Source organism: Peromyscus maniculatus, chromosome 8 (genome assembly GCF_049852395.1).
Source record: "Peromyscus maniculatus bairdii isolate BWxNUB_F1_BW_parent chromosome 8, HU_Pman_BW_mat_3.1, whole genome shotgun sequence".
NCBI lineage: Eukaryota > Metazoa > Chordata > Mammalia > Rodentia > Cricetidae > Peromyscus > Peromyscus maniculatus.
The window spans coordinates 27,701,431-27,811,747 of record NC_134859.1 but is presented as its reverse complement, the minus strand read 5'-3'; the positions used below and the strand labels follow the sequence as shown (position 1 = coordinate 27,811,747).

Below are 110,317 nucleotides of genomic sequence, written 5' to 3'. Positions count from 1 at the left end.
AGTAGTGCAGGCTTTTTTTTTTTTTCTTTTTCTTTTTCTTCTTCTTCTTCTTCTTCTTCTTCTTCTTCTTCTTCTTCTTCTTCTTCTTCTTCTTCTTCTTCTTCTTTCTTTTTTCTTTTTTTAAAGAAACATTAAGCTAACATCTGTATCAAACAGTTAGTAGCCAAGCCAAGTAGTCCCAGCACTTGGAAGATAGAGGCAGGCAGATGACTTGAGTTTGAAGCCAGCCTGGTCTACAAGTGGAGTTCCAGGACAGCTACACAGAGAAACCTTGTCTTAAAATACAAAACAAAAAAGAAAGCAGTTAGTAGACAGTCACAGTGGTGTGTGCCTGTAAACCCAGGACCTTCCACACGCTAAGCCAGTGCTCTCCCACTGAGTCACACCCCAGCTCTCCGTTAGCTTCCATTTATTTCATGCTAGTATTGTAAGAATTTTTGTGAAATTCTCATTAACAGCTATTTTGCAGGAAGAAATCTTTTCAATGCATGTATGGTTGATTTTTGTAGATTATTGGGAACAGGAGAGCATCATACCTGATTTAAGGAGATCATGTAACTGGGGGGAAAAAACTGTGATAAGCCAAAAAGTGAAAATTTCAGCCTTAATCTAATTATTTTAAAATGCAAATGAAAACATGTCTATAGTCATTTGTGCTGGTCCATGCCTATAATCACAATACAAGAGAGGCTGAGGCAGGAGAGTTGCACTGAGTTATAAGCTTGAGGACAGCCTGAGCAGCACCTTTTCTTAAAACCAAAACTTTAGGCCAGTTGAGAAGTCTCAGCTGTGAATGCACTTACTGCCGATGACTTGAGTGGATCCTACCTGATGGAAGGAGAGACCCGCCTCCCCCACCTTGTCCTCTGACCTTTACATACCCACTACACACACATGTTTCCATGGTAAATAAATAAATAGATGTAATAAAAGATTAAAATATTAATGGTAAGAAGATGACAGAATCTGTACTAACATTGGAAATTTAAATTGCTGTATCATTTCAATGGAATACAGATACTCAAATATTTTAGGTATGTGGTATGCAGGTGTAGATGACAGCATGTGTAGATCTGGTCCTCCTTACTTGCCTTATCTTTAAAGACAGAATTTCACCAAACTTGGAGCTCCCTGATTCCCTGAGCTGGCTAGTTATCAAGCCCCATGGATCTGTAAGGATATTCCTATCTTCTTCTCCTTGGCACTGGGATTTCAGATGTACACCACTGCACCCAGGTTTTTATTTAGGTTCTAGGGGTCTGAACTCAGTTTTTTTGTTTTAGGTTTGTTTTGTTTTTTAGTGTTTATAAGTGTTTTGCCTGCATGTATGTCTGTGGACCACTTGTGTACCCTGGTATCTAGGAAGCTAGAGGAGGGTGTTGGATCCCAGGAACTGGAGTTACAGGTGGTTGTGAGCTGCCATGTGGGTGCTAGGAGTTGAACCAGGATGCTCTGAAAGAGCAGTGAGCTCTCTTAACTATTAATCCATCTCTCTAGGCTTAGGAACAGAGGTAGAAAAGCTGAAATGGCATTCCATATTGATTGGGTCCTGTCCTTGAATGAATGTTTATGCTGTGTATTGTGCAGCAGTTACTTCATAAAGCTGCAGCGGGAGGCAGAACACCTCTGATAGAATGATGATCTGGAAACTAACTTGCTGAGTGAAGCTCTGGGTATTCTTTTGTATGTGCAATCCATGCAACCATTCCTAATGCCGGTTTCAGGAAATCTGATACTCTCTTCTGAACTCCAAGAGCACAAGGCTCATGTGTGGTACACAGACATATATGCAAGCAAAGCACTCATAGACATAAAAATGCAAAGAAAAATATTAAATTTTATTACATTTACATTTTTATTTAGTCAAGTAGAAGGTGGGTGGCTGTGCTTAACTCCTGTTCCCTTTTTCTTCAGTCAGTGATCCTCTGCCTGGGGAACGGTACCCCCCACACACATTAAGATGAGTATTCCCACATTAGCTAATGTGATAAAGATAATTCAATTCGTCAGGCAGTGATGGCGCACACTGTTAAAATATAAACAAATCGTGTGTGTGCACATGCGAGAAGATAGAAACTTGATCCACAACCAGATAAAAAGCAGTCAATAAAAACCATCTCTCAGGTAGAGGTATAACTCTGTCTAGGGCCCGGGTTTGGTTCTCAACAGACACAGGAGTGCACGCATAGACACACTTCACATGCCCACACACCCAAAATCTGCCTCTCTAGATCTCTATTAGATCTAGCAGACTTGTAAGCAGCTATTCAAAAGAGGAAAGCCAAAGAACTGAAACTGCTTAAAAGACTACCTGTAATCTCAGCATTGGGAAGTTGGCTAATGGCAGACTCAGCTGCATGAGACTCTGTCTCAACACACACAAACACACACACCACCACCACCATGACCATCACCAAAAACAGTCATTATGGTAGTTCACATCTGTAATTTCAATACTCAGAGGTTAAGGGATGAAGAAGATTGTTATGAGTGCTAGGTTAGCCTGGGCTACAGAATGAGACCCTGCCTTAAAATAAAAACAAAAACAAAATGAAACAAATCAGCCCCCTATGAAACTACACAGACCATCAAGGGTAGATGTGTGTGTGTGTGTGTGTGTGTGTGTGTGTGTGTGTGTGTGTGTGTGTGTTACAATGGTAGAGTCAATAGGTTATGCTCAGGTGAAACAAATGGAGCTAGACACAGCATTGGTAGCAAAAAAGCAATAATTCTTTGCTGCACATGCTTAAAATATAGAAAATAACATTGAACTTAAGGGTCTTAGAGTATATTCTCTAATCACTGAACATACCCAAATGTGTGATAGTCAATATTAAGTGTAAATTTGACAGAATCTAGAATCACCTAGGAGGTCGGTCTCCAGGCATGGGTCTCTTTGTGTAGGCCTGGTTGTCCTGGAACTTGCTGTGTACTCCAGGCTGGCCTCGAACTCGAGAGATCTGCCTGTCTCTGCCTCCCCAGTGCTGGGATTAGAATGTGCCTCTAGTCCATTGAGACTTTGACTTCATATTCCTCTTTTAGCCACCTTCCAAGAAGCTGAAATTACAGGTTTGTACAACCAGCCCCAGCAAAAACAAGAGATTTCTCAATCTTGATTTTTCTTATCTGTAAAAAGAGCTCCATGCTCACCTCTCATCTTGGGAGCAAAAATGAGCTGATGTGTGTGGCGGAAGACAGTAAGCAGCGACGTGCTGTATTAGTAAGATGTGCTGAGTTTTTAGAACTCTAGTGAAGGGTGCAGCTTGGAGCCAGGTGTGATGTTCAGCCTGTAATCCTAGCACACTGTGGTGTTAGGGCATGAGGATTGCTGTGGGTTAGAGGGCAATTCTGTTCTGAGCAGGAGCAGAACTTAACTTTTGAAAATTTGATCACCACCGGGCAGTGGTGGTGCACACACCTTTAATCCCAGCACCCAGGAGGCAGATTAGAGTTAAAACAAGGAAACTGGAAGACCCTAAAAGCTGGACGGAAGCTGACAAATTTCTGCATTAAAATGACTTATCTACATTCCTTCAGGGGTTTTCGTGGCTTCAGCATCCAACCTGCATTCCTGTTTGCAGGCTTCTCTTAGGTTGACATCAAGTTGAGTGGCTACAGCCTGTGTCTATATTGCCCTTCCTAACAAGCGAGGCAGGGAACCTGTGTGTGGCTTATTGGATACTTCCGATCAAGACCTTGAGTCTAGATCAAATGAGGCAAAGACAGGAGGTAACTAGAAATTTCTGTTTTCTGCTCTGACAGTCTGTCTTGACTAGACTAAGCATTTTCTGCCTTGGTCATCAGGAGAATCGCTTTGCGCTGTCTCTTTGGCCTGTACTTGAAGCTAATATTTGAGTTCCTGGGATCGTTCCATAAATCTACTCCCTAATATATTTTGCTTAGGATTGTGTTTTTCTGGTGTTCTAAACCTGTGGCCAGTGCACTAGAGAACGTTACGATCTAATCATCTCTCGTGAGTATTGGGAAAATATGATCTTAGTGTTGCAGTTTTTTTCTTTTATCATCACTGCCACCCATTTAGCTGCATACTCTTGGAACATGTGGTTTCCTATGGGAAAGGGGTGTGTTTGCTTTTTTACTTTTGGTGCTGGCAGTTAGATCCGGAGCCTCAAGTGTGCTAGGCAAAGGCTCTGCTATTGGCATGCTGGATCCCGAAATGAATTACTGGTGTACACATACTGATATTTGGGTCTGGCGCACAGCAGCTGCCATAAAGAGTGATGTCAGTTTACACCTACCTTTTAGCATCCTTACAAGATTCAAGTGTTCTGTTTCATCCAGCATCTAACAACACATGACCTCAGTAATACATTAACAGGTCTTCTCCAAAGGAGTAAGATTTTTCTCTTACTTTCTAATCTTTTCATCAAGACTGGGTTTCCCTCTTTAGCCCTGGCTGTCCTGTAACTTGCTCTGTAGACCAGGCAGGTCTCCAACTTGGGGATCTGCCTGCCTCTGCCTCCAAGGTGCTGGTGTTAAAGGTGTGTGCCACCACCACCAGGAATGGCTCCAAATCTTGAGAGTACCAGTTATTTAGGTTTTAAGGTTCTTTTGTACGTGAAATAGCTTGCTTCCATTATTTTCTCCCTTTGAAGTTTTTATTTAATCAGGTTTCAGGATTAAACAAAGAGATGGGAGAGGGCTTCTCTGTGTGATTTTTGTTAGTTTGCTTGCTTGCTTTTGGAGGTGGGGTTGGACAGAACACTGTCCAGAGGTGGGAAGCAGGCCTCCAGGTGGTTCTTCCAGTTGGCCTTGGAGCAACCACAGTGTCAGGTTGTCCCTTGAAGGAAGCCAATGCAGCATGTCCCATCTGTGCTCTGCTGCAGGCCAGCATTTGTTCTGCCTTTGTGGTTGATAAATGTGAAGTGAAGCCATCTGTATAAGTTGCTGAAGTTATTAGAGGCCAAGAGGAGAGACACTCAAGTTTAAGTTTTGACTTTTGACACAGGGTCTCAATTATGACCCAGGCTAGCCTCAGTTTCTCATCATCCTCCTGCCTCAGCCTCCTGAATGCTGAGATTTCCGAATAAGCCACATTTCATTTATAACATTGTGAGAAACTGTGTAATTATTTGATCTCTTTCAGAAAAGAAGAGAAGAGAGTGCCAAACTGAAGGAGGAGGGGAATGAACAGTTTAAGAGAGGAGGTGAGGTCTGCACTGCGCTGTCTGCTCGTCGACCCTTGTCCTGTCTCATTCCAGACACCGGAACAGTAGCCAGGGCTCTTGCACCGCAGGTCTTTCTTTTCTGTGACTTAGCTTTTAATCCAGAAATCGGAGAAAGCACTGTAGCTCCTGCTTTGGAAAACCCTAACCTTAATGTATTGTTATAAAAGGAGCGTCCCAGTCCCCATTTGCTACCTTCCAGCAAGAGGGAATTTGTAACAGGAATATTAAAAGTTCTTATTAGTAAAATCAAACCTGAGCCAGGTATTGGGGTGAACACTGGAAGATCAGAGAACCAGAACAAGCCACAACTACCTCACCTGGCCAACTTCTCAGCTGGTCTTGTTTCCTCAGACTGGAAGCTTCTGAGTCCTCATCCAAAATGGGTCTCAGCTGAACTGCTGCTAGAAGCCTGAATGCTTAACCAGCCAAATGCTTAACCAGGCCAAATGCTTCTAGTTTCTGGTCCTCACACCTTACATACCCCTCTGCTCTCTACCACCACTCCCTGGAATTAAAGGCTTGCTTTCTGGGATTAAATTAGGCGTGATGAGTCACCATGCCTGTCTGTATCCTTGAACACATGGATTTCTGCCTCTGGAATGCTGGGATTAAAGGCGTGTGCTACCACTGCCTATCCTTTATGTTTAATATTGTGGCTGTTCTGTCTCCGACCCCAGATAAGTTTATTAGCATGCACAATATTTGGGGGAATACAATACCACAGGAATTTATGACGTTTTTTGTCGTCGTCGTTGTGTTCGTTTGTTTGTGTAGTTTTTTCTTTCTGGTCTTTTGTTTGGTTGGTTGGTTTTGGTTTTCTCTTGAGACAAGACCCCACTCTCCAGGCCAGGCCAGGCTGTGATTCTCCTCCCTGGCCCTCCCAAGAACTGAGCTTGGAAACATTGCCACCACACCACCTTTTTCCTTCCTTTCTGTCATGTGCCCTGTTCTCTGGTTGTTGGTTAGATTTTAATTCTTGTAACCAAATATCTGAGGCAGGCTAACTTCATAAAGGAAACTGGATTATTTAGCTCACAGTTTTGGAGGCTAAAAGTTAAAACCCACAGTGGCTGCTTTGATGAGGGTCCCACGCCGGATGGCGGGAATGTGAGCCAGAGGAAGAGCTAACATCTCAAAGCACACAGGAAGTGAGGGAGAGAGCTGAGGATGAGGCTCAGGCTTTGTAGCAACTTACTGTCCTGCAAACTCACTCCAGTCCACTACTCCTGTTTCCCCTCCTGGGGCAGCACCACCACTCACCTAAGAACCTGCCAGTGGACCTTATTTTTGCAGAAATTCATGAAACATTGGAGGATTGAACTACATTAAAACCTGAGCAGTGCTCTTTATTTCTTTCCATCTTCTGTGTTTGTTTCAGAATACTTTAGGAGTTCATTCCAATAGCATACTGTGTTATGTAGTCTGTCACATTTTCAAAGTGCACATGCCTAAGAAATGGAGGGCTCTCAAGTTTTCCTCTCATGGTTTTTAGGTTAATTTTTTTTTTCTTATGATGTCCTTTTTTTTCCCCCTTAAGAAAAGGCTTTGCTATCTAACCTTGGCTGGGCTAGAACTAATTATGCAAACCAGGCTGGCCTTGAACTCTCAGTGATCTACCTGTCTCTCCTGATATTAAAAGTATATGCCAGGGGCTGGAGAGATTGCCCAGTGGTTAAGAGCACTGACTGTTCTTCTACAGGACCCGGGTTCAATTCCCAGCACCCACATGGCAGTTAACTGTTACACCAAGATCTGACACCCTCATACAGACTTGCAGGCAAAATACCAATGCAAATAAAAGTATGTGCCACCACACCCAGCTGGTTTACTTTTTATTTTGATTTTTTTTTTTTTTTTTTTTTTTTAGACTGTAGCCCTGGTTGTCCTGAAACTCACTATGTAGACCAGGCTGGCCTTGAACTCACAGATCCACCTGCTTCTACCTCCCTTGTGCTGGGATTAAAGGCACATGCCACCATTCCTGGCCCTGGTTTACTTTTTTAGTTTCCTCCCTCCTACCCCCAGTACTAGGGACTGGGCCAAGGCTATATGTATACTGGTCAAACATTCCATCACTGAGCTGTGTCCCACACCTTAGAATTGTCTTCTGCACCTTGAATCATAGGCCTTGAAATTTAGTCTTTCACCTATCCAGTTCCTTAAACCCCTTGGGAAATTCTTTTTAAATTGCTGAACCGAATGAAAGCTGAGCAACTAGGGCATGTGGCTGCTCTGAGCACTGAGGGATCCTGACTGACAACATGTTCAGCAGTTTACCAAACACATGCCTGGTGCCATTGGAAAGAGCAGGCACTATTTCTTTACAGAGAGAAGAAAGGGGGAGATGATGTTTAAAACCTAATAACCTAGGGCCATCTTTTATTAGAAACTCTGGTCTTGTGAGTAGGAAACTGCACTGAGATCTGACAAAATAAAATCATAATGACTGTTCCATCTTATGGTATTATCCTCAGATTACATAGAAGCTGAGAGTTCTTACAGTCAAGCCCTTCAGAGGTGCCCATCCTGTTTCCAGAAAGATCGGTCTGTTCTGTTTTCAAATAGAGCTGCTGCAAGGATGAAACAGGTATGAGCTGTTGGCCCTTTTCCTCAGTGCATGATCCCGAGTGCTTGTAGGCTCATACATGATCTTCCAGTGCTCCACATGGTCATACATGATCTTTCAGTGTCCCTAGGGCTGTTTCTTTCCAAAACTAGTGCAGGGCCTCAGGTTGCTATTCTTTTTCTACCATGCATTTCCCTGGTGAAAAGTGTATAGAAAAATACTTAGGAAAACTTGGTTAAGACTCACATTAACATTCCTTATTAAAGTAGCAGGGTGAATACTTTGATGAAGGCAGGCCGACATGTTCCCACTAACTAGGGCAGGTTAGTGAAGTGGGGGCCAAGTAGTGCACATCCCAGAATAGCTGCAGGAATGCAAGCATGGAGCCCAGAATAGTGCGACAGCCCAAGAGCTCAGCATGTCAGAAGCAACTGAAATGATAACCTTAAGCAGGATGACAGCAGTTATTCAGGAACTCCTGGTCTGCAAAAGAAGATATGCTGAACTAGCTTTTCCACTCAAAGTAATAGTTCTTCCCATCTAAAGGCTTTCTCTTCATTCACAGGGGTTTTAAGCTTGTCAGTGTTAAGTTGCAGCTAAAGTTCTACAATTTCCATATACTGATACCCCTTACCAAAATATCTGACCATTTAAAAAATACAGTAGCATGCCGGGCGGTGGTGGCGCACGCCTTTAATCCCAGCACTCGGGAGGCAGAGCCAGGCGGATCTCTGTGAGTTCGAGGCCAGCCTGGGCTACCAAGTGAGCTCCAGGAAAGGCGCAAAGCTACGCAGAGAAACCCTGTCTCGAAAAACCAAAAAAAAAAAAAAAATACAGTAGCATTGTTGATGGGGGCAAGGGCAGGGACAAAACCAACCAGACAGAGTCTTCCTTTGTAGATTAGCTTCAAACTCAAGATTCTCCTTCCTCAGCCTGGGATAAAAGATGTACTCAAACACACCTGGTTTTATGTGAGGCTGGGACTGCAGCCCAGGCCATTTGTACATGTTTATACATTTACTGATTTCAGTATACAATGAAAGACTTCTCACAACATTGTACAGACATCATGGCTGACTAATTCCAGAACTTCCATGACTCTAAAAGAATACTTCACACTTAACAGTCACTCAGCCATCCTAGAACACAGTTTAGATGCTGTTCTAGAATGTTCTGTAAAATATGCAGTATTTGCTAACATGGCCATTACAGTTGTAGAACAGTTATGTAAACCAACCTCTTTCCATGATACTATATACTAATTTGGACAAAAAACATTTAAAGTTGGAGACATGTGATGCAGCATTCAGTTAAGCCTGCTAGTAATTTACATGAGAAACTGAGCCCTACAGAAGGAAAGTAACATGGCCACTTCAGAGCTGGGACCAGAATCCAGTTTCTTGACCTAGCTGTGTGTTTCTAGATTCAGAAGCTAAATCAGGTGCATTGTTTGACTTGATATTTTTGTTATCAGTGGGTAAGTTAAAGTTTGTAACAGACATGGTGCCCCTGTAGATGGACCTGGTGGTTCCATTTTAGATGTGATAGTGTAGTAGCTAGCTACTGAAGAGGACTGGTTCATTATTCTATCTGTCAGCCTTGTTGATTGACTACTACAAAGTTTTCTGTTGTCATTCTACTGTAAGTTGTCTTGCTGACATCTTAGGTGAGCAAAGAAAGCACTTGTTTACATTTGTTACCAAGAGGCTTGCAGAGACAAGCTCACATAAACTTTGAATTTTATATTGGAAATAACATATTTTCATGTGATTTCCTTGAACAGCATTCTTTTTTAATATCTGTTTTTACTTTATGTGTGTGGAGTGCTTGCATGTATGCCATATGCATGCCTGGTGCTCTCAGAGGTTAGAAGAGGGTGTCTGATCTCCTGGAACTCTAATTACAGGCAGAGCTGCCATTTAGTGGTAACCAAACTCAGGTCCTCTGCAAGAACAGCAAGTGCTCTCATCTTCACCGCTGAACTGTCTTTCCAAGCCCACATTCTTTACCTTTATACTCAACCCGATGATCAGATCATAGTAATGGGCACGTGAGCCCTTGAGATGAAACTTGAGCAATATAATATGTTAATGTCATTTTTCCTTACAGGACAAGAAAGAAATGGCCATCAGTGACTGCAGCAAAGGTAAAAACTTATGTTGACTAAAAAGAGCATTGCATCAGCTAGACAGACAGGTTTGCATGTGTTCTCAGGCAAGTGTCCCCTCACACTGGGGCTTTTAAAGAAGCAGTTTTATGAGATGACATTTTCAGAGGCACCGTGTAGGCATCCTCTTAGAGTAAGCATGCTTTCAAGTGGATTTTCAGCCTGTTTTAGTAGTAAATATGAGGAAACATTTGAAGCTACCTTGGCAGCAGAGCTCAAGTGTGGAACAGAATTTACCTCCTGTAGCCTTCAAATTACCTGCCTTTGTGACTCATGAGCATCACGAGGATCTTAGTTGCTGAACTCACAACTCACAGCTGTTTGGATATCTACATGTATGCATCATAGGCTAGAATCTACGTATAGGGAGAAAGTGCAGTTTGTTTTTTTCTTTCTGAGTTTGAATCACTTCACTTAATATTATACTTTGTAATTCCATTCATTTTCCTAAAATTATTCTTTACAGCTGAATAATAGTCTACTTTGTATCTGTACCACATTTTTAATACTCATTTGTCCATTGATGGGCTTCTTAGTTCTATGTCTATGCTTTCATAGAAAAGCAGTAAATACTGATGTGCCTGTCTCTACAGTAGGATATGGAGCTCTCTGGGTATATGCCTAGGAGTGGAATAGCAGGGTTATGTGGTAGTTCTAGTTTTAACTTTTGGAGGACTCTCCAAACTGAGTTCCATAGTGGCTGTATTAATTTGCACCACCAGCAGCAATGAATGAGGGCTCTCCAAAGGTACTCAGGACCCTTTCTTGTGATAACAGTTTCTTTTCTTTTAGCAATTCAGTTAAACCCCAGCTACATCCGTGCAATACTGAGGAGAGCGGAGTTGTATGAGAAAACAGACAAACTAGATGAAGCACTGGAAGATTATAAATTGATAGTAGAAAAAGATCCATCGGTACATCAAGCAAGAGAAGCTTGTATGGTAAAACAAATTTTAAAGTATTTTCTTGGGCTGGGTATGGTGGTGCATGCCTTTAATCCAAACACTTGGGAGGCAGAAGCATGTGGGTCTCTGAGTTCAAAGCCAGCCTGGACTATATAGCAGTTACAGGCCAGCCAGAGCTATGTAATAGAAACCCTGTGTCTCTCCTGCCCACCCCCCCCCCCAATTTTTTTTTCTGTTTCTTTTGCTTTGTACTCAGTGACTTTTTAGTCTTTTGGATTACAACTAAATTCTGTTTTTATGATTACCAAAATATATGGGAAATGGATCTTTGTGATGGCTACTTACTCACTGGGACCATGCACCATTTGATGTCCACTCTAAAAGTGACATGAGGCAGCATGACAGCACCCTCCTGGAATGGGAGCAAAAGAAACAGATTTGGGACGACCTGGACTATATAGAAAGCCCTTATCTCAACAAATTGAATAACAGAATGAGTGGCCTGTATAAGCTTTTTTGGTACATCAGGGATATTTTGTTCCCTATAGTTATACAGTTTAGTGAGTGCATCTTCTAAAATTTTATTTATTTTGTGTGTATGAGTGTTTTGCCTGCATGTGAGTGTGTGTACCACTTGGTGCTCAGTGCCTGTGGAGGTCAAAAGAAAGCATCAGAGCCCCTAGAAATGGAGTTGTTGAGTGATAATAAACCACCCTTTTGTGTTTGAGATAGTGTCTCACTCTAGCACAAGTTGACCTCAAACTCATCATCTTGCCACTCCTTATTTTGGGGTTTTTTAAGCAAAGTTGTAATATGTAGCTCTGGTTAGCTGGTAATTCTTTACATAAACCAGACTGGCCTCCAACTCTCAGTGATCCTTCTGCTTGTGTCTCACAAGGACTGGGGTTACAGGTGTGTGCACCGGCTGGCTTGTCACCAACTTTTATTGGGGTCTTCCTTTGCTCTAGCCACTGTTAGGACTGAGAATGTGATGAGACCACTCAGCAGTTAAAGGTGCTTGTTGCCAAGCCTGGTGCCCTGAGATGAACTCTAGGGAAGGATCCCTAGAACCCACATATGACTCCAGAAAGTTGTTTTCTGATACACACACACACACACACACACACACACACACACACACACAATTTTAAAAGGACCGAGAGCTAAAGAGATCACTAGGTGGTTATGGTACTTCCTGTTCTTTCAGAGGACCCAATTCAGTTCCCAGAACCCACAGCAGGTGGCTCTCAACCACTTATAACTCCAGCTAGAGAATCTCACACTCTCATCTGGCCTCCTGGCATAGACACATACACATGAAAATAAATCTTTATTATTTTTTAAGAGAACTGAGAATATGGGAGGTGAGTGGGAGTGAGGCTTATGAAAATGGACTCACTCATTCTATTATTAAGCTTCTGCTCTTATTTACCAACACATGAGAAAATGGGGAAAGGGTAATTGAAAATGAATATGGTCAAGTACATGATATACTTTAAAATACAATCCATTAGTTTTTCTAACTAATCTACCCTAATAAAACATTCCCAGTGTTCTGGCACACACACACACACCTGTGGTCCTAGAAGTTGGGAGTCTAAGGCAGGAAGAATGCCATAAATTCAAGTCCAGCCTTGAGCAACACCTTGTCTCAAAAGAAAACTCTTAAAGAATGAACTGAGTGGCTGTTTGAAACCTGGAGCTTATGCAGGGACTGTGGGAGCCCGTTCTTGGGTTCCTCGTGGCTTTACCCAGCAGGTCCGAATAGAGGATGATCAGGACCACGGGCCTGAGTGCAGGTGTCTGAGATGGTCTGTACTTGGCTGTGCTGGGGGAGGAGGTCTTTTGCTCCACCCCTTGGTGTCTCTATAAAAACCCTGGGGCAGAGATAGTTGGGGCCCATTGGAATAGGTTCCAGGCCCTCTCGAGGCTATCCTTTATTTTCTGTTTATCTCTGCGATATTCTCCGCTATAAATCCTTCTATCTAATATTTCCTGCTGGTCGCACTCAAGAAAACTCTGGGGAACTGTGGGGGTGGTGGGTAAACGCCCCACAAGGGACACTTGGCTCAGTCTGGGAGGAAGGGACTGGACCTGCCTGGACTGAGTCTACCAGGTTGATCGCAGTCCTCGGGGGAGGACTTGTCCTGGAGGAGGTGGGAATGGGGGGTTGGCTGGGGGTAAGGGGAGGGGATGGGAGGGGGGAGAATAGGGGAACCCATGGCTGATATGTAGAACTGAATGGTATTGTAAAATAAAATATATATATATATATATATATATATATATATATATATATATATATATAAAATAAATTAATTAATTAAAAAAAAAAGAATGAACTGAGGGGCTGGAGAGATGGAAGAACACTGGCTGTTCTTCCAGAGGTCCTGAGTTCAATTGCCAGCACCCATATGGTGGCTCACAACCATCTGTAATGAGATCTGGCTCCTTCTGGCCTGCAGGGATACGTGCAAACAGAACACTGTATACATAATAAATAAATAAATCTTAAAAAAAAAAAAAAAAAGAATAAACTGAGAATACAGTGGTAAACCAGACCAGACTTCCTCTCTTGTAGTCATTTGAAACAGCAGTGCTTTTTTTTTCTTTAACTTACTCTTGTTTTTACATCATATTTTTAAACACTTCTCAGATTTAAATAAGAATTTTTTACTGAACACTTATTTCCCCTTTTTTCCTCAGAGATTACCTAAGCAAATTGAAGAACGTAATGAAAGATTAAAAGAAGAGATGTTAGGTAAGTTTGCTTCCTTTCCTTTTTCTTGATCATAACAGCTAAAAGAACTTGGGTAGGTTCATCAGTGTTTTTATTGGCTTAGAGAATACGGGTGTTCTCTGAGGTGTGTGCTCATATGTGCATGTATATCATTGAGCCGTGTGTGTGTGTGTGTGTGTGTGTGTGTGTGTGTGTGTGTGTCTGTCTGTCTGTCTGTCTGCGCGCTTCTTTACAGTAATACTAGGAATGAGGTCCTGCTCAGCTGTTTTTATTTCAGGAAGTACAATATGGCTTTTGAGAAGGGATCAGCTTTTTCAGGAACAAAACTTCTTCCAAATTTCTTCCTTGTCTTTCATATTATAATTTCATAAAACAGTTGAATTCTCCATTGCATAATCTCCCCTTAAGGTTTAAGTTCATTTAATGTGTAGTCATTACAGCCAGTAGTGTCAGAATAAAGGGGTTTTTGTTTGAAAATACACTAAATATCCTTTTAATGCTTGAGAAGACATGAGAAGTTTGTGAAATAAATACTAAGGGGAGGCTGAGGAGAGAACTCAGAGACCCTGAGTTCAGAGCCCCACTACCCATATGTAATTCTAACACTGGGGAAACAGAGACAGGGGGTTCCCTTGACCTCGACGGCCAGCTGCTCTTTCTGAATTAGAGAGCTTCAGGCTCAATGAGAGACCGTGTCTGAAAAAGTAGACAGGAGTAGCAGATACTCAGGGTTGACCTCTGGTCCCTGCTTGCACACCTGTGCACATGCACACACAAAAGTGGGGCAAGGGTGGACTCATTTATCCCATTATTCAGTTACTTCTCATATTTGACAGAAACATTTCCCAGCTGGAATCAGAGCCTCTTGCATTCTGCTTTACTAAAGACCTGGGGGTTTCTAGACCAACCTTGCAATGACTGTTTAACCTTTCTCATGCATCCTGCTCAAGAGCTGCCACATCTTCCTTATGAATAACTTTCTGAATCTTTGATGTGCATTGCAAGGGAATAGGCCTAAAAGAAAATATAAAATGCATTAGTTTAGCCCTATATGGCTTATGATTGATATCTAGAGAATTCAGACTTTCCAGTAGATCACTCAGGTAGGTGAATTAATGGACTTTTTCCACTCTTTTTGGTTTTTTGAGACAGGGTTTCTCTATGTAACGGCCCTGGCTGTCCTGAAATTCACTTTGTAGACCAGTAGCCTTTAACTCACAGAGATCCACCTGCCTCTGCCTCCTGAGCATTGGGATTAAAGGTGTTCGCCACCACCGCTTGGCTGACTTTTTCCACTCTTAACCTTCTTTTGCCCACGAAATTTTGACATGATCCTGTGCATACAGGTATATATATATCAAACATTCATTAATAACAAATCATGAACTTCATTTAAAATTACTCTTTAAGAGGCAAGAGAGATGGCTCAGCAGTTAAGAGCATTTATTGCTCTTGCAAAGAGCCAGGCCTGGCCCTCAGAACTCACATGACAGCTCACAACCATCTGTAATTCCAACTTCAGAGGATCCACGCTTCTTCGGACCTCCTCAGACTTCTCCATGCACATGGTGCATATACATACACTCAGACACACATACATACACATAAAATAAAATTACTATTCAAAAATGATTAGTCTTTAGCATAATTTACCATGTCTTTTTTTCTTTTTTTTAAACTTTTATTATTAAGAAATTTTCTATTCATTTTACATACCAACCACAGATTCCCCCCTCCTCCCTCTTCCTGTTCCCCCTTCCATTCCCCCCAACGCCCCCCCCCCATTCTCACCTCTTTAAATACAGGAGCAGATTTGCATGGTAATGAGAAATTATTTTTGCATGATTAAATCTAGGTAGAATATCTGATGCTGTAAGACATAGAGCTTATTTGTTGTTTAATAGTTTGGTTATATAATTATCAATTCTGAGAATGCCACTTGACATAAATACATGCTGCAAAGTGGCAGAAGTATATTTAGAGCCATTTGGGAAATTCTACCCTAATACCAAACCAAAAATCACATATTTTTTTTTAAATGAAAATCAAGTCAGCAATACAGTTTTTAAAACCAAACGTTCTAATACAACAAAATCCAAAGATACACTAAACCTGCAGAGGAGTGATGGTAGGGAAATTGTCTTTTCCAGGAATTAACCATTGTTTTAGAAAACAGAAAGTGGGGCTGGAGAGATGGCTCAGTGGTTAAGAGCACTGGCTGCTCTTCTAGAACACGGGTTTAATATCCAGCAACCACATGGTGGCTCACAACTGTCTGTAATGAGATCTGGTGCCCTCTTCTGGCCCGCAGGAACACATGCAGATAGAGCATTGTATACATCATAAATAAATAAATAAATCTTTAAAAAAAGGAGGGAGGGAAGAAGATAGTTTTCATATGTCCAGGAAACGACTGCAGTTCATGACATAGAGTTGTCTTGAATCTGAGTCTATTCAGGCACTTGTGCACATATAATCTAAAATAAATCAATAAAAGTGAAACTGGTCAGACGTTTTCAGGATACCCGAAGCTCAACTGTAGGAGAGCAAGGATAAATGCCTAGCATTACTGCCCAGCTTTAGGTAGCTGCTTGGTGAGCAAGGCTGTCATACCTCATAGGAGTGCTTGCTTCCAGGTTGCTCTGACGTGCAGATTGCATGATGTGAGCCATGCTTGGCACCTTACTGGGAGGGTAAGAAAGAGGTTTGTACTTAGTGGCCAGACAACGATGCTAATGTAAGTCTCAGAACTATCTGATACAAATAGGCATTTGTCATCATTTGCTCTTCCAGCCGGGAAACCTTTCAGACGAGTAGAGTTGTGAAAACGCTGCGCTAGTCATTCTTCCAGAATCTCATAGGGTCATTCATTACCTGTGGTGATAGGCTCCTTGGCGGGTTTTCACAGCCAGGGGAACTGTTCAATCTGCTGTATTCCCTTGGTACTAGAGATGGGAGGTTACAGTTACTTTTTTATCAGTGTCTCAAGGTTTCAATAACTAACTGCAAAAGGAAGTTGCCTTTGGGGACTGTTTCTCAAAATGTAATACACAGACCATTGTCCTGGAGATTGACCAAAATGCTCAGTCCCCTCCAGACATACTGAAGTGAAATTGGAGTGGAGCCCAGCAATGCAAGTTTTGACAGCTCATGTTTAGTGACCCCCTGCTTGGCAATAGGACGGCACAGTCGGGAGGGGAGATGTGCTAGAGGCAGCTCAGGTGAGGCCTACGGGCCAGAGGAGGATGTGGCCATACCACAGAAGTGCCAGAAATTTGGCTCAGCTGAGAGGCATCTTCTGAACAGCAGTTGGTCAGTCACTAGGCTTCATCTCTTCCCTCTTTGTGCTGTGGCCACAGCAAAGAAAAGCATTCCTGTTTATCCTGGGGGTAAACTGCCTCACACAGTCAGGCTCTTCAAAGGGATGTTTACAGAATGAATCACTTGGGGTGTTGTGATAGAATGTTGCTTTGAATCAGAGAAACTAAGATTAGTCAGCTGGGTCTCTAGTACTAAACAGCCTTTTCAGTACAAGCAGGTCTGAACTCTTCACTGCCATAAGATCCTAGTACAATAGGTTCCAACTTACAAGGGACGTGTTGGCATGTTCAGGTTGGAGGTGCCAAGTTTGCTACAGGAGGGAATAAGGAAATTTTACAGCTGCCAAGGTAAGAGAGAATAGCATTAGCAGCCAGGGACAAGTATGGCAGATAGACTGCCTTGGGGACAAGGAGGCTGCTTTTAGCCTCTGAATATTGACAGTGGTCTAAATAGCAACGGGAAAGTATGTGTGATTGGGTGTATTAAGCAGTCTTCATGGAAGTGGCTGCTTCTCTGCCACCATCATGGACAGCAAAAGGTGACTTTTTCAGACACTAAAAACTTGAGTCCACCATGTATGTTGTGTTCCTTGGAGTGACCCTGCTGGGTTCTAGCTTCAGACTCTTCACCAAATATCATAGAGCTGTTTGTTCCAGGAATAAATTAGCTTCCAGAGCACCCTTAAGCTCTCCTCTTTGGGTCACTTTACCACCAGAAGTGTCAAACTTTGGAACTGTTTTCAAGATGTCAGTGGACTCCTGTGGTCTAACAACCACTGGCCACCAGGTCTGGCTCAGAACCTGAATACAGAATTCAGTTTCCCATCTTCTTCCCCACCCATTGGATGCATGGCTCACCATCTCTGCCTATTTCTTACCTTCCACCAAATTCCTAAGTCACTGGGTAGACCACATTGTGCACATTTCCACTTCATCTATACTACAGACGGAGCTGCACACATGCACATTGCACATGTTAAGTGAACTAATCCATCAGAAGGCCCTGGGTGTGTCTCTGTCAGATCAAGAGGGTCTTCCACTGCAGGTCAGCAAAGCCACCAGGAGCCTGAGTAGCCTCCCTGCTCTGTCCCTACATGGCTAAGCAGCCCATAGGTGGGCTGGCCTTGATTTTAGCATGCTGATAGATTTTAGTTTCCTCTGCATTTGGAGAAGCATGGGGTTCAAAGGCTCTCATGCAGGCAGGTCCTTCAGCCAGCTGGGCAAAAATGAGGACATAGAGAAGTTTGAATACTTCACTCTTAGCTTGGGATAGTCCTTGTGCGCTCAAAGAACACATTTCCTTCAGTCCAGACCAGCCTGAAAACAAATCATTGGTGCTAAGAACACTGCGCTATGGAGCATGATGGCATACCATTGGTTCACTTTATAGCCCAGGCTAGCTTGAACTCATGGCAGTTCTTCTGCCTCAGCCTTCTTAGTGCTAGAATTACAGGCATGTACCGTCACACCTGTCCCACTAGTGACATTTTGTTGTTTTAAGGTGGCTTTTTTTCTCCTTGCCACTTTAACAGCCTCGGAATGGGCTGCTGGAGTTCTGGGGGGCTGTTGGTGGTTCAGGTTTCCCTGAGACCTGGCTTGATTTTTGTATGCTGTGGTGCCCCACCCAAATGCCTCACCTTCTGGCTGCTTGGGAGTGTAGGTACCCAAGGTTTGTGTCAGCGATGCTCAAAGATAAGTAGCAGTGAGTGCATGTGCTCCAGATTTCAGTTTGAGACACCTGCAAGACAGTGATCATCCTAGGTTCTGGGAGCTGTCTCCAAGAATGGATTAACTAACTCTTCTTCAAACATGTTAAGTCTCTGTTGACCAGCTCTGCAGATGAAGTCCAGAAGTTCCCACTGTGAAGAGACTTCACAAGTTCCTCACATGGTCTTCACTCTAGTTGGGGCCTCTGGGTAGAGAAGCATGTAGCTCTGAGGACTAAGCTGTCTCTCCCCATCTGCCCTCACCCTTATTTCCATTGGAAACAGACCTGGAAATTGTTACTACCATTTAGAAGGCATTGAAGCTTTATGTTCTTCCATCCCAGTCAGGAGTTTCCGAACACTCATGGTTTTAAAAATTCTATCCACTACTCCATAAATCCCCAAGATCTCCTGGAAGTTCCATCTTAACACACAAGCTCCATGGGCCTCTTCTGTCTTAGAGCAGCGTAAGAATCCTTATTTATGGTACATCTTTATTACCTAAGTGATAAATGAGTAAAGTGTAAAGCTGGGGCAGTAGACACTGAATTGTTTAGGTTGATGGGGCTATACAGATCAACAGATCTCATCCCTCCCAAGAAATACCAGGAGCTGAGGAGGAGGCTAAGAGTGTGCTTGGAAATGCAGAAGCCCCAATAGAAATGTGCCATGTTGGACTGAATTCAGCAGATGGCTGTTGCCATTTTTCCTGAGAGCAGTTGGTGAGTTTGGGGGCTGCTGTCCTCACAGCCTGGAAGGCCAGGCTTGGCCAGCACCTTCACCCAGCACTCAGGATGGAAGTCCCTGTCCTTTGGTAATTCTAGCCAGCTTGACAGGAGCCTGAAGGACCTGGAGCTCCAGTGTCACTGAGGCAGCGGAGTGACAGCATCACTGAGAAAAGGCTCCCTCCCACAAAGTGTCAGGTTACTGAAAGCAAGCATAGCTATCACTTGTGACAGAGGCAGAGTCAACTGATAGCTTCCTGCTTGTTTGTCCAGCATTCATCTGAGTTGTTTTTATATTGCAGGTAAACTGAAAGATCTTGGCAACTTGGTTCTGCGACCTTTTGGGCTCTCTACAGAAAACTTCCAGATCAAGCAGGATTCTTCTACTGGCTCCTACTCCATCAATTTTGTTCAAAATCCCAATAATAATAGATAACAGAAATAACAGTAGTCATAAAGGCCGACTGGGAGGCCATGAACTGTTCACAAGGGGCAAGCCCCTGCAGGTGTTTAATGTTTAAAAGCATCCTATCTAAGAAAGGCTGTGTAGTAGAGCCCGAGCCACCTTCTTGCTCTTGTTTTAGGATCAGGGTGGAATGTGCCTCCTGATGGAATGAGCCTCATTAATTTCCATTTTAAGGTGGTGTCTGTGCAGCTGCTCTCCCTGGTTTTGGCTGGTGGTGTTTTTGTTTTTTGTTTTTTTGGTCTGGGAGAAGCCTGCTTGTCAAGACTGACCTCTCAGAGCCACACAGATGTGCTGGGCAGCAAAAGCCTCTTCCTAACCACGCAAGCTTGTCAGTGGGATGATGGCCGTACATGCTGGACACGGTCCCTTCCTGCCGCCCCTCCCTGCTCATACTCTTTCAGAGGCTGCACTGTAGGGGTTTCAGCGTTCCTGAGTTCCTCTGTGTTAATAAAGCTTTCTGTGACAGTTGGGGGCTACGGTGTTAATTTTGTTCCCATAACAGCAGCTGAAGCAGATTCTGTGACATTCAGAACCAATTCTGGTTTCAGTCAAGGTCACTGATTCTGAACCCACAAGTCTAATGAAGGTTTTTGCTGTTTGACTCTATATTGAGTAAATGACCTAGTGTGCCAGAATGCAGAAATCCTGCCTCAAAAGCCATCTGGGGCAACCTTCAGCTTTGTATGGTTGTGAAACTAGTGGTTCTGACCAAGCATCAGTGCTAAACTCAGCTTGAATAGCTTCACTGAGAATGGTATGTGTGTACCCAAACACCCTGTTCAGACTGCATGAAGGCAGAAGTTTCAAGGAGAGGTTTTGTTGGTTTGGTTTTTTCTTTTGTTTTCCCTGGACATCAGTTGATGCTAATGAGCTTTTAGTTCTCAGTTAGGTGTCACAGTGACATGTGTACTTTATTTTGGAGATGAGCTGCCATGTCATTCTGTGAGCTGTGGAGGACAACTGCCTTGGAACTTGCGCTATAACCTAGGTTGGCCAAAAGCACCTAACACCAAATACCTTTTGACCAGGGTTTCTGTACAACTTGTATTTTTTTTCACACGTACCCTTTTGGGGAAACTGGATGCCAGATTTAGCATGTAGACAGCAAAGCTGAGTGTAGGAGTGTAAACCCAGCACTTGGGAGGCCAAGGCACAATTATCACCACAAGTTCCAGCCTGATTAAGTCTCGGTCTGGAAGACATGCTTGGCAAATGGAGTCACCCTGCACACCTTCCCTCACTTAAGTTCCTAGGCTTTCAGGGCCAAGTCCGGTGTATGTGTTTGTGTGAGTTTATATACACCATGTGCATGCACGGCCCACAGGACACAAGAGGACAGAAGAGTCCCCAGAAACTCGAGTCACAGATGGTTGTCTGTGAAGAGGTCCTCAGCGAGAGCAACAAGCACTCGTTAACTTCTGCGTCATCTCTCCAGGGATTCTACCTGCCTGTACCTCATGATGGCTATTTGGTGTGTTTGTTTTTGTTTTTAATTTGAGACAGGGTTTCTCTGTGTAGCCCTGCCTGGCCTGGAACTCAGAGATCTGACTGCCTCTGCCTCCTGAGAGCTAGGATTAAAGGGATTCACCACCACTGCCCAGATGGTTTAGTTTTCTTAAGACAGGAACTCAGTCCAAGTTAGCCTCAGATTCCCTATGTGGCCAAAGATGGTCTTGAACTTCTGATCCTCCTGCCTCCACCTCTTAAATGCCAGTATGACAGATGTGCCACTACACCCATCTTAAAGCGCTAGAAAGTAATCCCAGTGTCAGTCTAGGTGTGTGCTTTTTTTTCATGTTCCACAGACATCAAGGGGAGGTGGTGAAAGGCCATCGAACTGATCTGTTTTTCCCTATATGTGGTCAGGAAAGGACTTGATACCCTGGTGTTTATGATCCTACTTAACTAGCTGGGTACGGTGGCACAAGCCTTTAGTCCCAGCCCCCTAGAGGCAGAGGCATATTGAGTTCCAGGCCAATCCTGGCTACAAAATGAGACCCTATCTCAAAAATAAATAAAGGCATGGTCCCCCTGTTCCTAGAAGACTTTTCCACCGATGCATGGTTGGGGAAAGTGTAAATCTGGCAAATGTGGAGGGCTCCACTAGGATTGCTCAGTGAGTCCAGCAGTTGGACCCATGAAGCAGCTCCAAGCAATTCTGTAAGAGATGGAAGCCACTCTGCTCTGTCTTCGTGGTGTAGAACATCCTCAGCCATGTGCTTGTCTCCTGGTTTTAAGTTTTCACATCTTGGTTTAGACTTAGTCTTGAGACTTTGAGAAATCCCCATCTGTCCTGTAATTTCAGTGTCCCCACCCCTCTGGTTATATTCCCACCATATCTACACCCACACCATATTGTGACTTTGACCCAGGTACTTGTCCACTGGTGAAGTGTCTCCAGAGGCTTGGCCATACTGCAGGCTATTCAGTATGAATACAGTAAATTCATACTCATGTGCATCTGTATACAGCTCGCCATAGATTACTTAATTTTTTTTTCACTTACATTGTGGATTTATACCGGTTATATTCACCTTCCACTCTTAGAATCCTGACTGCCCCCCACTCAGACTTTGAGCATACTAGGCAAGGGCTCAACACTGAGTTCTATCCCTAAGGCTTTTGTGTCTTGGGCAGCTTACGTAGACTTCTCTAGCCCGGCACAACATTCAACTTGGGATCTATCTCAGCTTCAGGTGACATACCAGAACCACCAGTCGTGCTTCGAATCTGTTTTCTTCTTCTGCATGTGCCTGTCTTCACAGCACTGCAGCCAGTTTGGACACATCACATGACGTCCAGCTACAGAGGCTGGGCCTTGCTTAGCCTAGCCTAGTGACTCATGTCACAGTAGTGGGTCTACATCCAAGCTTCAGCAGAAGGCCAAGCCATTGGTTCTTCAGAGGTGCTCAGGTGCAAGACATTGTGTCTGTCTTGATAAGGTAGGGGACCACTTGAAGAATGTTAGCTGGGGACTCCTAGCAATAGTGGAGAGGGTGCCTGAACTGGCCTTCCCCTGTAATCAGATTGGTGACTACCCTAATTGTCATCAGAGAGCCTTCATCCAGTGACTGATGGAAGCAGGCACTGGGCCCAGCACCTAGAGTCCAATTGAAGAGAAGGGAGGATTATATGAGCAAAGGGGGGGGGTGCAAGATCATGATGGGGAAACCCACAGAGACAGCTGACTCTTTTTGAGCTAGTGGGAGCTCATTGACTCTGGAGTGATGGCTGGGGAATCTGCATAGGACCAAACTAGGCCCTCTGAATGTGGGTGTCAGTTGTGTGGCTTGGACACTTTGTGGGGCCCCCGGTAGTGGGACCAGGATTTATCCCTGGTGCATGAACTGGCTTTTTGGAGCCCATTCTCTATGGTGAGATGCCTTGCTCAGCCTTGCTCAGCCTTGATGCAGGGGAGAGGGGCTTGGTCCTGCCTCAACTTGATGTGCCAGACTTTGTTGACTCCCCAGAGGAGGCCTTACCCTCTCTAAGGAGTGGAAGGGGTAGGGTGAGGAGGTAAAAGGAGGGGAGGGAAGGGAACTGTGGTTGGCATGTAAAATGAAAAAATATATATATAGAAAAAACGAAGTAAGCTGGCCTGATGGGTTTTGGGGGTTGTTTTTTGTTGTTGCTGTTGTTCGTTTTTTCATGCTATGAGTTCCTGATCTTGCCTCTAAAACTACTGCTGTCAGTTCACACAGTATTCAAGATAGATATGGGCTTTTTGGTGGCATTCTGAAGACAGCAGGTGGGAGTGAACAGTGAGTGTTAAACACAAACCTGAAAGATGTTTTTGCAGAGGCTGTGTTATCCTCAGTGTTAAGCTGGCCTGAAAACCCTGCCTTTTACAACCAGCTTAGCGAGAACTGCGATGTCCAAGTGGAAGAGTATGATGGAGCCCAGGAGGCTGTTGAGACTGCTGTGCAAGTTAATGGTAGCTTTATTTGCTGGGGGTCGGGGACCTTTATTTGAGACAGGGTCTCATGTATCCCAGACTGGCCTTGAGCTTAGTATATAACTAAAGATGACCCTGAATGTCCTATCCTGTTGAGCTTGCTTTTCAGATAGCAACTTCTATTGTAGCCCAGGCTGGCATCAAACTCAAGAACTTCCTGCTTCGGCCTCCTGAGAGCTGGGACCTGGCTAAGCGCTTTAAAGGAGATCATCCAGTTAAAGGTAACCAAGACCTTTACCAAGTCAGATACCGCACAGAAAAAAAAAAGTGGTGCTTTCCTCCTAAATATGCTTTCCTCTAAGCTTGTCCTTGGGATCAAAAGCACAGCCAGAGTTGCTGGAGTTCAACAGAGCTGTTCCAATACAATGCAGCAGCCTTGTTAGCCTACATCTAGAGGCGGCTGCCAGAACTGTACCTCTCTGCTCCTTTGGCTGTCTGTGGTCACTCCTCAGGCACAGCTGCTAGTTCCCCTTGCTACAACTGCTATCAAGCCCTGAGAGTCATAGGCCATTAGGTGGTCACGAGATGTGAAGGAAACACCACTTGAAACAGCGCACTGGAAGAACGGCAGCATCCTGCTGCGGGTACAGTGCCAGGCTGATGCTCGATCGGGCCATCACCTGGGCTCACACTTGCCATATCATGAGCTAACAAAATGCAGCTTCCAGTCAGTGCCTTCACCTGAAAGTCAGGAATCCACAAACTCAGGACTTGAAGTTCCAGCAGTACTCAGAGGCCAGGGATGAAAGGATCGAATGAGGTCAAAGAAGTATTTAGATGTTAAGGACATGAGCTTTGCTAGCTGTCTGTGAGACACACTGTTTGCAAGCATGGTTTGAACCCCCCAGAATAATGTGCTCTTGGCAGTTCTGCCTCATGAAATGATCCAGACTCCAGTGGCTCCTTTTTGTGGATATTCAGCTCAACTGAATCGCAACAGTGTTGGACATTAAAGATTACATATATCCTCTGTGGTACCAGGCAGCCTTCTAGAGTTTGCTGTACTGAAATGGGGAGGTCTAGATCAGACACACACACAAAAATCTCAATTGCCTGACAGGTTTTCAGAAACTAATTGTTTTTTCCTGACAACCAAGAGTTTCTGGTTCCAAGGCCAATCCTATAGGCTATGGCAGATATCAGTGTATTTGGGTAGGACTCTGCCTGAAGGGGGGCGGGGGAGGGGGAACGGAACTTGGTATGTATTGGATGACCTTGAACTCTAACCCTGAGTGCTGAGATTGCAGGCCATGTGTGCCATCAAAGAAACCCACCAATACTGTGTCATTACCCCATTCAGGCAGACTGTTTCCCTCAGAAAAGCAGTCTGCTGAGTGCAGGCCTATCAAACCTTCTGCTCTGGGCAGAAGAGACCCATAAAAAGCCTTAGTGACCAAACCTGTAGTTCCTCCTTAGGAAGCAGTACTTCTTCCCAGAACACAAAACTCGGCTGAATTCTAAAGTTGTTTTGTATTTGTTTTTTAAAGAAAACACAAAAGCCACTTTTAAAGGTAACCCCTAAAAACAAAAAAGCTAACCCCTACACAGTAAAACAGTTTTTAAATAATTAAATAAAAAAAATCAAAGACTTTATTGGATAACGTTACACAACATTCTTTAACATTTAACTCTGAGCAGATGGAAGGTGAGAAACAATGTATCGTTCAAGTCTACAAATGAAATAGGCCTGTGAAGATTTGAAATACAGACAAAAGGTAGCATGAAGCAGAGCTTAAATATTAAGCAACTAAAGCAGTAAAAATGAAGTTGTAACATGGTAGGTCTAGATTTTAAATACCACCAAGTGTCTTTTTTTTTTTTTTTAATGAAAATCTAGTTTGTAATAAAATGCCTTTAAGGATTTGTCATGAAGAAAAAAATATGTAGATTCTTAAAACCTGATCTCTCCCAGTGCTTTTGCCTTCTTAATATTAATATTTTTTGGTCAATTCCATCACTCTACAAATAGATTACTAAAGCTTAAAGGTCTTCCTGATACAACCCATGCATGTTCCACATGGCTTGGGAGACACCTGGTTCCTGAGTGAGCATAAAAGTTACTGCTGGTGTTGGGGGTCTAAGACAAGATGACCCCAGAGCCTGGAGCCGTGCTTCAAGTCTTCTCCACAGCTCCCTGCTGTTAGAGTTCCTGAGCCCATCTGATAAGATGACGTCATGATGTGGAAGTCTCCAAAGAGATTATTGTAAAATGCAGTCAGGACTTCCCAGCATTTGCAGTGTGTTAGGATCTCAATTAAGCTCACTAGACTCCAGACTACCCGGCTTTTCTTCTTAAGTTATAAATCAAATCACAGTCAGGTAATATTAAACAATCTAAAAATCCCACCCAGAGCATTTGCTAATCCTGAGCAATGGACTGTTGGGTAATCTCACCCAAACAGAAAGATCACAGAAAGTGAACTCTTGAGCCAAGTGCTCGTTCATCTGTTGTGTTGCTTTGAATGAGTTTTGTGAGTTAGTTTCTTTTTTTTATTTTGGCTTTTTTTTTCTTTTTTTCTTTTTGTAGTAAGTAATCAATATGGTGTTATCTTTCTGGTTTAAAAAATAAATCAGTATTGCCACTAAAAATCTTCAGTTTTATTATTAAAATTACGGCACCATCAAATATAAAATGCTTTAAAAATGTAGTACTAACAGGTCCATCTGATTTTCTCATGTGTTCTCCATTCATTAAACAAGAAAAATTAAGGATTTTCATAATATGTATTTAAGCAAAGACAAGGAAAATCTGTGGTCTCTATTAAGAATTCATGTTCCATGCACCAAAAGTTTAGGTTGTTTTCAAGGATCTGTTTCTGCCACTTGTCCCCCAGGGCCAAGTCTTCTCTGACACCTGGAAGGCGTCCTGCACTAAGAAGTGAGGGCTTCTTCCTGTGGAAAGAGGTCCAGATCAACACTGATGCTGTCACCTTTTCTGAACAGCATCACTCAGCAAGGGAGAGGCGATAATAAAAGCCTGTCCAGCTCAGGAGAATTATGAGCTAGTTCTTGGGAGTGTATGATTTCATTCCAAGATCAACACTAGCCTATCCACTTGGGAGTCAAAATATGAAAAGGTAAGAAAGTAGTTATGGAAATGTGCACAAAATGTTAAATACTAGTGGCAAATAAATACATCTTAATATGCTCTAACAAGCAAACATATATTCAAGATAATACAGCCCTGTTTTATTAAAAGAAAGAGAAGATCCACATTTGACTTGTGGGTGGGGTGGGGCACTTAGCCATCCTTTCAGCAGGATGTCAGCTCATCTTCCTCTTGTTTCTAGGGCACCTGAAGGAAACACTGGCCTCAGCACATGTGACCATGCTGTTTCACAGGAGCACCATTTTAAACACACCTCTGCTCACTTCTGAACTGATAAACGTAATCCTTGGGGAAAGCACAAATGTTAAGTATGCAAAACAATTCCACATTTCTGCACCATCCCATGCCTGGCAGGCCTGTCCAAACTACTGTTCACATTCAAAAAAAGCTACTGTCAGTGATTCTTCCGCATCACACTTGAGTGCATCCTGCACATGTTCATATCACTTCTCTCCTTGCCTCATGCATAATTTATTGCAGCAGTCTGTTTCTTTTACATATATAAAATATTCCCTAATACCTTTTCTTGCATTCAGTCTACTCTGCAAGTGCCCCGTATAGATGACTGGTGCGAGCCACTGCTTTAACCTTTACTTCTTAGTGCAGCTCCAAACTCCAATCTCATCCAGTCCCGATGCTCTTGTTCTGCCACTGTGGTACACGCCCAAGAAAGCAGTGGTCTGTTAATGTCTTTGTGCTGAAATACAAAAAACAAAAGGAAGAAAATAAATGCAGTTAAGCACAGGTAACATGTGAGAAAAAGAAGCCCTACCAATCGTGGGATCACAGCACATTTCTTTTAAATCAGATATTTGACTTTTTAAATACAGCTTACTGCCAATCTAGACCAGTAGAAGCATTGTGTATTTTATCTGAGCACATCTGACCAAATTCCAGCACACATGGCTACTACCTGAGTACTTTGCTTAGGAATATTTGCAGGAGAATTTTGACTTTTTTTTTTCTTTTGTTTGTTTATTTTTTCAAGGCAGGGTTCCTTTTTGTAGTCCTAGTTGTCCTGGAACTCAACTTACAGAGATCCACCTGCCTCTGCCTCCAGAGTGCTGGGATTAAAGGCGTGGACCAACTTTTTTATGTTGCTATTTCTAAATTAAAAAAATACATGCTGCTATTTCTAAGTTACAATACATCAAAGCAGCAGAGATAGACTCCTAGGACACACCAGCCTTTCCCTGGCACAGTTACCCTGCAGTCTCTTTGAAATATTCTTTTAGAGAAGTCTCACCATGGAACTCTGCCTTGTCTGGAACTCATGGAGGACTGCCTGCCTGCCTGCCTGTGCCTTCCCTACTGGGATTAAAGGCCCCACCCCTTTCCCTTTTTTTGAGACAGGGTCTCTTGTAGCCCAGGATCACCTCAAACTCACTATACAGTCAAGGCTTACCTTGAACTCCTGATATTCCTTGTCTCTATCTCCTGAGTGCTGGGATTAATGTATACACCATCAAAGCTAGTTGCTCAGTCTTAAGCAAATTTAGACACAGAATCAAGTGGCATTAAAAATCAGCTATAGAGCTGTGTACTATTTACACAAAGCCATGAGGAGACTGGGGGGGGGGATTATCAGACACATCAGAAGACAACGAAAGTACTATTTTGTTACTAGACCACTTCAGTGCACTGACCAGTCGTGCCCTTTATTACACCTGGCCACCAACAAGGCAATCTTTAGTAGACTTCTGAGCAAAGGCAGGCCCCCAGGCACAAATGGTAGACATAGTGGCTTACAGGGAGCACTGCCATGCAGCAGGGTCAGCCTGCCCAACGTTAGCAAACAGTTAACATGCAAAGTAGTGGGTGCCCACTACCCTCCAGGCTTTAGCTATGCCCTCAAAACTGGAGCTCCAGACCCAGGAAAGATAATCTTTGAATCAAATATATTTTTAAACCAAAGATAATGCTGTTTTAACGGAATGATAAAACAAACACATAATACAGAAAGAAAAAAAGCACTTATCTTTCCCAATATTTATCACATGCATCAAAGTCAGATCTTTCCCATGATTTGACAGACTTGATTTTATATTAACTTCCCAGTGTTGCCATGGTTCATTTGCTCTGATCATGTAGGCCCTGGGTCAGAGCTTATAAAATAAACTTCACAGGGCATTCTGTCATGTGTCTTTCAAGTAATGAAAAATGACTTCTAGCCAAAATACTGCAAAGCTCAAGGTGAAGGACCCATGTACTTGTTGCTTCTGTAAATAAGGATGATTAATGCTGATTGAAAATTCAACTTCCTGAAAATGAAATGGCTGGCTAACATGACTGCAACAGTTAACAGTCAGACTCCCAAAGAACTTCGGAAGTGAATGTACCCTTTTAAGGAGAAAGGGGACCAACTGTGCCTTTCAAAATCTGGTTTTAATGTAAGGCTTACTGGAGTTCAGTTGAAGACCAAAACAAGAAAGCCAAGGACTCCTACGCGAAGTACCGAAAACCAAAAGTTCTACCCACTCAACAGATTATATTAAGGTGGCTACCATGCCTATTTAGGTCAGAGTCCAAACTTTTTACACCATATTCAATGCCAAATGTCTCACTTTGAACCAATATCAAGGCTACAGTTCATATGCAATGATACAATTCTCCAGAAGCTGCACAAACAGCAGGTCAAATAACCCTGGTATATCCCCTATCCAGAAGACTAAATACTTTTTCAAAGAAAGTAATTAAAGGTAAATTTAGGAGCTAGAGACATAACTCAGTGTTAAGAGTACATTATCACTGTTACAAAGAGCCTGAGTTCTGTTCCCAACATCCACATCAAGTAGCTCCCAACTACCTGCAACTCCAGTCCAGATTTAAAGCTCTCTTCTGGCTTTCAAGCACACACATCTGGCATATAGTCTCTCTCTCATACACATACACACACACAAAAAAAAAAATAAATGTAATAGACAGAAACAACAAAACATAAAATAATAAGTTCAAAAGGAACCAAAATCCCTAAACTTTTCCCACCATGTAAGAGTCCAAAATCAAACAATTTTATACACTGTCCATTAAGTCATATACAGAAATAGATTACAACCATATTTTGATCCTATCTTACCACCTTTAAAGTTCCGACTCACCTTTTGTAAATGACAATGAGTTTTAAGATTTATTTACTAAGCATTCACATCCATACGTTTGTCTCTTTTTCTTTTTGGAGACATGGTCTTACTATGTAGACCTGGCTATCTTGGAATTCCCTATGTAGACCAGGCTGGCCTTATACTTGGAGATCCACCTGCCTCTGCCTCCAAGAGTGCTGAGATTAAAGCCAAGTACCACCACACTAGGCCCCACATACATATTCTTTTTTCTTTTCTTTTTTGTTTTTTTTTTTCTTTAAAAAAAAAAGGTCTCACTATGTAGCCCTGGCTATCCTGGAATTCACTATGTAGATCAGGCTGGCCTCGAACTCACAGAGATCCACTTGCCTCTGCCTCTCGAGTGCTGGGATTAAAGGCATGGTCCATCATGCCTGGCCACATACACATTCTTACACATTTTTTTTTTCTCTTTTTAAAGGCGGATTCTCAGGTATCCTAGGCTTTCCTCAGACTCACTAGAGCAGATGAGGATGATCTTGAGCTTCTGACCTTCCTGTCTCCACCTCCTGAGTGCTAGGATTAACAGGCATGTGTCACCATGTCTGGTTCACTCAGTGCTGGGGATGAACTCAGAACTTTGTAGAAGTTGACAAAGGTACTCTACCAACTGAGTCACATTCCCATCACCTATGGTCTTACACATGCAGCAGTAAGTAATGAAGAAGTTAATGCAACAAAGATTGAAACTGAAAAAATAACCAGGAACAATCAGTTACCATCTAACATAAGCCTAAATGTAAATGTTTGATTCCCACCGCAAGGCTGCTCTCAATACAGATAGATGCTCACAGGAAAACTAGCTTTTGGTTCCTGGAAATGATTACCTAGAGGAAGTATACCCAGCTACCAAGGTCAATGAAAAGTTAAGAGGAAACTAATGAGTCTTTTGAAGGCTAGTCTAATCTACTTCAGGGATGGTTAAGTGATGATATGGTGCCCTCTTCACTTCGTGGCAGGGCTTAAGACAGACAGACCTGCCCGCTTCACTGTTAACTTCAATGCTCCCAGTCTGAATCCACAGTGGTCTGTCAGACACTGTAAGGGAGCAGCAGGACTCGTCACTGTCTGATGTAATAGCTGCCATTTGTTGAGACCTATGGTAGAAAAAACCAAGTTAACAAAAATAGAGCAGTCAGTTGAGTTCTTTTTAATCCATCTTACAAAAAAAAAAATTTAAAAAGACCAAAATTAATTTGAATCTTCCTAATGGGTTTCTTCTGGATAACTTGCTGGCCTCAGACAACAAAGCTTTGCTCCTGCAGAGTCTTGATAGCCACGTGGGTATCCCAACCATGGTCAGGAGAGGGCACTCTTGTGTGCACATCCCATTAGGTGCAGAATGTAACCTGGCAAGATGCCCTACAAATGAAAGAGAAAATGCTACCTCACATTTTATGTCCCTGAGGGGGGAAAAAAAAAGCTTAGCATCTAACACTAACCTGTTCTCAGAGCAGTCTCAATCTGGATGGTCCAGAGGGCTTAAGTTTTCACCTCACACATATTACATCATTCGGAAGCTCAAAGACCATCAAAAGCCCTTTCTCCTTGAACATTAATGATCGCCCTTGCATAGCTTCCGGTTCTAATTGGCTGAAAAGAACGTTTTTTTAACATGATAAGCTTTCTGAGAACAGAACCTTAAATGTTGAACGTAATTCAAATGAAAAACTACTATTTTAAGACTTGTTTTGCAGCCGGGCGTGGTGGCGCACGCCTTTAATCCCAGCACTCGGGAGGCAGAGCCAGGCGGATCTTTGTGAGTTCGAGGCCAGCCTGGGCTACCAAGTGAGCTCCAGGAAAGGCGCAAAGCTACACAGAGAAACCCTGTCTCGAAAAAAACCAAAAAAAAAAAAAAAAAAAAAAAAAAAAAAAAAAAAAAAAAAGACTTGTTTTGCTTTGAGGCAGGGTCTTACACCACAGCCTGGGGCTGGTCTAGAACTCTGTGTAGGCCAGGCTAGCCTCAAACTCCTGCCTTGGTTTTCTAGGTGCTGGGACTGCAGGCATGAGCCAGCACATTGTGCTTTCAGTTTTATTTTTAAAGGTATTTGATTGCATACTTACTTCTATCAACACAGCCAGCTCTGGGGTCATTCACTTATTATTATTATTTTCTATTAAAATTCATAATCAGAGCCAGGCAGTGGTGGCACACGCCTTTCATCCCAGCACTCAAGAGACAGAGGCAGTTGGATGCCTATGAGTTCAAGGCCAGCCTGGTCTACAGAGAGTTCCAGGATAGCCAAGAATACACAGAGAAAACCTGTCTTGAAAAACTTAAAAAAAGAAAAAAATAGAAAGAAAAAAGAAATCACAATCAGGCAGGGCATCGCTATGCATAACCTTAAATCTCAGCAAAAGCAAAGGCAGGTGGACCTCTGCATTCCACGCAAGCGTGGTCTACATAGCAAGTTGCTGGACAGCCAGAGCCACACAGTGAGGACTTGTCTCAATAAATTAATTCAAATTCCAGATCAGAAGCAGCAGAGTTGTAAAGTATAAAAACTTCTAATGTAAGCTGTCCCGACACTGAAAAGCCCAGTGCAGAAAGACAATTACCTCTGAATTCTAGTTTAGAGGTTCAATAGTAGTAAGGTTTTACATCAGAATCTGAGTGACTGTTAACTGAAGCAACAGCAACTACACACAGAAAAGGAGCCAACGCACTACCGCTTGCTTTGGGGAACGTCCAATCACGCTCCGGAGATCATCTTCCAACCACCACCTGAGCTGAAGGCAGTGGACAGACGCTGAGGGAGTTACTTTTGTTTTCCCCTCCCCGCCCCCTTGGTGTGTGCATGTTTCTTGAAACAGGGTCCCTCTACATGACCCTGGCTTTCCTGGGACTTGCTACGTAAACCAGGTTGCCCAGAACTCAGATCAGCCTGCTTCTACCTCCCCAGTGCTGGGGTTAAAGGTGTGCACCACCACGCTAAACCAGTCGGTTTTCTCTAAGGGTAAAGCCCTAGTAGGTCAATCATGCTCCAGTGAGTGGACACCAAGGGTTACAATAAAAATAAATTTTAAAAACAGGACATGAAGTTGGTGGATGGATCTGGGAGCAGTTAGGGGGAGAAGATCAAAATAGACTATGCATGCATAAATTCCTCAAAGATTTTTGTGAATGAGCATTTTGCCTGCACATATGTGTACCACATGCCTGCCTGGTGCCCATGGAAATCTGAAGGTGGCATTGGCCCCCCTACAACTGGAGTCACATATGGGTGCTGGGAAACAAACCCAAGGCCTCTGCAAGAGCAACAAGTGCTCTTAACCATACTAAGCTATCTCTCCAGCCCCAAATAACTGTACTTTTAAAAGAGAATCGGCCTTTCACTTTATGTAAACAAGGAGAAAGATCAGAGATGAGCTCCCCTTTCCTGTTTGTTTTTTCCACAGCAGCTCTTAAAATGCTACATAAAACCTCAGCACATCAGTTCTAATACAGTCTGCCTGCAGCATGGTGCTGATGCTGAAGATGAGCTTCCCCTCAATACTTTCACAGGGTCTTCAAATTTTCTTTGGAAACTTAGCACCCAAGCAGGCTATCTACTAGGAAGAGCCATGGAACCCTGCCTGAGATGAAGTAAAAGGCAGCGATCTCAAGCTCAGAAGTTACTTGTTTTGTCCTTTAAGATAAATCCTGCATTCACAATGGTGCTCTCCTAGGGGCAGTAGAGATGAAGGAGCCAATCAGAAGAGGGTAAGTACACGATCACCCTTGTAGAATCAATGAAACAAGGAACAGGAGGCCATGTTTAGTGCAAAGCTTGGCCTGAAAAAGTGAAAGATACTGACTATATGCATGGACCTATGATTCCACTAGACACTCATAAATTCCAATACAAATATGATGCAATGTGAGCAAGAATGACATGCAGAAGTGACGACATTCTGGTTTGTAAGTATTGATTCCATGTCTGAGCTTTAGACAAACAGCACAGAGTTCTTCCCAGGTTACTTGGACTCACATCAAGACGTACCACTACCAGACAGATCCTCCACTACACACTGGAGAGGAAAGAAGGACTGACCATCCACTTGTGATCAACAGCATCTCAAAATGAACCATGAGTAACAATGACTATCCTCTGGGAACTATGACCATGGCACACCCACATTCAATCTCCTACTCAGTACATGTGTAAACTGATGTCCACTTGTTAAAATGTCAAGTCTCCAAGAACATACAGAAGCTGTGCAGATGGGCCAACTTCAAAGTGACAAGGGCAGCTTATAGCTCCTTTGTAAGGCTCTCCAAACAGGACTCTGCTGCATGGAGACCTAAGCTCAGATTCTTTTCCTACCTCTGGAAAGGATTTAGAATGTGGAGGATTTAGAGGTGGTGACCGATTACATGTCTGAGTCAGTCTTCCTCCTTCAGTGACAAGGAGATGATCATTTCTTTCGTGTACATACACAAGAGCCTGTGTGTGCTGGTCAGAGGACACTTGACAGCTGTCAGTTCTCTCCTTCTCCCTTGTCCCCAGAGATCAAACTCAGACTGCCGGGCTTGGCAGCAAGCTCCTTTAACTACTGCACCTTCTCACCAGCCCTAGGTGAGCATTTCACCTATGCCTATGCTTACCGGGAGCAGAATGAGAGAGTACTGGATAGTCCTCAAGTACATTAAATATGATACTCTCATGAACTTTAATAATGGTTTCTATAGCTCATACATAATTCCCAAGACCTCCAATAGTTAGCCTCCATAAATGCCAGCTAAAACCAGCCAGTTTAGCCAGACACGGTGGCAAGAACTGTAATCTCAGAACTCTGAGGTAAAACAACAGTTCACGGCCAATCTCAAAACAAAACAAAAACCACCCAAACTCCCAGGGAGTATATGCTACCTCTAGCTACTGTGATTAACAGTGCTATTACAAAAACTTAATAAAACATTCCATTTATGCTAAGTATACAATGTTTAACAGATAGTATTAAAAGCTACCAAAATAAAGTTTCTCTGCTACACACAAGTGGCTGGTAATATGAACAGTATTTACACAGGCCTTGTACCAGGCACTCTTCTATTGCTTTAAAGACGTAAACCCTGAGGTGGTGCTACTCATTCTGCCCATTTCACAGATGATGACACTGAGGTAACCTGCCTAAGACTGCACTGTTTGTAAGGAACAGATTGAAAGCAGACTAGCGGGCTGGAGAGATGGCTCAGAGGTTAAGAGCACTGATTGCTCCTCCAGAGGTCCTGAGTTCAATTCCCAGCAACCACATGGTGGCTCACAACCATCTGTAACGAGATCTGGTGCCCTCTTCTGGCCTGCAGTCATACATGCTGTATACATAATAAATAAATAAATCTTAAAAAAAGAAAGAAAGCAGACTAGGGCATCTGCCTCGAAGAGCTCACACTTTTAGGAAGTGGAAAACAATATCTTTGTTTGAGAACGGCCTGCTGTCAAGCCCGGCCGATGGCGAACTGTTACGATCCAACTGTTAGTAGCTCCTTGATTCACATCTGGATGGCACGCTCACTTTTCTACATCAACAACCTCTGTAAGTTACAAACAAAAGGCTTCCATTTCATTTTTCCAGAGGGAGGAAATACGTTCCTTGGGCTTTCGATAGTTTGATTTGGTTTTGCTTTTATGGGGGCACACAAAGCAAGTCAGTCTTACTATGTAGCCTGGGCTAGCCTCAGATCAGGATTCTCCTGTCTCCACACCAGGCTTCTTCAATAGCTTCTAAGAGAATCTTACATGAGTGCTAAATAAGAGACAGCAATGATTGCAAAATACCTTGAACAGTTAGAGACACTCTGGCTAAAATTTACCACACAATATAATTTGATGTTTTGTTTTTTAAGACAGGCTTTCTCTGTATAGCCCTGGCTGTCGTAGAATTCTGTAGACCAGACTAGCCTCGAACTCAGAGATCTGCCTGCTTTTTCCTCCTGAATGCTGGGATTAAAGGTGTATGCCACCATTGCCCAGCATAAATTTTTTTTTTCTTCTTGAAAAAAGTATAACCATAAAAGCCTACCACTCCAGGCCTAGTGTGCTAGCTCATGCCTGTAATTACAGCACTCAGGCGCAAGAGACAGAAGGCAGAGACAAGAGAATGTCAAGTTTGAAGCCAGCCTAGGCTACATGAGACCTTGTTTCAAACAACAAAAAACTAACAACTTACAAACTTTCACACACAGAGGCAGAGGGAGGGAGGGAGGGAGGGAGAGAGGGAGGGAGGGAGGGAGGGAGGGAGGGAGGGAGGAGAGAGAGAGAGAGAGAGAGAGAGAGAGAGAGAGAGAGAGAGAGAGAACAAGAACATGTCCCATATACTTCAACTATGAAGGACTTGACTTTCCTTGTATAGAAATTATGAGGTCTTTCTTTCCTTTTTTCTTCTAAGAAAGATCCATGTAGTGCAGACTGGTCTCAAACCTATTTAACCGATGCTTACCTTCCTGACTCATATTCCTGCTTTTTACAAAATTTCTACAAAACTACTGCAAATTTGTCTTCACATCTCTAGAGCTGGGCACAGTAGTGCAGGCCTACAATCCTGATACATCAGAAATCAGAAGTCAGGGTCCAATACCCTGGGACAGGAGTTTCAGGCTGCGGTGAGCTGCCTGACGTGGGTGCTGGGTACAGTATACACTTCCATCTGCTGACCCAGCTGTCCAACCTCCATTATTATCAAAGTCATTTAATGGCCCCATTATTCATAAAAATTATCCAAGCAGTTGTTACTATTTGAAGAAGATAATTTTAATTAATTAAAAATTACTTAGTAGGTGAATGGAGTTTTTACTAAGGCATTAAGTGTAATGAATGCCCTTTAGCACGGTTAGCTAGAGACTCTCCTCACGTAGGACTGCGGCTACACAGCAAGGAGCACCACAAGCAAGCATTCCCGGGACCAACTCTGAGCACAATTAAAAGATTATAAGCCACTCTCGAAAGTCCAGCATTTGAGGCAATGATTGTCCTGGGCTAGGAACCAGCCTGGGCTCGACTGACCTAGTTTCAAAAAACCAAAATGAGAAGAAAAACAAAAACCTCCAGATTACAGATGGACAGTGGTCATGGTCGCACAATAAATACTTAACCCCTTTTAAAACTGTACAGCTGGGTGCTGAGGAGATGGCTTAGAGTCCCAAAGGTTTGCTGCTATTCATTTCTTAGCACCTACATCAGGTGGCTCACGACAACTTACTCCAGGGCTTCTAACACCCTCTTTTAGCCTCTGAAGGCATTTGTACATGTGGCATGCATACAGACACAGACACACACGCACGCACGCACGCACACACGCGCAAATTAGTTTTTTTAATTGTACGATTAAAATGGTTTTAAGATGGAAGGCAGGGGCCACACATGCTCTACATAGCAAGGCTACACAATGAGACCCTATCTAACGAATAGGAAAAGGTAAAACTTTAGAGTCGGTATGGTGGCACATGCCTAGGATCCCAATACTCAAGTAGCTGAGGCAGAAGAACCACACTGCCTGTCCAACCAGCCTGGACCACAGAACAAAATCCTCTAAGAAGCAAACAGCCCCCAAAATGGTAAATTTTAGGTCATGTCTATTTAAATATATATAAAATTATAATTCATTTTAATAAGACAAAGTTATTTTTAACTAAAGACATGGGGGAAGTAAGAGGGAAATCCCAGCTGGGGAGCATCACAAAGACAAATTGAAATGGTGCCCCTTTTTGACTATGGAATCAATTATCATGGAAAAAATACCCAAATACTCTGCTAAAACTATAATTTATCCCTGTGACTTTTTCATTAATGCAATTGTGGCTGAATGAAAGCCTGAATACAGTAATCGTACATAACCTGTAGAAGCACAGTAAGAGCCTTTCAAGACCGAACCAGGTAGAAATAGTAAAGGCAGCTTGGCCACTTACTGTGGCCTGGCAGGAAATGGAATGGTACCAGCCCAATGGTAGCTCTCAATTCCGGATATCGACATTAGAGTGTCAATAGCTATATTAGCACAGCCCTAAAGCAAAAACTGATTAGTTCCTCCTTAGAAAATGACCTGCACAGTCAGGTGGTGGTGGTGCATGCTTTTAATCCTGGCAAGCAGATCTCTGTGAGTTTAAGGCCAGCCTGGTCTACAATGTGAGTTCCAGGACAGCCAGGGCGGTTATACAGAGAAACTCTATCTCAAAAAAACAGAAAACAAAAAATTTTTAAAACGGAAAGAAAGAAAATGACCTTCACTGTCTCTGGCCAATTCCTTATTGGAAAGAATCACTTACCATAAATCCCTAAACTAAAACCTTCATTACTAACTTTTCTAGACATGTCATTGTACCACCAATTCAGCACAAACCATAGAACATTCACAAACTAGATGAGAAAATCTAACTTTAAATGTATACTGTAAATTTCTGATTTCTGCTCAGTTATTCAGTATAGAGGAAAACTGGTTCTTTGCAATGTCTGAATATGTGTTTCCTTCAATAACCAACTTTAGAAGGGCACAGCCTCTCTTAATGGAGTAAAACTCAGACCTATTAGGACATTCATCTAAGCTGATTTTAGTATCAGTCCCATGTTGCCTACCTACAATGTCTTCAGACCAAAGTTCCTGTTTGTTCCACTTAGTACTAAGCTACAATCACCATCACTAACATTTTGTTCCCAGCCACATGTGTGGGTGCATACCTATAATACCAAAACAGAAGAGCCCAAGGCCAGCCTGGGTTATGTAGTAAGATCCTGCTCCAAACTTTAATAAAAAGAAAAATCCGTCAAAACCACTTAGGAGACTGGAGATGATGAAGCTGTTAGTAGAATGCCTGGCTAGTACAAAGAAAAGCCTGGGTTCAATCCCCATCATCATATAAACTGGGTGTAGTGGTAAACACCAGGAATCCCAGCATGAGAGTGAGGCAGGAGGTAGTAAGTTGGATGTCAGCCTGGGATACATGAAACAAGACATTTAGGGACAAACCAAGTCACAGATTTCAGACCAGTGAATCCTAGACTCCCCAACTCCTTCACAAGACTTTCCCCTACAGGTCTCTTGTTCTGTGGGAATAAACTAGAATTGAATACACCTCTCTTCTAAAGACCAGGACACTTCCTGTTTCCCAAACTCTAAAAAAGAAAAAGAAAAACACAGCTTTGAGGTTTTAAATTTCTGAAGACATCGTTTTTAAAATTTTTTTCTCCTCCCTCCTCTCTTCCCTTTCCCTCCCCCCACCTCCCATCTATCCCCCACATCTACTCCTTCTCCACTCAGAAAGGGGCAGGTCTCCCATGGGAGTCTACAAAGATGTCAGATTGCACTGAAGCAGGACCAAGCTCTCCTCCCGCCCCCTTTGCTGGGTGAGGCATCTCTGAATGGGAAATAGGTTCCAAAAAGCCAGCTCATGAGCCATGGAGAGGTCCTGATCCCACTGCTGGGGCCCCACAGACAGACCAAGCTACACAAGTGTAAAGAAACCATTTTTACAACTTGCTCACTTGGTTTCTGCCCTTGCTCAGCCTTGTCTTTTAGCCAATTTTCTTACCTTGGAGATTTGTCTAAGTCAATTTTCTCTCTGCAGGGAGAAAACAAACCAAACCAAAAACTGCCCACTTGGGTTATCACTATACAAAAAGTGCCCTTTATCTTCTCAGAGAAAACTTTGTATTTCCACTTGCATTAGCCACTAGACAGTCACCTTGCTTGGGAAACTCTATTGAAATATTTTTTAAAAAAACAAGTCTCTCACTATGTAGCCTAGAATTCACTCTGTAGACCAGGCTGGCCTCAAACTCAGAGACATGACCAGTCTGCTAGGACTAAAGATGTGCACCAGCACACACTGCCAAGTACAGTTATTTTTTTGACCAGGAACTCATTATGTAGCCTGGGCAATCTCAAACTCACTCAAATCCTCTTGCCTCCATCTCTCAAATGCTAGGATTGATAGAACGCACCACCACACCTAGCTGAATGTTATTTACATACTCCATAAACACAGATTATATTTCCCTTGTAGCTTCTGAAATAGCACAAATGGTTTATGCCATAAAGATAACATTTGCCAAAGCATCTAACTATATTAACAACACCTACTTTCAAAGTCACTATTACAACAAAATAGCCCAGATCACTACACAAAGCTTTAAAATTACCTTTTAGGTGACTCTTGCTTAAATCAATTTTTCAAAGATACCCAAATAAATAAGTACTTTAATCTAAAACAAATATTCAGAAAACCTAGAAAGATATTTCCCTTATAAGCCCTCCATCATATGGTGAACTTTCAGCCTGTCATAATCAGATCATTTTAAACAGTATCTGTTTGCAGGAAAGAATATGCATCCTTTTTTATTGTGTGTTTATTAAAATCAAAAAGCATTGACTAAGTTCCCCAAAAAATATTCTATTTTTTTTCCCAAAAATAATCAGGTATCAAGCTTAAGGAAGCTAATTTCCAAATTTCATTAATCTTTATTATTAATTCCATAGTAACTAATATATCTCATACTGGACTACTTTAGAAATTTAAAAAATATATATATATTTCAAATAAGTACCAAACTGAAATTATGTCAAATTTAAAAAACAAAAATTTAAAAAATCTTGGAAGCAACTTAATTTCTGAGATTCGTCTGCCTCCACAGGCAAACCACTTTCCCAACATGGGGGAGGCAGACACAGAGGCAGGCATGACTCTGAGCTCAATCAGCCTGGCCAGCCAGAGTGATAGAGTGAGACTCTCTCAAATGCACATCGTAGTCGGACCACTAGCCCCAAACGCAGTGCTATCTGAGGCAGAAGACCAAACAGAGCAGACCAACTCCGATTACCTCGTTTTTATAGCATGGGATCACTTATTAAGGCTAAAATTGAAAAAACTTAAAAAGCATTCCTGAGAGGTTGGTGGGGACTAGAGTTCTATCAGATGGCATTACTACAGAGCCTCTTGCTGTTTGAATTTTACCTATTCTCAGATATTATTCCCAAACAGGGTAAAGAGAAAGCTAAATTTGATTTCTCACCTGAATAATTTTCTACTATTTTTAAACTGTTCAAAGCTTTTTGAGAAACACACACAAATAATTTGGATTTAGTTGATTTTATTTACAACTTTTTTTTTTTTTACATTTCAATGAATTACACAATTACATTTTTCTCATTTTCTGACCTGCAAACAGATTACCTTAAACGGAAATGCTTCTTCAAAATTATCAAATTAGGTACATCCAAAATGCAACAATTACACATGACATTAATTCACAAAGTGTAAATTACTAAGGCTCTGTCCTAAAAATTTAGGACCAGCCAGTCAGGAGAAATCTGACCAAATGTGCACTTAACTACTCACATAACCCAAACAAAACCTATCTAAACTTCCCAACCAAAAGTCTGAAGTTTGTTATGTTCCCATTAGACAAGAGTGGTGACTCAAGCCTGTTCTGTCTTAATAGTTTTAACTCTAAATACTGGACAATGTATACAGCCTGGTCTATAACTAAACAGCAAGCATCCCAATTTGTCATAGCAAGCATCTCAGTTTGTCCAACACCCAATATCAAACGTTTATACCATTATGTGCATAGAAAGTCTACGTGTTCACTAATTATTAAACAAGCAGTCATTAAATATCCACTGTCCCCAGCTCACCAGCCCTTACTAAACCCCCCATATGCAGCCCATGTCACATGGTGACAGGCGATAGTTTATATGTGTGTGTATATATACAATAAGTACAAAATGGCAATTAACAGTCCCTGCAAAAATTCAGTTTCATTTGAGGCTATGGCTTCTGTGCCTTAGGATGGTTTTAGATTTCAAAACTGGAAAATACTGCTAAAAAATCTCAGTTCCTTAAGAGAAAATTTGACAGCATGTTCAGTTTTCAGCTTCTTAGTCTAAAAATGGCTATATAAGTATAAAAAGCCAACTGAGTGCAACTTCTTTCCAGTTTGGCCAAGCTAGCTGGTGGAAAGGATTTCTAACTAGCCAGGGAACTGTGCCGCTCCAGCGGTTCTCGCCTACCTTACTGTCCATGTTCACGTTTCAAACTGTGTCAACAAAGACCGCACTTCAGGGGTCAGCTGCTTAGCAGCCTTAGCTGCCTCTGTGATAGCCCTGCGATACAGACCCTTTCTCTTCTTATTAAAGCGTAACTGGAAGTTTTCTAGAAAGGGGGAGAGTTGTGAAAGAGCAAGGAAAGATGTTGTTGGAGATGCAAACCATGAAATACGAGCTTCCTGTCGGGCTAAAAGGCCGTTATCTTTCCGGCTCACGGTTATGGTAAGAATTTGGGCTGGCCACCATGGGAAGCCATATATCTTGGCCCAAACAATGTCCCCTACACATATGGTCCTGCCATCTGGTGTGATACACTTAGTGACATTTTTGGAAAAGATTTTCATTTTCAAGGAATTGCTGAGACTTTTCTCCTCCTTTGAAGAGGAGGAAGTAGAAGGTGCACACATACTGCCTGGAGGAAAGACAAAGCTCTCAGAAGAGCTACACTCCGAGTTGGAGGATTTCACATCATCCATGCTATCAATGCTACACACTGAAGCACTGCAAGAGTCAGATTTCTCTTGATTTAGGGTCAGGTAAACAGAGAGATTGCTTTTGCTGCCCTTTTGGCCCACCGTCTGCAGATCCTCCTGCTCACCAGGCACATATACTTCGCTTGTGTCCTGAACCTCACTGGTGGCCTCTTCCGGGCCTTCTGAGGGACTCTGATTTTCTGAAGGGGCCTCACCTGCTGAGCGGGTGGAGGTGCAGCGAGACTGCGGCTTAGGGGCCAGCTTGCCACTCCGAATTTTCTCCAGTCCTGTCTTCAGAGAAGAGTCATTTTCTTCGTTCCTGTACCTTTGTGGTTTTAAACGCACCCGAGGTGGGAGGGAACCTGAGCTAGGATTCTGATAGCGACGTGTGAAATGGACTTTCGAGTGTGTGTTTTTGGAAGTAGAGGTTTCACTTTGCTTCTTCTGTGCCTTTTCTTTGGCAATTTTCAATACTTCCCGAGCTTTTGCATGATCCATGTTCTTGCTCTGGAGCACCTTCTTGGTACTTAACTGAGCTTTTGACGTGTTTGCCTGAGCAGAAACTTTGACTACCCTGCCTCTGCTGTGAGCAATGTTGGAAACCCTCACCACAGCATTTCTTCTCTGGCTTTCGTTTTGGTTTTTCCCATCCACTTTATGGTCAGTTTTCAGTTTTTTGTTCACAGTAGCAACACTGTCATTTCTCCGTTTTTTATCTTCATACCTAGAAGAGTCACTGCTACCCTTCCTAATCTCCTTCTTTTCTGCAACAACACTGTTTTTACACTTATCACACAGGACTTGCCTGGGCCGTAGCTTAATCGCATTCATTATTGAAGTGGGTTCTTCCCTGTACATTTTTCGTTTGGGTCGCTTAATTTTGCGAGGAGGTGGCTGAGGTATTGATTGGTTATATGTGTCCCTGATAAACAAGGGGGGAGGATAAGGTGCTCCTTCATGGAAGAGAGGAGGTGGTTTGGAAGTCCACAGGCGCTCAGGAGGAGGGACTGGAGAAAGGTCCTCGGGAACAGCACCATTCACTTCCCGATTGACTTCTATCCCTTCTTGGAATGTGTTACTTTGGAGCTGCATGGCGTCCGGTTTATCCTTATATTCCCTTTTGGGAAATACTGTCACAGGGATCCCATGGGGCCCAAACCTTTAAGGAAATGGAAGAACAAAAGAAAGCTAGTGAGTTGACATCTGTAACTCAACGTCTGAAATGTAGTCAACTTTGTAAGTATCTATACAATAAAAGTCAAAAATATACCACTGCTCTCTCTGAAGTAATAAAAATCTCCACTTCTTTTGGTTCTATATTTTAGAGAAAACCAGAAATAACCCAAATGGTTACCCTAAACAATACCAGAATAGCTAGCGTTACTTGAAATAGACCTTTCTGTTATCAGACAGATTAATATGAAATGCCATGTGGTAGTATACTCACTGAACCATAACATTTTTTAGTAAATGCAATCATACATTAGATATAATCATTTTCCTCTGGTCTAACATCTCTCAAAAGCTTAATAGAAGATAGAGGTGGTGGTACCTGTCTGTAATTCCCATACTCAAGAGGCTAAGACAGGAAGATCTCAAGTTTCAGGCCAATTCAGATATTCAAATTATTTCCAATGCTGATAGAAATAGAGCTGTGTGGTTTCAAAGTTTGTTTGGTTTTTTTGTTTTGTTTTGTTTTGTGTGTTTGTTTGGTTTTTTTTTTTTTTGTGTGTGTGTGTGTGTGTTGTTGTTGTTGTTTTTTCCAGACAGGGTTTCTCAGTGTAATTTTTGGTGCCTGTCCTGGATCCTGGATCTTGTTCTATAAACCAGGCTGGCCTCAAACTCACAGAGATCCACCTGGCTCTGCCTCCCGAGTGCTGGGATTAAAGGCATGCACCACCACCACCTGGCTCAAAGTTTGTTTTTTTAATACTTTGCATGTATGTATGTTTTAGCTTCATGAATATCTATGTGTACCATGAGTGCAAGTACCTTCAGAAGCCAGAAGAGATTCCCTGGGACTGCAGTTACAAACTATTGTGAGCTGGGGACCATGTAGGTGCTGGGGACTGAACCCAGTTCATCTGGAAAAACAGCCTTTAACTGCTGAGTCATCACTTCAGCGCTGCCTGCCACACATACACACCCCACCCCCTGTACCCCCGGGAGTTTCAAACTTTTTGAAATCACATACTACATTCAGAAATAATTCCAGCAGGGCAGAGTAGCACATTATCTGTAGTGGCAGTACCAAGAAAGAGTGTGACAAAGGATTCTGAGTTCAAAGCCAACTTGTACAACACAGCAAAGCCTCTTGTCTCAAAGAGAAAACCAAAGAAAAAAAGAAAGGAAAAGTATTTTCCAATGTAATCCAATTTAAAAACCAGTTACACAGCATGTGTGCATGCCTCCATCCCAGCTTCTGTACAGAATGGGAATGTACAGAAAAGAGGGCATCAATGAAAACAGTTTCTCATACAAATCTAGAAATCTGACTAAATGCACTGGGGCTGAAATAAAGAAATGTTAAGTTAAAATTTGCTGTATTCATTGCCTTCATATAAAAATGAAAGCATACTCCAAGCAATCTCAGTGTCAGTGTATGCCAGCATATGTATGTCAGCTTGCTTAATCTAAACACTGAAATGGTAGCAGCTGGCACAAGATGATCTAATGCCAGTCTTATAAGGTAAAATTACGAGAACCCAAGGTCAGAAGCAGGCTAGGTGGGTAGAACCCTGCAAACTGAATGAAAATGTTTTCTTCCTTCCTTCCTTCCTTCCTTCCTTCCTTCCTTCCTTCCTTCCTTCCTTCCTTCCTTCCTTCCTTCCTTCCTTCCTTCCTTCCTTCCTTCTTTCTTTCTTTCTTTCTTCTGGTTTTTCAAGACAGGGTTTCCCTGTGTAGCTTTGCGCCTTTCCTGGAACTCACTTGGTAGCCCAGGCTGGCCTCGAACTCACAGAGATCCGCCTGACTCTACCTCCCGAATGCTGGGGTTAACTGCCTGGCTGAAAATGTTTTCTATAGGTCAATTTTCCCCCAAGAACAAGTTTTAGTTTTTCCTTTGTTTTTTATGTGCCTGTCCTCTTAAATGCTCTCCAAAGGTTCAGAATAACTGGTTAAGAAAACATTGTAACCAGTCATGGCTTAAGGCCAGTCATGGTGGCTCATGCCTTTAAGTTTAGCAATCAGGAGGCAGAGACAGGAGGATCTCTGTGAGTTCCCTAGTTCCAGGACGGCCAGGACTATATAGAGAGACAGACCCTGTCTAAAAAACAAACAAAAAAAAAAAAACAAAAAACAAAAAAGATGGCCTCTCATGTTCCTCTCTAAAAAATAGTAAATCTTTGGGGCTGGAGAACTTAAACATAATAATCTTAATCATTTTATTTTTTAAATCAAACTCAAAAACAATTTTTTTGAAATAGGGTTTCACAGTGTATTCCAGGCTGGCCTAGAAGTTGCTATGTAGTACAAGCTGGCCTTAATCAAATCCTCCTGCTGCCTCACAAGGGCTGGGATGACAAGCATATGTCTCCATACCCGGCTGATCTAAAGTGAAGTTTTCAGCTCTTATCAACTGTACATTTTAGTTTTGTATGTATAAAATAAGGTTAGTTCCCAGCTCATGGATAGTAATCCTCAACAACATCAACAAATATTAAGCATAAATTTTACTTCATTTAAATAGTTTTATATTTTACTAATGTAGAGCTTAGAATTCTCATATCTTACTCACCAATTACTTATATATAGACTGAACAGCAATAAGCGCTCTTAACCACTGAAACATCTCCCTGGCCCCAAAACTATTTAAATAATTACAAAATGACCTCAAGGGACCAGAAAAATAAATCACTTTTAGAGAAAAAAGAAGAGAGGGATCACATGTCTTCACTTATCATGTTGCTACCTCACATGGACAGTGACACACTGGTTATAAAACCAATTTCAAGGGTCACACTATGATTAAATCAAAATCTGTGTCTAAGAACAGTGAGAATAATACTCATGACTGCAGTATATCTGTTTCATGTATGTGTAGATGATCAGACACGAGCATTTCTTGAGAAGTAAAGCAGAATGATCAGGAGTTCAAGGCCAGTCTCAGATACATGAGACCCTGTCTCAACCACCCCTTCCCCACAAAGACACATATTTTTAACTAAGCCTAAATTTGAAAGCCATTAACTTAAGATACCAAAAGGTTACTAAGACTATATTGCAGCACTAAGCTAGACAATGGCACACACTCAGTCCCAGGACTATCAAGGCTGAAACAGGAGAGCACGTGGCTGAGGCCAGCCTGGAACACACAGTAAGATCCTATCTCAATAAGCAAAGGACTGGGTATACTGTGTAGTGGTGGACCCCCGGCCCCATGTTTGATCCTCAGCACTGCCAAAGAAAAATAAAGTAGCAACCTAATTACAGTCTGTTTCAATCCTAATTTCTTCAACACACAGTTTCCTCTGTGTAGTTCTGGCTGTCCTAGAACTCAACTATGCTGGCCTTGACCTCAGAGAGATCCACCTGCCTCTGCCTCCCAAATGCTGGGACTGAAGGCATTTGCCACGCAGCTTAAATCCTCATATCTTTTTTTTAAAGATTTATTTATTTATTATGTACACAGAAGAGGGTGCCAGATCTTATTACAGATAGTTGTGAGCCACCATGTGGGTGCTGGGAATTGAACTCAGGACCTCTGGAAGAGCAGTTGGTGCTCTTAACCTCTGAGCCATCTCTCCAGCCCAAATCCTAGTATCTAAAGTACAGTCAATGAAAATGTTCATCACAAACCCCTGGAGGTACAGAATCTTCAATCTTCTCTTTATATAACTATAATCTGAACGTTCCATAAGCACTGTTGCCTTAGGTTTCACTAAGGCAAACATCTATGTCGCACATCAGAGCTAACCAAGGAGCAGCCTCAACCAAGGAAAATGCCAAGGAGCAGTGTGCAGATGAAAGGCAGAATGGCATCTCCTCACAAGCTTCCTCCTAAAGAACTGCTTGAAAAGCCCCACGAACTGGCTGGTATGCTGAGTATCTTCATCCTCCGTGCGCCGCAGCACTCTGACACTGGTGACTCATTCAAACCCTTTCCCATCTTCAGTCTTGAGTTACCACAGAAAGAGTCTGACTAGGGGCACTGCTGAACGACAGAGCATGCATTAGCATGTGCTAGGCCCAAGGGACTCAATCTTCAGCACGAAGAAGGGAGGGAGGAAGGGAGGGAGTGAAGGAAGGGAGTGAAGGAGATTATGCCAGACACGGTTACATGGCTATAACTCAAGCACTCCAGAGGCTGAGACAGGAGGATCTAGAGTCCAAGACATCTTAGGCTATATTGCAAGATTCTGTCTCAAAAACTAAAGTGGGCACATTAGGTTATAGCTCATTGCTTGCCTAGGCATGCCTGGCATAGATCCCTAGCACCAGACAAAATAAATAAATAAAAGTAAAAGAAATAAAAAGAACCCTGTTTGTGAGGGAAAACAGGTAAAGATCCAAGAGACCTCTGTATTGTCTTTGCACTTCTATTTAAGATGGATTTCAAAACTGAGTCTTCTGAGCAACTAGCAAATGCCAAAGAAAAGAGAAGGATACTGGTCATTAACAATTTTTGTCAAGACAAGAGCTATCAGTGAAGAAGCCTCAGTCTAGTTTAGGGACGTAGCTCAGTTGGTAGAGGGCTCACCTAGCCCTGGGTTTGAGTCCCAGCAATGCAAACGCTGGGCATGGTGGCTCACACTTGGCTCACACTAGCCAACCCAGCAGGATATGTGGGAGGTGAAGGCAGGAGGGTCCAAAGTTCATAAAAGACCCTGACAAACAGACAGACAAATCTGTGTTACTTCCAGGAATAAATGATGGTTGAAGGTATCTTCTGAGCTGAGAATGGCAGCACGCCAGTTATCCCAGACTAGGTCAGGCAGAAGCAGGGAGATCTTAAGTCTAACCGGGTTACATAGTGAGAGAGACTCTGTTCCAAAATCCCAAAGCAGGAAATGGTTTATTTCATCCTAGGGTTTGGATCCCATTTAAGATAGGAGTTTTATTCATCATTTTACTCACAATTTTTAATTTTGTTAATCAAGCCTATCCTTAAATTCACATTGCTTCCTGGATTAAGAACTGTTACCCAAATTCCTTTTCAGGAGCATACTTGAAACCTAACTGAATGTTTACCAACAACTATTTTAAGTCAGGTATATTTCTGGATTTATTTTTTTAATTTTGAGGTATTTTATGGTAGAGACTTGTAGCACAGGTTTGCCTGGAACTGTGTATATAGTTTGAGCTGGCTTCTAACATGTGACCTTCTGAATGCTGGATTACAAGCATGTGCCACCACATCTGGCTTTCTTTGTATTTCTAATTCTTACCTCTGATTTGGAAAGTTCAGTTTGTTCATTTTAATGATGGCAGTGTTCATCTGTATGAACTTACCAGCACCCTCAATCAACTCATTTCTGACCTCAATAATTCTTTTCCTTCTGTTTAGAGCAGTTCAGCCGAACACAACTGATTCTCATTTACCCCCCTCCAATTCTTGCCAAGTAAATGCAGAAAGGGATTCTCTTAAAAATTATATACAAAAATATAGAAATACAAAGGTATTAGAGTCTGTAGACAAGCAAAGGAGTTGGAAGAAACTAATCACTCAGAAAAAAGTTCAGGAGAGTTAGCTGAAATAGGCCCAAGTGCTCTGCATGAACCCAACTACCCTCTCGGCAAACAGGTCAACAGAAGGCAAAAATGAAGTCTCCTCCTACAGACGGGAAAAAAATTATGCTTAACCACTTGAAAAATAATATGCAGATTTATTTTATTTCCAGCAGATGTGTTTAGAAACTACCTCTCCAGGCCCTGGGAAGATAGCTCACTCAGTAAACTGAAGCTGCAGAAACATGAGGACCTGAGGTTAATCTCTAGCACCATGTAAAACCCTGGGTGTGATGGTATGTGTAGATCCATGTGGCTTTTGGGACTGCTAGCTAGTCTAGCCTAATGAGTGAGTCTCAGGTCCTCAGACTGAAACTCTGTCTCAAAAGACAAGGTAAGGAGGGAAGAAAAGACAAGGTAGACAGCTCCTGAGAATGAATCTGAGCTTGAACTGTGGCCTCTACACACATTCGCACCTACACACACACACACACACAAACTGCGTCTCCTTAAAATCAGCAACAGATTAGGTTGTAAAGACAGGAAAGTGTAAAGCAAGCTAATTTTGCTTCACATTTCTTTGTGAAATTTGGTTAGGTCAATAATCAGGACAAATGAAATTAATTCAATAGCATGTAAATGCAATAGAAAATTTTACCAACAAAATTACATCCATTCCTTATTAAAACAGAATTACCAGCTGGGAATAGAAGTACATGCCTAAATCCCAGGATTTAGAAAGCCACATGAAGCCTGACTTAAAAAGCAAAAGGTTCAGTAGTTAAGAGCACTGGCTGTTCTTCCAGGACTCCGGCTTAGTTCCCAATACACAAATGGCAGCACACAACTGTCTGTAACTTCAGTTCCAGGGGATCCAACACCCTCACACATACATACATGCAGGCAACAACCAATGCACATAAAATAAATAAATTAAAAAAAAAAAAAAAAAAACACCATAAACCATGTCACTTCACTACACCAAGAATGAGCCTCAAGGATATACTCAAGTCTACTTACAGGATGCTATTAAGTAAAGCAGCCTCCCATACCCAGGTCACTTTCCAGTTTCAGTGGCCCACATAGCAATTTCTGTTACAGTATATTGTCCTAGTTATCATAAATCTTTACTTTCTCAAAAATAAAACTTTGTAATAATTTATTGATTATAATTTTAGGCTAGATATGGTGCACATGCATGTAATCCCAGAATTTGTGAGATAGTCAAGAGAATCAAGGCTGGGGTTGTAGAGATGGCTCAGTGGTTAAGATCATTATTGCCCTTCCAGAGGACCTGAATCTGATTCTCCGGACCCATGTCAAGTGACTCAGAACCTCCTATTAACTACAGCTCCAGGGGATCTACAGTGCTGGCCTAGGTGGACACCTACCCACACAGCAACACACATACATGATTTAAAAAGGGAGGTGGAGATGGAGGGCCAAGGAGCAATGGAAGCATAGCAGCTAGGCAAGCGTGTGCTGAGTAAGCTAGAGTTGGGTGGTCAGTCCATCCGGCTGCAGAAACGGCACACAAGTCAGTGTCAAGTACAACCAGTGGCAGCTGCAGTGGGATGTGGAAAAGCAAATGGACAGATACCAGGAGAAGCTGTACTATGGCAGAATCAGATATACCAGATGAAGTCAACACTTATGAACTGTTGGAATTGAACAGTCAAGAGGAAAGAAGCCAGAGAATCCAGGGACTCTTGGAGTCCTGCAGGATTCCCACAGAGGACTTCATCCAGGAGTTGCTGGCCAAGCTGAGAGGGCTGTGCAAGCAGCTGCAGCCCATCCTCTCCAGATGACCATAGCCTGACCCCCTACTACGACTGGGCCCACACTGCCAGACCCTGACTATTGCCTGAATCCCTCTACTCTCAAACCCCCAAAGTCCACATTGTTATTTAATGTTTCACAGTGTTTCTTATTTGTATTTAATAGTTCTGTAACGGGGGGAAAGCATATACATATACACATACACACATACACACATACACACATACACACACACATACACACACACACACACACACACACACACATCTTGGCTACGAGTTCAAGACAAGCCTGTGCTGCCTAGGCCAGTCTCAATAATAGTAATAATAATAATGATAATAATAATAATAATACCCTAAGTAACCTTTTAATTTCCAGCGATATCTAGGAAATAGAAAATTATAACCTATTATATCTAGCGTTCTCTGCTTTGAACCATTTACTACTACATCATCATCAGTTTGCTTACAGTATAGCAGAAAGTGTTTATCAACAAATCCAACCGTCTTTAGTTTCTCTGTAAAAATGAAATGCAAGAAACATGCAGCTTTGAACTGATGTTCAATAATTAACATTTTAGTATTTTAGTATTTGTAGATCTGTATGTTTAAAATACCTACTACCTAATGTAGTATGAATATAAGTAAGTTATCAAGAAGACTATGAAAACACTTGTAGGATCATTGTAAAATATAATTAGCATTGGAGTGTTCAAAGTAATAACTCGATTAGGGGGACTAAATTTAACTAAGTGATAGGGCCCAATATGCACATGACCCTGTTTGAGTGTCAACATCCCCCAAAACAAGTGACCTAATTAGAATTACATCTACAAACTCTGTAATTTTTAAAATTTGAGACAGTGTCTCACTATGTAACTTATGCCAACTTTGAATTCATGATCCTCCTGCCTCGGGAGTGCTGGGATTACAGGCACATGCCACTATGCCCTGGGCATAAAGTAGTGAATAATTATTAGCTTAATTGGTGCCCAAAACAGAATAAAGCTGATTAAGTTATACTTAATAGTGACAGCTGTGAAGACATATCTACTTTATTTAATTTCAAATTAGCTATTTACCAAGGAATTTTAAATCACATAAACTTGAAAGACTTTTGGGTTACTACCCAAAAAAACAAAAACAAAAAAAAAATAACAACAACAAAAAAAAAAACAAAAAACGTATAAGTGTATAGAAAGAAAAAAAGCCAATTTTGTATGGACTTCAGTTTCAGGAGCCCACTGGTATGGTGGTTTGAATATAATGGCCCTATAGGCTCATACAGCTGTGGCCTTGTTGGAGGTCTAACACTGGGGATGGGCTTTGAGGTTTCTAAAGCCCATGCCAGAGCCCCCTTGCTTCTCTCTGCCTACTCATCAGGATATACTTTTCAGCTACTGCTCCAGCACCTGCCTGCATGCTGCCATGCATCTCTTATAAGAGTTACCTTGGTCATGGTGTCTCTTCATAGTGACCAAGATAAAAGTTGGTAACAGGGAGTGAGGTATTGCTGTGACAGATCTGACCATACTGTTTGTTGGAAAAATATGTAAAACTTTGGAACTTTGGACTAGAAAAACAGTTGAATGCTTTGAGGGGGGCTTAATGGGCTTTCCTAGTAGAAGCATGGAAAACAGTGGTGCTCGGAGTGCTTAGGGCCCAGCTAAAATTAAAGTTTTAGAGGGGAAGACTAATATGGCACCTGGAGATCATTCTTGTGATATTTTGGCAAAAGAAGGTGGCTGCTTTTGCCCTTGTCCTGAAAACCTACCTGATGCTAATTGAAGAGTTTTGAGCTAATAGCACTGGCAGAGATTTCAAAACAGCCTAGTATAGACTGTGTCATGTGGTTATTAGTAATCACTTATGCGGACCTACAATGAAAAGGAACAAGGGGGCAAGGAGAAATATAAAAGGTACAGTTTGAAGAGAAAAGAAGCACCCGGAAATGTTTTATTGGAGTTAAGTCTTATGCTCCAGGAGATAAAAAGTTTAAAGACAAACCTGATGCTAAATGGAATAAAGGAAGTGGTGGTGACCCCCACTACAAGCTAAGCTTTCAACCTGTGAAAAAGAACTGAAGGAAAGCTTAAGCAGTGAAGGGAACCATCAACAGACAACTGAATGCAAATGCCATTGAAAATGGAGGCCAAGTTCCAGACCTAGCAAGCGTAGAACTTGGCAGCTTCAGTCATGGCCACATGGCTCTGGCTTCAGAGTCAGGAATAGATAGTCTCCCTCTAAGGAAAGTCACTGAGGCCAGGTGTGTGTATCTGGGGTGTCCCTGCTCAGAGAGGCCATTAGATGAAGCTGTGAATGAGAAGCCTGGATTGTGTTGGATACCCCAAAATGTTGAAGATGCCAGTCTTGGGATATCTGCCAAAGAAAGCTGCAGACGAGAACCAGTCTACAGTGTGGAACCAGCCCAAGAGAGAAGTGTGCTGCAGTCAACAAAGCTGAAAGGAGTTGAGGATCTGAAGAGTGCTTTGACATCAGACATGGAGATGCAAAAGTTGTAGTTTGCCATGCTGGTTTTCAGTCTTGCTTTGGTCTGCTATGCTCCATTTCCTCCTTTTTGGAATGGTAATGTATATTCAGTGCCACTGTATTTTGGAAGTATGTGGTGTACCTTTTGAGTTTACTGGAAGTTACAGTAAAAGGCTGCCATGAATCTCAGGTGAAATTTTGGACTTTTAAACAGTGTTGAGACTGTAATAGACTATGGAGACTTTTGAAGTTGGACTGAATGCATTTTTGCATTATGATATGACTGGTTACAAGCCTAAGTAGGGGCCAGGGAGTGTAATGTGGTGGTTTGAAAGAAAATGGCCCCCACAGGTCCATATACATGTGGCCTTGTGGAAGAAGTGACTACTCTACTTAAATTCCTAGAAACAAAAACAAGCACAACCAGAGAGCAGAAATGGTGGTTGCCAGGGACTAGGGAAGGAGAAAAGGGTATTTGTTATTTACCAAGTTTTAATTTGCAAGATGGGAGATCTGCCTCAACAATGTAAACACACTTAACATCACTGAACTGTACATTCAACAGTTAAGATGCTAAACAGTGCATGTACTTTTTACATTAAAAAAGAATTAATGCACCAGGCACTGGGGAGGCAGAGGATCTCTGTGAGTTCGAGGCCAGCCCGGTCTACACAGCGAGTTCCAGGATAGGCTCCAAAGCTACACAAAGAAACCCTGTCTTGAAAAAACCAAAAAAGAATTAATGGGGGCTGGAGAGATAGCTCAGAGGTTAAAAGCACTGGCTGTTCTTCCAGAGACCCTGAGTTCAATTGCCAGCAACCTTACAACCATCTATAATAAGATCTGGTGCCCTCTTCTGGTGTGCAGGCATATATGCAGACAGAACACTGCATACATAATAAGTCAATCTTAATAATAAAAAAAGAATTAATGTGTAGCTGGCTTGGTGGCTCATTAGTATTCAGTAGTCTGAAGTAAGGCTGCCACAGGTTCAAGGCCATCCTGATCTAAATAGTGAATTCCAGGTCAGCCTTCCCTTAAGTATGAGACTTGTGATGTCAAAGAGCAGAACAAAAGCTGTGAATATAGTTCAATTGATAAGAGTACTTACCTAGCATGTACAAAGCCCTAGGCACTGCAAAAACCAGGTATGGTGGCATATGCCTGTAACAGCACTTAGGAAATGGAGACAGAAGGATCAGAAGTTCAAGGTCATCCCTGCTAGACAGAATTCAAGAATACCCTTGGCTATATGAGTCCCCATCTCAAAAAGCAAACAAGCAAATAAAACAAATATAATATCTACCCAAATATAGGAAATACAGTGAAAAGCATCCTACTTGAGAGTATTAGTGCATGGAAAATAATAGTTTCTCAATGGGGAAACATGATGGCACCTGGGGGCTTGAAGTGTGGAACCCTGAAAACATTTATATTTATTTATATGGCCCAGAAGTAAATTGGACAAATCCAAGTTGAGAAACAGTCCCTACAATTTCTGAATCAGATTGCAACTAAATACAATCATGTCAACACAAGCCCAATCCCAGCATTTGGGAAGCTGGGGCAAAAAGACAGTGGATTCGAGGTCAGCCTGAATTTATACTACATATACTACGTACTACATAGCAAGAGTCCATCTTAAAATAAGACAGGTGAGATGGCTCACCAGGTACAAGTTGCCATCCAAATCTGACAATGTGAATTCGATCTCCAGAAGCCAAGGAGAAAGAGAGAATGAACTCAGAGTTGTCCTTTGACCTCCACAGAGGCACTCTAGAACTTGTGAGCCTGAACTCACACACACACATTATACAGAACAACAACAATAATGTTTTTAAAAACTCAAAAGTAGGGCTGGAGAGATGGCTCAGTGGTTAAGAGCACAGACTGCTCTTCCAAAGGTCCTGAGTTCAATTCCCAGCACCCACATGGTTGCTCACAACCACCTATAATAAGATCTGGTGCCCTCTTCTGGCCTGCAAGGACACATGCAGACAAAACACTGTATGTACAATAATAAATAAATCTTAAAAAAAAAAAAAAAAAAAAAACTCCAAAGTAAATAGATATGTATTTGTACAGACAAATACATCTGAGAATGATGTTTTCAACCTAATGGTGAAAAGTTAAGGTAAAGATATTTATATCAAGAATGATGCTGGGCAGTAGTGGCACATGTCTTTGATCCCAGCACTCAGGAGGCAGAGGCAGGGGGATCTCTGAGTTCAAGGTCAGCCTGGTCTACCGAGCTAGTTCTAGGACAGCCAAGGCTACACAAAGAAACCCCGTATCTTGAAAAACAAACAACAACAAAGAAAGATAAACAGGGGTGGAGAGATGGCTGAATGGTTAAGCGTGGGTGCTGCTTTTTCAGAGGACCTAAGTTTGGTTCCCTTTACTCATATCAACCAGCTCACAATTACCTGTAACTCCAGCTCTAGGGAGAATTCTTACACTTCTGGCCTCCTCAGGCACCTGCATATACACACATGCATATACACACACTACAGATTTACACATAATTCTTAATAATAAATCTTTTTTTTAAATGGTAAATAAAACAGGATGGCACGATGGCTCAGTAGTTAAGAACATCTCGTAGCACTTATAGAGAACCCAGTCTCAAGTACTCACACCGCACCTTACAACTGTCTAGCTCCAGGTCAAGGAGATCCAATGGCCTCTTCTGGCCTCCTTGGCACCAAGTGCACACATGGTAAACATATATATATATATATATATATATATATATATATATGCAAACACTCATATACACAAACTAAAAAAATAAAATATTTTTAAAGAAAAGAATAAAACAAAAAAAGTTAATGATAAAGCAATGGGGCAGAGTTTAAAAAATTAGTGACTATCTGGGTACAATGATGCATGCCTATATAATCTCAGCACTTGGGAAGAAGAGGCAGAAGAATCAGTGCAAAGCCATCCCCAGTTACATACTGTGTTCCAAGCCATCCTAAGCTATTAGATCTTGCGGGGAGAGACACACACAAATTAAAGACCCTAGGTAAAAACTTTACAAGAGTTCTCGACAATGATTGGAAAAGATGGGTACAGTGGCACAAGCCTTTAATTCCAGCACTTGCAGATCTGAGTTTGAGGTCAGCCTGGTCTACAAAAGGAGTCCAGGACAGCCAGAGCTATAATATAGTGAGCCCCTGTCTCAAAAGCAAAACAAAATGGAAAAAAAAAAAAAAAAAGAAAAATAAAAGAAAATTTCAAAATAAATTTAATTGCAGTAACATGGTCTGGGGACATCGCTTAGTAGGTGAAGTGCTACCTTACTGGCAACAGAAGGCAATCTGATCACAAGAACCCTTTGTGATCCCAGCATTGAGGAAGTTGAGGGAGGCAGATCCCTGGAGCTCACTGGCAAGCCACCCTGGTCTAAACTGCAAGCCGCAGCTCCCACTGAGAGAACCTGTCTCAAAAAACAAGGCAGAGGGGCTAGAAAGATGACAGCTGCTGCTCTTCCAAAGGACCCAAGCTCAGTTTCCAGCACCCAAGTCAGGTGGCTTGGCAACTATCTGTAACTCTAGCTCTAGGGGATCTAACACCTCTGGCCTACTCATCACCTGTACTCACATGCAGATACACACACCTAAACGTAATTAAAAACAAAGCTAAAACTTCAAAACAAGGGAAACGATTCATGAGGAATGACAGCTGAAATAGACATCTGACCTCCATATGCACCTGCAAACACGTGTGTATATACGCAAGCATATGCTCTTATGGGTGTGTAAACGCACATCACCATTTACTATAGTATTATAGGGAAAAAATGTTTTCAATTAATACACCATTTAGATAGATAATTCCCTCCCAAAAATACATTAAAAATAGTTTTTTTAAAAAATCTAATCTTGGGGCTGGAGAGGTGAGTGGCTCAGAAGTTAGAAGCACTGGCTGTTCTCCCAGGGGACCCAGGTTCAATTCCCAGCACCCACATGGCAGCTCAAAACTACCTGTAACTCGAAGATCTGACACCCTCAGGCAGACATACATGCAGGTAAAACACCAGTGCACATAAAATGAAAATAAATAGTTTTTTAAAAACATTCAATCTGGGGCTAGAGAAATGGCTCAGGGTTTAAGAGCACAGGTTGCTTCTTCCAGAGGTCCAGGATTTGATTTCCAGCATTCACATAGTGGCTTAAAACTACTTGTAACTCTGGTCCCAGGGGATTCAATATCCTCTTCTGGTCTCCCTGGGTACCAGCCATACAAATGGTGCACAGACATACATGCAGGCAAAACATTCATATATATGTTTTTCTTTTCATTTTTCTTTATTAAGAAATGTTCTACTCACTCTATATACCAACCACAGATCCCCCCATCTCCCTCCTCATACATATAAAATTTAAAAATAAAGATTAGAAATGTAACCATGATAGACTATGTACTCAACATGTCCAAGACCCTAAATACAATCCTTATTGTCATACACACCCAAAAAAAGTCATCTTTATTTTATTTGGGGGGGGTGGGGGGTGGCGGGCTAAGGGGATCAAGACAGGGTTTCTCTGTGTAGCCCTGGCTGTCTTAGACTCACTCTGTAGACCAGGCTAGCATCGAATTCACGGAAATGAATTGCCACTTGCCTCTGCCTCCCGAGTGCTGGGATTAAAGCCATGCCCTGTCACCACCACCACCGCCTGGCCAAAGAAATCATCTTAGTTTCACCAAAACCATATTTTCTTTTGAACATGTTCTCCTTATTTAACCAGGAACTACGTATATCTGACTTTACCAAAGCATTTGAGGAAACAAACAAATGTTTGTTAAATTGAGGGCCAGTGAGACAGTTCCAACCAGTAAATGTGCTTATGTACCAAACCTGACAACCTGAGTTTGATCCCCAGGACCCGCAACAGGAGAGAGCAGATTCCCAGGAGTAGTTCTTTGACTTCCACACATAAACCATGGCATGCACATGTTTACACTCATGTGAGTGCCCATGCATACTAAAACAAGTAAAGAAAGGTAAGTTAAAAACAGGGCTCATAGCCGGGCACACGCCTTTAATCCCAGCACTCGGGAGGCAGAGGCAGGCAGATCTCTGTGAGTTCTCTATGAGATCTGTGAGATCTCTGAGGCCAGCCTGGTCTGCAGAGTGAGTTCCAGGAAAGGCACAAAGCTACACGGAGAAACCCTGTCTCAAAAAACCAAAAAAAAAAAAAAAAAAAAAAAAAAAAAAAAAAAAAAAACAGGGCTCAGGATGCAGGCCAGTTGGCCAAATGTTACCCCTAGAATGCAGAAAACTCTGGGATTTAGTCCCCAGCATGACATAAAATTGAGTGTGGTGGTGGTCCTGTAATTCCAATTCTTGAGAGTTAGAAAATGGAAGGTAAGGAGTTCAAGACTCTGCTCCCACATAATGCACTCTAGGGCAGGCTAGGATACATAAGACCATTTCAAAAAGAAAAAAAAAAAAAAAAAGGTCACAGCCTGCTATGGTAACACAGACATTAATCCCAACACTTGGGAGGCACAGGCAGGCAGATCTCCATAAGTTCCAGGCCAGCCAGGTCTACACAGTGAGTTTCCAAGCCAACCAACGCTAAATAACAAGACCTTGCCTCAAAAACAAACAAACAAACAAACAAACAAACAAAAGACCATGCGAGATGGTTCACAGTTCAGTGGGTAAAGGTGCTTGCCACCAAGCCAACAACCTGAATTTAATCACCATGGTAAAAGAGAAAACCAAATCCTGCAAGTGGTCCTTTGGACTCAGTCTCCAAAACACAAGATAAAATTAAAATAGGGATAGTAGTAGGCTGGCATTGTGACTCTTGGGGTGGGGGGCAATAACTGGCTAGGCTAGGGCAAGAGGACCACAAGTTCCAGGCCAACCTAGGCAACATATCAACAGTGCTTCAAATTAGTCACCAGAGTGCTCCTCTCCTCTAACGTGCATGAAGCCCCAGATTCAATCCCCAATACTGGCAAAAGAAAATTACCTGGGAACCACAGCACCTCCCTGCCACCCCAGCCCTTAGGAATAGAAACAGGAGGGTCAGAACTTCAAGCCAGGCTCAGCTGTCAAGTCTGAAGGAAGCCTAGATTTGAGACCCTGACTCAATAAAGCATAAAAGAAAAAAGTAAAAATTAAAAGGTGAGCCGGGCGGTGGTGGCGCACGACTTTAATCCCAGCACTCAGGAGGCAGAGCCAGGTGGATCTCTGTGAGTTCGAGGCCAGCCTGGTCTACAGCACAAGATCCAGGACAGGCACCAAAACTACACAGAGCAACCCTGTCTCAAAAAACAAAAATAAACAAACAAATAGATAAATAAAAATAAAAGGTGCTAGGATATGGTGTCAACACCTGCAATTCCAGGACTCAGAAGGCTAAGACAGGAAGTCTCAAGGTCCAAGGCCAGCCAGGGCACAGGGCCTCGCTGTCTCCAACAACAGGCATCTTATATATCCCTACTAATACCTATCATTTATAATTTTAAGCAATTTACTTAATCTGGCACTATGTCTACAAATTTAACCTGAAAAACCTTTCAGAGTAAAATGAAACAATGTATACAACACAGAAATGGTAACTGTATGGGCTGGCAAAGTAGCTCATTTGGTAATAATACTTCCCTAGCATAGGTGAAGCCCTGAGCTGGGTCCCCAACATCTTGTAAAAGCAAGAGGTGGTAGCATGCATCTACAGTTGTAACACTTGGGAGATAGAGGCAGGAGGATCAGAAGTTCAGGGTCATCCTCAACTACACAGTAATTGAGGCCTGCCTTTGACTACAGACCCTGTCTCAAGGGGGGAAAAATGGCAAGTGGGAGTAGTTATTATGAAGTCCAGAAAGTAAAGCTTGGCAGCTCTGTTAAGTGATACAAATATGAGAAGTGAAACTACAGAGTTAGGCAACTATATAAATTGGTTGATAGGGAAGAAGACAAAAATTATGGACAACCTTACACCTGACAGGAAGCTAAATTTAAAAAACCACTTCCAAGTGAACGTACCAGCTTTCGAGCAAGAATTTGGATCATCTACTCAAGTTGTATATTCTCCAAATGCATTGCTTAATTTGCAATTATAGTCCATTCTAAAGTAATTCTGTTTGAGCTAAACTATCTCCTAATTGCTCCAGAATGACAGAGTGAAAATCAAATTGATAGCGCAGGAATTCTATGTATTCTCAAAAATATTTTATATGTATGGGTATTTTGCCTGCATGCATTTATGCAAACTGCATGTGTGCAGTACCTTTGGGGGTCAGTAGGTTGGATCCCTTGAAGCAGGAGTCAGACAGTTATGAGCGGCCTTGTATGTGTTGGGAACTGAACCCATATCTTCTGGAAGAGCGAAGCCCTCTCTCCAACCCCAGAAATCTATACATGTTTGAGAACCACTGACTAAACTGTGTTTAGCAAAGTTATTCTGCATTAAATCCGGGCAAAATTTAACAAAACCTTCACTTACTTCTCTATCTGCCAGCCACTACAGCAAGCTTCTTTCTGGTGATGTGCATCTTAATGTAGGAGTTTAGGGAGAATTAAGCTACTAAGAAATGACGTATGTACTTACTTGGCAGGCCAAATAACTAAGAACATCTTTCACCTTTTACAATCTGAAATCAGCTATAACAGTGAAGATAAGCATTAACACTCAAGCTACCTAACAGCAGCCCCCCAAAAAGTTGCCTTACCATCCAATAGTTTCATCATGACTTTAAAACAGCACACAGTAAAGTATGGTCTTATTTACATGTAAAAAGCTAAAAATTAACCTTATTAGAAACTCCCACCAAGCATGGCCTTGCCTGTAATCCCAGCACTCAAAAGCTAACAGAAAAGATCATGGACAGTTTAAAGCCTGCCTGGGCCACAGAATAAGAACCTGTCTCAAAGAAAGAAAAGCTTCAAGTGTAATAAAGCATGTCTGGAATAGTGTATGTATAATACATCCAGTTATCTAATAGATAATATTTATAACTAGATGTGGTAACACGGGCTTGTTATTCCAGCACTCAGGAAGCTGAGGCAAGAACAACATCTGAGTTCAGGGCCAGCATGAGTATGTGGAAGTCTGTTCAAAGACACTTTTTTTGGGGGTGGGGTGGGAGTGTTATATATAATATAAAAATACATTAATAAAATTGATAAAAATTATTTGGGGGCTAGGCAATCACATCCCTGTAATCCCAGGACTCAGGAGGCTAAGGCATAAAGATTGCAAACCCCAGGCCAACCAGAGCTACACAGTAAAATCCTGTCTCAAAGCAAAAAATTACCACAATTCTTTGTTTTCAGATTCAAACTAGATTTTTATTTGCCAACAACTAAGTATCTGTGCCAACCAAACAGTCAGATTGGAGCAACATACAATGGAGGAACTCAGTACAGTAGTGAGCATCCCAGTTGTCTGGATCAGGAAGGGATTGGCACTTGTCTCTGCTACTCTTCTTACAAGCCCTCTAGCACCTTTCAAGATAAGATATAATCACCAATAAATTCAGAATGTACAGCTCAACCCAGCCTTCACACATACTACTAGAGGGCCTAGGTCCTCAACCTCTAAGCTTTAGGACACACTACTGACACCACTACTCACTGCTCCACCAGAATGGCTGTATATTTTTCCCACCAAAAGTAGGGCTATTGCACCATACGTTCATGGTCTCTGTAAAGAAAAGAAATCATTGTCTTGGTTTATATTTCTTTTAAAAACAAATGTTCTACAAATTTAAGATCCTAAACAGTAAATGCTAAAGTTTTCAAAAGAAAACATTTCAATTTTTAATAAACACAGAATATTATACTTATAAAAATACAGTAATATGCATGTGCCATAAAATTAAAATATGCAAGCCTTTTTAAGTACCAATGCTTATTTCATGATTCCTTAATTCAGGGACTCAGAAATATTTTTCAGGGTTTCAAAATAGCTTTATAATTATTTTTAAGATAATAATGAATAAAATAATCCCCTGGACATGGCACACCCCTAGAGTCCTAACAGAAGTCAAAGGAGGAGCTACACAGCTAGTCCAAGGACAGCTGAGGCTACACACACGACCTCTTCTTTTAAAGAAACAAAAAGAAAAGCCAGATGTGGTGGCTCAGCCTGTAATGCCAGCACTAGAGAAGTAGAAGCAGGAAGATCCAGAGTTCAAAGCCAACTTGGGCTACATAAGACTGTGTTTCAAAAACAAAAACTTGCATAGAAAATGTTCCTTCAGGTATGGACTGAGAAAGTCCACAGGGAAGTAAGAGATACCCATAACCACTTTAACTGAGTCAATTCAGGTCCATAAAAAGGGTCCTGAGGAGACCCAAATGAAACTGCTGTCCCTTCAATCTGCTATGAAGGTTAAATTACTAAAACAGATAACAAAACTGTATCAATCAGAAAAAGATCCAGAATAAACAAATCGCAAGGGGTAAATATAATGGCAGAACCACAGATGAACAGAGCCTGGAAAATTAACTATGTGCAGGTATGAACTTTATTTGTAGTCCAATTTGAACAAAACAATCCTGAGATTTTCATGATGTTAACATTCACTGACCAAAGATTTGAATCAATATAAAGGAAATGCTAGAACTCTGGGAATGACAGTGATAGTATGGTTATTTTTTAAAGCCCACATCTTTTCAAAGAGCTAAACTGTAATAAATGTTGAAGCAAGGTAGTGTATACATACAGTCATACCCCATGATAAAAAGTACATCAGTATTTATTATTGTCTAAAATAATCAGTTTACTATAGGATGCTTATTATATGCCAAAATTATAAAAACTGAGATTGATGAGGAAAATAAGAAAAAAAAATAAAGTTCATGTGTAAGGCTAATTGCTTTGTCATTAGACAATGCTAATGACCTCAGCAATAGACAATTTAAACTAGCTAAGGGGGCTGGGTATAAAAACAACAGCTAGAGTAAATGAACTGTAAACTATATGCTTCACTTAAAGGTAGTCAATATTTTTTTAAGCTATAATCAACAAAATTTGTTTTTAACTAGATATTCAAACTACCCTCATTTTAGGCCAAATATGTCATTTATGGCCAAGATCTCGAGAAATAAGGGGTGGTACAACTGATGTATTCCTTAAAGGAAGAGTAAATTCTGAGGAGTGCCATTGTTGAAAACATCATGGCTTATACTTTACAAACTAGAGAACTATGAAGTCACAGAATGATAAAGTCCTCATCAAAAGAACAGTTAGTTAACAATATGGTCTATCCTTTCTGGTAAGCTGACACCAGCTTATGCATTTATATGCATTATGCTTGTCTGTATTCATATCAACTGGCCACAAACAGATGACCTCAAAAAAACTATAGGGGTAGAAGTCATGTTTAGAATGTTTGAGGTCTTGGAGTCAACCCTTATTCAATCCAAAAAAAAAAAACTAAATAAATGTAATAACTAACCCTTCTGAAGACTAAACAAACGCACAAATACACTGACACATTCCCAGTTTTCTCACTGGATAAGCAGGAACTCCAACTTCAGAAATTATTATATGTGCTCTCCTATATTCAAAGGAAGGAAGTAAAGACTCTCCAGAGCATCAGCCTATTAACAGAGTACTCTTCTTGGCTTCAAGACCCGGGATCCTTTGCATCACCCTGCACAGCCACTAAAAATTAAGAAAGCACTGACTGAAAAATACACAATTCTTTACTTCCTGCTTAAAAGAAAACTTGCTACCCCATCCAACTTTTCACTTACATTTAAATCTTTACTTTGCCACTCATAAGCTAACTGGCCAAATTAAATAAGCCTCAATTGCCTCCCATATAAATGATATGCCACCATTAGAGTTAAAAAGACTTATGTGATACAATGTCTGCCACTCAATTGGGAGCTCTTGCTATTTTCACCAGGAAGTATAATTCAGTGGCCAATTCAAATAAGATACAAATTATTTTTAAAGTGTCTGTTGAATACAGTGTAGCCATGGCCTGAGCACAGTGGATAAAAAGTATCTCCTGGGGCTGGATATATAGCTCAAAAGTAGGACACAGACTCCAGGCCCAGCTACTGTGGCTGCTGAGGCAGGAGGAAGTTGAGACAAGGGGATCAGCTTGAACCCACGAGTTCAAAACAGGGAGGCTAAAACTCTGTACCTTTCAAAAGGGAAAACAGCTCCTCCAAGAAAAGAAATCACTATTTATAAGAAGTGCTATTAGCAAACTAGACCAAAACTCGGAATTCCAACTTTCTAAAACTGATACAATGAGCACCTGAACATGAGAAAAGACAAGCCACTCTATTTCCAAAAACTTACCTTTTTGCACCTTTCTTTTGCAGATTTGAAATTCAGATTCTCACACAATCACTGGCCTCTTCTTCTGTTTGATTCAATAGCATACACATTAGAGTGTCTCTCTTGCTATTAAAAACACCAGCAGAAAGCACTGTCTTAAGCAGCTTTCTAACTATGAAAACTAAAGCATTAATGAAAACACTAACCCAAAATTACAAATAATAATAATAATAATAATAATAAAATAAAAACAAAACAAAACCCCTGAAGACTAACAAAGTATACAGACTGACAGAACAGGTGCCCATTGCCCCCACACCAAACCACCATATTCCAGTATGAATTTAAAAGAGTTGTTCCCAAACGGAAAAGGATTCCTGTGTATTGACGGGAGGTCAAGGAATTAAAAGTAAAGTATAAGCCAGGATATGGGGTATGATGGGAAATGCCTGTCATACCAGTACTTGGGAGAGGCTGAGTCAGAAAAATTGCAAGTTCGAGGCAAGCATGGACAACTTAACCCAGACCATGTCCCAAAAAATAAAAGAAAGACAGGCGGGAGAAGGCTGGGGTGTGTGTGGCTCAATGGCAGGATGCTTGCCTGGCATGCAGGAGGCTCTGGGTTCGATCCCCAGTACAGCAAAAAGAAATTAAATAAATCCATAACACATCAAGCACACTAATAAACCATTTCCAAACAGGTGAGACACCAGAGTGTGTGTGCTGTTGCAGGAAACAGAATGGAGAGCCATGAATGGGAGTCTCTGCACTTCCTATCTGCAAAAGAAGAGAATAAAAAGGTTAACTCTAAAACTGAGAACAGATTATCTTCTTTACTTGTTTAAAGCAGTGCCCAGAATATTTTATATAAAAGACGAAAATATACTGGTTAAGACAGAGCTTTGTAGGTGAATTCAACCTTCCAATCAAAACATAAATGTAACTATAAATATAGTCTCAGAAGTCATTTAAGAGTCAATTCCTAGCACTTGCCAAAGAAAAACTCATTCGAACCCACCACTTTGAAATTAAAGGTTTAAAAAACAAGGGTCTCATCCTATCTTCAGATTTCTTTAAGCCGTAGGTAAAATTAGCAAAATGTGCCTCCTTTTTGAAGAGTTACCCTCCGGGGAACTACTTCCAGCAGTGAGAATAACAGTTTTAAAAAAAAAAAAAAAAAAGGTTCATTAATTCCAGGCTCTTCTTCCTCTCTTAACAAGTGACAGGTAACCTTTAGGGAAGCCCAATGCACACACCCCTTTCCTCAACCCCGCTAAAGTTAAAGGTTGACTTGAGGACAGACAAGTGCCTCAGCAGCACCTTCTCCCCCGCCCGGCACCCGGTCCTCCTCCGGGGGGGATCCATCTGCATTTTGCATTAACCCATCTGCCCCAGTGTGCGAGCCAGGGTCGCAGAGGGCCGGAGATGAGGAGGCGGGGTACGCCGGCCATCTGCACCCGCGCGCGTCCCCAGCCGCACACCTGGGGTCGGGCCCGCCCTCCGGGGCCGCGCGCGCGTCTGCCCCGCGCGGAGCGCGCCCCACGGAGCGAGCGAGCGAGCGAGCGAGCGGCGCGCAGGACCCGAGGGCGGGGCGGGAGCAGCCGGGGTTGGCGCTCTCCGTCGCGGCGGAGCGGACGGCGTGCTGTCGGGGGGCCGGCGGTACCTTTTCGACAGGTCCATGAGGACCCCGGAGAAGAGCTTCTCCCCGAGGCGGAACGACACGACGAGCGCGTCCTCGATGATGTGGTCCAGCGTGACCCGCACCTCCGAGCCGGGGATGAGCTGCGACACCGCCGAGTCCCCGCCCGCCGGCGGCACGAGCGCCGGAGCTAGCGGCGGCCGCGGCACGTCCTCGGACTGCTCGGGGGCGGCCGGGGGCTGCTCGGGCGGCGGGGCCGGGGCGGCCGCGGGCTCGGGAGGCTTCGCCTCAGCCTCGGGGCTACCCGCCAGCTCCCCCGGAGGCGGCGGCGGCGGCGGCGGCGGCAGCGGCTGCTCGTCGGCCCGAGGGGCGGACTGGCGCCCGTCGGCCTCGCCGTCCGGCACCGCCGCCTCGGTGGCCGTGACCGGGAGGGGGGTGCCGGCCTCGCTGCCGGGGATGGGCTCCAGCTCCGGCTCAGCCTCGCCGGCGCCCCCGTCCCCGGGGGACGCCGCGGTCGCCGCCGCCTCAGCAGCCACGGCCGCCATTTTCTCACTGGTCTCTCCCTCCTCCGACTCGGGCTGCGGCGGCGGCGGCGGCGGCAGCGCGGCTGGGTTCCCGAGGCCTTCCCCTCCCTCCCGCTAACACTGTCGTCCCGCCCTTTCCCTGATGCTCGTGATTGGCACCGCGCCATTGGCTCCGCCTTCCACCCCTCCCGCACTGGTGTCAGCCCATTGGTCGGCAGGAGCCGTCTGTCGCGGGCCTGGTTCCGCCCCCTCGCTCAGAGTAGGAACTTCCCATTGGTGGGGTGAGTTGTCAAGTGTCGAATCTAAAAGGAGGTGGGAGGGGCGGGATGAAGGGTGGCGAAAGCGGAGCTCTAGGCTTGCCGCCTGTATCTGTTGGTTGGGAAGGACAATACCGCTTTATGATTGGTCGATGCTCCTGCCCATTCTCGGCCGGTTCTTCGGAGGTGGGAGAAGGGAAGGAAACGCGAGTCGTGCCAGTTCTTTCAAAGATGACCCAAGGGAGGAATAGCGGGAGAATGCAGACTGGGAACCGCTTCCCAAGAATCTTTGCGCAGAGAGCCTTAGAATGAATGTTATTTCTAGGCGTGGACTTGTTTGTGGCCAAGTGTGGGCACCACCGGCTTCTGTGGGAAAGATAACTAAAGTTCTACAATAATTCTGGAACACTTTTTTGGGTGCCTATTCTGCTAGTCAACTTACGAGGTGCTGGGAATAGGAAAGACGGACAAGACATTCTCCATAACCACATGACAGGAACTCCAGCATGCGCACGAAGAGTGTTTTCCTTGGCTTCACTTTTTAGAAACAAAGGACTAATCTCTGCTTTCTAGAGACCTGTTAATTTCAAAGAAGGAAAATTCTAATGAGAAGAAAGACAACGGGCATGCTAGGATGAGTGAAGTCCGGCCACGTTACTTATTCCCCTTAGATCCACTGGAAAGAGTTCACTGTTGAAGCCTTTTCGTTCCTAGCCTTCTGTGTATAGGAAAAACCTCAATCCAGGCATAGTTGCCCATGGGAGTAATCCCAGCACTTGGGAGGCATAGGCAGAAATGGCAAAAATTCTAGGCCAACAAAGGCTTCATTCTGAGTTTCAAGACAGCCTGAGCTACAGAATGAGACCCTGTCTCAAGGCAAAAAATCAAAAGGCAGAGTGGTGGGGTGGTGGTGAAGGGTGTCTCTCCAGTGTCCTAATGTTCTTGTTTTTCTCTTTTGGGTGTTTTGTTTTGCTCTTTTTTTTTTTTTTTTTTTTTTTTTTTTTTTTTGGTTTTTCGAGACAGGGTTTCTCGGCGTAGCTTTGCGCCTTTCCTGGAACTCACTTGGTAGCCCAGGCTGGCCTCGAACTCACAGAGATCCGCCTGGCTCTGCCTCCCGAGTGCTGGGATTAAAGGCGTGCGCCACCACCGCCCGGCTTGTTTTGCTCTTTTAAAAGCTAAAGTATTTTAAATTTCTTGTTAAGTCTAGAAGGAGCTACTAACCCATTTCTCCCATATTGTTCCTCAGTCAGCCCTTTCCTATAGGAGAGATCAGAGGCACAGAGAACACCTACAGAGAAAGAAGGCAAGTTCCAATGTGGAGGGAAGAATAAAATTCTGAAGACTAATTGAATGCCATGTGCCAGACCCTAGTACAGTCTTACATGATTGTAGGCAGATTTTGTTTTCTGCCTGCCAGCTCCAAATAACCACACAGAGACCTCTTGTTAATCATGAGAGCTTGGCCAATGACTTAGGCTTGTTACTAATTAGCTCTTACAGTTTAAATTTCCCCATGTTTATCAATCTACTTTTGTCTCGTGGCTTTATTACCTTTACTCTGTACTGCCCATGCTGCTTCCCCTCTGTCTGCCTGGCAACTCCTTCTTCTCCCCAGTTTCCTGTGTGCCTGAATTGGCCATTTAGCTTTTTATTAAACCAATGAGAATGACACATCTTCACAGTGTACAAAAAGATTATTCCACAACACATGATCTTTGCAAGAAGACAAGTACTATTGTATCCATTTTATTTGAAAACTGAGACAAAAAGAGGTTTCTAAAGTCATGTCGCTAGTAAATTACATAGCTTCTTCATAGAAAAGAGAAAATGGCAATAAGCAAATGTTAACCAATGATCTGTCTATTTCAAGTCTAGCAACTCTCAGGAAAATAAAAGTCCAATAGAAGGCCAGATGTTAGTGGCACATGCCTTTAATCCTAGCACTCAGGAGGCAGAGGCAGACGGATCTCTGTGAGTTTCTAGGCCAGCTTGGTCTACAGAGCGAGTTCTAGGACAGCCAGAGCTGTTACACAGAGAAACCCTTTCTCAAAAAACATCATCATCATCATCATCATCATCATCATCATCATCATCATCAATTTAAAAGTCTAATAGAAGATACCAGTCAGGGAGAATTCAGAATCTTCCTTTAAGGATAACTGGGGAGGGGGGGGGGAGTGAGTTCACTTAGTGATCACTATGTACTACTGATTTTTCCTATAACCTCTCATTTAAAAACCTGTTATGGGTGTTGGAGAGATGGCTTAGCAGTGAAGAGCATGTACTGCTATTGCAGAGGATGCCAGTTTGGTTCCAGTACCAAGATCAAGTAGCTCTCACCAGCCTGGAATTCCAACTCCAGGGGATTCAGTGCCCTCTCGCCTCCTTGCACACAAACCTACACACGCATACATAAATAACTAAAAATAGTAAAAATGCCAGGCACGGTGGTCCATGCTTTTAATAGAGGAGACAGAGGCAGGTGGACCTGTATGAGTTCAAGGCCATCTTGGTCTATATAGCAAGTTCTAGGCCAGCCAGGGCATCTATCGTAATGAGACCCTATCTCAATAGTCAGTTTTTAAAACCCACTGTTATGTTTTAGCTTTCTTGTACAGATGAAGAAACAGCCTTCTTCAAAAGGTCTGTGCTTGCTAACATGCACACACCATTGGCTTTGATACCTAGCATAGTAAAAAGGCCAAAAAAAACTCTCTTATGGGCTATATGCTTACATTGAACATATATGGGTCCTGCCTTACAGAATTTTCATTATGACACTATGTCTATAGTTTACCATAATCAGCTAATTAAACAACATATAGTCTAGAAAGCCATGACACTCTGGATTCCCATGCTGTATAATTCCCACAGGGAGGAAAATATACCTTGGGTCCTGGGACCTCATTACTTCTCAAGATAATTACAAAATTCTGCAGCTAGTAGTTTAAATTTCTAATTTATCACAGATGGCGGCATATATAACAAGGCATCCTCCTAAGCCACTGTTTTCATTGAGCAGCTCAAGAGACTCTACTCATCCTGTGTTCACATTAAGTCAGTTCTTCTGCTTTGCTGACAAGACTCTCTCTCCAATCCTGTCCTATCTTTCAGAGTATATTGCCTACCAATTTTCAATCTCTCTAATACTAGGAAGGTCTACTCATGCACCTTTCTCTCATTCATTCAACAAACATTGAAGGACTACTATGCATCAGTAACTGTGATCTGTCATTGAAACAAGCAGAAGACATGCCATAAAGAATATGAAAGATTTGGTAACAGCCCTCCTACTTTTTCTAATTGGTGAGTTATAAAATAATAAACTGATGAAAGATTCTGAGCAATTCTATAAGAGAAATAAACAGGTTGAGGTAATACAGTAAATGGGCAGGGCAGAAGAATGCACCCTTTAAAGAAGGTGGGTATAGAAAGGCCTTTCTGAAGACAGGACTCTTTAGGATACAAAGGAACAGACAGAGCCAGCTCTTTACATTGCTGGCTGAACATTCAAGTCACAAAAGAACATCAGTTGCTTAAAGTCCTGAGGCCAAAGAGGGGCGTGGCTTGGTCAGAAAAAGAAGGAAGACCATTGGTGGTTAAAGACAAGGAGCAAGAGAATGAGTAGGTAACATGAGATTGGAAAGGAAAACAGGACCTAAACCATGTTTAGTGAGAGATTCTCCCTCCAGGAACCCCAGATCTAGTAGAGAATCTGGCTCTTATATTTACTACTGTAGCCTAGGTACTTCTGCTATCAGGTTCCTTCTGGCATGGGATTGACATGGAGAGACCATCGAGAGCCATGTGATATATAGGTCTAGTGAGGTGGCAGGATGGATGGATAGTTGGAGGGTTGGATACATGTATGGATGGGAAGAAGAAGAAATCCAGCAGTGCTGGAGTAGTGTGGACTGTGGATGTTGTACTTTCATAATGGCTTGGCTCTGTGCTGTGGCACAGCCCCTGATGGAGATCTGGATCTTCCAGCCTGGTTGGTAGCCAGATTGCAGCAGGTGTGCAGAACCTCTGAATGGAAGCTTTGTCAGTGTGCAGCACTGGATAGTGTTCCCCATGTAACATCCGTCAGAATAGTCTAACATCATTTCACTGTGTTCTTGGGCCCAATGAGCATCTAGACAAGATGCCTCTACCCATGGAACTATGTTGTCAGGCATCCAGGTAAGATGATGGCCTCGAGGACCCTGCACCCATGACTCCTTCTCCACTGGACATGAGCAGCATCCCCTGGAAGCCAGAGATTCCAGAATGCACATATCAGCACTTCATCAAGCAGAGGAAGGAGAAGCCAGTTGTCACCTCCCTACAGTGAGACTCTATCAGTAGCTACTGACACTGGACAAAATTCCCACGGTGAAAGCTAAAGCTTCCCACGTCATCACGAATTCTCCCACCACCAAATGGACCTAGGAGAGCATCTGGCATTTTGAGGAACAGGCAGGACTGAGAGATGCTGCCTACACATGCCGCAAGGGCCTTCCCTCTGAAGAGACCAGGTACCTCTGAGTGGCTGAAGCAGTCCAGAAGTTAAAGCTGCAGAATGTTCACCCTGGCACAGAGAACACCCCCTCACTCATCCAGTCAGCAAAAACCCACAGGCTGCTTCACGTCTGTTTCCTTCACAGCCTTACCTGGCCCAGATCCTAACACCACAGGCCATGGAAGTGGGACTGAAAAGAACTCAGCAGATAAGTGGAGCCCCTTTGGACCAAGACTGATCCGTATGTCTATTTTTTTGGAGATATTGCCATCTAGCCTTACAGAAGAGCCCAGAGCCCTCTCTCAGGGGCTAAGACTTGTCCAGGCCACCCAAGTAGGTGAAGATCCACCACCTTCAAGTTGCCCAAGATGGATGTCCCAGTTAGAAGAGAAAAAGCAAACACCATGAACCCATAAGCTCAGACCCCGTGACTTGAATACATTCATGCCCATTGCCTTCTAGAATGCTTTGAGGGGTCCCAGGGACCCTGTTCTTTAATCCTGGCTCTGAAATAAGGACGTGGTATTTTTAAGAGGAGGCCCGAGTGACATTTAGTTCAGCGATTATCTTTCTGTGAAAGAAACTTCTGCTTTAAAGCACCGCTTTAAAGTTGGATGTTAGCTAAAAAATGTTTGCTGTGCTGATTGGGGGACCTCGTGACCTATTTTTGTATCCTTTGTCCTAGAGAAGGACTTTGATCCTTGCTTCCTGGGTAAATAACGCTTAAGCAATTCCCAAACCTCGGCTCCTTGCTTCTTTCCCCGTGACCAACCTAAGCATTGACAAATAGAGATGTACACCCACGAACCTGGAAAACTGTGACCTCCTGACATTTTCTAGCCTTGTCAGCAGGGCTGAACCTGTCTGAGGGCTGGGTCCAGCAAACAGCCAGACTTGGGAGGACCCTGGTTCTCCACACTGAAGCTAGAGACTATGTGTTTTTTATTAGCCTAATGAGCCTCTGCAGTTGGAGGGCCAACTCGCTACTAAATGTCACAGAGCAAATACGAGTCTCGAAGGGCCTCTCTTGCAAGTGAAATTAGCTTAACTCCAGTTTGGTCAAAAACGTCCTCCAGGAGACAACCGAGCCTACTAAATTCATATTGGTAAATGCATCCTAAATGGGCTTGTTGCGGTTTTACCTTTCCCATTACTAGAACTCAAACCAGGGCCTCATTCATGCTAGGTATGGGCTCACTAAGCTCCACGTCTGGTTACTGGATGTGTGTGTTCAAGAGTAAACATGGCAGGTAAGTAGGTAGACTTGAGGTTCACTTGAAATCACCTTATTTTGCTTTCCTTGTTCAGGTCAAGGCCTGGGATTTTGGTGTCGGAGAGGAAGAGGAAAAATCCACATCTTCTCTGTAATGAAAACATTTTCCACCCGATGAGCTGCATGCTGTACGCATCGTACTGAGGAGAGAGAGCAAGGAAATGCCTTTTTTCTTTTTCTTCACCATGCACAGTCCACCATCTTTTTTTTTTTTTGGGGGGGGGGTTTCGAGACAGGGTTTCTCTGTAGCTTTAGAGCCTGTCCTGGACTAGCTCTGTAGACCAGGCTGGCCTCGAACTCACAGAGATCCACTTGCCTCTGCCTCCCGAGTGCTGGGATTACAGGTGTGCACCACCACCGCCTGGCATAGTCCACCATCTTGACCACTGTCCTGAATGCTGGATTTTGTTTTGGGCAATAGTCTGTTTACATAATGGGCTAATCTTCTCACAGAGAAGTGCTGGAGTCCACAGTTGTCATAAAAATGTATCTAGCTGTGTTATCTCCTGTATTCACAATAAGAATCCTTGCTACTGAAGAGAGAGACAGAGTCAGAGAGAGAGAGAGAGAGAGAGAGAGAGAGAGAGAGAGAGAGAGAGAGATCCAGCTGGAGCTGGGCATGGTGGCTCATGCCTATCATACCAGAGCTAGAAGCAGTGCAATCAGGAATTTCAGGGTCCTCTTTCACTTCATGTTGGGTTCAAAGCCAGCATGTCAAGCATGAGACCCTGTCTCAAAAAAGAAAAGAAGCTGGGCGGTGGTGGCACACGCCTTTAATCCCAGCACTCGGGAGGCAGAGCCAGGCGGATCTCTGTGAGTTCGAGGCCAGCCTGGGCTACCAAGTGAGTTCCAGGAAAGGCACAAAGCTACACAGAGAAACCCTGTCTTGAAAAACCAAAAAAAAAAAAAAAAAAGAAAAAGAAAGAAAAAGAAAAAAAAAAGAAAAGAAAAGAAAAGGAAAAAAAAAAAGGAAAGAAAAAGAAAGAGCAACCAGCCTGGCCCAGTGACACACACTACACTCAGGAAGTAGAGTCAAGAGGATCAGAAGGTCAGAGTTCAAAGCCAGCCTGTAATATATAAGGCCCTGTCTAGGATAAAAAGTAAAAAGCAAAAAGAAGGCCCAGATGTGTGGAACAGGGCCTCATAGCTCCCACCCGTAATGCCAGCTCTCAGGAGACGAAGACACAATGATTTCAACATGTTTGAATTCCGGGCTAAGCTAGGGTCCAGGGTGAGACCCCATGTCAGAGAGGGGAAAAAGCTCTGCCTGGCACCCCAGCTGGTCCTGACTGAAAACAGACTTTAGTTTCAAGCTCTTCAGGGTGCTACAATAATGGCCAAGCCTCAAGAATCTTTAAACCTCAAGATTAAACCTGTGTCTGCTTCCAGTCAGCCTCTCTCTCTGGCTGTACAAAACTTCCATGATGTCAGCTAAATCGTTTAACTTCTGTTTCTTCATTTATAAATACTGGGGTTTTTGGTTTTGTTTTGTTTTGTTTTGTTTTGTTTTTGAGACAAGTTTTTTCTGTGTAACAGCCTTCATTGTCCTGGAACTCGATTTGTAGCCTAGGCTGGCCTCAAACTCAACAGAGATCTGCCTGCCTCTGTGCTGGGATTAAAGGCATACATCAGCTGGGCGGTGGTGGCGCTCGCCTTTAATCCCACCATTCGGGAGACAGAGCCAGGCGGATCTCTGTGAGTTCCAGGCCAGCCTGGTCTACAAAGTGAGTTCCAGGACAGCCAGGGCTGTTACACAGAGAAACCTTGTCTTGAAAAACCAAAAATAAAATAAAACAAATAAAGGCATACACCACCACACCCCACTAAATACTGTCTTTTTTTTTAAGACTTATTTTAAATTATGTTTTGGCATGTGTGTTTACATATCACATATGTACACATGAGTGCAGGTGCCCTTGCAAGCCAGAGGCACTGGATCCTCTGGAGCTGGAATTAGAAACGGTCCTGACACAAGTGCTGGGAAGGTAATTCAGAACCTCTGGAAGAGCAGCAAGTACTCTTAACCACTGAGCCATCTCTCCAGTCCCTGTATGTATTGTTTAATCTCATATTTTAATAACCTACCAAGAGTATTTGGCTTGGGGACTCTTTTTAAGTTTATTTATTTTGTGTGTGTTTGTGTGTGTCTGTGTGTGTGTATTTGTGCACCACGAGTATGCAGAGATCAGGAGAGAGTGGAAGTGTTGGAGCCTGCAGAGACCAGAGGAGAGCATTGGAGCCTGCAGAGGTCAGAGGAGGGCATCAGATCCCCGATGCTGTAGTTATAGGTGGTTTTGAGTGTGAGCTACCATAGCGATGCTGGGAACTGAGGAACTAACTGATCCTAGATCCTCTTCAAGAACAAGTGCTCTTGAACACCAACTCATTTTTCCAGCCCTATAGGAGTTGATTTTGGTTTGGTTTATTTGTTTTGTTTTTTAAATGACATAACAAATATATTTTCTTTTGACTTTTTGAGGCCAAGTACTCTGGAATGTACCATGTAATCCAGGACAAACTGAAACTTGGTGATCCTTCTGCCTCTGCCTCCCAAGTGCTGGGATCCCAGAACTGTCCTACCATGCCTGGCTATATAACTTGTATTACATGTATAACATAGACCTCCAATCATAGTAAGAGTTGTTTTCAAGAGTACTAAGTTATTAGCAACTAGGTCCAAAAACTCAATCTGATTGCTGTGTCTTGGATTTAATCCTACTTGGTTGCTACTGACCCCTAATAATGAAACCTTCGAAAGACTTCTGAAAACAAAAGCCCAAACCCTAGGGTGTCAGAGGGGAAAGTGCTTAAATATGAAGTGCTTATTTTATTTTCTCTGGGCATGCTTACTTGGAAAATTGAGTAAAAGGCAAAAGACAAGGAGAGAGAAGAGACTAGGGTAAGGGGATTGCTTTAAAGACTCGTGGGACATAAGAGCCAAATGAGGTGTTCCTCCTGTTCTGGGACAATTTCTGTCCAGAAGCCAGGATTTCTGTTCTAGAATTAGTCTGCCTGCTCCCAGATGGAGTCAGTAAAGGTTAACTCCTGGCGAATTTGTCAGGCGCTGGTTCTCTTTGTGTCTGGGTGATCCTCAGAGCACTTTGGAATCGGAGAGTCTGCAAAAACTGTTTGCACACATGGTATGAACCCATCTAAGATATGATAGAAACAGCAAAGCCAGGCATGGTGCTCCACACTTGTAATCCCAGAGCCTGGGAGGCCAAGGCACTCACAGGAAATGTGAGTGGCCATTCCCAAGCCTGGTCTCTGTACCTTGGCCTGGATACTGGTTACACAGGTATGTTCGGCTTTTTCTGATGCCAGCTTTGCTCCCCTGTGTACTTTTCTGTAGGTAAATTGCATTACCTATAACCGCTAGTGCCATCACTTCTTAAGCAACAGTCATGTATTTTATGACTTAAGTCAGGACCCAGACATGACTTAACTGGGTCCTCTTGCACGGGGCTGCTAGCAAGGCATCAGCAGGGACTGTGGTCCTTTCTGGAAGCTCGGCTAGGGAAGAAGCCATGTGGTGGTTAGTTTACGCGTCACTGAGCCACAGGGAGCCCAGATTGAACATCATTTCTACTGTGTCAGTGAATATGTTTCCAGAAGGGATTAGCATCAGAAGACAGCCTTCCCTGGTGTGGCTGGGTATCACCTCGTCCTTCAAAGGCCCTATGAGCAAAGAGAGGAAGAATCCACCCTTTGTTGCTTGCCTGCTTGCTGGAACTGAGATGCCAGTCTTCTTCAGCCCTTGGGCTGGCATTTACACTAGCGGTTCCCTCCTTGGTGTACAGGCCTTTGGTGTACAAACAGTACTGGCTTTTCTAAGTCTCCAGCTTGCAGACAGCAGGTCAGGGTGACTTTTTTGGTTTTGTTTTGTTTTTGTTTTTTGAGACAGTGTCTCATTGTGTAACTCTGGCTGTCCTGGAACTCGCTCTGTAGGCCAGGCTGGCCTGGAATTCCCAGAGATCTACCTGCCTCTGCTTCCCGAGTGCTGGGATTGAAAGGATGAGCTGTCACTACTATCCGGCAAGGGTGACTTTTTCACCTCAAAATTAAACAAGCTAACTTTTTCTTGAAAAGATTTCATGTAGCCCAGACTAGCCTCAAATTCCTTATATAGCATAGAATGACTCCAAACCCCTTAGTCCTCCTGCCTCTACTTACCAAACTGGGATTGTAGAAGTTCACCGCCATGCCCAATCTGTACTGTCTTTGTCATTATCATCATTATTATTACTGTTTGTATGTGTGCCTGGGTACCATTGTGTGGCTATAGAGGTCTGAGGACAAATTCATGGAGTTGGTGCCCTCCAAATATTATGTGGGTTCTGGGAATTGAACTTAGGCTGTCAGTCTTGCTAAGCAAGAGCTTTACCTGATGAGCCATATCACCAAGTCCCCTGTTTTATCTTTTGGAAACAGTCTTGCTCTGTAGCCTAGGCTCACTATGGAGCCCAGGCTGTCCTCCACCTCTTGGTGATCCTCCTACCTCAGTGTCAGTGCTGGGGATATAGACATGAACCACCAAGCCAAAATCAGTCCCGTTCCCCCTGAGAATCCTGGCTAATGCAGACACTTGCAAGCTAACGCGAGGACTGACTGCATTCTTTTCCCTGGCGATGCCCCGAGGCAGCTCTCAGCTAATGACCACCGAAGTCTGCCTCACAGGACCGGGACCGTTTAAAGTGCGAGCTTGCTTCCTAAGACCTGAGCTGAGAGGGCTAACAAAGAGATGTGAGTAACAGGGAAACCACATTTTTGTACCCTTGTCCCACAAGCCTGTCACTTTAGTCCCAGAGTCCCAGGAGAGGGGAGAGAATCTCACAAGGGACCATGTGAGAGCACAGGGCAGAGCTCACCAAGATCCCTTCAGAAGCAAATGCTGCCTGGCTTAAGGTCTAAACAACACGAGGAAGGCTATGTCCAGTTCCCTTCCCCCACACAAACCTCTGCAGACCGTTAGGAGCTGCTGCTCCTCTGAGTGCCCTCTTCCCAAACCTCTGCTTATGGTAACAGCCTCACTCAGACCAGCGGCTGGAAAAGGGCCAACACAAAGCAAAGACTAACCCCATACGAAACCGACAACATTCTTCATAACAAAAGCCACAATTAGTCCAACCTTTCAGTGAACACCTACTGTGGGGTGCCAGGCAGAGGCAGTAACCAGGTGAGCTTGGGGACTCCAGCACCTTAAACTTTAGGCACTATGCTGAGATATCTTCCTCCATAGTGTGGGTGTTCTTTCCTCCTGCTCTCCCCCCCTGCTTTGCCTGAGTGTGCACATGCATGCACACATACACACACACACACACACACATGTACTTTTGTAATCTCCTGTGTGACCCGGGCTCATCTCAAACTTCTGGGTTCAACTAAGTCTGTAGGCTTGCGCCACCTTGCCCAGTGTGACTGCTGTGTCAACCTAACATTTTTAAACATCACATTATTTTTTTGTGGGGGTGCATGTGGGAAGAGGGAGCCGATGCATGCCATGCTACCTGTACGGAGGTCATAGGACAACCTGCAGGAGTAGGTTCTTTCATTCCAGCCTGTGCTGCATGGGGATTTAGCTCGGGCCTCCAGGCTTGTCAACAGACACCTTTGCACCCTCTCTTGCAGTTTTTGTTTGCTTTTAGATTTACCTATTTTTGTATATATGAGTGTTTTCGCCAACAGATGTTTTTGGCTATTGTTTGGTTGGTTTTTGGTTGGTTGGTTGGTTTTTTGTTTTCGAGACAGGGTTTCTCTGTGTTGCCCTGTAGACCAGGCTGTCCTCGAACTCAGAGATCTGCCTATCTCTGCCTCTCCAGTGCTGAGATTAAAAGCATACTCCACCACACCCAGCAAATAATGGTTTGCTGGTGGGGGGGGAGGGTGTTTGTTTGTTTAATTTTTGGTCTGTTTGTTTGTTGTTAAAGTGCATTGATGTCTTGCCTGTGTGTTTATCTGTGTGAGGGTCTCAGATCCCTGGAACTGGAGTTACAGACAGTTGTGAGCTGCCATGTGAGTGCTGGGAATTGAACCCAGATCTTCTGGAAGAGCAATCAGTGCTCTTAGCCACTGAGCCATCTCTCCAGCTCCCACCTGCAGATGTTTTAAACTTGACTTTTTGAACAGAAGTTTTGGAAAGAAGCTGTACCTTCCAGTGAACCTTCTGAAAGGCTGATCAACTGATTAAAACTTCAATGATGGCATTGAGGAGATGGCTCAGCAGTTAAGAGCACTGGCTACTCTAGGAAAGGATCTGGGTTAAGAGCACTGACTTCTCTCGGAAAGGACCTGGACTCAGTTCCCATAACCCACATGGTAGCTCTCTATAGTTATCATCTATAACTCTAGTTCTAAGGGATCTCACACTGTCTTCTGGCCTCTTTGGGAAACAGACACACAGGTGGTCTACATACATACATACATACTCATTCACATAAACAGAAGTAAACAAATATTTTTTTAAAAAAAAGACAAACTTATGGGCTGGAGAGATGGCTCAGAGGTTAAGAGCACTGACTGCTCTTCCAGAGGTCCTGAGTTCAATTCCCAGCAACCACATTGTGGCTCATAACCACCTGTAATGAGATCTAGTGCCCTCTTCTGGCCTGCAGTCATATATGCTGTATACATAATAAATAAATCTTTTTTAAAAAAAAAAAAAAGACAAACTTAAATGATTGTGGAGAGGTTGGAATGTTGCAAGTCTAGAGACTAATTACAATCTATCTGTTTTTGGCACCCTAAATAGACTTCCCTCTGTATCTGACCTAAAATCCATATGACTAACAGATAAAACCTTTTAGAATGTATTAACTTAACCCTAGTTTCCATCAGCAAAAAAGCTAAGAATGCCATAGGACAGCATCTGAAACTTGTTGGGGAATATTATTTTAAGGTGTGTTACTTTTGTTTATGTTGCATTTGTTTAACCTTGTGAAGCTGTGTTACTGTGCCTGTCTAAAACACCTGGTGGTCTAATAAAGAGCTGAATGACCAATGATGAGGCAGAAGAAAGAATAGGTGGGGCTGGCAGGCAGAGAGAAGAAATAGAAGGAGAAATCTGGAAGAAAGAGCAAGAGAGGAAGATGCTAGGGGCCAGCCACCCAGCTACACAGCCAGACACAGAGTAAGAAGGAAAGAAAAGGTATACAGGAATAGAGAAAGATAAAAGTCCCAGGCCAAAGATAGAGGGGATAATTTAAGTTAAGAAAAACGAGCAAGAAATGAGCCAAGCTAAGGCCAGGCATTTATAATTAAGAATAGCCTCCGTGTGCGATTTACTTGGGAGCTGGGTGGTGGGCCCCTAAAAGAGAAAAAACAACCAACAACAGAAACCTATGGCTGAGATTCCCCTGCTTTGTTATAACCCACCTACTCAATGTTTCTACCTACGTATTTGTGATCGTGCTGCGCCCTAACTACTAGACCGCCAGAGAAACTACCACCGATGGATTTGTAAAGTGCCTAGATGCATGACTTTCTCTTCAGCTACTATAAAAACTTCATCAAACTATTACCATGTTGGAACATGGAATCTAAGGTGACCAAAATCTATGTTCCCACACCATAGCGACTCATACTTGGCTTCATAATAAACTATTTCTTACCCTCTTTGAAGTGAGAGTCGTATTTTATTCTTGTATGACAACAAAGATCCTACTCTGGGAAGCTGGTGTCTCCACTGGCCCATTTGGTTTGCCTGAGATACTGTTGACGGGGGCTGTAGCTCAGTGGTAGAAGGTACCTAGCACACATGAGACCTTAGGTTTATTCTCTAGTACTACCAAGATTAAACAGACAGTCAGACAGATAATGGAATTGTTGGTGGCCCATGTGTGTGATCCCAGCACTCAGGAAGTAGATGGAGGCAGGAGTTTTAAGACTAACCTCAGCTACTTAGTGAGTGTGGGGCCATCCTGGATTAAATGAGATCCCGTCTCAGAAAAGGAGAGAAATTAAATAAATAAAAAGCTATATACAAACAGTTCTACAAAGATCCCTGTGGAGCCAGTAGGGTGGATTACTGGGTGACGGTACTTGCCTCACAAGCCTAAGGACCTGTGTTCCATCCCCAGAAGCCATGGCGGAAGGAGAGATGATAACTGAAAGTTATCATCTGACTTACAACATGTATATGCTCCTGCATGCATGTGCATACACACACACACACACACACACACACACACACACACACACACACAAACTAAATAGAATGAAATTAAAAAAAAAAAAAAAGAGTTCCCTGGAACTTTAAGCATAAACTGTAAATTTTATTTAAAGGAAAAAAGTCCTGTGAAATCTGTCTTGGTCACTACTGCACCCCTTGCAGGCAGTAGAGAGCCTGGCTGGCAAACAAGAAGCTTTTGAAACAAAATACATTTATAGCATTAACAACTGACTGAATAAATGAATAGTTATTTCTAGGTAGTATATCACTGTGGGCTTTCTTTCTCTCCAGATCCATGTCCCAGTTATCCTAATTTTCTAACTGTTCTACAGTGAACATGGATTTCTTAGGGAGAAAATACAGAGAAAGCTTGGGGCGTGGCTCTGTGGTAGAGAATTTACCTGGTGTGCTTCTGACCCTGGGTCCCATAGGAAGCAAGGCAGGAAAGAAGGGAGAGATGGAGAAACAAAGAGAGGGGAGCGAAGATTGGGAGGATGGGAGGGAAAAGTAAAATAAGTGGAGAAAATTGGGCCTGGGCTAGGTTTGGTGGTACATGCCTGAAACCCCAGCACTTGGGAGCTACAAGAAGGAGGATCAAGGCCAGCCCTGGCTACAAGAGACCCTGTCTCAAAAACAAAGGTGAGGGGTGAGGGGGAGGCGTTGAGATCAACTATAGCCGGAGGATCCCAAACCTGGTCCCTGAATAAGAAGTACAGAGCTCCGAGTAGGGTGACTGGATTCCCAGAATCTCCTTGATCTGATGACTGAGAGATATGAGATTCTATCTGAGAAGCCCAGGACTCCAGCAGCCTGCCCTTGCATTTCTGGGGGTCACAATACATTCCCTGCTGTGGTATGTTTGCTGGAGGAAGAAGAGAAGCATGTCCCAGAATAGCTTCGCAAGGACTCTAAATGATTCATAAAGAGCATTTCCCTTCCTGCAGAGGCAAGGCTTGGGTCTTGACTGTCTCAGGCTGCTGTGGAGACTGCCTCTCTCCTACCCTCTGGATCCTTCTGACGCAAATCCCTTTCTCCCCTTTCTCGAGAAACTGGCCCTTGTATTCTTGTATTAAAATGCATATTCTTTCCAGACGGGGACTAGCCCACCCCAATCCGTGGATGCTGAGGAAGCCAGGAACAGACAATCAGATTTAAATGTTTCCTTGACCTTGAGGCAGTTAACTCAGCAGCGCTATCATGGCGAGCCTTGCAGAGTTCTGGAATGAAAGAGGCGAGACCTTGGAGAGCTGTTGGAGATGTACTCTTTCTCGTTCAGCTTTAGTCACCATAGTGACTTCATTCTGAAGCCGCAACCCTGCTGCTATTGCTTCATATTCATTCATAATAAGACCACCCCTGAGTTCTCCGCCCACTGGGGAAGCGAGTACCGGAGGCGTTGGAAGACAGGAGACTAATGAAATGGGGCCTTTAAGCAGTGTGGGTCCGGGAGGATAAGGCGGTCCTCTAATGGGCAGAGGGGAAAAGGTCAGAGCTGGAAGGGAATTCACTTGCCTCTGGGTCCCCCAGCCCCTCCGTTTAGAGGAAAAGTGGACTGTTACAAGGCTTTCAGCTCTGGCACAGCCAGGTTTGAAGCAGAAGCCCTGAGCCCTGGCCTACTTCTCATTGCATTTGGTCACCATGGCCGCACAGGACCCTGTAGATTGCCTGGCTCTTGGCCTTCTGTGCCAAGCTGGGCTCATACTTACCAGGATTATCACTGAAGTTGGTGGCAATCAGATCATAAGCCCTTCATTCATGGCCTAAACTAGAACTTCTGTAGCCAAAGACCCACACATCTGACACAAATTTGCAAGTGAATTAGCTCATTTAATTCTAAAAGTGATAATGTTCTTTTAAAATGAGAAAACTACCTGTACGTCACAGTAGGTCAAGATGCAGGTCGTGATAGTCCAAGCCTGTAATCTCAACATTAGGGAGGTTTAGAAGGATTAAAAATTCAAGGTCATCCTCAGCTACTTAGATGAAGGCAGCTTCAGCTACATGAGACCCTGTGTCAGAAGGAGGTGGGTGTGAGGGCTGGAGAGATGGCTCAGTATTGAAGAACATAGTGCTGCTCCTCTAGAGGACCTGCTTTTGACTCCCAGTACCCATTATCAGGTGGCTCACAACTACCTGGGACTCAAGCTCCAGGAGGCCCAGATGCTTCTAGCCTTCATGAGCATACACACACACACACACACACACACACACACACACACACACACACACACTTAAAAAAGAAATCTTAAAATTTTAAACGAAAAGAAAACATATAAACTGAAGCAATGACTCGGCAGTCAAAGCATTTTGCCTGTGAGAGTTTGGATCTCCAGAACCCACTTAAATGCCCACTTAAGGGCTCAGGGGGAAGAGACAAGGATTCCCCAGAGCGAGCTGGCTAGCTAAAGTATCTGTGAGCTCTGGGTTCAACTGAGAGACCCTGTCTTGATGAATAAGGTAGAAAGCAATCAATGAAGACTCCAGAGATCGACCTTGGGCCTCCATAGGCACATGCTCACATATATCTGCACATGTGCCCACATGTAAGAGAACACTCTGAGACACAGTCACAAAAAAACAAAGACAAACAAACAAAAAACACAAAACAGGAACAAATGGGAATCACAAATCTTCAACAATACACACAGACACACAGACACACACACACACACACACACACACACACACACACACTTTGGGGGATGAAAAAGAAGTATTGTAAGGCTTTTTCACAATATGTTTCTTCCTGACAGTCTTCTTATGTAGTCCAGGCTGACCTCAAACTTGACATCCTCTTGTCTTGCCTCTGCCTCCTTGGTGGTAGGATTACAGGCCAGTAGGCCTAGGCCAACGATATTGTTGTTGTTGTTGTTGTTGTTGTTGTTGCTTTGTTTGTTTGTTCATTTGAGACAGGTATCTCCATAATCCAGGCTGGCCTTGAACTCCTGGTACTCCTTCCTCAGACTCCCACGTGCATGATCACAATGGGCTGCAGTGCCAATCTTCACTAATGATGAGGAGTGTCTTGGTAGCTCGTTCATCCAGGCAGTGACTTTGGATTCTCTAAGCTGATGTGGTTATTTTCTTGCTGTAATGCGTTACACAAGTTATTTAACTTTCCTGAGTCCAGCAGAAGGAGCTTCCTAAGGCGACTGAGAAGATCACATAAAGATGTGTGTGTTAATCAGCATTGGGAAGTAGATTTAAAGTGGTTTCTATTATTGGAAGAGTTGAAAGTGGTTTCTTCCTGTAACTGCAGGGGAGGGGAGTGACTGATCTGCATCCTACTCAGCCTACTGTCAGACCAAACCCACCCCAAGGTCTTCCTTTATGTCAGGACAGCCAGGAACAAACAGAACAACTGAGGGGGTGACAGACACATCTCAAGGAAAAAGAAGTTCAAAGATTTTTTTAGAGGTGGATTGTATTTTATTTTTTTAATTTAAAAGACTTCGGGGGGTGGGGGGCCTGATCTGCTATAAGCAGAAGGTAACACTAGTGCCAGGAGAATACAAAAGGATACTTGTATCGTTTTTAGCCACCAGCTAATTACAAATGAAAATTATAAGGAGACAGTATACCTACTGGATGGCTGTAGAACAACAGCAAAAAAAAAAAAGCCCCAATGGATGGGTTGACTGCACCATTCAAATGAATGTCCTGTCTATGTAAATCCACTGAGACAGAAAGCAGTTGGGTGGGGGCCTAAGACTGGGAGAGGTTTGGAGACAGTGAAGAGCAGCCTCTTTGGAGCGAGTCAACTCCTAGCTACATTGCCAGCCACCTTCTTACTTTCTATTTTGAGACAGGGTCTCACTACATTATGTAGGCAGGCCTTGAACTTGTGGTCCCCCAGCCCCAACTTTCAGAGTAGATGTTGCCTACATCATCACATTATCCCTTGCCCATGTGGGCGATTTGTGAAACTTCTCCTTGCTTATCTCCCCTTTATCTTTCTGATGGGATGGAGAGCAAATACCGTTTCCCCTCACGGCAATGAAGCAGTCAATTCATCAGTTGCAGATAGATATAATCTATTTCCTCATAGAGCCATGGACTAAATAGATAGTTTTGGCCCAAATCCCTGGGCACTTCCCATACAACATTCTATATCTGCCTGATTGATAGATGAGAAATGAAACTGCTCATTGATGGGGCTGGAGGGAAGCCACGCTGCATGTAGAAGGTCCCTTGAGTCTCTTCATAGGTTCATGGCTTTCCCTCTGAGGAACTCCTCAGCAGTGGAGCCAGCAATCAAGACGACACAGGGGGCTTGGGGACACCCACCTCCCAAGAGCTCACTACCAATCTAGGGGTCTTGATCAGGTTTGTTTTCTCTGCCAGCTAAAGAATTCAAAGGCAGGAAAAAATCCCAAGCGTGACAGGTAACAGCAAGGGTGGGGGAGGGGAATCTCACACCCGGTAGACAGCAGCACAGAGCATCAGCTGGTGTTGTATCTTGTGTTGTTGAGTTTGGTTGTCTCTTGGAAGCCTGCTCTTTCCTGAAGGGAAACCAAGGGAGAATGGATCTGGGGAAGGGGGGGATGGGGCAGGAGGGGGGCGGGCTGGGAGGAGTAGAAGGAAGGGAATCTGTGGTTGGGATGTATTGTCTGAGAGAAGAATCTATTTTCTTTCTTTTGGGGGTGGGGCTCAAGACAGGGCTTCTTTGTGTAGCCTTGTCCGTTCTGGAACTAGCTCTGTAGACCAAGCTGGCTTCAAATTCACAGAGATCTGGCTGCCTCTGCCTCCCAAGTGCTGGGCTTAAAGACATGCACTACCACCACCCATGGGCAGAATCTATTTTCTTTTTTTGGTTTTTCGAGACAGGGTTTCTCTGTGTAGCTTTGCGCCTTTCCTGGAGCTCACTTGGTAGCCCAGGCTGGCCTCGAACTCACAGAGATCCGCCTGGCTCTGCCTCCCGAGTGCTGGGATTAAAGGCGTGCGCCACCACCGCCCGGCCAGAATCTATTTTCAATTAAAAAATAAAATAAAATAAAAACAAAGAGAAAAAAATTAAAAAGACTTTTTATTGGGGGTGAGGAAATACACATATACAGCAAACACATGGAGAGAAAGACTGTCTGTCTACAAAGTAAAGGCACTCCAGAAGCTGAAATCCTGCCTCTCCTTGAGGTCTGGGTGTTTTAAAGTCTTTGAAGGGTCTTCCTCCCCTACCTTTGGGTTTGAGGAAAGACAGGATGGCTAATTGGCCTGCAGCTGTAGTGTAAATATGCTGGTCTGGCTTTGAACTTGCTAAGCCAGTTCATTGGCAGGGTACCCTACTTGTAGGAGAAAAAGCCCACAAGGCCTGTGCTTTAAACTTCCAGGCTTTGGCCTCAGATCAGGAAGGTGGGAAAAGGCAGAAGTCTTGGAAGTTCACCGTCTTCATTACCTACATAGTCGTGGCCCTCTCCATATCTGCCTGCCTATTAGGGAATCAGTCTAACTCCTAATCGCTCAGTATGGCTGAGCTAGCTGCCCTGGCACCAGGATCTGAGTCAGACTGAGGTGGACAAAAAGAGGATCACTGCACTGGAGACCTGCACTGGTCCTGATTCTGTGCTACCAGCCAACTCTGTATCTTACTTGGGACCCATCTTTTTTTTTTTTTTGCTTTGGTTTTTCTATCTGTGAAGTGAGGCGTATGGATGTTCTGAGATGCCTGAAGCATTCTAACACCCATATCCCTACCACAGTGGGTATCACTTATTGATGCTGTAGCCAGCCTCAGCATCCCTTTGAACTCATAGTTCTCATAGTCTACAGATCCAAAGTCGCACTTACAAAGTAGCATCTTCTAGCCACGTGTCTGAATTGGTTTGTTTCTAAGGCCTACCCAACTCTGTTCTGGGTTACTTCTGAACCTTTAGGCTTGTAATCAGAATAGAAATGGGAGCTATAAGAACATGGATGTAGGCGCTGGAGAGATGGCTCAGTGGTTAAGGGCACTGGCTGTTCTTCCAGAGGTCCTGAGGTCAATTCCCAGCAACCACATGGTGGCTCACAACCATCTATAATTGGATCTGATGCCCTCTTCTGTCATGCAGGCATACATGCAAATAGAGCACTCATATACATACATAAATAAATGAATAAATGAATGAATGAATGAATGAATGAATAAATAAACATGAGCACTAACCAGACCTGGTGGCACCAACCTGTAATGCCAGCTATCAGAGAGCCTAAAGCCAAAAATCATAGTTCAACTCCTGTCCAGGCTACATGACTTCAAAACCAACCTGGACTACATGAGTAGTCCTTGCCCCATAAGAACAGATTCCTGATTTCAATCCTCAGTGTTGTGGAGTAATCTTTTTGTACACTGTGAAGATGTGTCAATCTGATTGGTTTAATAAAAAGCTGAATGGCCAATAGCTAGACAGGATTTCTGGGCAGAGAGGATGCTGGGAAGAAGGCAGAGATGCAGGAGAGTCAGAGCAAGTAGGGTGAGCAGTATAGAGATGAATGAGGGAATAAAGCCACGAGGCAGAAAGTAAATTAACAGAAATGGGTCAATTTAAACTATAAGAGCTAGTCAGAAACAAGCCTAAGCTAAGGCTGAGCTTTCATAATAAGAAGTCTCCATGTCTCTATTTGGGAGCTGGCTGGCGGGTCAGAGAGAGACTCATACCCCAGAACCAAAGTTACGAAAGAAAAAAAAGAGTCAGGTGTAGTGACAGGGGTTTGTAAACCCAGCATGAGGAAGGCAGAGAAAGATGGATCCTACAACTTTGCTAGCCATCCACTCTAGACTATTTGGTGATTTCTAGGCCACTGAGGGACTCTCTCAAAAATAAATAAATAAGTAAAGGGCTCTCGAGGAGTGACAAAGATACCTGAGTTTGTCCTCTGGCCTTCACACATGTGCATATGCCCACACAGAAGAGAGAGAGAGAGAGAGAGAGAGAGAGAGAGAGAGAGAGAGAGAGAGCGAGCACTAGGGATACAGCCCAGTGGTAGAAGATTTGCCTAGCATGTGAAAGCTCTAAATTCAATCTCGAGTTATGCAACCCCACCCCCACCCCATGTGTATGTGCACGCACACACACACACACACACATACACACACACACACACACACACACACACACACACACGCACGCACGCACGCGCGTGCACACACACACACACGGGGGTGGGGGGAGAGAGAGAGAGAGAGCCAGGTGTAAAGGCACATGCCTGTAATCACATGCTCATAATCCAAAATAGAGATAGGAGGAACAAGAAGAGTTCACAGCCAGCCTTTGTCTACATAGCAAGTTTGAGGTTAGCCTGGGCTACATAAGTTCTTGTCTAAAAAAAGCCCCCACAAACCTCTCAAAATAAGAGAAAAAAGTCAAGGGCTAGAGAGATAGCTCACCAGAGTATGAGAGGGGGCACAATAAAAAAACTACCAGCAGGGTTTTTATTGTAGACATGAGACAGAGACAGAGAATAGCCAGAGGCATCTGGAAAAGTCCAGAGCACAGAGAGAAAGAAAAACAGTCTGGACATGGCCAGGGCTATCTGTAAGAGAAAGGAGAGTAGCCATAGATAGAGAACAGAGAAAGCATAGTGAGAATAGCCAGAGCAGGGGTGGGGTGAGGGGGTGAAGGGGGTGAGAGGGGAACCTTGCCATTATAATGAAAACAAATTGCTATCTGGGAGGAGAGAAGCCTGGTAAGGCGAGAAGGGCAAGGATGCTAGTGTGGACTCGAAAATGAATAACAGGTATTTGTGATACGGAGGGAGCTTGGAGGCCAGCAAGAGCTCTGATGTGCCGATAGGTGCCACAGGTCCCCATATGTCCCTTCTGCCAGAGGGAAGGGAAATGACTCCCTGGCAGATGAGAACAGGTTTCACAAGTTCCTGAGGAAGGCTGGCTTTTATGTAACCACCAGAAATCCTCCTATAATCCAGGCTGAGTTCATTTCTGGTTAATCGGACTGTTTTTTGGAGTTTGGGGAGTTGGAGTTTCCTTTGGACCTGACAACCAGTTAAGGGAGAGCACTGCTCTTGCAGAAGATGCGAGTTTGGTCCCTAGCACTCGGGGAGGAGGGGGGCTGAGGCAGAGCTTCCAATAGAACAAGAGGGAGAGAAGGAGGAAGCAAGGGTTTGAACCCCAGGGGTGCCCCTTATTGCCACATCCGGCCTGAAATCCCAGCGTGGGGCAGGTGGAGGCAGGAGAATCAGGAGCCAAGGTCACCCTTGGCCAGACTGAGCTACAGGAGACCCTATGCCAACACAAAACCAAACTCAAACCAACGAGCTCTAGGGAGGAGAGGAAACAGGACTGAGCAGGGAGGGGAAAGTTACAGAATTTCTCTGTACTTGTAAGAAAGGTCCCTGGGGAGCCTGTGCTGACTTTTCTCCAATTGAAGAGCCTCTCTCTCATGCACCGGCATGTCAACTCTGTCCAGTTAAGAACAAATCCTGCAGAGGTACTCAGTTGAGCTGCCCTCCACAGTGACTCCAGCCGATGATGCTGGAGGAATAAGCGACAGCCCAGGAGCAGTGAGCCACCTGCACTGCCCACAGTCTACTGCTGAGGCCACCACTGCTGATCAGTTATAGCATTGTCCCTCCCAGCCAAGTAGGGCTCACAGTTATCCTCAAGACTGTTGTTCTGGTTGCTTTTAGAAACACTTGATATGTAGCCCAGGCTGGCCTCAAACTCGTGATCAGTGTACAGTCACAGGCATGATACCCTGTGTCCAGCAGGACACCTCACAGTACACAGAGCAGCGCTGTGATTCACATGCTACCCAAATGTCCATAGCGTCAGGGCAGAGAACCCCTGGGTAGAGCCCGTAATGGGGATCTGCAAGTCCCAGGCTTCAGTCTGACCACCATGGAGAGATGAAGGGCAGCGGGAACATGTGAACCATTTTACACATTTCCTAGAGGCCTTCAGGCACACACTGAAAATTCTCCACCAAATCAGCCAGCAGGGTGGCTGGGTGGGAAGAATAGGCTGGAAAGCTAATACTAGATCTGAGACGCATTTGGAGAGGCTCCTGGTGGATGCAGCCTTGGGATTTGAGAGCTGTGGGGCAGCTCTAGGGCTTGTGGTCAGCCGTGGGGGAACCCAGGGAAGATCTAAGGAAGCACTCGCCACAGCTATGACTGAATGCCTGTGTGGAGTTAGCTGCTTAATGTCTTTCTTCCCCTCACCTAGACTGTAAATTCTGAAAGGACAGACAGCTGCCCTGCTTCACAGCCCTGCTTTTGGCTTCATTCAGTGCCTAAAACCACACTGCTTTGTAGTGTATGAATGGCTTGGGCTTTGGGATGGCGCGCTTCGATTTTGCACTGATATGCAAACCAGAGGGGAGAGCCAGGCACTGTGGTGAGTGCCCAGAAACCCAGCACTTGAGAGGAGGAAGACAGAAGGTCTGGAGCTCAAGGTTGTCAGGTTGCTGCATGCTTGTGATTCTAGCAATCCACTTGGAAGGCTGAGGCAGGAGGGTTTTAAGTTTTAGGCTAGCCTGGGACGTGTGAGACCTTGTTTCAAAACAAGTAGCAAAACAAAAACAAAAAAACAAACAAACCAAAAAACAAGGTACCTGACAAGAGGCATCTTGGCAAGATAGAAAGAGTGGTAGCCACCAGTAGCTGATTGTACAGTAGCATGAATGTACCTAATACCACTGAACTGTACCCTTCAAAATGGTCAAAATGAGACAGGCCAGTGGATCCCAATTACTAGGGACTGATTCAGAAGGATATAAAAGTTCAAGGCCTGCCTGGAATACAGCATGAGTCCAAAGCTAACCTGGGCAACTTTTATTTTGAGATCCCGTCAAAATAAAAAGCTAGGGATTGGAGAGCTGGCTCGGTGAGTAGGCAGCTGCTCTTCAAGCATGAGGATCTGAGTTAGAATTGGAGTTGGACTTCCCAGAACTCAAGTGAAACCAGGCGAAGGGGAGATGGGAAGCCGATGGAAGAGCATGGAAGCTGTGGCCTAGAGCCAGCTGGTGTAGCAAACACAGCCCAGCACCATAAACAAGTGGCACTCTACCTCGACAAGGCAGAACACAGGAAATGATTCTCAAAAGTCCTCTCTCTCTCTCTCACACACACACAGAGAAATGAAGCGAAAAGAAGGTTGGAGAGTACTTATTGAAAGGATGAACAGTGCAGGTGGCAGCCCTGGTTACAGGCAGAAAAGTCATGAGCCACGGCCACGACTACCAGAGTTACAGAGAGCTTTACTAGAAAGAGGGAGAGTATAGGAGAGAGGAGAACCAGGCCTGGAGAGAGAAGAGAGAGAGAGAGAGAGAGAGAGAGAGAGAGAGAGAGAGAGAGAGAGAGAGAGAGAGAGCAGAGCACAGAGAGAGAGGGTGGGGTCCGAGGCCAGCTTTTTTAAGGCGCAGATTGCGTTACCACAACGCGCATACGTAGTCCCCAGTGCCCCCTGATGATGTAAGATGCAAGACCCTGAGCTGCACATATAGCAGGAGTGAGGGCAGGATCCTAACACTTATGGTAGAGCACAGGACTAGCATTCACAAGGCCCTGGGTTCAGTCCCTGGTACCACATGTCTTAGGGTTTCTATTGCTGGGAAGAGATACCATGACCACAGCAACTCTTTTTATTTTATTTTTATTTTTTGTGCATTGGTGTGAAGGTGTCAGATCTCCTGGAACTGGAGTTATAGACAGTTGTGAGCTGCTGTGTCAGTACTGGGAATTGAACCTGGGTCCTCCGAAAGAGCAGTCAGTGCTCTTAACTGCTGAGGCATCTCTCCAGGCCCACGGCAACTCCTATGAAGGAAAACATTTCATTGGGGTGGCTCGCTTACAGTTCAGATGTTCAGTCCATTATCATCATGGCAAGAAGCATATTGACATGAAGGCAGGAGGTGATGCTGGAGCTGGAACTGAGAATCCTATATCTTGAAGGCAACAGGAAATGGACCTAGACACTGGGTGGTATCCTGAGCCTAGGAAACCTCAAAGCCTGCCCCCACAGTGACACCCTTCTTCCAACAAGACCAAGCCTACTCCAACAAAGTCACACCTCCGAATAGTGCCACTCCCTATGAGATTATGAGGCCAATTTACATTCAAACTACCACATCATGAAAAAAAGAAAAGGTTAAAATGGTAAATTTTATATCACATCCACTTTGCCACGGTACAAATAAGATGAAATGAGATTAGTTGACAAAGCTTCTTAGCACAGAGTCAAATGATCGTCATTATCAATTTTCCTGGGGCTGTGCTCAGTGGGAGGACACTCTAGAAGTGTCTAGTCAGGAAAAACCAAGAACTAATGGAGCAGCAGAAGCTAGCGGGGTTTGCACGTGGTCTGGGTAAGGGGATGCTCCACTGTGGAGGCGGCGTGGGGAGCTCCTGTGGGCCGGAAACCATCTGCCTAGAAACATCTACCCAGCTTGTATACTCCATCCACCCACCTGGCTGAGCCGTAACAGCAGGCCTGAGGACCTGCCCTTTGTTTAACACAGGGTGGGGGCGGGGAGATGGCTGAGGTATTTGCAGTTGGTATCTTACTATTGACCTATTCCGCAGCTGCTAAACCGCGGCTGTGCTTTGTTTGAACCCTGCAGGGCAGACCGAAAGAAGAAGAAAAAAAAATAAAAATCAGTGAGCCAGGGCTCAGGCCTTAATTAGTGTTTCCTTCCTGTGACAATAGAGCCCCAGCCCCTGAGCTCAGAGGGCGTCTATGTGGCCTATCGCCTCTGTACATTCGGAACATGTTTGATTTTACAAGAATGACCTTTACGAGTCCCTCAGCCCAACCTGTTCATTTCACAACAAAGCCAACGCATAGCTGGCTGAGCGCCAGCCCCGTGATTGGGGTAGGTTACTTCACCTGGGAAGCCTCCATCCCCCAGCAAAACTTGTGGTGAATGAGGGCCCATGGGGTTCTGGTTTGTTTGTTTTTGAGACAGGCTGTCACTGTCCCTTCCAAGGAGCCCAGCCCTGAAGTTTCAACAGGAACTTGGACTGGCGGTTCCTCAGATCACCTGTCCACACCACCCGGACACTGATCCCTCACTGAAGCTGGTCTGCGTGCATTTCGGTAACAGGCACCTAGAAGACGCTTCCGCTCCAAAGCTCTAACTTCTCACCTGGGCCCAAGAGGTAACAAAAAGCGGGGTAAAGCCTGCCTCCTCTTAAGTCCATCTCTCTTACTTTTGCATCTATCACCCGCTTAGTTGCACGCAGACATGATAATTATTGTAAGGTGTCTAAACGCCGGAAACACCCAACCACCCCATCCTCTTCAAGGCTGAGAGTGCACCGGTAAAAGTAACCCCACCAAGGCATCTTCCTGTCAGGGTCTACAATTCCCGGTCCAGACCCCTAAAAGGATCCTGAAGGTTTCCAGACATTATCCTAAGCCAGCAGTCAGCTTGGATTCTAGCATCCCCAGAGTTTCTCACAAGTTCTGCCTCCTAAGCAGGAAGGATCCAGCTGTGGGAATGGACTGGTCCCTTTCAACAATAAGGACTTCTTCAATCTTCTTGCAGAAACAGAACCGAGACAGTATCAACCAGATCACACATCAAGACCACTTAATTCCCTCCACGGCTCTGGGAACATCAAGGAACAATATAAGAATAGAGTGAGTCAGGTGGTAGTGGCACACGCCTTTAATCCCAGCACTCGGGAGGCAGAGCCAGGCAGATCTCTGTGAGTTCGAGGTCAGCCTGGTCTACAGAGTGAGATCTAGGACAGGCACCAAAACTACACAGAGAAACCCTGTCTCGAAACAAACAAACAAACAAACAAAAAGAAAGAAAAATAGGGTGGCATTACAATTTGGCATAGTTAAAAAAAAAAATAAGAGTAGCCAGTCACGACAGTGTGGATCTTTAATCTAGCACACAGGGGGCAGAGGCAGGTGGATCCCTATGCATTTGAGGCCGTCTCTCCATTCCCAAGATGGGGCCTTTGTAAGGATTACGTCCTTAATTACGTCACTAGCCTGCGATGGCATCCCAGCCTAAAAAGTGGGCATGCCCTCTGTGCCCTCTCTCCTTTTCCACACTCTCTCCTTCCGTACTCCCCCCTCCATGTGGTCCCTCTCTCTCTCTCTTTCTCTCTTTTTCTCCCTCTCTCCCTCTCCCTCCCAATAAAGCTCTAGAAAGGTAACCATGGCTCGTGACTCTCCAGCACTCTCCTCTGTCAGCATGGCTGCCGCAGGCAGCGGCCAGCCACGAGCACCAACACGTAACCAACAGCTTTCTTCACTTGAGCCTCTATGATTAGCTAGCTGCTCAAGGTCTTCACAAGACTAGAACCATCAACATACTGTTATGGAAGATGGAGGGACTGAGGAGGGCCTAAGCTTGCTTGAGGATCTGTGGGTGGTTAATGGTGTTTGCGGGAGGGAGGGTCATTTTGCTCAGTCACTAGCCACTGGTAAGGTGTCCATGTTCCTGTAAGCAGCCCAGTGAAACTCACCGGATGACATACCCCAGAAAAGACATGAACGTAGAAGGAGGAGGAGTTGTGAGGAGGAAGGGATCAGCAGTGAGCAGTGGGAAGGGACACTAAAGGGTAATCAGTGAGTATGATCAAAATGCAACATTGGGTCGGTGAGTTCACAGGTAAAGGTGCTCGCCGCCAAGCCTGACAACCTGAGTTCCATCATCCCCTGGGCCAATGTGCATAGAAAACCAGCTCCTGAGTGTTGTCTTCTCACTTCCATGTGCAGGCACACCCAGATAAAAAAAAGTACAACTAAATCAGGTGTGGTGGCCCACACCTTTAGTCACAGCATTCAGGAGGCAGAGGCAGGCAGATTTCTATGAACTCAAGGCCAGCCTGATGAACATAATGAGTTCTGGGCTAGCCAAGTCTACACAGTGAGACCCTGTCTCAAAAAAAGAAAGAAAAAACAACAACAAAAAGGGAACATCTCCATACAAAGCCATTAGAAATGTTTTAAATACATATATTGAAATAACAAATTGAAACCCAGTATTATGTGTAATTAATAAATTAATGAAGACTTTTTTTTTGAGAGGTTGAACTCACTATGTAGACCAGGCTGGCCTTGAACTCATAGAGATCCATTTGTCTCTACCTCCCAAGAACTGGGATTAAAGACATGGGATACCTTGCCTGGCTAACGAAAACAGTTTGTCGTTGTTGTTGTTGGGTTTTTTTTTTTTCTTTTCTTTTTTTTTTTTTTTTTTTGGTTTTTCGAGACAGGGTTTCTCTGTGTAGCTTTGCGCCTTTCCTGGGACTCACTTGGTAGCCCAGGCTGGCCTCGAACTCAGAGAGATCCACCTGCCTCTGCCTCCTGAGTGCTGGGATTAAAGGCGTGTGCCACCACTGCCCATGAAAACATTTTTAAAACAATTTATTTTATTTGTGTGTATACATGTGTGTGTGCTGTGTGTGTGCTGCGTGTGTGTGTGTGTGTGTGTGTATGTGTGTGTGTGTGTGTATGTGTGTGTGTGTGTGTATGTGTGTGTGTGTGTATGTGTGTGTGTATGTGTGTGTGTGTATGTGTGTGTGTGTGTGTATGTGTGTGTGTGTGTATGTGTGTGTGTGTGTGTATGTGTGTGTATGTGTGTGTGTGTGTATGTGTGTGTGTGTGTGTGTGTGTGTGTGTGTGCTGCGTGTGTGTGTGTGTGTGTGTGTGTGTGTGTGTGTGTGTGTGTGTGCTGAATCTGGTCCTCTGGAAGAACAGTAAGCTCTCTTAACTGCTGAGCCTCTGTCGTCTCTAAAAACATTTAAAGGAAATGTACACCCCTTGCCCCCTGCCCCAGTGTTCTCCTGTATAAGCATAAAGCCCATGTCAACATCACAAAGATGAGCTTGGGGGTCACTGAAGCCCTTCATCCGTATTTCCCAATGAAGTCCCATTGCTTATGTCTCCATTGCTTACGTCTCCTCTCTCTGCTTTTCACCCCCCCCTCCCCAGCCCCCACTCAGGTCAGCCTGGTCATTCCTGTATATTTGAGGTTGACCTTGAACTTCTGATCCTCCTGCCTCCGTTTCCTCGGTGCCACCGCTCCTCATTTCTGTGGTGCTGGAGACCAAATCCAGACCTTCATGCTCGATAGGCCAGTGCTCCGCCGGCTGAGCTCATCTCTTTAACTGGCCCGTGAGGTACAGTGGCCAAGGCGAGTCTGTTGTAAGTCCCAGAGCTGGGCTTTGGCCTTAAAATCCCAGTAACATTTCTTGGTTTTGTTCCCCCCACCCCCTCACTAGAAAGAATCTTGGGCCCACTCTGCCCAGTAGATAGACCTGTGGCAAACACATTGTTGCCATATAATGAATGAATGTTTGGAGAGTCCGTGCGGGAGTCTAGAGTCACTCTGGGGTGTGACCAAATCAGTTTTCTGCCGATTGCCATGCAGATTCCCCTGTTAGACGCTTAGGTAAGGGGCTGCCATAACTATTGAGGATCCACCAGCCTAAGAGAGGGTTTGAGACTGTATAAACCAAGGACGAGTTCATATTCCCAAGGCCAGCAGAAGAATAGAAAATAAATAAAGCTTTTTGTCGTAGTAACAGATTTACTGGAGTCAATGCTGGTAACCGAAGAGAAGCCCTGGGTTCTAGAGGAAACCAACTTCCCCAAGTTGTCTTCCAACTACCACTTGGGTGCTGTGGTTCATGTGTGCATGTACACAAGCGTACACATACAAAATAAATGTAAAAAAAAATTAGCTGGGCGGTGGTAGCACACGCCTTTAATCACAGCACTTGGGAGGCAGAGGCAGGAGGGTCTCTATAAGTCTGAGGCCAGCCTGGGCTACATAGTGAGTTCCAGGATGGCCAGGACTACACAAAAAAACCCTGTTTCAAAAAATACCATTTAAAAAAAAAAACTTAAAAAAAAAGATAGAGTGAGAAGCAGCCATCGAATGGTGAAGAAATGCCAGCTGACACTGGCCATAGTGAAGGAGAACATAAGAGCCTGCAACCCAGTCCCTGTCTGCAGGGACCACTCATCTTCTAAGTGACTAGCATTCAACATTGCCAACCAATGCTGTGTGGATACACAGACCCAATGTTGGCAACTCTTACAGTCTTTCTTTCCAGAAAAGCCATGCTGGCTCCAGAAAAGCCACAGTACTCCATAGGAGGCTAGAGGACAGCTTGCCAGAGTTGGTTCTCTCCCTATACAACATGGGTTCTGGGCTCCAACTCCGGTAGTCAGGCTTGGCCGCAAATGTGTTTACCTGCTGAGCCGCCTTACCAGCCCCCTCTTGATATTTTTAAAGTCAGGTCTCGAAGTATATATAACCTAGCTTGGCAAGGAACTCACTATTTCTTTCTTCTTTATCTTTTTGTTGTTTCCTCTTTGTCTTCACATAGCCCAGGCTGGCCTCAAACTCATTATGGAGTCAAGGCTTTGACCTTCTGATCCTCCTTCCTCCACCTCCCAAATGCTTTCTTATTTATTTGTTTTGCTGTTGTTCTTGAGGAAGGGTCAGCTCAGGTTGACCATGTACTTGCTAAATAGTCAAAGCTGGCTTTGAACTCCTCCTGATCCTCTTGCTCTTCTCCAGAGAGCTGGGATTTCCGGTGCGTACCAGCCATGCCCAGCCTCATTTGTTTTGTTGTTGTTGTTTGGTTTTGTGTTTTTGTTTGTTAGGGTTTGTTTGTTTTTATACTTCATGTGTATGAGTCTTTTGCCTGCATGTATGCTGTGCACGGGCATGCAGTGCCCTTGAAGGCCAGAAAGGGGTCAGATCTCCCTTGGAACTGGAGTTACTGACTTGTTAGCAGCCATGTGGGTTCTGGAAATCAATCTCAGCCCTCTGGAAGAGCAGTCAAGGTTCTTTACCACAGAGCCATGTCCCCAGGCCTTATTCCTGTTTTTTTGTTTGTTTGAGACAGGGTTCCCTGCTGATCTGAAACCTATTATGTAGCTGAGGTTGGCTTTGAACAGACCTGTGTGCCATACCCAGCTTATTTTCTTAAAACATTGTAGCCCAGGCTGGGCTGAGGTTCACTATATAGCCCAGGCTGTACTTTAACTTCTCAAGTGCTTGGGTTTACAAATGTACCCCTTCTCCCAGTTCTCAAACCAACCTTTCTTCCTTTGCTTTTTTTTTCTATTCCTTTAAAAATATTATGATAATTGTGTGTATGATGCATGTGTACATGTAAGTCAGAGAAGAACTCTATGTAATGCAACTTCTATATGGGTTCTGGGGCTCATCAAGATTGTGCAAGCACTTTATCCAAAGTGCTTTGAACCTTTGAGGTCCAACAGAGACTCCAATCCCCTAAACTCCAAAAGGCAGTCCAAATATTCAGAAATGGGCTCAACCTGGACTCTAGGGGGATTTCTGCTGTTTAGATCCAAGCCAGCATTCCTCAGGAACTTGTGAAGCCAGTTCCCCTCTACCAAAAAGAGTCATTTCTCTTACCACTGGCAGAAGGGACAAATGGCTCCAGGTTCCAATATTACAAGTGCCTGTTACACATTTCAAAATCCATGCTGGCATCCTAGCCCTTGTCATCTCCTCCCCTACCCTAAACTCCATCCAGCTCATAGACTTCCCTCCCCACAGCTTGTAATTCTTTCTCCTTATAACCATGTTTTTTCAGCTATATCCTCTCTACCTATCTCCCTGCCCCTCCCTGTCTCTTCCACCCCACACACTGTCTCTCTGTTCTGCTCATGTCTAGGTCCAGTCTGCTGGCCATGTTCAGCTTATTACTTTCTCTCTCTGCTCTACACTCTTTCAGATACCTCTGACTGTTCTCTCTCTCATATCTACAATATCAACCTTCCTTTTAACCATATCATGGAGCAGTCGTGTCGTCAGGTTATACAGAACCATCTTGCCAGCCTATCTCTGTTGTAGAATATTATTTTAAGGTGTATTACTTTTGTTTATGTTGCATTTGTTTAACTCTGTGAAACTGTGTACTATGCCTGCCTGAAACACCTGATGGTCTTATTAAAGAGCTGAATGGCCAATAGTGAGGCAGGAGAAAGAAATAGGTGGGGCTGGCAGGCAGAGAGAATAAATAAAAGGAGAAATCTGGGAGAGAATGTTAGGACCCTGCCCTCACTCCTGCACATGCGCATCTCTGGTTCTTGCATCTTATGTCATCGGGGGTGCTGGTGACTATGTACATGCGATGTAGTCACACAATCTGTGCCCTAAAAGCCGGATGCAGACCCCATTCTCTCTCTCTGCTCCCCCTGCTCTGCTCTGCTCCCCTCTTCCCCCACCCCACCAGCTTTCTCTCTCACCAGCCCTGGCCCCTCCCCTTCCCCTTTTTCCTGTTAATAAAGCTCTGAAAACGCTGAGTTCTGTCGTGACAGTGACATTTCCACGTGGAAACCAGCGCCACCACCAGCACCATTTATCATCCTTTCAGAGAGAAGAGGTAGCCAGAGAAGGAGAAGGACTCCAGGGGTCAGCCACCCAGCTACATAGCAAGACACTGAGTAAGAGTAAGATTTACAGAAGTAGAGCCTGGCAGTGGTGGTGCACACCTTTAATCCCAGCACTCGGGAGGCAGAGGCAGGTGGATCTCTGTGAGTTTGAGGCCAGGCTGGGCTACAGAGTGAGTTCCAGGATAGGCACCAAAGCTACACAGAGAAACCCTATCTTGAAAGACCAAAAAATGAAAGAGAAAAGAAAAAGAGAAAGATTTACAGAAGTAAGAGAACGGGAAAAGCCTAGAGACAAATGGTAGACGGGATAATTTAAGGAAAGCTGGCAAGAAACAAACCAAGCTAAGACCGGGCATTTATAATTAAGAATAAACGTCCTTGTACGATTTATTTGGGAGCTGGGTGGCAGTCTCCCAAAAGAGCAAAAACAAACAAACAACAATCTCTTTCATTTTGTTTTACTTTGTTTGTGACAGGCTCTCATCTATCCCAAGCTAGCCTGGAATTCACTGTTACAGAGGGCCTTCACCTCCTGAATGCTGGGATCATAGGCCTTCCCCACCACACGTGGCTTATGGAGGTTGAACCCAGGTTTTTGTACCTGTTAAACAAGCACACTACCTACTGACCTACAGCCCAGGTCCTTAAATTATTTTTAAACAGTAGAAAGGACAAACACACTATGTTCTGGACTATGAAACACCAGTTTTCAATCTCTGGATTAGGGTGTTGGGGTTTTGTTTGTTTGTTTTGTTTGTGGTGAGTTGTTTTTTTTTTTTTTTTTTTTTTTTTTTTTTTTTTTAATGTGCATTGGTTGTTTTGCCTGCATGTATATCTGTGTGAGGGTGTCGGGTCCCCTAGAACTGGAGTCATAGACAGTTGTGAGCCTCCATGTGGGTGTTGGGAATTGAACCCAGGTCCTCTGGAAGAGCAGTCAGTGCTCTTAACCACTGAACCTTCTCTCTAGCCCGTGGATTAGGGTTTTTGTTGTTTTGTTTTTCGTTTTGTTTTTTATGTTCTGTAGAGAGAGAATAAGGATGGAAGGGAACAAGAAAGGAGGCTGGCTTGAGCCCCTGGGAATGCCCCACAAATTCCTGTTCAGTTCCTACTGAGCATTTGAACCAGAGAGTGAGGGATTGCAGAGAGGGCTGACTTCCCATTCAGGCAGACTTTTTTTTGAGTTCATTCTTCCTTTCCTAAGGCACAGTGCTCTGGGCTTTAGGAGTGTGCTAGCAGGTCTGAACAGGATGCTGCAGTGTAGGCTGGAAGCCGAGTGGCTCTTGCTCCCAAGTCCAGAGTGGAGGGGGGGGTCTGAGTTGGGGGAGGAGCAGAGAGAGACAGGAGAGGGCTGGTGGACCTCAGCCACACAGGAACTGCACTCCCTGATCCTTCTTCCGGCTCCCTAGGAACCCCGGAAGTTGTGACAATCCAGCCTGTGTCAGGGAAAGAGTATGCAGTTGGCGGTTGGTGTCATGCCAACCTGGCAAGCGGCCAAGGCCCAGAGCTTACTGGAAGGAGCATAAACAGGGAGCCTGGTGGCCAGCTGTGATCCAGAACCTTCCAGCAGAAGAGCACTGAGGAGGAGCACCAAAGATATCCTCTCTTTGGGCATCAGCCAGGTCTAGGATGGCTTTTGGGCCTCCAGAAAAGCAGCTATCATGGGAAAGTCCAGATGAGCCCGCTTTTGAGGGGCCTTTTAGCTCTTACCATCTGAGACTCTGTGGTTCAGCTTTTCCCTCTGTGGGATTCTCCGTGTCAGGCACATGTGGGCTTTCTTTGCCCAGCACCCTCTGCATTCCTTGGTTAAAAAGTGGCAAGTTACGCTTCAGAAAGTAATTCCCCCATTTCAGTCCCTGTGCTCAGTAAGAGGCTGACCTTGACTTGCAAATCTTGGGCTCTAGGACAAGCATGTGTGCCAGGCCAATCAGCAGATTATCACTCCCCACCCCCTCCCCCACACCACCCCAAATCCAATGAGCCCAAGCCCAAGGAATTTTGCTAGAACTCTTGGGAGCAATAAAATTGCCAGTAATTACCTTGACGCATACTGGAAGTCCTGGGGGCCATTTGAGCCTGTCAGGGAAGGAGTATGCCTGAGAATGGAGCCATGAAAGAGAAACTGTCTGCCGTGAGTTAGAGGCTAACCTGGGCTACATAGCAAGACTCTGCCTCAAAAACACAAAAGGGTGAGATAGCTCAGTGATTGCTCAGTTCCCAGTAATTCCAGTTGGGGGCTGGAGAAGGGGAGCGGTACCCTCTTTGACCTCCCTGAGCACTAGGTACGAATATGATACACATACTTTCATGCAGGCAAAACACTCAAATCATAAAAATACAATAAATAACAACAAAACCCGAAAGAGCTGAGGCTGGGGAATGTAGGACATTTGGCAAGTGCTGGCCTAGCTTGGATGAAACCCTGTGTTTGATGCCCAGCAGCACTTAAGCCAGGCATGGTGGCACTCACCCGTATTCTCAGAACTTGGGAGAACGAGGCCTGGGGTACATGAGACCCTATCTGCAGAGAAAAGGGGAGAGAGAGAGAGCCTAGTTCAGTCTCGCATGCCAATGATTTCAGCAGTCGGGAGGCCGGCGCAGGAAAAGCATGAGGCTAAGGCCAGCCTGAACTGTGAGACTTTGTTTCAATAGGAAAAACAAAATAAAGCAAAACGGTGGTGTTGAGGAGACTTGAACTGGCTGGAGCTCCTGGAGCATCCGGTGGGCGCTGGAGTCGCTATCTCCAGAACTTCACAGGGGAAGGGTCCAGAGAGCATTACTGTGAGGTAAACGTTATTTTGGGCTGAAAGCCTTTGAACTCCTGGGGACTGAACCAAGGGCCTTGTGCAGTGGGGGTTTTGTTTGTTGATTTGTTTTTGAGACAGGGTCTCATTAGGCATCCTTGGCTGGCCTGGGACTTCCTATGTAGACCAGACTGCTTGGAACTCACAGAGGTCCAACCGCTTCTGTCTCTGTGTCAGCCACCAGGCCCCAAACGCTGGGTGCAATGTAAGCAAAAGCATTTTATCACCAAGCCACTGAGCTACATCCTGGCCTGAGTTCCTGAAATCCGTGCATTGTCTGAAAGCAGAGCCATCCCTCCAAATTGTAATGTCCCAAAGCTCTTCCCAAGAGCAACCAGAGAAAATTGGCTTCGTTCTCTGGAGACTGGAACTCATCACATTCAGACAGATATTGTCACAAAATTATCTTCCCCATCTAGTCGGTGAAGGGCTCATTCCTGTTCCTCTAAGTCAGAGGTTCTCAACCTGTGGGTCTGGACGTGTGTGTGTGTGTGTGTGTGTGTGTGTGTGTGTGTGTGTGTGTGTGTAAAATGACTGTTTCACCGGGGTTGAATATCAGATATCCTGCATATCAGATATTTACATTCCAATTTATAACAGTAGCAAAATTACAGTTATGAAGTAACAATGAAAATAATTGTAAGGTTGGGGGTCACCACAACACGAGGAGCAGTATTAAAAGGTCGTGCATTAGGAAGGTTGAGAACCACTGCTAAAGTGCTCTTGGCCTTGACCCCTAGCCTCTATGAGGAGGATATTCTATAGGCCCTGAGCTCTAATTAAGTCTATCATTTTTCTCTTTTGAGGTAAGGATTGAACCCAGGACCTCATGGATATTATTAGACAAACTCCACCACTGAGCTACATCTTAATCCCCTAGCTACCCTCTCTCTTTCTCTTTAAGATTTATTTCTATCTTAAGTATATGAGTGTTTTTTTCTGAATGTGTATATGTTATTTCACATACACACAGGTGCCCTTGGAGGCTAGAAGAGGGCATGCACTGGAACTGGGGTTATAGACAGTTGTGAGCCTCCATGTATGACATGCTGGGAACTGAATGTGGGTCCTCTGCAAGAGCAGCTGTTCTTACCAGTTCTCTTAACCTATCTCTCCAGCTCGCTAGCTACCCTCTTGCGTCATATTTTTCTGTGAACTTCTGTGGGCACCAGGTTAAACTTGTTTTGTTTGTTTCTTTCTCCTGCCAATCTGCCTTTTGTCAGTTAAATTTGCAGGACCCCAAACACTAAGCCTAAGAGGGTAGAGGCAGACAGACGGTGGTGGCACACACCTTTAATCCCACACAGGAGGCAGAGGCAGGCGAATCTATGAGTTCAAGGCCAGCCTGGTCTACAGAGCGAGTTCCAGGACAGTCAGGGCTACACAGAGAAATCATGTCTTGGAAAAACAAACAAACAAAAAAAAAAAAAAAACTGAGTTGGGGAGGAGAGAGAGTAGAGACGTAGACTGGAGAGATGGCTCAGTGGCTAGAGCTCTTGTTGCTATGGCAGAGGCCCTGGGTTCAGTTTCCAGCACCCACATGGTGGCCCACAACCACCCATAACTCCACTTCCAGAGGCCCATAGACATACATGTGGTATACATTTGACAAAATGTTCATAAAAAATAAAAATAAGTAGAAAGAATGTAAAGGCAATTTTTCCCCCTTTCAACTATATGAACAAACAAACAAAAAAATCCCCTTCTCAGAGAAGTTTCCATGGCTGAGACCAGGCTGACCTCTAACTCAGAGATCTGCCCACCTCTGTCTCCTGAGTGCTGGGATTACAGGTGTGAGCCACAATGTCCAGACCATGTTGGGGACTCGAAAGATGGCTGAACAGGCAGAGCACTTGTCACACCATTTTGAAGACTTGAATTCAAATCCCCAGAATGCATATAAAGCCAGAAGTGACAGCTCACACCTGTAACCCCAATGGTCCTACAAAGAGAGAGGAGGCAGACAGGAGAGTCTATGGAAACCCAAAATCGACCAGCCTGATGTGCACAGCAGCAAACAGAGACTGCCTCCAACAAGGTCAAAGTATACATGGATGCCACGACATCAGTATACGCCCCCCTCCTTTTTTTTTCCTTCCTTAAACTTTTCATTTTGAGACAGGATCTTGCTAAGATCTGCAGGCTGGCATTGAATTTGTGAGCCTCTCGCCTCAGCCTCCGGAGGAGCTGGGAATTCAAACCTCTGTACCACAAGGCTCAGCTGAAGGTTAATAAATGGCCCAGCTAGAAGCAGCCAGGATTGCCTGACCCTCAGGGTTCCTTCCCTTTATCCAAGTCATTTCCTGTCTTCACTGCAAAGGGTTGCATGGTTCACGCACAGGAAGTGGGGAATATCAATATCAGGGGAGCGTCCTTGGATTATAGGTGTATACCACTCTGTCTTGCTTATTTATTTATTTACCTTTGACAGGGTTGGTTTTTTTTAATTATTATTATTTTTATTATTATTATAATCATTATCATTAGTATCATGATGATTTTTTTTGAGACAAGATCTCACTAAGTAGTTTGGCAGGCCTGAAAAGTCACTGTGTGCACACTGCTTTCCTCAGGTATGTGTCCTAGCAATGACTAAACATGTCTAACACATCTCTCTTCTCCCCTTTCCTTCTCCAAATGGTTCCACCCCCTTTTTCTTTGGCCTACACAACCAGTGGCTGGCTGTGTGTGCTTCCCAGTTTCAAGGATGGCCTGGGGGTGAAGGGAATGTGGATAGATAGGTCAAACCGCCCAGTGTCCCATATGGTGCGTCAGCAGAGATCCTGGCCTGACGACCCAGTATGATTTGGATCAGCCTCTGCAGAAGTTGGAGTCAGACTGACCCAGCTTGAATCCTATCTCTACTGCTCCGGGGACCTCGGAAAGGTCGCTTTATCTCTCCCAGCTTTTGTTTCCTTGTCCGAGTTACCACGACAATAATAGCTCAGCTCCCATCTCTCTGAGAGAAGTATTAAGAATTAAATGAGGGAAACTCCTGATACTAAAATATAAGCGTTTCACAATCACTTAGACCACTTGATCATCTTGATGAGCGTGCGTGCTCGACACTATTTTGCCTACTTTATGGATGAAGAAATTGAGACACAGAGAGACTGATGTGCCCAGAAGCAGAACCCTGGGTGCCTAGGGATGTAGCCCAGTCAATAGAGCGCTTGTCTAGCAGGCAGTAAGCCCAGTGTTCAATCCTCTAAACCATACAAAACTTCCTATGGTGGCACATACCTATAATTATATGAAGCCCTGCTGTATACACTGAAACAGGCTGATCTTTAAAATAAATTATTAATTTTTTTTTTTTTTTTGTCTCGAGACAGGGTTTCGTGTAGCATAGTCTGTCTTCAACCCCATTATGTATCTGGGGATGAATTTGAACTCCTGACCCTTGTGCTTCCATCTTTGGAATGCTGGGATTCCAGGCAGGTGCCAGAGTGTCTGATGTTTGCTGTGGTGCTGAGGGTGAAATCCCAGGCTTCATATATACTAGATAAGAACTTGACCAACTGAGCTACATCTCAGCCCCAGATAAACTATTAAGTGAAAAAATGCAAAGTTAAGAAGAGTATGTTGTAGTCGGTCTTTCTTGTCTTTCTTTGGACCGTCAGCCCCCAAATAAAAGCTTGGCCTTTAGCTTAGGCTAGTTCCCAACTAGCTCTTATAATTTAAATTAACCTATTTCTATTAATCTATGTTCTGCCACATGGTTTCTTTACCTCTCTTCCATTCTGTAAGTCTGACTTCCTCCCTGTCTCACTGGAGTCTCCTGTGTGTCTAGATTCTAACCCTGAGTTCCTCTCTGTCTCTCCAGAAGTCCTGCTATTCTTTCCTGCCTAGCTATTGGCCATTCAGCTCTTTATTAAACCAATCAGAAGGTGCCTTTACAGTGTATAAAAAGATTATCCCACAACAGCATGCTTTTTTTTTTAAAGTAAGTGTGTGTGTGTGTGTGTGTGTGTGTGTGTGTGTGTGTGAATGTGTCTGTCTGTCTGTCTGTCTGTGTGGTGGCTCAGTGGGTAAAGGTGCTTGCTGCCTAGCCCGACACCCTCAGTTCCATCGAGAGGCACCACATGGTAGAAGGAGAGAATGACTCCTGTAAGTTGTCCTCTGACCTCCATACATGCAACTTTGTGCATGGGCACCCACCCAATGCACAACAAACAAACAAACAAACAAACAAACAAACAAATAAATAAATAAATAAATAAATAAGCGTTTAAAAAATAATAATAGTTCATGAGCAGGAGTTGATGTCCTTGTTGGACCTGAGCAGCTAGGTAGTCAGAACAACGAAGAGAAGCGAAGTGGAAATAACATCATGTGGTTTTTCAAGGCTAGGTCATAACAAGACATTCAGCTATTTCTGGTTCTTTCCGGTGCTTGTTTTTTGGTTTTTTGTTTTGTTTTCTTTTGTTTGAGGCAGGGTTTCTCTGTGTAGCCTAGGCTGTCCTGGAACTCACTATGTAGAACAATCTGGCCTGTATCTCACAGAGATCTTCCTGCCTCTGCCTCCCGAACACACACCCTCTGCTGCGCTTAAAGGGGTGTGCCGCTGCTGCCGCCACCTGGCAACTGGGTGCCAGTTCATGTTGGCATACTGTCTCTCAGACCCCAGGCCATGAGGAGTGGCCCTTGGAGGCCAGTATCATAGGCCACCTGACTGAGTGGGCTAAGTCAGAGATTCAGTCCCGTGAGATGTTCAAAGCACTGCACTGCCAGCTGCCTGGGAGCCCACCATCACCAGGAGGCTAGGGAAGAACTGAACATCTGTTGGAGTTTTATGAGACAGGGTTTCACACATGGCAGTTTGTTCTCCTGCCTCAGCCTCTCACAGGCTGGGATTACAGGCAGGAACCACCGGGTGCTAAGACGACAGGCAAAGTGCTGTTATTGTTGTGTTGGCTTGTGTGTTTTACTGCAAGGGCTCACACTGTACCTCAGGATGGCCTGGTACTCTGTAGCCCAGGCTGGCTTGAGCTTTCCAGAAGCCTTTCTGCTTCAGCCTCCTGATTATAAGTGTGAACCCCCATAGTCCGCTCCACAGTGGTATCTTTAGCCATTAAATTTTGGGTGTGCTTGAATATTTATTAGAACATTTATATGTCTGTTTCCTTTTCAAAATTAAGAGTCTTTGTCTTTGTTTTGCTTTTTAGTTTTTCGAGACAGGGTTTCTCTGTGTAACAGCCAGCTGTGGCTGCCCTGGAACTTGGGTGCTAGGGATGGAATCGAGGTTGTCGGCTTGAACTTCTTCTCCTCACTGAGCCATCCCCGAGGCTCTAGAGTTGTTTACTTGTTAAGAGTTTCTTACATACAGGGAATAGTGCTCAGTGTTCCATGGGAAGTGTCCATTTGTCCTTCACCAGATTCTGATGAGAAATCGGGGTTTATAGGAGAATCTTTGCGGTCAAAGTTATACAGCTGTAAACCAGGCTTTTTGATTCAAGGTTGTCACTCATGGGTCCTGGCTCCAGTTCTAAAAGCTCATCTTCAGCTTTACCTCCGGGGGTGACGGGGTGGGGGGGGGGGAGACTGGGGGTGTGTGTGGGGATGGACGGGGCTGGGGTGGGAAACTCAAAGCCTCTGGGGCCTCAGTGTGTAACAAAGAGAAAGCCAGACCAGGGTTGCTAGATCTTTGGAGCTTGTTTGTTTGTTTTTGAGTTTTTGAGACAGGGTTTCTTTGTGTATGTAGCCTTGGCTGTTCTGGAATGCTCTGCATGCAGATCAGGCTGGCCTTAAACCATATAGATCTACCCACCTCTGCCTCCTGAGTGCTGGGAATAATGGCATGCACCACCAACGCCCTGCTCTTCATTCTTTTTAATAAAAAACAATATGTATGTGGATGTTTTGCTTTATGTTTTGCTTGTATGTACTTCATGTGTGCCTGCTATCCTGAGATGTGAGCTACCATGTGGCTCGTGGAAAGAACCTGGGTCCCCTGCAAGAGCAGCAAGTGTTCTTTTTTTTTTTTTTTTTTTTTTTTAATTATTTTTATTTTATGTGCACTGGTATTTTGCCTGCATGTATGTCTGTGTGAGGGTGTCAGATCTTGGAGTTACAGACAGTTTTGAGCTGCCATATGGGTGCTGGGAATTGAACCCAGGATCCTCTGGAAGAGCAGTCAGGGCTCTTGACCACTGAACCATCTCTCCAAACCAAAAAAATAATTTTTAAATGCAATCTATTCCAGTTTAAATGTTGGTTTTTTTTGTTTTGTTTTGTTTTGTTTGTTTGTTTTTTAATTGTTCAGATCAAAAAGCAAAACCAAAACAGAAGACGAGGGCTGGACTAGAAAATCTCTGATGAGCCTGACTCAGGCATCTTGACTTTCAGCAGAACGTTTCACAGAGGGAGACAACACAAATTCCTCTCCCTAGAGGCCTGGATGGAAAGAAAACCAGGCAAGTGGGAGCTAGGCGTGGAGAAGCTCAGGCTCTCCCAGGCGATCCCTACCCGGAAGTGCTGGGGGCAGCCGAGGATTCGGGAAGCCAGGCCACCAAGTCGGGGGTCTGACAAAGCAGAGCCTGCAATAAATCACCTCCGCAACCTGCCTGCTTTCCCGGGCTGTCAGCTTGCTCCCGGGAAGGGACAGGGTGGGGGTGCGCTGCAGCTGGCAGAGCACCAGAAGCGACGAAATTTTAATTGCAATAAGAAACCAACAACTTCCACCTCTACTCCTACCCCCTAGCCATTTCCCTTTTTCTCCTCCCTTCCTTCTTTTCCGATAAAAATCCTCCTCCCCTAGTGGGCCTTCCTCAGCTGAGAGGGACCCATTGAGACTTCAGGCCTGCAGTCCTTCTGGTTCTTCCCTGCCTCCCGCATAGTGGGTTCGATTCCCTCCAGAGCTCCAGGCCATTCTATCTTCAGCACGCATGGCTTATTCGGAGAGCCAGGCTGGCTGAGTGCAGCCGGATGATTGATGAGACAAGACACTAGGGCTGCCAGGCAAATGGCGGCTAGCCAGAGATAGGACTCTCACGAGATAGCAGAGCCACCCTGGAGAGAACCTACAGCTACCAGAATATGATGTTCCCTGGGTGGGTGCCGCCTGCCCAGGATATGCACCCTTCCCTTCGCCCCACCCAAGCCTGAGCAGCTGCTGGGGCTGGCAATGCTGGGCAGAACAGAAAACCACAAGTCCCTCTACGTCCAGTACTTAATGCACAGTCCTCCTATAGTGTTTCCCTCCTTTCTGAATGCCAAAAGCAGACCCCCAGAAGATGCCCCGGAGCTGCTTAGAGGGGGTCAGGTTGTTTATTACAGTTCGGTACTCAGGGCAGATGTCTGTGACCTGTCCACTCATTCATCCCTGCGTGAGGTGTGAGAGCTCTCTCCAGAGCTCAGCTGCCAGCTCTGTAAGGCTCATGTGGTCTCAGAGGGGCAGGCTGGTGTGAATACAGACTCCAGGCCCTCCTGGCTGTGTGACCTTGGCCAGGTCACTACACCTGCCTGAAGAGCCGTTTATCTCCACAGGCTTCTGTTAGACCATGCAGGTAAATGGCTTGGAACAGAGCCTGGCTTGTGAAAGGTCTATGCATGCTTTCATTCACCCAACAGCCCATATGAGTGTGCGTGTGTGTGTGTGTGTGTGTGTGTGTGTGTGTGTGTGTGTGTGCTGTGCCAGGCTCTCAGGGGCCACAGCCATGAGCAAGTCAGAGGGGGTTCTTGGTCTCAGGAAGTTTACCTTTGAAGGGGGAGAAGACTGAAGATAAACACATGACTGAATGAACAAACAGGGAAATGCAGGCAGAGGGAGGAGACTGGAGACGGGGGTGGGGGTGGGGTGGGGGGTGGTGAACAATAACCAGGAGGCACAGACCGCCATGTGACCCGAGGAGAGAAGGGCAAGAGAGCTCCGAAGATTGAGAGATAGATAGATAGATAGATAGATAGATAGATAGATAGATAGAGCGAGCAGAATCCAGATAAGCCAGAGCAGGGCAGCTTGAAGGCACGGATGAAGATGTTATTTTAAGCACAGTAGGAAGTGAGTGCGCTTTAGTTTTTGTTTTGCTTTTCAGCCCGCACAGTTGAAAAAAAAAATGAGTTGCCAATATTTTAAGCAGGGGAGGGTAAAAAGGGGAAATTTGGAAGCGAGTGTCTAAGCAGCTACTGTGGTGGGGTAGGCGAGCGGAAAATGACTTCCC

General features: G+C 44.1%; 2 protein-coding genes and 1 pseudogene across 10 annotated transcripts in view; 2 read left to right on the top strand and 1 right to left on the bottom strand.

Annotated features, from left to right (window-relative positions):
- The window catches only part of Ttc1 (tetratricopeptide repeat domain 1), a 24,478-nt gene extending 4,226 nt beyond the window's left edge, over window positions 1–20,252 (top strand). For all 3 annotated transcript variants that reach the window (XM_006971607.4, XM_006971606.4, XM_016005000.3), the window contains exons 3-8: window positions 5,108–5,168; window positions 7,664–7,776; window positions 9,865–9,901; window positions 10,715–10,863; window positions 13,534–13,588; window positions 19,621–20,252. In XM_006971607.4, coding sequence (XP_006971669.1) covers window positions 5,108–5,168; window positions 7,664–7,776; window positions 9,865–9,901; window positions 10,715–10,863; window positions 13,534–13,588; window positions 19,621–19,754 — 549 coding nt within the window. In that variant the 3' untranslated portion in view covers window positions 19,755–20,252. The remainder of the gene's footprint in view (window positions 1–5,107; window positions 5,169–7,663; window positions 7,777–9,864; window positions 9,902–10,714; window positions 10,864–13,533; window positions 13,589–19,620) is intronic.
- Window positions 20,253–25,306: 5,054 nt separating this feature from the next.
- Pwwp2a (PWWP domain containing 2A) lies at window positions 25,307–66,947 on the bottom strand. Of its 6 annotated transcripts, XM_076578184.1 has the most exons (4): window positions 66,320–66,943; window positions 42,674–43,617; window positions 30,945–31,064; window positions 25,307–27,545 (listed from the first exon to the last, which is right to left on the bottom strand). In XM_076578184.1, the coding sequence occupies exons 1-4, from the start codon at window positions 66,838–66,840 to the stop codon at window positions 27,532–27,534; spliced, it is 1,599 nt and encodes a 532-aa protein (XP_076434299.1). In that variant the 5' UTR covers window positions 66,841–66,943; the 3' UTR covers window positions 25,307–27,531. The 6 variants fall into 6 exon arrangements, with proteins under 6 accessions (XP_076434299.1, XP_076434301.1, XP_076434300.1 ...); XM_076578186.1 differs by lacking the exon at window positions 30,945–31,064 and having other exon boundaries at window positions 66,320–66,942; XM_076578185.1 differs by lacking the exons at window positions 25,307–27,545; window positions 30,945–31,064; window positions 66,320–66,943 and adding exons at window positions 61,762–62,058; window positions 64,678–66,139 and having other exon boundaries at window positions 38,297–43,617.
- On the top strand, window positions 66,938–80,899 carry LOC121831767 (putative monooxygenase p33MONOX pseudogene; annotated as a pseudogene). Its single transcript, XR_006075328.2, has 2 exons — window positions 66,938–67,100; window positions 68,323–80,899. The product of XR_006075328.2 is annotated as a putative monooxygenase p33MONOX pseudogene (transcript).
- The last annotated feature ends 29,418 nt before the right edge of the window (window positions 80,900–110,317 follow it).

Bases quoted from the DNA above. Each gene is read 5' to 3' on its own strand.
- Pwwp2a (XM_076578183.1), bottom strand. From the start codon at position 66,840: ATGGCGGCCGTGGCTGCTGAGGCGGCGGCGACCGCGGCGTCCCCCGGG. The intron at 43,618-66,319 runs GTACCGCCGGCC...ATTTCCTTAAAG, and splicing joins CTCATGGACCTGTCGAAAAG to GTTTGGGCCCCATGGGATCC.